Source organism: Cuculus canorus, chromosome Z, assembly GCF_017976375.1.
Source record: "Cuculus canorus isolate bCucCan1 chromosome Z, bCucCan1.pri, whole genome shotgun sequence".
In the NCBI taxonomy this organism is placed as follows: Eukaryota; Metazoa; Chordata; class Aves; order Cuculiformes; family Cuculidae; genus Cuculus; species Cuculus canorus.
Genome location: NC_071441.1, coordinates 67,057,719 through 67,165,982, shown reverse-complemented (window position 1 = coordinate 67,165,982; position 108,264 = coordinate 67,057,719). Strand labels below are relative to the sequence as shown.

The window sequence follows — 108,264 nt, the reverse complement described above, 5'->3', positions numbered from 1 at the left end:
GATTTATTTCCACAAAGACAGAAATCTGCCCGGTTCTGCAAGAAGTGATGTCCCCATAGTCCTCCTGGTTGCATGTGTAACACAGCTGCAAGTAAAATGCCGAGAGGCAGCATCAAGTGGTTTCCTGCCACTTGTCTCTTGCAGCCAACATTTATGTATTTCAGAGAAAGGATGTGTAACAAAAGCAGTTACCAACAGCGTAAGAAAAAATAACTTTGTTATTACGAATACATCATAAAATCACAATCATTTTATACACATTTTAGTATTTCATATACTTATATAAATAAAGTGAACAGTATAGTTATTGGAATGTGTAATAGGAACAAACATACAGTTTTAATGTAAAATTAACAAATTATTGGATCCCACCCCCATCTTCTGTCCCTTCTCTGGGGATTAGTGTATTAACTCTGAAATACCTCTAGGAAGAAAGTTACCCAAGCTGTGATGGCAACAATAACTCCAAGCGTTACCTTAATTCCATTTACAATCAATTTTCCCCTCCTTTTCCTGGTTTTATCCTATGTAGGAGTTCTGTGTACGTATTCCACTTTTGCAGGAAAGACTAATCCTGTTTGTACTTGGCATGGTGTTGAAAGAAAACATTATCCAAACTTTACAATTTTGTTAAACCTGTTAGCATTTTCCCATCACTACACACTCTTGCAAATGTTTCCATTAAATATATTTCTAATATTAATAAAATAACAAATTCTTTATTATCCTTCTGCTTATAACTTGATGTCTTAACATCAAAATAATATTTCTTACTAATAAAATTCTATATAGTATTTATATGAAACAAAGTTGTCATGTGCAGGGTTCTGGAATCAAAACTAGGTGTAGATGTAGATCCTTCTACATTTTTATTTTGGATTATTGAAGGGGGTGGGTGTTGTCATTTTGGGGGACACAGAGTAATAAATAATTTACAAGGTAATGACTTCTCTGTGTGCCCAGTAACCGAACTTAAAACTGGAAATGACTCTGGCTTTATAAAACTTTGGGTATACTAAAGAAAATGTCATTTTCTGTCTGGGTGTCTTTATGTGTTTATCCAGAAGTCTTAATGAAATGACTGATACAATGCATTACAAACGTTATCATACAATTAATCAGAAATAAAATGGAAAGATCTATGCAAAGAGCTTAGCGGGACGCAGACAGAAGACTGAACCTTCCCAGCTGTGCTCAGAGGGGCTCTTCCTGCTGGAGGAATTCCTGTGCCACATCAGGTGGATGCATCTTTGATGTAGTGTCCTTGCTGCTGGGACTCAGCCACCAGATGTGGCTGGAAAGGGAATCTGGAAAAAGGAAGGTGAAGCACAAGGACAAACTTAAGGAACTGCTCCTCCGCTTTTCTTATGGAAAACTGTTGGAAACTCAGCTCTGGGCTGTGAAAGCCAATGATGCAGACTCCAAAAAGAGCAATGATCGAAGATTCCATTCAGAAAGGCACGTCAACACGTGCCATGTTTTGTGGTCATGAGTCTGTAGGACAGCTTTCTCTGCTTACAACGAGACGTGTATTTTATCTACTTTTCTGGTCCAGTCTCAGAACTTCCCTTCCCTGGATACTTAGGGACAGCAGGGCCTAGCACCTACCGCTGAACTGGATGATCAGACTGTAGGAACTCCTCATTGGGTATTTGTCTATTCAGAAAAGCAGAGCTTAGAACTGAAATAAGTGCCTTTTTAAAAACACAACTTCTTGTAGGTGATAGAATTTAGCTGGTTTGTAGGAAGTGGCTCATTTAACTCATTATTCTGTATCCGATGGTCCAAAAAACCACAGCTACTAATTCTATAGTGGGAATCAACCTGATCCAGCAGGTGATGGCATGTGGTGGTAAGTATATGCAAGAGTTACACACTTTGCAAGAGTACAATACATCTGACATTTAACAAATTTACTTAAAATTGCATATTCATAAACAATGTTATTTATACCTAATAGCCTGCTTGAAATTAAGAAGATCAGACATAACTGCCTCAGGTCACGCAGTCTTAGAGGTTTCTTTCAGCCTGCTGCATATAAGACCATCCCTCTTTTGGGATCCCCGCAAGTTCCTTCCCCAAGTCTCAATGATTTCCTTTTTACCTGGTTCACAAGACTACTTCATTCTGGAGTTGCTGGAAATGCTCCTCCCAGAGGAGAAGCCCAAAGGCTAGAGGGTGAGAGCTCTATAATTTTTTTCCAAGCTATCCCAGTGACTTAGTCATTGCTTTGTAACTATTGATACACATATAACATGGAAGAGGAACACAGAACATTTATGTTCTTAAAGCTGATGCCCTTGCCTGTGGCATAATGATAGTGAAGAGTTGGGAAATGACTACAGGAATGAACTCATCCTCTTAAGAAAATATATGAAAGATATGAAAGGTCTAGAGAGCCACATGTTCATACAATGTGGCTAGTACCAGTGGTGTAGGGATTACACCAACTATGTTTTGGCCCACAGAATACAGAAGGGAATCTAAACCTTTCCCGGTTATCTGAAAAGGGCCTGCTTATATTTTTACCTGCATTTATTTTTATTAGAACGTACAAGCCTTGAGAAACTTGGCAAAATAAGTTTTTCTTTGCAATTGTAACATGGACATGACCCAGCGCTACAGATACTGTAGAAGTAGCAGCTACACACATACAACATTGAAGCTTTGTGCTTAATGTACTCCTTTATCTTCTAAGCATGGCAAAGTCCTCAGCAGCCGTGGTAATCTAAAAGAAATCATCCATGAGGTACGGTCTAACTTGTGCATCCAATTTTCCAGTGTAAAAAAAGTGCACTCCCTTTTATCCCCCTTCGAAATATAGGATCCCAGTCCTTCGCCTTAGCCATCCTCGTTGAAGTGTTTTGTCTCGTGCAGTCCTGGACCTACTCATACTCTTCATATGCCCGGCCAAATACACTCCAACTCTGTGTCCCAGTTCCACGAATGCCATTTCGGTTGCCCTCACACAGCTGAGGAACAAATAGATGGAATCTTTTTGCAAACATGAGGCCTCTCTCTGGATTCAATTTTACTTGTACTTCAGCATTTCACCATGGAAGACACGCACCTAGAGGAGGTCAGAGTCTGACTCTTTCTGCAAGGCTGGGATCAATTTTGTGCTACTTGATTCACTTACACTAAATTTTCCTGCTTTATATATCCCCTTTTCTCTTGTTCGTCTTTGTGTAATGTATCCAGCATGAATCTGCTGAGGGAGGGAACTGGCCTTCACACTAAGCAATGTAAGAACAGTAAGGGAAAAGTAGTGTTAGTTTAGGACAAACACATCTTATTGACTCTCTTTGAACAATACTCTAGCAACACAAAGCCAAATAATTTCCAGATAATGAGCAGCACCCTTGTATCACTGCTTCAACATATATTATTTTTCATTTTTCTGCCATGGTGGAGCATAATAGAAGATGACAGCTGGTCTCTGCTCTGAAACAGGGATCCACTTTTTCACAGTCTCCTAAGCCTCAGTGAAGTGCTAGAGAACTGAGTTCAGCGGTGTAATATATTTACATGTATAAAATAACCGTGGACCAAGGTTTTCATTATTGACATCATTGAGGGAAGATGTTCAGTTATCTCTCTGCCCTTGGCAAAATTTGGGTGCTATGTAATTTGGACATAGAATGCAAGGTAGGCAGATGAAATGCTGTGGTCTGCGCCATTAGCTAGAGCTTGCCTTAATGGTATTATATACTAAGAAAGTTTTCTTGCTAGTCAACATACAATGCACAGTGCAGGCTTGACGGTACAGAATTACTGCAAGAAGGGTACTATGAACCAAGAAAGCTACAGTATGAGCAGTATGGTTGAGGAGAAGCAGAGAGAAAACTGGAAGTAATATATATAATTTTTTTTTTTTTTTTACATTGTCAGTGCATTTTTATATTGAAGAACTCTAAAGGGGCTCTATTTTTCAGTAGGTGTAGCTAAGGATGGGCTGCCTTCTGTATCCTGGAGTCTCTGGGAGCTGCCCGTGGTTTGTAGTCTTCTCCAGAACCAAAATCTACTGTGTCATGATAGTTTGTAAATTCCTGAGGTAATGGAAACTCCTCTGTTGATGAATGAGTCCTGTGTCCAAACACTCTCTCTTGCAGCTCAGCGATGTCATTTCTGATGTCTGCCATCATCAGCAACAGGAAATCAAATGAACCTGGTGGGCCCTGCAGTCACAAGGCACAGACATTAATTACATTCCACTTTACTCTTCCAGTTTCATACCAGGTTGATATAATTACTCTTGCAGGGAGAACTTAGTAAAATTCTGCCTCATATTAATGACCTGGTTTTGAATCAACCTGCTCAGGAAGCAATTTTCAAAAGGCTGCAAATGTTTTGGCACGCAGAGCCTGTATTTACAAGACACAATTACTTAACACTTCCTTCGCTATATCTGCTAGGAGTACCTTGATACGTCACTGGAGTATAGGAGATAAATCTTGGTTGCCTATGTACCTTCTTATTAAGCTGAAAGAAATTACAGTCTTAGAATGACGAATCAATCAATAATTATTACTTATTTAAAAACTTTTCTCAGGAATGTTGTTATATGGAAGTTATCTTTTCAATATGATAACACTGCTGCTGTCAGTCCCTTACTAAATGTATCGGTAATTACAATACAGAGACTATCCATCTGGTTTTATCTGATTTTAGAAAATTATCAATTCTTTTTAGATGTCTTCTGAAGTGCACTGTTCAATACTGAGGACACCTTACTGGACTCACTCTTAAAAGCCATTCCACTAATGAGAAAATACCATAAGAAATAAATTTTTAAACAATTTCACCTGAAAACAGATTGTAAATACTCACCTTTCTCTTAATGACTTGCTCAAAGCCTATAGCTTCCCAAATGCCAGAGAGAGATGAGGGGCAGGATTTTATAAGGCATTAGCAGTAGTAGCTGAACTAACTAGCATTCTGCATGAGGTCACATACTATTGCCTTCTGAGGACACTCCACTGCTGTTGTCGGGTAGAGGTGCACTTACTGCCTGCAGTATCACACCCAGCAAGGCAGGAGTACATAGGCAAAAACAGTTGGACGAAAACGGGCAATTACTTTCTTTCCAGTAGCATTTTCTATGCATGTAAACTATCTTTCACTGTACTCTTGACACAGGAAAGCTTTTTTTTTCCTTTTTGGCTAACCTGTTGTTAGCAGTCAACATCACTCTTACAGAAATGCCTCCCATGAGCAATACTTACAGGTATCCCCTTTGGTCCCGGTGCGCCTCGCTCCCCCTGCAATCAATACCACCTTAGTTATTGTGCTGTGATTAAAGGAAACCAAGGAAATCACAGTTTGCCTCCCTTAATCTCTCTAGATCAAGAATCATCAGTTTATGCTGGTTCAGAAAAAGAAAAAAAAATGAAGGAGGAATGCAAAGAAATTTCCATGGAAATTAGGAGCAGTATTGGATACTTCTGATGATATTTCTCCTAGGTAGTAAAAAGCAAACCAGTTAACAGGAGAAATTCACACAATAGCAATGTAATGAAACGAGCTAAACCATCAATACTTCTACATAGAAAAGCCAAAAGAACTTTAGAGAAAGGAAAGGAAGCTGCTTGACTGATCGCATAGCAGGACTGCTTGCAAGACTTAAGGAATGGCAAGGACGAAACAGCAGAAGGAAGACACAAAGGAATGGGACAACAGGACATTTTTTGAGTAGCAAAGGAAATGAGATGGTAAAAGGGTGTGACTACAAGTGCATAGAAGGTCTTTCTAGCAAGCCTGGACTTCATGTGTGCATACGCCTACATACTGGACAACACTACCTCTCCTCACCTTGCTACCATCTCTTCCTGGGGCTCCTGGTGGGCCCTGCAAGAGAAGAGAAAGTGTTCACAAGGACATGAGAAGTTGTGGAGCAAAGGCCAACTGTGCAATGCATGACAGGAGATGAGAATACTGACCACAGGCCCCCGTCTGCCCTGCTTAATATGTGAGATGTCCGGAGATGGGCCCATAGGTCCCATTGATCCACGAGGGCCTGGCTGCCCAGGAGGTCCAGGTGACCCAGGAACTCCTTGACTCCCTTTTGGTCCTGGAGCCCCTGCAATCAACAGCAACGATTATACACCAAGGAAAGCCTCCAGGACCCTTCATCACTGCAAGCAGTGGGGACCAATCATTGTTTGAACCACCCAGTGGACTGGTTGCCTTAACATATCCAAATCCACAGCAACACACAAGTCATCTGAGACAACTTTACTCCTTGTCACAGTAGCTACAAGAGATTTTCACAAAACAATTAAACCTCGTGTATACAAAGAAGCCAAGACTGCCACTGCCACGTGGTTAGGGACACAGACTGGGAATGAAAAGAAAAGCAGAAGTGCCTTATTTTCACACAAAGAAGAAAAGAATAAGTCACATCTGAGAAACATCTCATACAAAGAAAGCCTGACAAAAATTATGAGCATGTTGGGTTGAAGGCATCCACATGACTGGCACAGAAGCAAGCCCATTTCAGTGGTGGTTTTGCACCTCTCTTTTGCTGAGTAAAGTAGCCAATCTATTGGGGCAGAAAGGGTCTGTTCTTCCACTTTGCTTTATACCCTTCTCAGCTTCTGCAGCAGAGATGGTCAGTTTTTAGGAAGTACAAAGTAAATGAAGTATGTGTTTAGTTCAAGAGAAACACTATGAAAAAAAAAATAGAAAATCAGGCACCTGAAACAATATTTGCAGAAAATAAAGACCATTAAAGTGTTACTGGTTGAATTGCCTTATAATTAGAGGGGAAAGGACTTTTCTTCCTACTGAAGGCGTGTGAAAGACATAAAAAATGAAAGGCAGGGAGCAAAAAGGGTTCAGCAGGACAGAGTGTGTGCAGTTAGGATTTTCAAGAGGAGGAAAGGGCAGTGGTGGGCCTGTCAGCCTCCCCCTGAAGACCCATCTGGCAGCGGTGAGGCGGAGGTGATGGGGTGAGTTTGGAGCGGAAGGGGCAGTGCTACAGTACCTTGGACAGCTCAGCCATGGGGGAACCAGATGGAGGACAAGCAGAGTCAGGCCTACGCTAGAGAGACTGCGAGGCGGCAACCTGTGCCCGTCAGGGTCCAACGCGGAACCGCCAACCACACTGTCCTGGCACTTATCATATACTGAAGACTGAAGATACTCATCCTCCGAGAAAATGAGATAGAGACTGAAAAACCAAAGCGAGACTGCAAAAGCGGGAGTAAAGGGGGGAGCAGTTCAGTAGAGAGAAGGTCGAACCTTGTGAGGAATAACCACTACTCCCCTGTAAGAATATTCCTGAAACCTAGCACAGCGCTAGAATTCCTTGGATTTATCGCTAACCCAAAATTAGATCTGCATTCAACAGAGTTCGCAAAATTTTTAGCATCACTGTCTGCAGGTTGCAAGGTTGGCTTATGTTAAAGCTTTAGGAACTCTCTATTTTTCTCATTGTTTCAGCTTATACATAGCTAAGAAGGTGTGAGCAGAGTTTTACTTTTCTTTTCAGATTCCTTTGAATCTGGAACACACCTAAAACCAACAAATAAATCCTCACAAAACCAGATGAGGAAAAATGAAACAGTTGGTACAACTGAAAGCACATTTTCTGCCCTCGTAATGACAGTGACCTAAAGCAACAGGTATTCCTGAAATGAAATGGAGTGTTTTAAGACAGAATTAAAATTTAGGAAATGACAATTGAAGCACGTGATATAACACAGGGAGGGGGAGAAATTTAACACGTACAGGAGAAACACAGCTTGCATGCCAAGAAACACAGGGAGATTAAGACAAAATGGATGATGTTAGACAGTTGGCAGAGGCTGACCATAATGACCAGAAAGTTTTTCTTTCAAAATGCAAGTATAACAATCAAAATATGAAACACATGAAATCCTGTAACACTGAAATATTGAAGCTTATCATTTTTATTCATGGCACTATTGCACATTCACATCTCTCCAGTCTATATCTTACCTGGAGGTCCTGGTTGGCCAGGCTGGCCTGGGGGCCCAGGGATATATGCATTAGATGCAAGAACTTTTTCACCAGTGATTTGCTTGCTAAGATCAGCAGCATTATTTGGCAGCAAAGCAACCTGCCAAAATGAAAAATTGTTGTAAGATCTTCCTCATTCAGTTGAATAAATTACATTCTTGGTTAAGCTTTCATGTGAACAAACAGCGCGTTTAAATACTTCACTGAAACCACCAGAAAACAACGTGACTTTGTTGAAGCCTATGACAGCAGTTACTCCTAAGATGGCCAGCTTGATACTTTTCAATGATGGACATGAAAATTTCTTGAACTGTTACCTTTTTTTGTGGTTCCAAGGAAAACTGACTCTCTGACACTGTGATAGGATCTCCTTATAGGCAGTCAGAACCAGCTACAAAGATGCCTTGGGGACTCTTACTCTAACTTGTACATCTTTCTGGCCATTCACCTTGCAGAAATCTGATGAGAAAACATTGTCATGGGGTGTAACAGTCAACAATGCTTTTCCACGGGATCTTTTTTGTGACCCATGGAGACAAGGCAGGATTTTAAGAAATGGCACCCTTCTCTGTCTTCCACACACAGGATGTGCATGTCTATGTGTCTGAGCATGTAGCATGAGCTCTGGGTAGGGGATCCTAGAGATGATCCACACTTCAGGTATTATAAACCCAGGAAATCGCCCAGGCTTGAAACATGCCACATGAAAAACATGACACTATTTGATTTTAAAGTATTTATTCAATTTGGTACTTTCCTTTCTCTGGAACCAGTACCCTAGGAGAAACCCTGGATGTTTGCTGCAAGACTGTTCACTTTTCAAGTCACCATGGAAATATCACAAATCAATCCAAATGCAAGGTTGGAGAAACTCGGGAAATGTACAGCAACAAGTTGTCAAAAACTTAAGTCTCCAAACTGCTTGGATCTGCCCAGGAAACCTCTTTTTCCTTATTTGAATTTTCCTTTATTCATTTACAGCCCTTCCTCAGGACATTTTCTCAGATACTTTAAGTTCTCAGTTGCTTCACAAGTCTCTAACCCTCTCAATAGGAGTCCCTAATCCTTTGGGGTCTGGCCTTTTAACCATACTGTTTAACCCAAGAGATCTGGATCTGCTCTGCATAGAGACACAAAGCTAAAGTAAACAAGAGTGTAAGAATGATTGTACATTGTGGTTTGAGATGCCCTTATCCATTACATCAGATGTTTATTTATCCATTAAACATTAATTTTGCCAGATTGAATATGTTTAACAATTAAATATATTTAGAAATATTCTGCAATTATTTAGTCTTTAGTCTCTCTAGAGACAGCTGTGGGGAGATGACAAGCCAGGAAAGAACTGCATTAGTGGTGAGTTGATGCATGTAGAGTTAGGAATTTTGCTCTGCCAAAGCGAACGGAAGAGCTATTTCTGCAATAGCAGGGCAGATCTAGCACTGGGTCAGCTTTGTTGCCCCTTGAATGAATGTGGCTTAGTGGATAATTTGATGTTGGATTTTGCAACATTTGCGTGGGAGAGGTGCATTAAATAAAATACAGGATGACTCCTGTTACCTTACAATGCTTTTAATTATCTATTTGGAACTCCCTGCACTGGACTATTCTCAAGACTCCTGCTTGTTTCTGTAATTATTTGATATATACCCCCTTGCCCTTAATGCAAATCTAGTGTTAGTAAAGCACAGGGGAAAAATAACACTATGCACTTGCAGTGCATACTATAGTGGGCAAATTTCTTTTGGGAAACGGATTATTAGTTAAGGAACACGCTTTAAGGGCAGCCACTGCTGCTTGCAGCTTGGGTTTGGATGCACAAAACAGTTCCAAAGGAAGCAAAATTGAAAAATAAAAAGTTAGGAATGCTGAGACAGTTCCTGGTGGCATTTCCGAAACACCAATTTGTTTTTTTTAGACAGTAATTAAAAATGTGATGACAGGAATACGAGGATTCATCAGACATTTGTGACTCAGGCTTTGGAGAGCATTGCTATCCCAAAGACAAGATGACTGCACTAAAGGGAAATCAGGCAAAGTGATGCAAATCTTGCAAGAATTTGGTACATTCACTCCACTTCCACAGAAGTCAGTGGCTTGATGAGGTCAGCACTTCACAGAAACCCCACAGAATGTTTCTTCTGTGCTCATAGAAATGAGTATCCAGCACAGATTTCCATAGAAATGGGACACCACAGCTATTGGTGTCCCCTTTGCACTGTCTTTGTTTTTCCAAAGAAAACCATCTGCTCTCTTTACCAATGATGCTCCAGCTTTCTCAGCCAACATCCCAGCCCATGCAGCCCAGATCAAAGCATGGGACTGCTGAAGATAAGGGGCTACTCCATGAGTCACAGCACCGTACACCTGGAGCTGGCAAGAAAAATTCTGTAGCTGGGGCCTCACATAGCCACATTGCCCAGGAACCAGCATGAGAAGGACCACTGGCTGTCTCTGGTCAGCACACTGCAAAGTTTTGTTTTGCAGATGTATGTCCACCTTGACCAGAGCAGAGTCCTGGCTGGATATGGATGGAAGGTTGCAAGGATCATTGTGTTGCAAGACTTCCATTATGTGACACAAATAAACCAAGGACTTTGCAGCACTGCAGTGCTAAAACAGAGACACAGAGTTAAATCCTGTGACTACCTGAGAACATTGTATTTTCCAAGCAGTTATTTTCAGTGTCATCAGTGAGTGTTTCTTCTTTGGGGTGGCCACAGCTGAGTGACAGATTAATTGATGTCCTCTGTAGTAGTTGTACTTAAATTTCTGACAACATCCTGTTTTGAGGATCTATTGCTATGGCAGCTGATATATCATTTAATACATAGTCCCTGCCATGAATACTCTTCATGTTAAATGCCCAGGCTGGAGTAAGAAAGTGCATTTAGTGGCGAAGACTCATCATGAAGAGGAGTTGGAAGTGTATTCTTTTCTCTTGTTTAAATATTGATTTGTTCCTGACAGAAAGGCTGTTGTAACAGCTTAGTAAGTTAAAGAAAATATCACATAGTTGCTGGGAAAGCATCTACACATGCTTCCACACTGAGTCAGATGGACTTGAGGCATACACTAGGAGTGCCAAAATACCCAGGCTCTGGTCTAGCTCACTGCTCTTTGATATCTTCTGGAAAGAAAATAGTTGTTACATACACTGGGGCCAAATCATGTGGTTTTGATGTTGATTCACATCCTCTTAGGAAATGGCTGTACTCACTGGCCTTAATTTCTGTTTCACCTTTTAACTGAACCAGGATCCTGGTCCAGAGTGACCTTGGCTTTCTCCATCCACAGCTCCAAATCTTAATGGCCCTTGGAAAATAATTTGTTTTCCATGTACGTGCAAATATTAGCAAGTGTAAATTTTAAAGAAAGACAGTGCTAGAAACAAGGCTCCCACATGTTGTGTTGCACGCTGCATCTGGAGTTTTGGGTAGTTTCTAGGAGATCTGTGGCTTAGATGACTTTGACAGTGCTTGACAGGAGCGATGTGGAACATGGCTTTCTAGTTAAGAATGTTTAAACTTGTCTGTGCGATAGGATTCAGCTTACTTAATTTTTTCTTTTTAAATTGCTGGCTATGTGTCAGTGTGTCAGATATCCCTCCTCCAGTTTTTCAGCTTTCCATTCTTCTTCCTTCTGGAAAGGTTTGAGATCAACCTAGTACTGCCCACAGACCCTTAGTATGGCAGGACAGTGCATCCCACTGGATGACCATGCGAGGTGACTTTATATTTCTGATCCTAGAACTACTCTGTCCTGGATCTGGAATGGATGTTGCAATCCTCCAACCATCACCAGAGGTAGCAGGACTTGAGTTCTCCCCTGTCTTTTCCTAAGGAGACACAAAACCACACCTCTCACTTCCAGAAGCATGCACCAGTAGGGTTTGTTGGATTGGATCCTTCACAGGCTCTTTTTCTGAACTTAATTTTGCTTCAAGTTCATAAAGCCTGAAAGCCTTAACCACAAGACTGAAGGCTCATTCCTATAAACTGTTTTCCTGGCAGGCAGAAGTGAATTTTTCTGTGCAAAATAGAACAGATTCAACCACAGATATTAAAAGACATCCTCCCCAGAAGAACTTGACCACGGGGAGCCACTGGTGAAACACAAGGGTTCATGTCTCCCTGGGCAGAGAAGCAGCATGAGGCCAGATCTCCTCTCAGCATGGACTAAAGCTTTCCTCTCTGTGGGATAAAAAGTGCTGAGGGCAAAAGCCCTCTTTCAGCTCTGTCTGTGTGTGGCACAACCCAGTGGGCTCCCCCAGAGGATACCGATAGATCAAGTTCCACTAGGAAGACACTTGGGGAAAATTTAAGCTGTGGACCAAAAACGGACTTGGCTATGCGGGAAGAGTGAGTTGCTTAGTTTAGCCGCAGCTACTGTACAAGTGTGCATAGCAACAGGTATCGATGATGTTCATTTTCCAAGATGGAGTTTTGAACACAGGCACCTAACAGTGGAAGTTAGACACAGAAACCTTTCCATTAATTCAAGCCATTGGTCTCCATCCAATCTCGCAGAGACAACCTGGCCAACAGTGTGACCCCAGGTCAGTGAGAGCCTACTCAGCACCCCAGGCTGTGGTTGGACAAACAGCCACCTGAAAGCATGGATACTTTTTTAACCTATTTACTACCGTTTGTTTGAAAATCACAATTTCCATCACATGTGAAATTCTGTCACTTCCACGTTTGTGTCCATGTGGATTCAGAAGGAAAACATGACATCTTGAGGTTTTTGTGACAAAGAGTACCTCAAACCTCAGTGTATTTAATTTTAGTGAAGCAGATGTCTTCCTTCTTAATATACACTGAATGAATAATATTAAATGCAAATGATTAATATTAAATGTAATAAGTGGAAACTGTGTTTTGACATAATGAAATTAAATGAGCGCCACTGGTGAAATATAATAACTACAGCATGTCAACATGCATTGTTGAGTATATTTCTGCAGAACACTTCCATTTCAGAGAACCTGAATGTTCGGAGGAGATGTCACCAGAAAGAGCGTTACACCTGCACCCCTGCACTTGGCTCTCCAAAACCTGGGCTGGGTTAATTCAATCCTACTCAAGTCCAAAAGGGGGCCACATTTAGCAGCAATTAAAGGCCAGGGAAAATTTTTGAATGCATTATTCTCTACTTGCAAGGACACAGGGGAAAATAAAAAAGGTTGGGCTGAGGGTTCTTCTTTTTAAATAAATCAGAGGTAATATATCTGCTAGCAATGTTTTTGTCTAGTCACACATCTCCTATTTGGCCAGAATCCTGTATCAGCACCCTATTAATGCAAAATGATGTTCTGCCATCCTCCCGCATCTGCAGAATGTCTTGCACTTGCATACACTAAAGGTGGATCAAGTCCAAAATCCTGTGCATTCAGAATGAATGAAAAGCTGCAGCCAGTGCAGATTGCCAAGAGACCTGGGCTGAGAATGGGATGGGTGTTTGCCAGACTCTGTTATCATGAGCTCATTGACACAGCTTCATGAGTTTGGTGAGCTACCTGCTTACAAGCAACACAGAAGCTTGATAAGGAAGAGATGCCATTCCTAGATTATTTTTAAATATGTTTCCATCATCTTTATGGATACAAGAGCCACATGGCAGTGACAGCTCCAGACACTTAAATTTAACCTCAGTTGTCATAAATCATACAGGTCTGGTAAAGACATGACTGATCAACATTCATACCTTTTGCTTCAGTTGTAAAACCGTCTGCTTTATTTGATGAAATTCCTTACAAGAGGCACAGCATGTCCCTGATTTTGCCACATTTTCAGATTTCTCAGGAAGTGCAGCTGAAAGAAAACAGTTTCCAATACAAATATAAAGATTCAAACCAAAGAAGTCCATAATGTGATTGCAAAAGCAACTTGGAAGTTGTAACATTTCCCCAGACTGTGAAAAGAAGAGAGAATCTTGTCTTTATTAATGTGCTGACTGCGAATTGCTGTATAAAGCTGAGAAACTTTGCAGGGACAGCTCTGAGCTCATTTTTAAAGCAGCTGTTTCCAGTTAACAGTCTCCAAAGAATTTTTTTTTAATACCTGAAAAAGTTTACACCCCTTCTTTTATCTTTGTGTGCAGGGTAGATTGACCCTATCAATCTGAACTGATTGATTTACAGTCCCCCGAAGGGCAAATTTTCACATGCTATAAGTTACAGTAAAATCCCACACAATATGGTCATTTAATTCACTATGCACAAACTGCTCTTTATCATTGCTGTTATTCCTCCATGTGATGGAATCAGCCTGAGCATAGATGGGGACTGAGATTAATGACAGGGATTTAGATCCACACAAATGAAAGGGTCACACCTGTTGATACTATGCATGAATGAGATCTTTTCAGGAATCCATTAAGTGATTAAAAATGTAGGAGATATTGCAAATTTTTTTCATTCTTTTCCCATTCTCATATGCAGTAACGCACTTTGGCATTGCAAACAAACAGGCACTATTTTAACAGATGTCAGCTTCAAGACAAATGTGGTTGCCAAAACACAGGGTGACACATACTGGCAAACTCTAGGTGACATTTTTTTTAGTTTCACATGAAGCTGTTGGGAATCATCAAAGGTATTGAGGTCCTGCGTATGATGTGTGGCTTTGTACAGTGTTACCTGGAAGGGTTATTGGTCATGTTTGAACACTGACCATTCAGAGCATATCCTGTAATGGAAAAACTCTGGTGTTCCTGGTTCTTGGTTCCTGGTTCTTCAAGAAAGATGAACTACAATGCACTTAGCTATTGTATTATACTTCTCACTCAGACACACACTTTAACGTCCTTCATCTTTTCAGGAATGTGCATTGATTTTGAAAACATCTGCATCATTTTAAACAAAACCTGAACTTTCTAGTACTAAGGATATAACGTGCTAAGTTTGCAGGGTCCGGTAAGGCACACTGCACCCATCAGATGGTCATCTATGGGGCACTGTTGCACAAGTACAGGAAAACCTGATTTTCAGTGCATTTAGTCCATTTGATATAACACGCTGTCGAGTATGCTTGCTTTTAGAAGACAATCCAGGAGTGCAGCACAGGCTGGGATCTACTCAGCTGGGGAACAGCTCTGTGGAAAGGGCCCTGGGGTTCCTGGTGGACAACAAGCTCAACATGAGTGAACAGTGTGCAGCAAGGATACCTGACAGGATGTTGGGGTGCATCCACAGAGGTGTCACCAGCAGAGATAAAGAAGTCATTATCCCGCTCTACTTAGCACTTGACAGGCCATACCTGGAATCCTGTGTTCAGTTTTGGTCCCTGCTGTACAAAAAAAAAAAGCTGTGGACAGACTGGAGAGGGGCAGAGAAGGGCCAAAAGATGACAAAGGACTAAGAAGAGGACTGAGGAAAGGCTGAGAGAACTGGGTTTGTTCAGCCTTCAGAAAAGAAGGCTCAGGGGAGACCTTATCAACATGTCCTGGTATTTGAAGGGTGGCTACAAAGAAGAAAGAGCCTCCCTTTTTAAAAGATGTCACATAGAAAAGACAGGGGTAATGGATACAAATTACTCCTGGGGAGATTCTGATTGGACTCAAGAGGAAAACTTTTCACAATGAGAACAATAATTCATTGGAATAACCCCCCAAGGGAAGTGATGGATTCTGCAGCACTGGAAACTTTTAAGATTCAGATGGACAGTGTGCTGGGCCATGTTGCCTAGACTGTGCCTTTGCCAGGATGATCCTTGAGGTCCCTTCCAACCTGGTATTCCATGATTCTATGAAAAGTTTATCTCTCTTATCTCCTAATTAGGTAGGTGAGGGCTGCAAGGGCAAGATGCTGGAATGACCAGCAGCAGTAAGACATCGGTATTACTGCTGAACTGATCAGATTTGGAGGCAAAGGCTTAGGAGTTTTCCCAGCTCATCAACTACCTGCTCCCACAGCTGCAGTTCTTTGGCATTGTAATAACCCATCATATTCCTCTTTATTGCATTTTGCATTTTTATGGCAGTAAGCACTCTGCGCAGCCCATTCTGACAGCAGAGCTGGGTAATACCTGAACAGTGAGTGTTCTGTACAGTGTTCAGATGGCTCAGAAGTTAAAGGCCAAAAGTTAATACTTGGGCTTTTCTGATGAACTCTACATAACATCTTATACCCCTTCACTGAATTGCAGCTATGTTGGCTTGAAGACTGTTTGGCCACAATACCTCCCAGAGCAGCTCCAGACTTTGTGTGAAGATACCTGAACACACAGCCTCTGCCGGTTTCCTTAATACTGTATTTCTAATGCCAATCATTTTGCTTTTGTCTTCTGCCAAAACCTCTTTGCCCATGAGTCTTTTTTCTCTGGTAGATCAGAGAAACTTCACACAGGATGTTTTCTTTTAACAATGAATTGTTACGCTGTAATCAAGACATCTCTTGATATTTCTATAAGTTAAGTTTTCTCTTGGTCACAGGTCAGTATTGTGGCTCCCTCATGGAATTCTTCTTCCCTCTCCAATTTTTCATCTTCTTTTCAAAAATAAATGTTTTGACATGTCCATATTTGAACCTGTGCAGAATTTACAGATACACATAAATAAAGCTATTAGAAAAAAAAATTCTTTTTTTTCCAAACTCCAATATAGTTTGGGTTTGGTACTACTCTTAACCAAGGTTTCTTTTAATAGCTATCTTACCAAATTAGTTCCCTCATAACATGCACACATTGTGCTGAGAAATGTTGCTGAAAGCAACATAGAGTCATAGGGAGAAACTGCCAGAGCCTCTGCTATTTGAAACCTAATGCAATCCCACTAGAATCAGTGGAATTACGTGCAGATTAAGAAGCGGTGAATTTGGCCTCGTGTTTCATTATAAAAGCCAGTTTATCTTTGAGAAGGATGTGGTACACGGGGCTGACAAGTATAGATAAAACAGGGCTGTAACAATCCAAGGAGATGAATGTGGCAGGGGGCAGGAGGTGTCAGCTAATGTTTGGGAAACATCATACCACTGAGATTTCTGCAAATCCAGTTGGATTGACTTGTTGGAGGAAGAAGTCCAACAGCGTCACATAAGCAAGCATGAGCTGTATCCCAGGAGAGAGGTGGAATCCCCCTAACTCATACCAGACAGAGGTGATGATTTGCCCAGGGAAGGAGTCATCCATCAAACATTCACTCTAACCCATCTGATCAGGACCAAACTATGAATAGAGCCAGAATAAAGCATGGATAAAGCCAGAAGCCATCTAGGACAGGCCAGAGGGGGCAGGAAGCAATTAAACTGAGCCACCCGCATGCGGTGCAGATATGAAGGTCACCTACAAGGGTCAGTTTGGCCAGCACTGAACAAGGCACTCACACAGCCTGTTCCTATTGCACACTTACACCACAAAACTAAAATTATTTTGGAGAAGGTTTAAACCAGTCCCATTTTATGAATGCTTCCTAAAGCACACAGTCTAGCTCATGCATGATCTTGCTGTCCTGATGGGTGTTCTTTTATCTCAGCAAGACACTGGTGAGCCCTGTGGTGCCTATCAATAAGAGATCAGCTCAGTGGAGCAATGTGTTTTCTTTGCATGTGCTTGAAGACTCTGTCTTGCTGATGCTGGAAGAGGAGATGCTGGCGGGGGAGAGCTCTGCAGGGAGCTGTGCCGTGGGCGGTCTTTGCATGGAGACTTGAGTTGATCATCTGTGTTGTATTATCTGGGCTCAGCCTGCTGAGATGATTTCATTTGCCTACTTCAGCGCGGGTAGCTGTATTGTCTCCATCAAATGCAATGTGACTGTGGATGCAGGAAAAATGCTCCCTATTCTTGTGCCCCACTCACAAAGCCAAAGCTCTCTGTCCAGCCCATTTAAAGAGCCAAAAAATGGCCCGGATCACAGCCTTCAGGCATGGCACAATGAAAATGTGAATAATAATCCCCTGGGAAACATGCAACGTGGTTAAAGCTGGAGAGGGATGCCCAACATATATTTTCACGCTTCTGACACGAGATTTTAAAATCAAATGTAAGTGTTCCTGCTACCATGAAAAGAACGTTCATTAGGAAGCAATTCCAGTGTGGATGAGGTGCTCTCCAGGGCAGTGCAGGGCTCGAGCTGACCACGGGGTGGTGCATCACTACAGCCGGCTCCCTGCGGCTGCCAATACTCCTGATTTCCTTTCGGATGAGTTAGGGACACAAGCCCTGAGAAACAGCGATGGATCTCCTTTCTTTTCCACCAGGGATCTGGCAGTTGGTAACATGAACTTGGAGCACAGCAGTGCAACAGAGCAGAAAGTGTCCTTCTCTGCTTCATACAGTTCATTTGGGAAATTTTGTGAGAGGCGGTGGGTATTTCATTCCAGGTTAACTACTGGAACTGACATTTTTATGTGCCGCGTACATTTAATGTAAAATTGTTTTTTTTCCAAATATGAGAATTATTTCCACATCCTTGAATATTTTGAATAGTCAGTTATCCCGAGTGCTTTGGACATTGCCCTGTTAGGAAATTTGAACTAGCCAGAGGAAAAGTTAACTAAAAAAAAAATCTGTTTTCAAGGGGATTACATAGATTATACCTCTTTTCTTTATGATTCCCACACAATTATAAGAAAAAAAAAATAACAACTACAAGGAACAATTAAAGTTAATGGAGTGGATCCAGTTACACCTTTTCAGAGGAAAATAGAAATTATAAATTGTTCTGGCCATTCAGCAGGATTTGGAGCACTCTGATGCATGTGTTCAGGCATTAATTGATGAATCTATGATAAGTCACCATTCATCAAAAGAAGTGTTTGGTTTGGGGTTTTGGTTTTGTATTTTTTTTTCCAGAGCACAAATTATTATCTTCCTCCTTTCTTTTTCAATTGTCACATCAGTATTTAATCTGCAGTACTCTAAATTTAATAACTGGGATGAAGTAAAAAACTTTAAAATACTTTATACATAGCACACATATATACTTTGAAAACAACAGTGAAAAGCAAGAACAAGCCCTCACTTTTACCCCTTTCCCATACCTGACCACAGCCACAAGACACACAGACTAATTGCAGATCAGCAGAATTCAGAGTTACTCAACATAGTTTAGCAATCGGTTTAAGCAATGCTTGAAAGGTGTGTGGAATTTCCAGGCAAACCTTTCTTGAACTTCTGAGTGCCCAGAGGTGCTAACCACCCAACCCAGGGCCATTTGCTAATCTCAGGTGTTGGCATGTAAATACAAATTGAACAAACTGAAATTAATTTAATTAACAGATGAAATTAATGAAGGCTTATAAGGATCATGATCTGACTTTTTTTCCCCCTCCATGTCTTCTGAACTCTGGACTGGTATTATCCATGTTGATATGGGAGCAAAATACAGTTTTTAGCAGTTGGATCAAGGAGAAACAGTCTAACGGAAGCTGTAACAGCAAATTTCACCTATCAGCCACTACTGCTGTGTGCGTGTAGCTCACACAGCAGTGAGGAGGAGAGCATGTGGCAGAACTGCTCCACAGGTATTTGGGCACCCAGTGAACAATTCGGGGTCTCCAGGGGCATCACCAGCTTCAGGGTCATCCACGCTTCATACCCCCAGCTCCAAGTGTGGCACAGGGAGAAACTTCTCTTTATGGCAAATCAACCCTTTTTAGAGGGCACTTTGGCCCAGGACCTTTACCCCCCACTAGCACATACCTTTATCTCCTTTGGTGCAGGTCTTGCCATCCTCCTCACGGATATAGCCTTCGTGACACTCGCACCTGTAGCTGCCCATGGTGTTGACACAGATGTGAGGGCACAGCGTCCCATTGCTCGTGGCACACTCATCAATGTCTAGAGAGGAGCAAGAGCTGAAAACATCCTAGAGCCGGAGGTTTCAGACTTCAAATAAAATAAAAAAACTTCCTTTTAAGGTATTAAGAGATTTTGTCATTAAATACATGAGTAATTGTAGGGATGGAGCTTTGTGCAAACACCACCGTTATTATTAACACACCTAGCATTTTATCACTGAACACCTCATGACCGTTTGTTTGCACTGAAGAGCATCCAAGCTCAATCCTACAAAACTTGGCCCCCTGGCACAGCAAACCACACAGGGCAGCACTATAGAATAAAAGGGGACGAGCCAGTCAGGGACCACATGTAAGCGATCAGTCCTGAATTAGATACTGGCCATCTGAATCAAAACACAAGGATTTATTTTCACAATTATGCATGGTTACAGGGCTTCCAAGGATACTGTTAGAATCGTGACCCCCATCTCAGGCCAAAACCCCGGATATGATTCAAAACCTGCAGGAGGAATTAATAAAGGGAAAATTACATCAGCCCAAGACTTCAAAGTGTTTGGGTGCATATGTCTTCTTTTAGGTACTACCGCCTAATAATTTCAGGGAGATTTAGATCTCTTAGTTCTGGGAACCAATCTTTCACGTAGTTAAAAACCACATTTGTGCTGTTATAGTAAAAAGAATAAGAAAGGTTTCAGATCTCAGCTGACTCCTAAAAGACCTGAGGGAGCTGGATATATCATTAACCAGAGGTGAGCTCAGCACACACTCTACCCACCCAGGCAATAAGGCTTCTCTCTGTTCCTGTGCCTCTCCCGATCATAGCGGTATCCAGGGTAGCAAGTGCATAAGACTCGCCCAAAGTTATCTGTGCACTGCTGTTCACAAGGAGCTTCAGCGCAGACATCGTAGTCTAGGGAGAGAAAAATATGGTTAGAAAAATACCAATGGCAGTAGCTATGATAGGAAACATTTCACCTCTCTGCTAATAAAGTCAAGTTACATTGGTTTGGGGGATTGAAGAAAACTAGAAATTAAACATTCATGAGGCACAAGCAGTAAATTATAGTAACATTGTAATTTATAATTGCAGCTTTACAGCGGTTAGACTATTTCTAAAGTTGGATTTTAAGCAAGGGTCACTTTCCCAGTTTGCAGAATTTCATAATTCTTCTCACAGAAATATTAAATTACCTAAAAGCTTTTTGCTGTTTTCTTCCACAAATTTTTAAGTGCTGATAGCAACATTTCCTAAGCAAAATGCTGTGAAACACTTTGAGACTAACTTCCAAATCTGGGCAGAAATTACATAGTAAGGAAAAGCTAATTAAAATTGCATAGGAATTGTTCAAAGCCAGATATAAACCTTCAAGCAAAGAACACGTTATTACAAAACCATCATAACTCTTAATAATAGCAATGTGAAGATTAGGATATTGCAAGTCATTGGCTAGGCTTGTCAGTGAAACCCCAAAAGACTGAAGTCCCAGTTTGAAAGCCGACGGAGGGCCAATCTTCTGATTTCACTGCTACATAGAAGCAGAGCTGCTGTCCAGGAAATAGACACCAGAGCAAAACAGAGCCTGAGTAGCATCCCTGCCCTGCCAGGGACTCGATTCGGCCTCTGCCATCAGGCTGGTGGGAGGACTGGGGAGACATGGGCAATCCCTGGCCATGGGCGGAAGAGAATTGAAGCACCATGGGGAACTTTTGCCAGGAGAAGGCAGGGGCTGAAGCAGCACCAGGTTTCAAAACCATCTCAGGGAAACTGTGCTAAAAGTCATGTTTTATGCCAAAGCAAGTTTCTGTCATCAATTCAGAGGAACCTCATCTTGCATACAGCATTCACATGGTTGTCACTGTGACCCTCCAGTAACTCGGTACTGGGGTGGCCACAGCAGAATGCTGCTCCAGGATAAATATGTCTAAACCAAACCTAAGTGTTTCTGCTGAGTTCCTGGCAAGGCACCGTGTTTCCATATATACAGTATAAAATAATTAACACCCAAATTCTTTATTGATTCACACTAATGACTAGCAGACATGTCTGGGTATGATGATTTTTCCAAATAATTGAAATGAACTAATAGATATTAAAGCAAGTAAAACCACATTTGCTGTACAAAGAATACAGAGCACATTGTGCAGCACTGGGCATAAAAGTGACAGTGTGCCAACGTACAGAAAAGCACCAAATGAGACCTAACAAGATGCTGTGTGTCACAGCACAGCCCCCTAGACCGAAAAATACCATTGTAATGGTGCCAAGCATTTCCTCCCTTGTGCTTGTCCTCTTTTGAATAGCCAGCATCCTTTCTTTCCTTCTTACTTCACAACTGTGTCGATTTTAACTCTTGAAGTCTGCCCGCAGTGCTGTGGCAGTGAATGGCAGTGCCAGGACTCCCAGCAGTAACCGAGGTTGAACAGTGCAGAGCCTTGTACAAGCATGGAATGAAAAACATGGCCCTTGCCTTCAAACACTATCAATCTCGGAGCTGAGTTTGGACTTTTTAGATGATGCTGGGTCCGTGAACACCCTGTTACATTGGGCACTACTAGCTTGTCCCAAATATACAACATTAGTGGTATTTTTCCTGGGAAAAGTTTCAGTTTTCATTTTCTAATGAAATACAATCAGATGGAGAACAGGTTTGTATGCCCAGCATCAAGGAAAACATGCCAGTTCCTTAGCTAGGATGCCGACACAGATGCTGGATTTGGCTTGTACCATGTTCAGCCTATTCCAAGTAGAGGCAAAACAAGCTCTGTCCTGCCTATGCTTCCATGAATAGATGTGTACTACTAAAATAATAAAAAGTTAAAATAAAAGGGTCCATCTCCCAGCACAAGCAGGACTTCTGTAAACCTTTCCTAACTCATTCAACCTGCACCTAGAAGTCCCTGAAGGGTGGAGATGCCCCACCATTCAGTCTATTCCCAAGATTAAATATGCTTGCAGATGTAAAGCTTTCTATTCATATCTAATCCAAACTCCCCTTATAGCCATTTAAGCCCATTATTTTTGTCCTCTTCTTCTTGGCCAGGAAGAACAGTTTACTTCCCCCTTGCAGCAGTTGTCACATACCTAAAAACTGTTACTACGTCTCCCCTCAGCCTCCTTTACTTTAGACTAAACAATGCCAGTCTTTTAAATCATCTCTCTCTCACCATATTTCATGAAACTAGTCTTTAAATATGGTTTTCACATCCACCTTAGCTGAGGTCCATCAAAACTATTGCTTCATTTACTTTCATACAAAGCCAAGGAAGGGTCCAGGAGGTGGAAATCTCCCTGCTGGTGGTTCCTGCATAGTCAACCAAAATCACAGGGTAGCTGTGGGCTGATCCCGTGTCACAGAGATGTGTGTCCCCATGGCTTTGATCCTAGGTAGCATGACTCCCTCAGGAACAGTTCTCACAAGTGGCAAGAAATTGGGCAAAAGCTGCTGCACCACCTCTGCGTGCTCTGCTGAACAGAGGATGCAGGTGCCCTCCCACATTCAAGCCCCTGTCTGCCAGTCCAACCTAAGAAATGTGCTTTAAGGATGAATCAAAACTGCACGGTGAGGTTCAGACTATTCCAGACTTTAGGAAAATGCAAAAAACTGAAGCAAAAGAACAAATGTTTCTATACATATTTCAATGAACTCAGGAATGACAACACAACATGTAAAGTTGTGCCAAGGAAATTTTGGAAATAGTATTAGTAAGGAAAGAGTAGATCTGAATAGTGTTTGCGTGTCATCGACTATTTTGCTTTGAATTAATCCACAGCCAAGAAACTCAAGTAACAAACCAGCAGTAGGGAGGGTGTTCTCCAAAACAAGCTATTTCAGACTACATCTGTCCCTGCTTTATTCTTGGCGACACCACAAGACAGGATCTGGTTGGAGCTGTGAGTCTCCAAAGCAAAGGAGATCATTCCAGAGTAAAGGCTGAGGAGCTGTTTTTTGACCCATTTTTCTGGTCAAGTGGAGCTGGAATAGATGCTACATGGAGAATTAGAAACACACAAAGCAAACTCCTCTTGATGTTTACTAAGCATCACTGCTCCCTGCTCCTACAGGTGAAATCCAGAGCAAGTAGGTGAGTCTAAAGCAAATGAAATGCAGAACTGTAGGCACGGGCTTATACTATACTGCACTGATTTCTGTTGCTTTTCAAGGGCAGATGAGAAATAACAGTACAGAAACCAAAGTTGGACATGGAAAAGACACATTGGAAAGATGGACATGGGAATGACACAAAGGAAAGATGGACATGGGAAAGACATAAACCTTTGGGAAAGAGTACGTTCCAATGAAAGCTGTCCAAGAAGGAGACTGGCGTCTTCCTGAGGCAATTGTAAAAGGGTGGACATAAGAGGGTCCATCCCCCTTCCAATCCCCCTCCCTGCAGCCACTGCTAAATCACGAAGAAGACATCGCTGGAACTCCTTCTCACGGCTTTGACTCACCAGTACTGGATTAAAAGGTGCAGATGTGCTCTAATAAGCTCACATCTGTAATGTATTTATGTGCCTGTGTCAAGATATGCATTTCATACAGCTACTCTGTCAAGATTATGCCAAAACAATGTGTGAAGAGCCAAGTGATGTCTTGTAAGAGAGTAAGTGAAATGAATTCTTAACTGAATCATGTTTCTCATTCCTATATCAATAGCCCAGGATCATCTCAGATGTTATAACAATTGCTGTGGCCTCTGAAGTTCAAGGCAAAATATAGATGGAGCCAAAAAAAAGGGAGAATGGAGATATGGAGACACAAAGGAAGACAGCAGTCAGCAGAGAAATTCAATTAATGACAGAAACTCTCAGGTTACTGAGATTCAGTTAAGAGACAGGATTAAGAGAAGTCAGTGGGTACATGAAAAAAAGCTGCTTTCATAATCACCTAAAATCTCAAGAGACGAAAATTAGAAGCCTAAAATAATATACTGCCATGTTTCTCATTTTATTTCTGCTTCTATTACTTCTTCTGCTGTATCCATTGTATTTATTGAATAACCAGCACATAAAACTGTTACAATCCATAGGAAAGCTGGACACCAGGCTGTAAGAGCCCTGGCTTCTTTCCACTCCAAAACGATTCACGACATCTGCCTCCTACGCACATAACTGCCTTGTACAAAACTGCCTTCTCCAAGGTCCCATCTAGCACAGGAGCTGTCACCTCATGCCATGTACACCATGACAAAACTCACTGCAAAACCACAGGATGAGGAACTTGTGAACATAGATTTCTCCTAAACCATACGAAGTTTTCTGGCTCAGGCTGGCATTATGAGCTGTTTCTTCGTAAGGAAGCAGCAAACGCACAATTCCTGTTTCGAGAAGATGTGGATTTTTTTTTGCAACGAGTGTTCCAGTGCTTCCAGCCAGCAGCAAAGAGGATACAAATTAAAAAAAAAAAAAAGCATCAGGATCAGAGTTTGGTTTATAATCCCTGTTGGCTTGAGAATGTAACTCAAAAACCAGCTGACTCTCTCAAGCATGTTAATTTGTCGCATTTCTTTTCAAAACATCACCATCCCAAACTGGGAAAACTCTCAGGTCAACTTGAGGCTTTCCATATGTCATCAAATACAGGGATGTGTTGCCATAAACCAACTTTTTGGACCAAACAAGACTCATTGGGTTATTGTCTCTGGCCATTTGCCTCTGCCTGACATTTCCTCTTGCTCTATAACTTCAGAGCCAATTTCATCCAAATTGGGCAAAGTGGTGGGAGCACCTGGAGAAGTTACAATGCCACTGCTCAGTGGAACCATTGGCTGTGCAAACGCAACAAAACCTTCCCCCAGGGTTAAAGTAGGCAGAGCTCAGCCTACTCTTAAATGAGATCTCATTGCAGCAACATCTGAATATTGGGACCCCAGCACTGCCTTTGCCAAATGTACAGGCTGCTCCCCTCTGCCTGGAGGGGATTGTTCCCTTTTCACTACTGCATGAACTGCCCTGAGTGATTCTCCACCCTGCTCTGCCCCTGGTGACAAGGAAGCTGTGCCCATCTTGAAGAGAGGCGGTAGAAGCGTGACATCATTCGGCAATGCTCTCGCTTCATTGACGTCTTTGGGAAGTAGGTAACTAAAGGCAGAACGTAATCATTTAATCACCCGCTCCCTGTGCATTTAAAAGCCAAACTGTCTGTGATGGATGCAAGGGGTATATGGTGAAAGCTACCAGTGAGGAAGGCTGTGATCCTGAATGCACAGAGGGCTTCTATGTACATACTTAGCCAAGAACTGAATGCGTCCCTCTGTTTACAGCAGGTCATGGTAGAAGATCTGTGGAGCGACCTGTATTTAGGGGATGATCAAGCCCTGGTATGCAAAGTGAAAAAGTTGGAAGACACCGATCTTTTTATTTTCCCGACAACTTCTTGGAAACAATTCCCCCCACCAACACATGAGATACAGCTGAACCTGTGGTTATATCAGGACATTCTTCCAAACTGGCAGTATGGAGAACGGGGCAAACAGGGAAAGACAAAAACACAGAGACATGAGGAATAAGAATAGTGAGATCACATACCTTCAGGGATGCACTGTCCAAGAACAAATTTATAACCCTTACAGCATTTTTTCCTGAAAAACAATAAAATAAATAAATGAATAAATAAATATATTCTCTAAAGGTTGGTTGCTGACTTTAAAACAGTCATGAGTAGATTAGGGATGAAATGAACCAAACAAGATGAGGATCCTGAGCTTTGCAGTTGGAGGTATCTCAGCATTAAAGAACACAACATGCAAACCCACTACTCAGTCCTTGAGGCATTTTAAATGATAGCACGTCCAGCCACTTGAGGAGCCTGGGTTGGGTACCCCCAGTGCATACCAAGTAATTTGTGAAAACCCTGATCCCTTGGGTTGAAAGTATGCAGCACACCTCGGTGCTGTCCCTACACAGAACTCTGGTCATAATTTTCATGATGCAGTGAAGGGTGTTCTCAAACATCCGTCATCACAATGTAAACTTGCAGGCAGTGGTAAGTCTCAGTGAGGAGTACATTCAAGATAAATGTTATCAGTCATTTCTCATCTTTTAATAAACCTTACAGGTGGTAAGTGAAATATACTGGGCATTTCCACTGGAGCAAGGGAAAGAATCTCAGACAGGCAGAGGAAACAACTGCAGGGAAGAGACAACAGGATCAGACATTTTTTATGTATCTATGATATGAACAAAGGTGCTGAGAAATTAATGTTTTTTACACACTGGCCTGTAATGACATTTAGGCATTCAGCTGTATCTGCTTGTTTGCTTTCTAGGCAGCAAACCACAGCAAGTCAGCAGGACTCCCAGCAGCACTGTGGGGCCTTTACAAATGGCTGTTTTCCTTATTACCCTCAGAGCTACTCACTGCGGGGACCTAGAGATCTTCGAAAGGTGTTGGGGTGGTGCCTACCAAGACTGCTGCAAGAGAAGTTACATGCACCATTTGTCCAAGTCTACTTGAGTAAGGTGAAGGTGGTGCAGAAACTGAGTATTTTACAGATTGACAGTTTTTCATGCCTTACGGACATATTGAAATATCTGCAAAAATGGGAAGCCATCCATTTGGTCTCATCCTCTGTTCAGTAACTGACGCAGAAGAGTGTTAAGGCCATGGCAGTCAATGACACAACACTCCTCTAGACAACACTCAGCCATGACAAATCATCATTATGTTGAATTTAAATCAACTATCAGTTGCAAGTGACCACTTAAAACAAACAATGCCTTACTCCAAACTATGTAAAAACAAACTTTGGCTCCATATTTTACCCTCTTTCAAAGATTAGCTGGAATATAAATTATGCTTAATGAAGGCTGACCATCTGAAGAGGAAGCCTTGCTTTGTTATGCAAACAGTGGTCCCTCATTAGACTTTTCTCCAAACAGTGCTGTGAAGTTTTATCTACAAGACAAACAAATGCAGAAGGAATGAGTTCAAAGGTGCATCGGGGAAGCTGTTCATATACTGCAACCCATGCCGCTGGCTTTCCAAGTGCACATTCATCTCCCCCTGTCTGTGGAAGAAAGGAGGCTAATAAAGGCTTGCTTGTAGCTGTGATTCGCAGGAAGATACAGCCTGGCTTGACAGAGGGCTGGGAGATGGGTAAGAAGAGAAGGGCATCTTTACCATGAGATGCTGGCTTGTGGGGTTATGCCAGCCAGAACAAACCAGAAAGAAGAAGCAGCAGTTTTCATCATTTCTACCCTTCTTCCTGGGAATACCCACCCAATTTTCAGGCTGAGGACCCTTAGGACTCCCACGGTTCGAGTGGCTTGTGGCAGCAGAGGCAAAGCTCAGCCAGCACAGCCTCCTCCTGGGTAAGGTTTCACCTGCTGCCAACCTTGCAGGAGCTGCCTCTCTCCTCTCAACTTGACCGGTGATGGCTTTTGGCTGGGCTTGTCTGCCTTTCTGGATTGTCTTAATAGCCAAACCGCTTGCCCTAATTGAACCCCTCTCCCACAGCTACACACCGAGAACACACCATACACTGAGTCACACTCATTAAATACTGCCCTGGCATCCTGAAGCAAGTGCAGTTCTGCATAGTTCTTGCCAGGTGTTGCTCTGGTTAAAGCAACTGGAAATCTGTGCTGCCCTGGCAGACACACAAGCCCCTGCTGAAATCTGTAGCTTCAAACACATCATGCAGCAATGAGTTCCACGGGGGGATAAGATGATTTTGAGAAATTATTTCCTTGTTTTCAGCCTCCCTTTTAATTTCTGCTAAATTTTCCAATCATGAAAGCTCTAAATCACACTTAAAGATGTGTTTTAGAGGAGGGATGCCTTGCTTTCAGAATCACATTCCAGAAACTAATTCCCTTTGACAATTTGTTCCCAATTGAAGATTACAGCTCTCTGTATTAGCGCAGCCCATATTCAACAGCAAGTTTCACCCATAAGCACGATTTTGTCAGGGAAACGGCTACTTTAGGGTTAATGCACAGGAAATATAATACAACAATACCCATTTAGCTGAACATGACATTGCAACCCTGGGATTCCTGTGTGCTTCATCTTTTTACATTCCTAGCTGAACATTACATTGCAACCCTGGGATTCCTGTGTGCTTCATCTTTTTACATCTGTCAAAATGATGGACACATAAGTTGATCGTTAGCAAAGGCATTTTAATAGCAATACTTGTTTTCAGCATCCTGCTGCAGGTTGACATGTCTAATCAACGTTGCACAGCAGCGATCTTGTTGTACATAGTGAGAGGTAAGAGGGGGTCCCCACTGATAATTTTAGTTACTGAATAACTTTCAGCAAGGTGGTTGCTATGTGGCTCTACATGTGAGCATGCATCAAATACAAACTTATAAATGGCTATGTGAAAAGAGCAGCCATTAAAATCTGGATCTATGGAGAAATTAAGTTGATGCATTAACTTTAAATCCGGTTTCCAAAAGTAGAAACTGTTGGCAGACCCATTTGTTACAGCTTTAAACGGGGTGCTTCAGCTATTAATAATATAACAACTTCTGATTCTCATGCAATCTTCACCTAGGAACATCACAAGCCCAAATTCACATAGGGTTTTAGGCAACATGATTTTGATCACTGCAATGTCTAACTTTTGTGTTACCTGTAAGAAAATCCTTAGCAATAGGGACTCTCTCAGAGCAAAGTCACCCTTTTTTTTTCCCCCTGACAAGTAGCTGCAGGAGAAGCAGGGAGATGTTGAGTTCCTCTCTGCTCTGGGTTGAAGTGCTCTTGGATCACTGAATGTCAGAAGATAAACACATCTGTGGCAAACAATGGATCTGCCTTTCTTGCAGGCTTTTCTATCCCATCACCTTGCAGACTGAGGGGAGCTAAGCTTTCCACGAGCACCCTGATATCCCATTGCCCACATCCGCCCTGCTCCTGACCCTCACCCGATCTTGCAAGGCAGTAGCTGCTTGGTAGCATCGCCCCAGACAGGCAGGACGAAAGGCAAGATGTAAGGAATGTAGATTAATTAAACCACCACTTTATTAAGTTAGCTTATCTGGCAGCTATCAGCAGTAACTCATCCAGTGCAGATCATGGTTTTTTTCCATAATTGTTTCCACCTGGTACAGGGCTGCTGTCGCTCCCAACCCACCTCCTGCGCTGCACCAGGCCACTGCAGTTGGTGACGGTGCTGGAGAGATCAGGAAAATACTTCTGCATGAGAGGGAGGGGAGTGATTTAGGATCCTACAGCAGCTAAACTGCTTTGGATATGCAAACAATAATAGGATAAATATTTTAAATGATAATTAACCCATATCTGTCTGCAGTAACATGACAGTGACTTGGGATGTGACAACAGCTGCAACTCTGAAACTTTATCATGAGTTGAAAAAGATACATGATGGTCATTAAATGACTGAATAAAGGGAAGGCAATGGGGAAATGCAAAGAGAAGGGAAAAAGAGAAGTTTTATACTGGTTTCAGATGAACATAAAATGTTAAGGAAGCTCTTGCTAAAGATGTCAACAGTAGAAACCGAAGAGGCCACTCTAGGAAATATCTGCCTCCTAGGAGCAAAGCAGACACAAAACATCTTATGCTGAATCAGAAAGTTCTTATGATAAAATATTACTCCTACTTTATGCCTCCAATGCTGGGGTTCAGAGAGACAGTCAGCCTCCAGGATGGCTCCATCCATCCAGAGATAATTCAAGCCGAGGTGCTTTAACTCCCATTTATCAGGGGTAGGAGCACACACATGGACAGTTTCTACAGCTCATCTGATGCCTGAGGTCACTTCAATGGAAGATGCAGCAGCTCCATAAGTGGTCAGGCAGGTCAGATCCCCCTCTCTCTGACACACTACTTCTGATCCACGAATGTCAAAAGTAATGCAGTTTAGGAGGCATGAGAGCTGCTGATATTTTATGTGGATCTAAATACATTGACACTGGTAGAAAATAATGATAATATAATCAGGCAAATGTATTTCATCAAAAAGCCAATTTCCTGTTGGGAAAAGACATAAAAGAATTTTTAAACTGTATTTCTTCAGAAAACATCATAATATGAATTCAGAAGAACTTGTGCCTTATCTTGAAGACCTGAGTCAGCAAAGGCCATGGCACGGCTGTGTATAATAGCACAAAGGGGTCTTTGTTAAAACAGCTCCTTATTGTGCCTGCCCAGAGCTTCTTTCTGATCACCCTGACTTTGAGAAATACCCAGAGCAGCAAAAATGCAAAGATAAAATACAGCATTTGACTTACAAAAGATAATTAGACAGCTATAAAAGCAACCCAACAAGGTACCTTATAAAACCAAAACAACCCTTGTTTTTCTCATATTCTATGTACAATTCAAATGGGGGCAAGGTCTGTCTGCCAGAGCATGCATAGACATGTGCATCTGCAGCACAAGCGTATTAAGGAAGCAGCTCAGTAGCTGTGCACAGTTTTGTTGTAATTCACATAGAGAGAAGATTTATGGCAACATGGTGTAAAACTGAATGCACTATTTTTGTTTGCCTTTCTGTGGGATACATACCGAAATCTTGAGTAAGAGAGGATAGCCTCCCTGCAGACACTTGCTCAGCATACACTTTGCCATGATTTCCTGACTTAGTCCTTTTTCACAGTTTTGTAAAGAGATAATTTATGTCCACATTGGGTGTAACACAAGGTCCAAGGCCAGCATGAGCCCTTCCAGTCACTGTCTCAGCTGAGAGTGAATAACAGAGGGGACGGTGCATGCCTTTCACTGCCTAGGAAATTCTGCAGCATGTATGACTGAGTATATATATATGTGCACTTCTTTATTTCTTTTAACTGTCTGAATAAAGCCAGCTTTGCCTGGACAAGCACAGAGAGCCATCCTTCACCAGCAAAGCTGGAACTCGGGCCTCTGACTGCAAATCACTGCAGCTTACTACTTGATTTTTCTGAAAGTGATTAATGCCTGAGTCTAAGCCATGTTTTCTGTCAGCTACTTAAGTCAAACTAATTTACCCACATATAATGGTTTTCTTTTTCTCAGGAAAAGCCTTGCTATCTGCTCTTTTGCTCAGCTCTGGTTATTAAGACAGATACCAGAAATGAAATCCCATTCTAGTTACTGCTAATGGGAAGATTTTGACAGGATTCACAGTTCCTGGGCTCCTCCTCTGTGAATACAAGCCAGAGACCAGACCCTCCTCTGGCAAAAGCCACATACCTCTGTTGACTTTGGGGAACTGTGCCAGTGCTTACCCAGGGAGATTCTGGCCAATGCTCTTGAAAGCTCTCAGACATGCTCCTTGACAGCTCCTTACTGTAATGACTCAGACAGTTAACTGACTCCTTCTCTCCTCAAAGTGCTGTTTCATGTCATCTTTTTATGGTCAAAGTGAGTTTTATGGCACTGGAGTATAAACTGTGGTTCCTTCTTCTAAGAAGAGACCTTCCAAATGATGATTTGCAGCCCTGCAGAGTGTAAATTTGTGAATGTGTGAAGCTTCTTCCTCTAAAAAAGACCTCAAGGGGTGCAAGAAACCCTCCACCCTGTGTAGGTCTGTTGGTGAGGCTCGGTGTGCTGACCTGCATGAAACCAGAGGACGCACAAAAAGCAAAAACTCACAGTTCTGGGATATTTAACCACCAGAAACATCTGTTCTAATTCCTTTTTTTGTAGCAGTCTATGGGCCTCTGTTCTCCATGGACACAGTGCAGGACATCGCACCATGATGGGGTTTGTGGTTTCATTTAAGTAAATGAGATGCAATGAGGTGTTCAAAGAAAATCAGCGCAGGCAGACCTCTTCCCCAACACATTCCCCTATGTCAGCAGATCAGGAGTCCCAGAGAACACCACCTTTGGACTATTTTAGAACTTCTAGGATGCAGAGAAAGGGATTGGTATGAAAACTTTGCAGACAGCCCCACCAGAAAAAAACAGCTCATAAGCTGTTGTTTGCCAGAGGAAGAAGTGGCAACTAAAACTCAGCTTTTAGGGTCTCTTCTGGGTAGACTATAGATTTCTAGAAATATTTCCTATGATCCTTCCTTCCAAAGTGTAGTGAAAGAAAAAGGTCATATTGGGATTTCCACATGAACTATATAGACTACGGCTTCAGATTTTTTGGGGAAGCTGTAACACTGTGCTACAGGGCCACAACTAATGTTGGCCCCTGTCAGCCCCTTGACCAACCAGAGTCCCAATGCTGCAAACAAACTGACAAACCACAGACTAATCAGCATTTTTTTCTCCAGCACAGACCAACTGGCGGCACTGGTAACCATCAGTGGTTTCTGTCTCACTTAGCATACTAATGTCCAAAAATGACTAAGTAAAAATTCGCATGTGAATATTCTTTAAGCAAAGAAGGAAACTCTAAAAAGGAACCTATTGCACAACTTCATAAAGGTAATTACATCTGCTGCCACTGGAAATGCCATTTGTTGTGTATTTCACATGCATGTGAACATTATCCTCAAAATCGCATGTGTAGTTCCCTCAGTGCTTGACTGTAAATTCTTCCCTTCTTCCTTGGATTTTTATTTCTTCTTTTTTTTTTTTTTTTCGTTAATGCAAGGGAATGCTCATGTGGTTTATCACTAGACAGCATGTCAGAAATAGCGGAATGATTAAATAAAAGACTTTTGACTGTTCTCATCTGCTTAGTCTCAGCTTCATGTACATGCTGTCAGCTTTGTCTTGTTCTCCTTTCTTACAAATTTCTTTTCTTTTCTGGCATTGTACCAAGAAAATGATTTTGTTTAGTTTTGCAGGTGAAGTTGGTATGGATTTTGCAGAATCAAAGTAATGTTTGACAGGTGTGAAATTTGAGAGGAAGAAAAAAAATAATTGTACACAAAGATAGCACTGTATGCACTTATTACATAGTTTAATATGATGTATAATGCATCCTCATAAATATATTGCCATTTCTAAGAGCAAGTAGCCTTCTACATCTCAACTGAAATGATTCAAGATGGAAACTGTTTCAAAATAACTCACTGCTTTGAGATTTAAAGTACAAAAAGCAAGCAAAAGTCTTTTTTCCACCACCTCTAACTTTCAATTAGAAGACTGCAAGCCAAATTTCCTTCCAAGTCTGTAAATAGTATGTCTTGCTGACGGCACACATTCAACTATTTATCTAACCCAAGGTGAGCCAGAGTACAGGACTAATGACAGCACATCTGTCCTGTCTCTTGGATTCTTTTAAACTTCCATGACTCTTCATTTTGTAGCTCAAATTTCCTACCAAATATCCATGTGAGATAGAGAATAATAAATTCCATTTCAGTATGGAAGGCAGAGCCAGAGCAGCGCTGCAAGGAGCTGCACTCGCTAGCTGGCTGCTATGCTGGTGCTCGGTCACTGGAGTCAAACAGCAATAAAATGCTGGCAAGCTCTTAGACTTACTGAATTCAGTCCAATCCAACTCCGTTTATATAGCATCTTTCATCAAGCAGATCACAAAAATGCTGCATAAGCAATGTCTAAGGAACTCCTTTTGATAAACAATAAAAGGCAAGCGCCTTTTCCACAACACATGCACAGAGAAACAAATAGAAACTATGGAAGTCAGTCAGATTTCTAAAACTACTTCTCCATACAGGACATAAATGCCAATTAACCTTCAGAGACAAGCTAGTAACTTGATCTACATTTGCTTAGGGGTGAGCTGCCATGAAAGGGCCTGATCCTGATTCTGCAGAAATCCTGTGCCAGGTTGGGAACAGGCTTGGACCAAGGCTCAGTATGATGGGTGAGCACATGCTCAGCTCTAAGGATGTGCTACAATTGAACATCTTGGAAGAATAACTTCAAACAATGACTTATGCCATTAATTTAATCAAGTCTGGGTGACATTTGTCATTGGAAACTGTTGCAAACCTTTTCCTGGTGTTGATGGATTTGGGATTTGACTCTACCCATGCTCCTGTACTCCCGAGACAGGCACACCATCCATCTATAACCTAGACCATCCATCTACACCCTAAACACAGATATTTGATCCAGATATTTTGCAGATATTTTAATTTGTTATGGTCCTTGAAATCCAGCTCCAAGAAGAAAACAAGCAAATATGTCCAACCAAGCTAATGCTTCTGATTTAAGTAGTCTAGAAGCGGGGAGAGCCAGACACACATTTTTAGGAAAGTCAAATAGCATGGAAAAATAATCTAAGAAACACGCACCTCCGAGCACCTCGTTCTCTACGCTGGCCACCCACGATGTCCAGATGACACCTTGGTTTCCAGCACTGAGTTGGAAACTAACAGACTGTGTAAGGAAGATGTCTGTGTTTGGATACTCTGTCTTTCTGGTGTGGAAAACTCATATTGAAAGGAAAAGACACCATGGAGGTTTATGTGAATTATCCCGGATTAATGGGAAAGTAGGCACTCTGTCTACACCATCTATAGACAAGGGGTATAAAATGGCTTCTATCTTCAGAACATACCCTTTATAAGTACAAAAAGCATAGCGATCTAATTTTATACATCATGAATCACATAAGGGTGCTTAACAGCCACTTATGCTTAAGGATTTTTATCCTTCCAGGACTGGCTTAAAGTCGCCGGGGCATGACCCTGCTTCAGTGCAGCCAAGAGAATTTTTCAAGTCAAGGTTTCAGCCATCCTATAAGTAGCAGAAATAAATCCTAGGAAAAAAACCCCAAACCACAACTTTAGAAAAGTAGATTCACAGCATAATTTTGGTTGCAAGGGACTTCTGGAAATCATCTGATCCGAGCACCTGACAGCAGTGTTAACTGCTCAGAGACTCACCCAGATGAGTTTTGAATGTCTTCAGGAGTGGAGATTGCCCCACTTCTCTGGGACCGTCTTCCAGTGCTTAACCACCTCACTGTTCATTTCCACTTTACATCTACTTTAAATGTCCCTCCTGCAACTTTTAGTTCTTGTCTCACGTCCTTTTGCTGAGCACCTCTGATGAAGGTCTGGCTTTCTCTTCTCTATAGCTCCTCATTAGATGGTTGGAGACACCAATTCGATTTGCCCCTTAGCTCCCTCTTCCCCACACTGAGCAAACATAGCTCTCTGGGGCTCTTCTTGAACACGATGTGCTCCAGCTCCTAAGCAGCATCTTAGCTCCAGTTTGTTGATAAGTGTACAAAACAGTAGATAACCAAATGAAAAAGTATCAACTAGCAAATATTCTTTGAAAATTATTAAATAAATGAGAAACAAACATAGAAAAAAATCAAAACAATCAATAAAGAAGAACTTTGCTAAATTGCAATGGAATCGCAGCTTTGCCTCTTCTCGCTGTCTTCTCTCCCTCCTTCATTCCATTTTCAAAATAGGATTTTAAAAGGAGAAAAACTGAAAAAAAGTAGTAAATCTTGAATGAAATACAATTTGCTATTTGTCATGACAGTGTTTTCAAACAAAAGAGTTGGCTAGCTCTGATGGCTATCTAAGCATCAAGACTGAGCTAAAATTGTGCTCTTAATATATTTTCAACATCAATGGAATTAACCTCTTAATGTAAGCCCTTGGAAATCACTGTGAAGAAACTAAAAAAGATATTGTTTCAAGAGTGTTCCACTGATCCAGATGTTTCTCTCCTTCTTCCCTCTGTTTTATTTTTCCCAGAGAAGACCTTGTAAAAGCTGAAACTGCCTATTAAGTATACTGACTTAATGAATTGGACAAGGAAAGAAGTAATTCTTAACATAACATGTTCACAAGCCAGATCCATGTTTACTGTCCACAGAGATGATAGCAAAATATTCTCTATATACAAAGCAGTCTCTGTTAGGACAGAATCTGTCTCCATGAACTGCCTGCAGCATACAGAAAAGATTAATTTTTAAAACAATGCAGTACAAAAGTTTGCTGAATTATGTAGCGATGCTGTATCACAGCTCCAATGCGAAGGATTAATTTTAGAGCCACACATCTGCAGGTTATTTGTTGCGAGGTAGGGTGGATGTAAATCCTGAAACAGTTCGCTAAGCAGACAAGCATCACTGGAACGAGCTGTTATTTATATGGTGTCACTAGAAGACTTGGTATCTGTGGTGCAGCAGTGGTATCACCACTGCCTGTGTAGCTGCTGTTCTGCTTAGACTGCACTCAGCAGATGATGGCAAGTTCACGAAGCAGCTTTTTGATGTGGCAATTAGCTCCTCTGCTAAAAATGGCAGGAGGAGGAATGCCATTGGCCAACGAATAGGCTGCTGTGATTTTAACATGAAGTGCGCCAGACTGGTGGTGCCCACTCAAAATCAACGCATCCCACTCTTTAATCTGTGAGCAAATGGGTGGCACAAGGCCAGTTTTAAAAATAAGAAGCAAAGCTCTTTTTATAAACTTCTTTCCATTTCCCCACTGTGTCGTCTCCCACACAGGGCTCAGCTTTCAAGCCAGACAGAGCCTGAACTTGCCTGCTAGCCAAGTACTAATTGCAGGAGGAACCATGCCGTGCCCTAACTGAGCAAACCACAGCCCCAGCCCCTTGGATAGTCCATTTCCTATTGCCTCATTTAACAGAGCTGGCACTGGCCGCTGCTCCTCTCTCCACCCTGCTGCTAGAAGATGGTTTTAGCCCTAAATAACCTGCTGAGGTTGAACACAAGACTTTTATGAGATGCTGAAATGCTATCAAGTCAACTCAACCCCCAAATTCACATTACATGCTTGCTATTTGCAGCCATACTCCAGCTGAAAGCAAGCCTCTCCTCCACACTCAACCCCACTCTAAACCACTGCCTCAAAACTGGAGATGGGCTTTGCTGCTAGGCATGACACATGGACAGCCTGAGATAGGATCAAAAGGCACTTTGCTTTGGCCAGCTACAAAACACTGAGAGTGCAGGGGTGGAAATGAGCCAAAGGAAAAGTGAACTTACAGTGAGGCAGCCCTTGCTGCTGGGATGGAGACCTGAAGGCAAACCCCTCTGGGGCATGTGAGGGAGCTAAGCACTAAAGCCACAATCCCAGACCCGGACCCTCTGATCTTCAGGTGGCTGGTGAAGACGTGGTCCTGAGCTGACAGGGATTACTTGTGATGAATGCATAGGGAGTCTCATGCAAGCTGACTTATGGGGGGAAACTTGCACAACTTCTGATGCCGCTGCTTGATGCTCGAAAACAACCACCAATCCTCCAGTCCTATCCATCTTCAAAAAAATTAAGCACTCATCTAAAACAGATCTCCCCTGTAAAACTGCATAGTCAGGATCTGTGACCCTGCCAAGATTATGCTGCCTGGGAAGACAGCATAAGCTTTATTCTCAATTTACTTATTAAGAAATAAATATTTCACATAAAGAAACAACGCATATCAATTTTAGGCTTTTGGCCCACAGTGTAATGTTATCTTAATTGTTTTTTTATAGGAAGGAAATATTTAAAGTGCAAAGAAATGCTCTGTGAAGTTGAAAATGGACCCAGTATTCTTGTTGTGGTTTGAACTGTGGGGTGTGCCCCCAGCACACTGTTGTTCTGTCCTTCAGAAGTGGATGTATGTCCTCAGTGAGTAAATACCTGAGAAAATACCCATCATGTGCATTTGCAAAGCACTTGGGGATGAAGGTATTTTACATCTACAAGTTATTACCAACAAGGAACTGGCAGGTCATGTGGCCCACACAAAAGCTCATTTAAACCTTTTGCATTATAGTGTACTTGGTCTTGGGTAATTACTTTGTTCGGGGCTATTCCACTTCATCTAAAAAGAGAGGTTCCATTGCTCTTTGTTGCTCATTTTCCTCCTACCATTTGTCTAATTTTACTGTTCTATTGAGGCCTTTGCAAAATAACAAGTGATGCTTCTAGCTGCTATTTTGGTATTATTGACGCAAAATGAAAGATCTTTTTTTTCCCTTTCATTCTTGCCTGTTGGCTTGCAGTATTGTGTGATTACCCTTGTATTAATTATGTATCGCAACTGAAACAGGATTGCTTTTTTCAGAAACTAGTGCCTACACATATGTATCAAATTTATATTACTACACTCTTTCCTAAAACCAATGCAGACTGGGGATGACTCTGCTGGAGCTGGTGGAGCAGTTCTGGTTACAAGCAGTAATTCAGAACTGTGATCACTGGAGTGACTCTGGAGTTCAAAGCATCCAAATAGGCTTAAAGTTTGGGCTCAGAAACAAAAACAAAAAAAAAAAAAAAAAGCAAAGCTGAAGTGAGATTAGAATCAGAGTTACTAACCAATTTACCCAGAAGATGGGGTAGGGTATAAAAATGTAGTGCTATTGCCTAGGGCTAACATCACTTCTTGAAGGCATGCATGGAGGATTATTGGCTTCAGATCTTTCCAGACTGCCTTTTTTAGGCAATCTGTATGAGCTCAGCTGTATAGAATTAGATGTTTTCCTTGTGTCAGACACTGGTTGTCTTTATGAATGTCCCCCGTTTTCATAATTTCACCAGGTTTCCCTTCCCTGCAGATCATCCTGGACAGCCATGCTGTGCACCAGCCCAGTCATGGCATTCAGTGATTTCATTTGTCATTGAAGAGTCTTTTCAATTTACTGGCAAACATTTCTTCTGATAATCAGGTTTTGCTCTGTGTGTCTTATTTCCACCAGCCACGATGAAGGCAATGAGCCTTCTTGGTCACAGTTTCAAGATGTGCTTGCAGCTGGCCATATGCGTGTTTGCTTGTGGAAACCCAACTCTCCTCGTCATTCTGCTATGGGCTTTCAGCATTTCATTCACAATGTCACCTTTTTTGCACACTAATTTTGGTGCCTCTGGGAAAACCCTTTCTGAACAGGTCAGACTACTGTTTCTTGACAACACTCAGTACTGTGTTTCTTGTTCTGCCTTTACCATTAGCACATTTAAGGTATTAGAGTATAAATTTCTCATTACCTTATTGTCTGTTGATATCTAGGAAATATGGGGAAGGCTGGATCCTCAGGGAGGGACCTGAACTTGCCTGCACAGCCCTCACTGGGACCGCACCATAAACTTGACAAATTTGGTGTTGTTAACACTAAGGTTAAATGACTATTACATCACGTACATTCAGCTCTGCTACTGTTTTATTCTCTATACAGTATTTTTATGGCATTTTCATGTCACAGCACTTGTGGCTGAGGTATCGTTTTCCTCCAGGATGTCTTCACCGGCACAAGGGACATTGCTCCAGGGGAGCAATCTGGATCATTTGTAAAGGGAGGACCTCTTGCCTTCAGTGCAAGAGGAAGAGAAGACAGACTGATGCAGGTACTCAGGAGATGAATCTTTAGGGTACCTGGCAATCGCCTAACAAATGGTCTCATCTGCCTCAGCCTAGGCAACTGCATCACTATCTCAGCATCACCTATTCTTTTAAAAATCTCTTTTTCTGAGATTAATTATGGGAGAAGTGTCAACTGAATGTGAGATACCTTGGGCTCTTAAAAATCTACTTTCCAAATAAAATGAGTAACAGCACTATGAGCTTTTGCAGCAGGGAAGTTACAGCTGTGGCCTTGGCCAGTGGCAGGTCAGGGCCCCATTCCTTGTGGGAAGCATTGTTGAGCAATGGCAGATGCCACCCTGCTCGGCTGCCCAGGATGAACAACAACCTTGATCATTGGCAAGAGTTGCCACCTTTGCCTAAAACTAACGACTTGAGAAAGTTTGGGTGATTTCTTCCTGTTGACTTATATGGTCCTCTAATGTGCTTCATGTTATAACCATCATTACTAAACTCCCAGATATTTTCAACTTGATGCTGTACTTAAACAAGTATAATACAGAGTGACTGCTACGGAAGTCTGGAAGATAACGGAGTAGTGCATTTTTTCTGACCAGCTTGACATGACTGGTGAGGCTGTGGGTGGCAGTCACTTTGGCTCTCCTTGAGTTAATTTTAGCTCTCCCTGGAGAATTCATATTGTCTCCAGAAAGTGATGTCACTGGTAAACAGATTGTACACCCAAGGCATCAGTCTGTGTTAGCCGTTAGAGGTAATGATAAATTTACATATGAGGCTAAACCAGTATCAGCAAAGACAAAATTAGCATTGCGAGATTCATACCTCTTTTCCTCTCAGAACATATATTTTGTGTTCTGGGACTGCTTTTACATTCCCACCAATTGATTTACATGTAATACCTGTGCGTTGTCTTTGAGCCCACTCCACAGTTCACACTAATAAAACTTTTGTGGAGGTAATCTTTCATGCAGAATAAACTAAACTATTTTTGTCTTTCCTACTCCACTCACAAGTTGGTTTTTATTGCCAAAAGACCCCAAGGAAGAAAGCCCAACATTTTTATAACCTGAGATATCAATCTGATTCTAAAAAGTTGTTTGAAAGTGCTATATTATACCTGGCACCTTCCAATATATTTGGAATAAAGGTTTGGCATGCAGTGCAGAGCAGAATCTCCCAAACCCATGCGTGGAAACTCCAAACTGAAATAAGAATCATATGCATTCCTTGAGAAATTTCACCTCTTAGTTTGCATGCTTTTCTCTCACTTTCCTACCTAATGAAGTGCTTGTTCATCACTGTTATAACCCAATGGGCATAGTTTGTATTATAATCTCACCATCTGTGTTATTTACATTCCCAAATGTGGAATCTCAGCCAGATGTCTGACTTATCTCCAAGGCACTGACTTCAGGCATATGGTTTTTATTTAAAGGAATCACAATACTAACAGAAATCCAATCTCTATTATCTATCACAAATGGAAATAGTAACTCAGAATAAATTTATCTTGGTCTTTTTATTGTTGCCCACACAGACACTTCTGTGGATGAATCTCCTTAAGTGCAATAATAAAAAACAAATGAAGGGTAAGGCAGAATGTTAGGCAGAGTACTTCATTACAGGTGAAGTTTGCAAATTGCATTATGAGTGTAAGAAAAACGTGCAGCCCTGTGTAACATGGAGATACTGAAGCAATTCACATTATAGTGATGCTGAGAAAACTCAGTGCCAGGTCACTACGTTATCCCGAGCCTACATTTCTGTTCATTCTTTGAAGGAACCAGAACAATCCACAGCAGTGGTGCTCAGCAGTAATAAACATCACCGTGTGCGAGGGTGAGGTCCATAACCTGAAAACATCACCACTCTTTCCTGCTTGCATGTAGAAGTTGTGGTTCCCTCTGGAAAGTCATGTGGTGTTTTCTGGCACAACCCCTCCCACTCTTCCTTGAAATAAAAACTACACCTTCATTTAGAAATGTGTCATATTACGTGTTTTTCTCTGACTTGGATTTCTGGGCCTTTCCACACATCTAATTACTACTGGTACTAGTAGTAATAATAGTAATCACTTTCATGATGTTAACCACAGGAGTGCAAAAGCTGCAAATAGAAACTAAGTTCAACGCAGAGATCTTCAAGAAAATTGATAGTTCCTTGCTTAGATTTCTTAGAATTCTCACTTAGATGATTCCGTAGATTTACCACCAAATAAATTTTTAAGCCACAGCTATGACAAGGCATGGAAGGCACATACACACGGACCAGGACAGTTCCCCACCTTAGCACAGCGTGTGAGTGCAGGATAATCAATGCCACCACATCTTTTGTGATGACTATATGATTTTCTGCTAAGCACCTGAATCTCGTCTCCAATTCACCCTGCCAGTGTGCACAGCAAGGCGCCTGAATGAGCACAGGTCCCTCTGTACTCATCAGAGAAGGACAGACAGTTCCAGAGAGCAGCTCTGCCTGGCAATGGCATGCCAAATATCCAAACTCCAGAGCCTTGATTAAGTGATAAAGGTTGATAGGGAAAACCTGGGCTTTAATGTCCCAATTTTCAGTGGCTTATCTGATATTTTTAAAAAACTTTTTCACAGCTTCACTGCTATGAGAGATGGCAAAAAGGAAAAACCAACCGGAGGAGGTTGCCTCCTTGCTGACTCTGCTGATAGTCTCCAGGCTCAGACTGCAGCCATCCTCCTGCGATGGGGTGGGCAGACCCCGTGGAGATACTTCCTTGCAGAGACAAGCCCAAAACCCCCATGCATCACCTTGAGTGGGAGGCTGGGTGTGCGCCTGTGGTTTGACATCCAAGTGTTGTGAACTGATGGCTCCTACAGAGAGGGGGTGGCCTTCAGGGAGCTCTTAGGGGAACTCTATTTGCAGAGCTGCAGACAAGGGCTGCCGTCCCCTCAGCTGGGTGGCTCTTGTGACCCTCTCTGCGGATTAAGCTGTTTTGTAAAGCAATGTTGCAATACTAAAACTTCATTGCATTTGGAGTGCTCAGGAAACCCTTCCAGAAACAGAACTAGAAAAAAAAAATCCCAGACTACAATCATGTAATTAAATGATGAATCATAACAGAGAACCACAGAAGTCCAGTGAAAACTATGCTGGCATGTGGTTAACACTGGCTTTTCTTAATTTGTATGTTCACAAAGTCACTGTTGCGTGCAGCAGTGATGTTATTGATCACTGTTTCCAACACACCAAATTCCATTTCAGCACTCCTTGAAGCTGACAGAGATTATGTTTGTCCTCTTGTACTTTTCCAGTTAATGTCCAACCTCTGCTTTATCTGCCAGAGTGTTTTAACAGATGCAGTCCTGAAGAAGATGCAGTCAGAGCATCACAATGTGACACAACAGACTGCCAAAGCAGCCCAGTGCCAGCCCACTGCTGGATGTCTAAGGTAGGACAGCTGTAAAACACAGACTGGGGGGAAAAATCAAGGGAATGGGCACTCCAGTCTCTAGGTCCATATCTTCTAGCCCAGTGTACAGTTCCTACACGAGTATCACAGTCCCTGACTTGAGGAATCAGCTGAGGATGAGGATGCCCCCCACCACCACCTTTTGTGGACCCTGACTTGCCCAACGATCCTCCAGCAGCTTGTGCCGGGAAGCTGCAACCACTCCCCGTGTTCATTACCAGGTCGCACATATCCTGTTCTCACTGGTACACAACTTGAACCTCTGAATTTTAATTAATTCAATTCACTTCTCACATGGTATCATGCAGCAGTGTTCAAAGCTGTCCAAGCCAGTTCTGAATGTGCTAGCATGGGCCTAGCAGTGGGATGGCTGCCTGCACCCGTAGCTTTGCCTAGGCATTGTTCTGTGTTGATATATTCTCCTGTCCTGTGAATCTAGGGATAAAGCATGAACTAGATTTTTATTGCCCACTCAGATGTCACCAAAATTGCACTGAAGTAGCCACTGTGATCAGTTCTCGTTAGGGGATGATCTTTCAAGTAAATGCTGCTGGGACTGATAAAAGTGATAGATGATTGTGCTTGAGGAGCAAGCTCAATAGCTTTAGATCATCGTCTTTTACCTGCGTGATGCAGAACTAGCACAGAGTCCAACACAAGCATCCTGGCCTTTAATGCATCCACACAACTAGGTGCTACCTGATACCACTGTCCTCTACAGAAGGATGGGTGGGACCTGCTCAGCCCTCCACAAGCAACGGAACAGTTATGAGAACATACAAGATCTTACAAAAATGATAAATTCATTTTCTACAGATAAAGTTCAGTAAGCTTAACAATGCTACCTACAAAAACACCAACCGCACAGTTTCTGACTGGGATTTAGCTGTTGTGTTTTGACAGTGATGGCAAAGAATATCAAAATGGTCAAGACAGCTCTCGTTAGAGCTGGGCAGTAAATTACATGCTCTGTTCCATCCACAAAGAAATGTTTATCATCTGTTGCCAAAAACCACGGCGCCCTGGTGTTTCTTTGGACTTGCTTTCCATTTCTACAGCCACTGAAGAGGCTGTTACCCTTAGGAAGTCTCATTTAGAATAAACAGTTCTTTATGTTCATTATCATAATTCCCCAAAAAAATGGCTGGAGGTAGCTAATTAGCAATTAGGCATGACCCATCAGGCAGCCTGGAAGCTCCAGGCTGGATGCAGCTGATCTGCAAGTGCATCTTCCAGCCTGAAGAACCATAGCAAACCTTGTGACTCTTCCTCCAGACTTGAGGATACTCGGGCTTCGAGCTAGGGAATTTCTTCTTTTTTTGAAGTGACAAACAGTTCACTGGAGGAGGAGAAAAATGAACCTTATAGACGTACTGTTTCAGGAAATGGCTAATTTTTAAGAAAAAAAGTAAGAAGAACCTGGGGGACAAAATGCTTCAGTCCCTCACTGAGGTGCAGTGTTTACAGATCAAGATTGACCAACTACTTCTCAAAGGCAAAAAAGAGATGCCAAGGCCCAAGCTTAATGTTTTGGAAGAAGCCTAAATTGCATTGTTTGATTAGTTTTCCATTTCAGCATTTGAACCTCAGTTAGTCCCTGCTTCGATCTCATCCCTGTGATGATGGTATGGCCAGCTGGGCTCAGTGAGCTCGAAGCAGGTCACCACCATCACTCAGTCAGAGGCATAGTGATTCTCACAGCCTCACAGAATCACTAGGTTGGAAAAAACCTCCAGGATCATCGAGTCCAACCATTCCTATCAACCACTAAACCATGCCCCTGAGCATCTCATCCACCCATCTTCCAAATATCTCCAGGGAAGGTGACTCAACCACCTCCCTGGGCAGCCTGTTCCAGTGCCCAATGACTCTTTCTGTGAATTTTTTTCCTGATGTCCAGCCTGAACCTCCCCTGATGGAGCTTGAGGCCATTCCCTCTTGTCCTGTCCTCTGTCACTTGGGAGAAGAGGCCAGCATCCTCCCCTCTACAACCTCCTCTCAGGTAGTTGTAGAGAACAATAAGGTCTCCCCTCAGCCTCCTCTTGTCCAGGCTAAACAACCCCAGCTCTCTCAGCAGCTCCTCATAAGACTTGTTCTCCAGCCCCCTCACCAGCTTCGTTGCTCTTCTCTGGACACGCTCCAGAGCCTCAACATCCTTCTTGTGGTGAGGGGCCCAGGACTGAACACAGTACTCGAGGTGCGGTCTCACCAGTGCCGAATACAGAGGGAGAATAACCTCCCTGGACCTACTGGTCACACCATTTCTGACACAAGCCAAGATTCCATTGGCATTCTTGGCCACCTGGGCACACTGCTGGCTCATGTTCTGTCGGCTGTCAACCAACACCCCCAGGTCCTTCTCTTCTGTGCAGCTCTCCAGCCATTCTTCCCCCAGTCTGTAGCACTGCATAGGGTTGTTGTGCCCCAATTGCAGGATTGCAGCTTGCCTTAGGCTCAGCTACCATGGTTGGGGACTTGCACCCACCACCACCCAGCTTGTCCTTCTCCTCCCAACACACCAGGAGGTCCTGGACTGGAGGCTGTGGTCCATCATTCAACCAGCGAAGGGAAAACAGGTCTGATAAGCAACCCTCCTCAGAGCTGGTCTGTTTTAAATCCAAGCAAGACAAAGCATTTTGCCAGTGAGGGAGTTACACGCTTTGCCAGTGGCACAGTTTTTTGATTCAGCTTAATGCCTTCAACCTAGATTTAGCTCACCTCCTAATAATAGGGGTTAATCTCCTCTTGTCAACATGGCTTATTAAAAGATCACAGTAATCCTTCTATGGGTTCAACATCTACAAGTTAAAATGTCTTAATGTACTCAAAGCAATGGCAAATAAAAAAAAATGATACACGGTGGCCTATCTGTAAGCTAGAGGCTGTATTTTGTTCTGCTGGTTTTACTACCTAAAATAGCTGTTTGCTAAGATACAACTTGATTGATGTCTGATGTTTTGTAACCGGGACTGAGATTGTCTCACTTTTGAAATGTCTAAGGTTTCAAAGTCCCACAACGACAGTCTTCCAATTCCCACTAGCCTGCAGGAAATGCTTGTAGACCATGAGTGTGAATCAAAACAGTGCATTTTTATCAAATCTCATTCAAGTTCTTTTTTCCATTACCAATTTCTACCCCCAAATCATTATTTACTTGTACATTCTTTGCTACTTAGAAACACAGGAGGGGAGAACAAATGCATCAGCCAGTAATGCACTGAGGATCATCTCTGGAAACGCTAATGGCTTCTCATTCAACAAACATATTTTGATGTAGGCACGTCTAGTTCAGAGAAGGAAGCTGAGAGAATGGTATCATTTCACATGAAAACACAAACAGATGGCCAAAACCATAACACAATGGGATCATCAATGCAGCTAAAAACAAAATCATCACTGTGATGCTGGACTGTATGGTATACATAGTGCCCTAGAGACCAGCCTGTCCTGGGCTCAGCAGGGTCTTCAAATAGTTGGGCTTTTTAAGTAGATGAGGAATTGCATCCAAATTTCCCCTGCGTTCACAGAGGTTGGGTTAGCCAACGTGCGTCGGTTGCAGAGGGAGAGATTTTCAACTCCATCAAGCAGAGAATGTGCTGGATGGTCCTATCTGCCTTCTTCATCTTAGCCTGCCTAGATTTGTCCCTGCGGGCCAGCAGGTGGAAAGAAAACTGAGGAAATAAGGCTTGGCAGGGATTCTCACTGAGAGAGGGGAAATAATGAAAAAGCAACATTTAGGTTTCCTGTTGAATTGAAAGCCGGGGAGCACATGCAGTATGAGCTGAAAAGGCAGGTCTTGATCTGCACAGAAACTGAGCATCTCCTTCCTGCATGACCACACAAGGGAACTGGAGGGCATTAATCTATTTTTTCTGCTCCAGCCTTCACAAAGGCCCTAAAAAAGGATGGCACTGCCTTGCAAAGGCAGGACAGCAATGAGGCAGCCCAGCAGCTGGGGTGGCACTACAGAGCTGCTCCCTTGACACAGTGATCCATTACCCCTGCCACTGACGTATTTGGAGCCAACAGTCCCACTCTCAGCCAGCACATAGGATGCCCAAAGAAGTGGACAGAGCCTGCGTACTCCCTCCTCATCCCTCTGCTGAATGCTTGCATTGCACAGGACCCCCATGCTCCAGCAACCGACTCCGCTGTGGTCTACAAACATGTTACGGAGTTGACCAGTCTATAACCCACCAATATGTGAGTAGGTGAAAGAGAGTCCCAGGATCTACAGCTCTGGGACTAAGTCCCTGAAGACAACTCTAGATCCGAAATGAATTGCATCCCCAGCTCCCTAGGAGCTTGTGAGTGGACACTTGTACAGGCACTCTCTGGAGGAGAACTTCAGATGTAAAAAGCCTGGAGAAAGGGCAAGGGATGTTCAAAAGCATTGAACAGTACTAAAAGGGAAACTTGCAAATAAAGCAAGTTCTTTTCAGTGGAAATAAAAAAGGGACAGTGAAAGGGAGGTGGAACAGAAGTTTGAAACTGAAGAACAGGGGGGAGCAGGCAGATAAGGAGCAGTGCTGTGCTGTGTCTCACCTTGTCAAATCCAGGGAGGACCCAAAGAAACAGTGAGACAGCAGACTTAAATAAACCAGATAACAAGAACTTTTTCACGCAACACTAACTGCAATATTTGGGGTGAGGTGGAGGCTAAAGGATTAAGGATGTTCACACAGGATGCAGCCAAATTCATGAGGACTAGCTCTGGGTGAGCACCACAGGCAAAAAGCCTGTCTGTCCCCCTTGGCACAGGCAGGGGTAGAGATGCTGCAGGCTGCAGACAGGAGGTAGGTACAGTACAAGTCCCTTCCTGGTAGTGCTATTGTGCTGCCATCTGCCAGTGTTTTATCTAAACTCACACTAAGTTAGCCCCTTAGAAACTGCTATCAGCCAAGTGCTCGTGGCCCTAGGCTGCACGGTCTGCTTTGATTTACTTTGAAGCTCTTGCTGCAAATGGGAATGTTGAGCAAGAACAGCTTGGTCTCAGCCTGGCCAGCTACCTGAGCTAGTTTGAAGGCAAGATAAAGCAGCCCCCAAGTGTTATGACAAGAAGTCTTTTAGCAAAAATGAAGCAGAGAGACTCTGTTTACAAGAACTGCTTGTAAATGGAAACCAAGACCCAAATCTGAAAGGCAAACCACATGGCCATAATCTCTCTCCCGTGAAAGGAGTAGTAATTCCAATGTCACCCAACAAGCTAAATGGTCTCCTCTAACCAAAGGAGGAGACTGCATTCCTGGATCATACTGACCTGGAGAGCAGTCTGAAGTGTGGGGAGGGGAAAATGCCTCCGTGCTTACTGCATTATGTGTCCCTGGCACAGCCAGACAAAAGGTTATGGATCATCTCAGTTAGTTTACAGAACAACCCAAATTATTTTCCTGGAATGAAACATTGATGTGAACATTTCCAGTGGCGATGGATACCAGCCTGCTTCTACTGCTTCGTTGTCAACAGGAAATGTGTCAAGTATGCAATGAGATTCACTGCATTTCATAATCCAACCTATAGATGCAAAGTAAACGTGGATCTAGGATACTATTGCAGTATTTATTTTGCCAGCAGATGTTTCATGGAAAGACTGGACTTTGGCTTGTAATTCATCCCAGCTGACTGATGGGCTAGGTTTGGATTGCTCTGAATGACTGTGCAAGATAGGGCTCACAGTGGGACGGTATATGCCTATGTAGGCACATATGGACAGACAAATACATGAACTGGCACCTCTACAAGCAACAAGCCTTTACACTAGGGCTTTTAATGCCTCCAAGGTGCAGCAAGGAGATTTCACCCAGGCACTTTTGAACCTCTTTTCTAGCCACTGCAATGTTAACTGACTTCAGGGCTGACTTCCTCCAAAACATCGACCGCCTCTGGCATGGCACCCATAGACATGCAGGCCTGGCAGAAAATCTGAAACCCATCCAATGGTGGCAATGCAATCAGCAAAAAATTATAGGGTACTTGCCTTGTTAGTACTGCATAATGTCAGCAGGAAATAAGAGACAGCATCAAAAGACCAAGACCAAAACTAAAGTCCCAGTTAGAAGGTGTTGTCCAGCAGCTCTCAAAAGCAGGCAGCAGTGTGTACTAACATCGGTCATTAGGTCAGTAGTAGAGATAAATGTGTAAGAAAGGAGGCAAGTCCTTGTTCTCCGTGAGAGTTCTTGGGAGACAGAGACTCCTATGCCCACACAGTTAAGTATCAGCACAGCCCTGCAACATATTTCTCAGGGGTTTCCATAAGGTGGGCATGATGAAAAGGATCACTGCAAAGCAATCACATCATCAGGGACCTCCCATACTGCAGATCACTACAAACAAAAAAAACAGGTGCTCGCATGAAGTCTTCGCCCTGAAATACAGCCATCCTCTCTTGATGCCCACGGTGACCAGTCTCAGTACTAGAGGAAATAAAACAGCACAGCAGGTTGGTAACCACACACTGCTGAGCACTGTGATGGAGACAGGCAGTGGTGCATGCTATTCTGCATGCACTCTCTCTGACCAGCACTTTGTGTGGCGAATACTCACATTAAAGTGCCTGAAAAAACACTGCAATCCATGCTTGCCCAACCTCAAAATCCAGTCAGCTCAGATCCTCAAACCACTGCTGTTTTTCCCAAATAATCTGCAACTTTCAGCTTTCTCTTGAGAACACAACACACTGCAAATTCCAAGAAAACTGCTGATATTTTTAGCAGCACTATGCTCAGAAACCAAAATCAAGGAATGATTCTTAAAACATCACTGAAAAGCAAATAATTCTAACGTTAAATGAACTGATGGCTGTACTGACACCATTTTCTAGCTGAACTCTGGTTATGCCCCAATATAATTCTGCTAATTTAACAGAGGCATGTGGCAAGCTTTCCCTACATCATAAATACAGCAGTCATTTTTCAAGAGTTGAAATTTCACTGGTGGCCCTTGGTCAGTGTGCTAACCATCACGACAGGCTGGCTTGTTGCAAAAGGGAGTTGTTTTCTTAGTCAATTATGCCGTTATTTCCAAAAACATGCTTTACATGACAGGATATAAATCTTGGCAGGCCTCTCCTGAGCACACTCTGCCCCACATAAATATTGGCAAAGGAGAACCGTTTAACAAAAGCATTAGACCCAAAAGTCAAAAAGGGCTGGATCGTGGGAGAACGCTGGTAAGGAGTACAGCCCCGCAATAGCATGGCAGCCAAAGAAAACAAGGCTGCTCTGGGGCTGTCCTTCGTGCAGATGAAAAAACAGACAAAAAAAAATCTTAACCCCACAGGTAGCAGCCATGCTATGACTAGCACATTTCTAATTCCAGGTGTGATTATTTCTTCTTTCAAAGTTTACAGCATCTTCAGATATCCTAGCAGAGTGCAGGAGACACAGTGACATCAGCAATGTGATGTACGCCTGAAATGCTGCACAGGACAGAGAGTGAAGCACTGCTTATTTTCCTCAAAACTGAAAATATATTGCAAGATTGTGTTATTTTTCCTGCAATATGAAAGTAAAGGTCAGACAGGGGCAGGACAAACAAGACAGGATTGATGTGCAGGAGGAAAGAAGAGGGTAGGAGTATTGCCAGTCACTGACAGGTTCTCAAGCAAGTATCTGCTTCACTGCTGAATCTACATGACAAAATCAGTGTCAGAAAGGAGATGGGAAGAGCACACAAAAAGAGCACACAAAAACCCCAGGAGTAACCAGATAATGTGCTCACTGAGCTCAAACGATTCATTCACTTCTCAATTATACGATCTGCACAGTATTTATAGACTTCTCTGCAGCATTTGACTGGAGATCTGAGATTTTGCATTTTTGGAAAAGGCATTTCACTTTTTGCAATAAACTCTTGACCAATGCAAGCACAAAGAGATGCAAATGAATCACTGGAAGTGATCTTACTGATGGGTTAAGAAAACACTCCAAAACTACATGTCAGCTAAGGACAGATTCATGTGCAGCACGTCCTTATCTGTGCTACAGAGTTTTTGAAAGTATTACTGCTATGAGAGATAAAGAAAATTTACTAGTATGCATACATTTCCAGCAACATGCCTACATTTCCAAAAAGCATTTTATAGGATTCAGATCAGAGATCAGCAACTGAAGCCAAGAGGAAAGATTACAGGATTAAAAAGAGTGCATTGAGCGCAAAGAGTATCTTTGTGAAAAAGACAAAACATAACTACTCATTCAGAATCACGACTTTACCAGTGGGAAAAGAAAGATGAATGAGTTATCCAAGAGCTGTTTTCTAACAACTAGGTATTTGGTTTTGTACAGCTAATTCTATGTAGTGAGCTAGGAACACACTCATCTAGAGACACAGAAAAATAAGCAGTTTCTGTGAAGTTAGCGGACAGTTTCCTCCTTTCTTTGCCAGGTAAGGAACTGAAACACAAGGAAATGAGGATAAAAGAATGTCCACTTACTGTGAAACAATTTGTGAACACAAGAGGCTGAGTTTTCAGAGGCTTTGCACCATTCTGTGTTTGAAGCCTGGTTCTCACTGACTCTGGATGCAGCTGCGAGTGCTCACTACTACTATAAATGCAAACCAAAGTCTGCAGCCAGTTTTCACGTGAGAAAAGTGCTCAAAACATTTTTGCTACACCAGAAGGAGCTGGAAGGTGAGCCCCAGGTCTCACAAACCTTCCCTTTCTGCAGCCCTTGCTTCATTTTTACATGTCCTTCTCTAGCATTCCCAGAAGCAAAGGGTCACACTCTCAAACTTGTCCTCAAGTGGAGAGAAGGTGAGGAAGATATAAGAGGAGGAGGGGGGATGCTAGGGAGGCAGATAAAAGAGGATTTCGTCTTCCACCCCACATTCTCGACAGAGCAGACACTGCTCCTCAGGATGCTGGCTGAGGGCAGAGATGTCTTGGTATGGCCCGATACACCCACCACCTCCATGACGGGCTTCCCCGTGCACTCATCATGCATGGAACAGCAGCACTGAGTACCCCCTGGTGCACTGCTGAGGATAACAGGGTGCCCCTCCCTCCCTCTTTCCTCACACGCTTGCAAGCAGAGGACTGCCAGGCCTTGCTCCCCATTTCCTTTCTATTCATGCTGTTGCACACGGAAGAGCCATAGGCCTTGGGACAGTAACTTCTCATGTTGGTGGAGTGTTTTGCAGGGCAACAGCTGACTATGTTTTTCTTTTTACTTTTAAAGGTCAATAAAATACCGACTACCCCAAAGTGAATTTAAATAAGGTCCTGCTTTGAAGCCCAGCAGTTGACTCTGTGCTAGAATATTATTTAATTTCATACTTCTTGAATCTTTGGCAGAGACAGAAAGCCAGATATACTATAAGGTTTCTCTTCAGTTTTCTTTCTAAGTACATTGCAGCAATGCTAAGTAAATCCAGAGATTCTAATGAACTCTGTTTTAAATGCAAAACATGTTTTGTAGCACTTAAAAATCAGTCAAACTGCCAGAGATTGCTAAAATAGCTAGTACGAATTCCCTGCCATTTTCTACATGTGAAGGTCAAGCCTGGGAGATGAGCAGCATTCTGAGTTTGCAGACTGGCTCCATCTGTTAGACATAAAGTTTGATTTTGGCAGGGAAAACAGTAGAGAGGGGGGGAAACCCAAGTCTTATTGTCTGTGTTTACTAACTGCAGGGCCTGATCTTGCATGGAGCTGAGTGCCTCAAGCCTCGGTGGGGTGGAGGTGACATTCTGGTGCTCAGCCACCTCTGGGGGCCTACACAGAGCTTATCAGAAACCTGCGTTTTCATTGCAAACCCCTGCTCCAACGTGACAGAGATACACTGAGGGTTAACACCGTTTGCTTTTTTCTTCAAAGCTTTTACCTCTACTCTCCCCTTGCCTATCCCACCAGCTGGGATACCCACGGCTGTGCTGCTGTAGGACGCGTAACTCCACCTGTGGCACCACTCGTGGGGTTGTCCTCTGCACCCACAAATGAGAAATGGGGGTAGCAAAGGGTTGATGTTGTTTGCACCTCTGGAAGGCTGATGCTGCTGACCACAGCTGTACCCTGTCTGCAGACAGTGATAAAGAGGGAGTCATGTTTTTAATACAAGATCGTGAAAAGACCTTGTATCAGCAAGGACGCAAGAGAGGGAACTGCACAACAACTCCCTCCCCGGCATTCCTCCTAAGTGATGATTAATGAATGCAAACCATCAGCTACATGCCGTAATTGAGGATGACACGCCAGCAGGATAGGATGTTTGTGTAAGGAAGGAGGCAGCCGACAGCCACTGCACAGAAGAAGAGCAAATGGGAGCCTTGGGCTGGCTGGAAGGCCCGAGCATTTGCCCGCCCTTCGAATGCTCAGCATTCCCTGTGCTGCTGGCCTGCCTGCCTTGGCTTGGTTTAGATTACTGCCATGGAAATGCCACATGAAATCCATCTCCTTTCATCTTCACTCCTACTTTACTTTCTGATTCAAAGAGTTAGGTGACCCTTTAGTACTGGAGGTATTTTCCTCCTGCTGTCCTTTATCAATCAAAGCCTTAACACTGATGTACCAGATGAACCCCATGTCCCAGAGAAGCTGCAGAGTGCTGGCAGCAGATGCGATGTAAGGGACAAAAATACACCTTGCAATGCCCTGGTGAGGCTGAAAAGCCACTGCCGGTATGGGGTAAAGCTACACTGGGGGCATTCCTCTGCAGTGAGTCACAAATTGGGACCGGGAGCGACAGCCTGCATTACTAACTAAGCAACAACAAAAACCAATCCAATAAAGGGAACAATGTTATTGCATCTTGGAATTGTGCTTGTGGTAAAATGGAAACCTTTGCAAGAAACACAAAAGTCCGCTGGAGGAGAGGAGTAGAAGAAGGACTATTAAAATGGAAGCCAGATCCGAGTGTCTTGTCAGACTCAGTTCTTTGCTGTGAATAATAAGCAAGTTTACCACAAAGAGAAAAGAAAGTTTGTTCACTAGCTGGGATTTTTCCAGAACCTGCACAATATCTAAAATCCTACAGGCTTCCTTACCCCAATAAAAAGTCATTATTCTAAAGAATATTCTTCAACGAACCCTTAGGGGACGAATTATGATATTTTTCTGAAAACACACTGTTCTTTTCCCCTTGCAAAAAAATGTTCTCGTGCTTGTTTCCAGGAGGTAGGCAGGCAAGCACCACAGCTAGCAGGAAGGCTTTGTGGTAATCCATTTAATATCACATGCTTCATAGCAGCTTTCTTCTACCATTCACAATGGAGCTACTTCAATTTTTTAAAATCCAGCAAAATCAGTCAGAACTCACAGATAGCAGCATCCTTGTGGAAATCCCCAGCAAAGGTACTTTACCATCCAGACCCAAGCATTACAGACACTAAAGGGACGTGCATGCACATTAATCTGTGTTTGTCGGTATCAATGTTCCTATAAGCACTGGGGAAAGTTGGCCAGCAAATTCGGTTTTAAGTATTCAGGAAATATGACTAGTACACAACAAAACAACTATTTTAAACAGGATGCAATAAGCTTTTCATGTAGGATATTTATGTTGTTGTGATGTTTTATAAATAACAGAGGAATAGTAAATAGAAAAGGATCGGACTTCTGGTGAGAACACAGACTGTTTCAATCAAGTCGGATGTTGCCAAGAACGCTACTTTCTCATTCTGCTGTAGCTGCCAGCCATTCAGAGTTTCATATACACCTCAAAGACTAAGAAGTGTGATATAAGCCAGTGATGCCACATATGATCTTTGTTTTCATAGATGGTAGGGTGCGTTTTTAATATCTCTCCCTATCTCATCTGAAGAATTCTTGATGTGGGTGTCAGAACCACAGCCACTTCCAAACATGTATTATCACCTGGAGTACTCTGTCCAGTTCTGGAATCCTCAACATAAAAAGGATATGGAGCTGTTGGAACGGGTCCAGAGCGGGGCTACAAAGATGATCAGAGGGCTGGAGCACCTCCCATACGAGGACAGGCTGAGAGAGTTGGAGTCATTCAGCCTAGAGAAGAGAAGGCTCCAAGGAGACCTTAGAGTAGCAGTACTTGAAGAGGGCATACAAGAAAGCTGTGAAGGGACTTTCTACAAGGGCATCAAGTGATAGGACAAGGGTGAATGGCTTTACATGGAAGGGGGAAAATTTAGATTAGACATTAGGAAGAAATTCTTCACGATGAGAGTGGTGAGGCACTGGCACAAATTTCCCAGGGAAGCTGTGGCTGCTCCATCCCTGGAGGTGTTCAAGGCCAGGTTAGATGAGGCCTTGGGCAGCCTGGTCTGGTGGGAGGTGTCCCTGCCCATGGCAGCGGATGGAACTGGATGGGCTTTCAGGTTACTTTCAACACAAACCATTCTATGATTCTATGATCCTATCACTAAAAGGGCGGTGGTGGTGAACCCCTACACACACTCTGGAAGTTCAGAGCTCATCAGGATTTTCAAGGCCCGATTAACATCTCATTTGCTATGCAACAATTAAAACAAAAAGCTAAATTCCACCACTATCTTTGACATAATTAAGTTATTACCAGTGGAATTACAGCAGAGAAGGAGTTACCCCTAATGTCCCTATATCATCAATACCAGACTTTTGACTGAACAGTACTGACTAGAAAAGTGCCGGAGTCAGTCCGAATGGAGGGGAAACCCCAAAACAGAGTATTTTTGAAAAGCTACATTCCACAGATTGAGTATCTTAAAATCGCAACAGTAGGAGTTAGTTTATTTACTTTTCCTTTCATTATATAGAACAATGCTGTGTTCCAAGCTCCCAGGAAAATTATTAATAGCACTTCACTGACGCTGAGATCGTGCAGTATACTGCATGGGGCAGGCATGGGGCAGGCAGGGTGCATTCACAGGCTCCGGCCCTGACTGCTTTACAGTGATGCTGTGCAACTTGCTTTATTCCAAACCGATCTCTCCTAGCATTCTGCAGAATCCTCCATCAGGGCCACGTTCATCCCTTACTTGACCTTCACAATACTGATGCTTACTCAGTCATGTCATGGGAGGGGTCACTGGCAATAACTGAGTGGATGGGGTTGCTTGAAGTATTTGCTGCAATTGTGATCCACAAAGAAGTGAGACATTATACTGTGCTATATTGTAACTCAACTCTATTAATTTGCAAAGTAATCTTATCCTACTATCCTATAAATACATCTATGTATGTGTGTATCCACTGAAATGGTTAAATGATTAACAATGAACAACTTATCAGATGAATTTTGCCTTCACATCATCCCATTTAAGCTATAGAATTTGAAAACAAAATCCCCCTTTTTAAACCACCTCTCAGAAGCTCCTTGCTAAGTGTCTCATCTCTGACTTCAACAGACCAGGTCAAAAACACCCGGCAGACCCATCCACCACGGGAAAATACTGTTTAACCGTAATCCAAGTGTTTTCTATGACTGCATCCATGTTGACGACATTTTCAAAGGAAAAAATTCCAGGTAATTTGAAAAGCATTTCAAATTTTCTTACACAAAAAAGTTTCAGGCCACAATATATTTTGAAATTCTTAATTCATAAAATTTAGGAGAAAACATGCAGCAAGTATTTTATTTCCTGTTTTCTGACACATTTGTTTGTGAACTCTTTGGTATAACTGGTCTCTGCTCCTCACTTTTGGTGTACAACCAGTCTGAAAAGTTTGCTCCCAATAGGATGAATGACAAGTCTTACTCTCCAAAGCACTGAGAATATGTCTGCTACCAACTGCAGCCACGCTCTGGAGCTCCCAGATATCTCAGATAACGTCAGTGGCAATGGTTATGAGATGAGTTTATGCTTCATTACAGATTTTTTCAACTTAAAAAATAGTATCCTTCATTCTACTTGCAAGAAGAAGTTGAAGAAAGCAAGTATTTGTCTTCTATCTAGAAACAATCCATTTAACTGTTTTCCTGCTGTGTTTTTAACTTAGCCCTGAGCTCGTCTACTGATATCAGCAGAGAAACCATCCATGCATTTGCCCACATCACTTTGGCCTCTTTGTTTGCTATGATTTACTTTTGCATACACTGTAAATGACAGTATCCTATTTTCATGGGTTATATTTGACCTTGTGATGCTTTATTTAAATACCACAATCACCCATTTTTCACCATGCTCCTACTTCTGGTTTGGTTTTCAAACCTGGCAGAGCAGCTACAGTGAATCATCAAAAAATGCTACTCATTACAGACATCAACTCAATAAACCCACAATACTGAAAACATGTTTCCAGCTTTTCAAATTCGCTTATGAAAGGACAATTTAATTTTGTTAAGTTCATATGGATTTAGTTCAGGCCGCCCCAGGCTTTTGGACATAATATGTAATATGGACAGATACCACACATTCAATTTGAGGCTTGCAGTTGTTGCAATCTGTGAACATATTTGCATTTTAAAAGCATTAAGCAGGTCAGTGCCAACAGCTGCGGGTGCAATTCATCAGTGAGTCGCTCCAGCACTGCTGTGCATCTAACCATGTTTGGCTCCAAGCGCATTGCAGGGCAGTGGACGTTTGCTCTCCAAACAGCAGGCAGTGACGCACAGTGCAAACAAACTAATTAATCCCTGGGTAAACAAACACAGAATCTGAATATTAGAAAGGGGGCTCTGTAATTTAATAAAGGCATCCGGTAAGCTCTGCCATAATCTTGTTATAGAAGCACTTAGAAGCAGTTTAACTCTCGAAGCCACACCAGTCAGTGGTTTGATTAGAGGTTGGACAATCTCTTTTCTGAATAACATAAAACCAAAATTCCCAATCCACGTTGGGAAGGGATGGGGCAATGTCTTCCTGCCCACTCTGAAAAAAACAAGAGTTCCAGATGCCTCCAAACAAGTTCCCAGACTGCCCCTAGGTGGGACAGGGATTGATGTCCTACAGCCAGAGTTGCTATATTGTTTTCTTCTAGTATTTACAAACCACAGCCTCCAGTCTGCATGGCAGAGGTTCTACCCGCTAGTTCCAAAAGGAGCATTTGAGTAAGAAAGAAATCTCTCTTTTCCTCAGTTCAAGATGCCCAGGAGCTCAGGATGTACTTTCGTTCTCTGAAGAAAATTTTCTTCTGAAGCCATGTATACTTCATCATCTGTGAACCTACCACCTGATAATTTTATTAGACGTCTAATAAAATGCATTTAGATTTTAGATTATGAAAAGCTGTGCACTTCTGACCTCAGAGACCTACGTTACTCCTCCTCTATTGCTTCTATTTTCCAAATAAATCCTCAACTGTTCAAACCCTCTCCATATGGAAACTGCTGCATACAAGATCAGTGTTCTTATTCCTGTTAGCAGCCCAGACACAGCAGAAATCCAGCCTGAGGGTAAGCTTAGTCTTGCCTGCCAGCAATCATGGTGAGTCCTGATGCCAGAACTGCAGAACAGTGTTTGGACACCCATCTGTGAACTCCCTGGCAAAGTATAGGAAGAGAAGATGTTTCCTGAAAGCTGAAGACTGCTCCTCACAAAGTTCCAGTGGGAGAAGGATACCTCCACGTGCAGGAAGAGACAACCACAACCTTTTCTAAAGACATAGTGCTAAGATTATTGGAGGAAATGGATAGCAAACACTGAGCTTGAGGAACTGGGTCAGGCGAAGTAAAGAGAAATTTTATGTAAGTCATGCCATAGCCTAGAAAATGATCCTGCAAGATCAGCTGATGAAGAGCATGAACTTTACGGGCTGTGGAAAAGCACAACAGTGTGGACATGGCTTTCTGTTCATAAGTCTTTCATAATGAATATGAAAATAAATTAGTCTGAGATCTTCCTCTTGTGGAGCCACTCTAGGTACCAGTGGGTATGACATAAGGAGCCTGATGCTTGCCTTACTTTCTCTTCTAACGATCAACTAGCAAACAAGCAATGATAAAGTAGATACCTGCCTTGGATCTGGAAGATGGCAGCCAGTGTTTACCTTTCAGTCCAGAGGCTACAAACCACATGGTAAGATCTATAGAATTTAAGTTGTAATTGTGATATAAGCATAAAATCCAAGCTTGTGTTATAGTTGCAGCCATGGTGGAGGTGATCATCAGGGCTGTGGTTGTGGGCACAGCCACCACGCTTCATTATTAGTTTCCTGGGTGGCCCAGGATCTTCCCAGTCCATTTCTGTATGGTGAGGCAAGAGCCCGAGTGAGACTGAGAATTAATCCACTCCGAGCTGGCTTCATAGCACAATGTTTGACTCTGCTGCAGAGGGGCTCTCAGTGAGGATTTCACACAGCCCAGACATTCCTCCAGGCTGTCCCCACTGTGCATGTTCCAGCTGATACACCCTACTCGCATGCTTCAATGGGCTGATTAACATCAGGGTGGAGACTCTGGTCATCCCAGAGGCTCCCCAGTACGGCCAAAGCTGAACACAGGAAAGACATTGCTCTCATAGGTGCAGGAATGAAGGTGAGTCTTTGGTATATTTTTAAGGTAGGAAGGAGATGTTTTGTATGTAGTTTTTAAGATAACTGGTAGCAATGGATCACGTACTGGAGCGTGGTCAGCAGGACTACACAAACTGAGCAGCACATAAGTCTGGGGAGTTTTACCTCATCCCACCGAAAGGCCACTGCAACGACACCTGCAATGGTGCCTCCTGTTACCATCTGGGCAGAGACAAACTGTCCTGTTCAACAGGACTGATTCCCTGTGTAAACTTTACCTGATGCCAAGATCCCAATAATTTAGTTTTTTACAAGCGAGCACTTTGTCTGTAAGTGTGTGTGTGACAGTTTTAAATGAGGATGCAAACCCACATATTATGGAAAACTGATCAGAAAGTGAAAAACAAGGAACATAAAGAGAAAGCAGAATGCAAGAAATGCACAGTATATCCACAGACAAGACTGAAAGCATCCTTGTCAAGATACATACAGCAAAGTTAGACCAGTTACATTATAGCAGGGAGAAACATTGAACACTATGAAAGAGATGGTGAAATTACTTCCTAGTTAAATGATCTACAGAGATGTCAAAAAAGGTGTCATATAGAGACTGCATACATTAGTATCAAACAAGGTGTCTAGACACTAGTGGCTCTCACAGGTGAGAGAGCTGATGCTACTCACTACCACAGAAAGCTTGCACAGTCTTGTTCTAAATTCCTGTGTCTGACCCTTGGGAAGAAGTGGCTGCTGTATAGTCCCTCAATTGTTTCCTTTGCTGTTGTGTGCACCAAAGGCTTTGAACGGGTTTGCTGCTGATGTGCCACTGATACCATCACTTCCTTCATGCTGACGTCCAGCGTCTGCATCTTACTGCCTTTCTGTCTGGACCCCAAAAACAAACAGTTTTATCGACCTCTGTGTTCATAATAAAGATGTTATAGAGCATCACTATATACTAACAGGTCATCTCCACTGTTGATTTTTTTTTTTTATTTACAGCATTAAATCAGACACACTATCAGAGCATTGATGTCCATCTGAGGCAGTATTATTGTAGCTGTCAAGAATTAGGTATGTTTTAGAAGCTGGAACCAATTGCCAATTACAGGGAAAGAGGAACATCTACATAAATGGCTCAGGATTTCCTGTTATTGCAGATTGATTTTTGTGATGCAAGGGAAGATTCATTTTTTTCCCCCAATAATTAAACACACGTGAAGTAGCATTCTTTCTAGCCCACAACAGTAACTTTCCTGGAGATTGTTTTGACAGCATTTTCAACTGAAATATTTTTCATTAACATAAATAAGTTTGTTTCTCCAAGTCATGAATCCACAATGATATCACAGCAGAACAACCTACTTTGTGAGGAAAGAAAGATGTTATTTTAAGAACAGTCACAATGCAATTCCTTGAAAAACCCTATCTTAATCCATTCCTTTTGCTTTATTTTTTTGGTCTTGCTTACAAGCATGAGGCTGGTGCAAAATGCTTCAGCACAAGGAAAAATATTTTGTAAGATAAGCTCTAGAAGTATGTTGTTGAGTTATACCACAAAATGTAAACACGACTGTAATTCAAGTCCACTGATGTTTTTTCCTATGTGGCATTACAAAGGTAAACTTCTCAGCCAGTTTATTACAGTTCATCTGTAAAATAATTGCTCTTGATAGAAAAAATGTGCAGTGCCTGGAAGTGGATCATGGCCCCAGTCCAACGCTTGTTGATGTTAATGGGGATTCTTCCACAGACTTCAATATCTTAGTTAGCAGGAATGCACTGTCAAGAAATTTGTTTTTCCAAATACCATGATCTAACCACTGCAGATAAACACAACAATTTCAACTGAGAGTTGAAAATACTAACAGGATAAGCAAAAATATGACCAGGTTGTATAATTCCTACTCAAAGGGAACACAAACTCGCTCTACAATAGCTCTGCTGAGTGCTTTTCACTGCAAAGCCTGTGGTCCTCACAGTCCTGCCAAGCATCTCACTTCTGCTGAAAGCTGTGTGTGCTCTGCATCCCACTGAGCCCAGCCTCCACTTTGCCTCATATCCTCCTTTTTACTTACATTCCAGGAAGAAGGGGTCCCCAGTTTGCCCCATCATTGACGCACATTTGGGGGCTCATCCAGAAGCCTGCCTGCCCTCTCGCCTCTGCAGAGCCCTCTGCCAATGGGAAGATGAAAGTGGATCATACTAAGCAGATTTAGCCATAAAACAGTGAATGGGCAAGTGGCCACACAGCCCACACTTCAAAGAGCAATACACTTCTCGGGTCTCCGTCCTGGTAGAAATGGTTGGGTGCAATAAACATCAGATAAGTGAAGTCTGAAATGAGCTCTTTGTACTTTCACTGTTGCTTTTTATTAAATGTGGGATAACATATCTTTTATTACCTCCACTGAAGCAATTCATTTGTACCCACAATGGCTATGGGTAAAGACCCAACTTCGTTTTCACCTTGACTAAGCCTTTCCACCCCTTGCCCCCCTCCCTTCACTGTTGCTTTTTGTGCCAAATGAATGAATGCTCACTCAAGCTTCAAAGTACAAGGCAGTTTAAAAGGACTTGTTTGTTAAGATCTCTGGGGAATTCCTCACAAAAGCAGATCTCCCCTTAGGGATTATTTTGCTACCTTTGAAGATCGTTTGGAAGCATGGCTGCTTTTTATTTGAAGAGGTATTTCACCCTTGTGAAATGACGGAGCATATTACGTGTTAAGGGCAGTTTCGTTAAAAGGGCTTTACAGGCCAAGTACCTTAATGTTTATTTGCCAATATCTAGCTTACATGAAGCTCTTTTCATACAGCCCAGTTCTTTGCAAAGAACTTGGAAAGAAGTACCAACCCTCCCCCACCCCCGAAATTTAAGTAAATTTAAGGGCTAAGGGACTAAGCATGCAAGTCCAGCATCAATTCTGACATTGGAAACTCTGTTGATTGACTCCGTGCCCTTAACTCTTCCACTGGGGCATACAGCAGACGGGCACAAGTGCTCCTGCCATCATCAAGTCCCCATGTACCCAGCTCCTAAGGCAAACCTCCCACAATTGCACAGGTCTCATCACAAGGGTCTATGCTTTCCCCATTGCAGTACCTTAAGCAACCAGCTCTAGAAAAGGGCTCCAAGCAGCCAGTGTTATGCTGAGCAACACCTTAACATAAATCCCTGATGGTTTGCTCACGCAGCATCTCCCATCCCACAGGCCTTCATGGGGCTCGCTCTCGCAGGCCCTTTGTTACCCCTGGATGTATCTGGATGTCTGACTTTGGGATCTGGATTTCATTAGGTGGCTGGGTGCCTAGAAGCCAGCCACTGCAACACCGAAATCCTTTTGGGCTTAGCCCGAAGCAACACGCTAATGACACCCAGCAGCTGTAGCTAAGCCAAGAAGGATCCAAGAGTGTCAAATGTAATTGAAGGTCCCACTCCTGAGCCAAACAGTCTCCTTTCTAAAGACATATGCAGCGCTTCCCGGAACAAGACACAGATGCATCCCATCTTCTCACTACTGAGCGTGCACATCTCTTTCTGACTCCTAAGTGGGATTTAGGAGTGCTGAGACGTTCTGAAAATTGAAATGAAAAGTCTGAATTTGAAAAAGCTCCCAAGCTAACTGCTTTATAGCTCACAATATGATAGCTGGGAGCCAGGTGAGATAAAAGATGGAGAGCGGAGGGCAGACCAACAAGGGATGTCCCTTGTGTGCAGTCAGTGCAGGCAACTCATGCCTCCCTTTGCAAAGTTGGCTTAATGTGCTAGATCAGATAAATAATCTCCATAACACATATCATAGTCTCCTCCATAAAAAGAGAGGGGAGGGGAAAAGACCCTAAAGGAGATACTCAAACTCCCCTGTATTTTAAAAAGATAGATCTCATTGTAAACACATGAGCTTAACATTTATTTTTAAATCAGTAAGTTTAAGAATTAGTTCTGGGCAAGTGCTGTAAAAAAAGATAGGAATGGGTTGGGAGTTTTTTATTCCTTTGCTAGGATAGGGAACAAGCTGAACAGAAGAGCTATAACTGGATCAGTATTCATTAATCATTCATCTAAACCATTGCCCTGGTTGTCTCCGCTTCATTTTTAGAAATTCACCAACCAAACCAAAACATATTTCTGAGGCCAAACTGGAACAAATTGAAGGACTTCTCCCACGAGGTAATCCCGTAGCGGAAGACTGCTTTGTCCCATACACAGAGCTATTACCCAAATATTGCCAAGCTGAAGTTTCAGTTCAAATTGCTTGCGTATGTTCAACTAGAAAGTCGTATGAAGAACAGCACAGATTAGCTGTACTTGCTGTTTCTTGTGGAGCAGTGCAGGCATGTCAGGCTCATTGGAGTACAGATGAGATACTTATGTCCAAAAATCTGTACCTCTAAGTAAAGGGTAAAAAGCCCAATGAGACCCACAAGGACAGCAATATGCTTGGACAAGTAACATCGTCCCTGGTATAGCAAAGCTAAAAAACTAAGCAACAGCAAACCACCCCCCTCATTCACATGCACTATGATGTAAAAATTATATTACGTTATTTTTTATGTTTGTATGTTATTTTTCAGTTTTTGTTATATTTTAATATTATTTTATGTTTTATTATGTTACAGAGGTAAAAGTTCGAAAACAGAGAGAAACATTGAGACTGAAAAAGCTAGCAGTCTACAACATGAAGGAAGTGAAACAGTAGGGCAAAGACCTGCCTTGGCTGTTAGTAACGGTTAATGCCTGTTAATTATCAACTGCATAAAGTGACAAGACCCCTGGCTGACAAACCACACTGGAGAGTGATGTTCACACAATTCCAAGAAACACCAGAAAGCTCACAGATATCCCAGCACCCTGGGAAACTCTCTGGGAAGAAATGCAGTACATCCCAGAAGGAGCTTCTACACATTCATAAATTCTAACTGTATGTAAAACATCCAGGAAAAAGACCTCAGAGATGCGAGGAATCCAGTGAAAACATCTGTTTGCTGCACAGGAAGATGAGTTACATAGCCAAGAGAATATTACACTGCCTCAAGAAAGATAAACTAGTAGCATTAATAGTCTAGCAATAGGCCTGAACCCTTAGAAATAATAAAAGTTAGCTCTTTTTTAGAGGAAGGCATGATTCAATGATGTGTCTTGAGACCTGTCCATGAACTTTTCAGAAAACGTGGTCTCCAGAGGGATATTTATCCTTTGTAATTGCAAGAGAGGATGGCCACATGAGATAGAGTCTGCTGCTATCTGGGCATATGGTAAGACTTGCTCTGCAGGTCCCTGTAGGTACACCAGCCCCTGTCTATGGCACTTGTGGTAACAAGGAACCATCGTCTTAGGAACACCTAGCCTGCACCACAGCATCTGTGCTGACAGTGGGAAAATAACATCAGTCACAGCAGCTGCTGAACTCATTAGCATCCAGACCGTGTCTCTTCTCACAGCAATCCTGAGGATATCCCAGAAAGCACAGAAATAAGCCCTTTCCTTAGCCTCCCATTTCTCCCACTCAAAGGACGCCCACAGTTTACAGACACTGAAGCTAAGTAGTTATCTGAGGAATTATTTACCATCATCTTAGTGAAAAAACATGCAGCTGCTTAACATGCTTCACAGGCTTTACCTTTGCTTTCAGGAACAGCCTCTCCACTAGTATTTGGTGAAAACTGTAATTTATATCCTGGGTTGTGTGCCACATCACAGAGAGATAAGAAGTCTTCATTTCACCAGCTCTCCCCTTTCCCACAGTTTATCAGTAAATCCCATTATCCCCATTCTGTGTAAATAAGTCACCTAAGGAAATGCCAGCGTAGAGCCTACAGGTCCAGAGAGGCCACAGCACTCACAGGCTTGCCTCCTCTCTCTAAGCCCCCATGTACACCTTTCCCAGGGGAGGTCATTGTACATCCAACCCAGGGATCAGCAGCTGCTTTGCTGGGTTGCCACTTCTCTGGGAAGCTGATGAAGGCCAGAAGCCCCCATATTCCCTGCTTGCCCTCCAATGGTGATAGACCAGCCGAAGGAAGGATAACTGAAGAGCTGCTCCTTGACATCAGCAAAGTCAGGTCTACCGGTGGGGACAACAACCAAGCAACCTGCAGATTATCCCTGGGCCACTTTTTGGGTAAAGGGGAGGCAAGGATGAGTCTGTTGCATAAGCCAAGTGGTGAAACAGTTTCTTGGGGTCTCTGAAAAGAGCCTGGCCAGGAGATGCTTACTTCCAGGGAAGTGCACCCATGCAGGAAGCTGGCTCCAGCCATGACCACACAGGCAGCACTGCCCCAGGACTGGCAATCAAGCTGTGGGGCAGGTCTGTAGGCATGCAACAGCCTCTCACAAGTCAACCCAAAGCAGGTGAGGGACTTTGAAGATGAAGGACAGATTACAGCTCTTGCACAGAAGCCACTAGCAGGACTGGAGCACCAGCTGTAGGACAGAAATGCATCATCTCAGTAGTGCAAGGTGGTCAGAGCAAGCCTGGAAATCTGCCACAAATCTATAATAATTATATAGAGGGCAACTATGGTTTTGGGGAGTCACAGCAGTGGTCAGCCATCCCTGCACCAGCAGAAACAGTCCCCAAGCCTTGCAGGTGCAGATTTGCCTATGCTACATAAAGCCACAAATCCTCCCCGCTTGTACAAATAGGCAATCTCCTGAATAGAAATGAGTCCCTCAGTAATTTCTTTCCTAACTGACTACAAATGAAAAACTTTTTACTTAACGGAAAATGTATCTTAAGAGATGTTTGTCCCAGAAGTCAGATTTAAGCAATATGAGGGATTAGAAACAGGGACTTTGTAGAAGGAACTTTTTTTTCTAGAATAACTTTTCCCAAATAAATGTCCATAAAACATGCTGGAGTCTGCCAAGCTGAAAATGCGTGACTACAGTGCACCATCCAATATTACACCACTGGCACATTGCAAGAAGCAGGGAGCATCAGATGAAACTAGTTAGAAATAAATAAAGTAAGTTTTACTCACACAGTGGCTATTTGAACTCTGGAGCTACTTGCCAAGGGATGATAAAGTTTTCATCCATCAAAGGGGAAACTGAACAAAGTTGCAGAAGATAATTGATTAAATATATGGAAACGTTTTCCTGCTCTGTTAGTCTCGGAGTTGGAAATTGGGGAAAAATTACAGGAGAACATTGAGGAGAGTGACTTTGGCTGCTCATGAAGATGACTGGTGGATCATCAGCAGCACTCAGCTCAACAGTTCTGTTGGTTTCAGGTGGTGCCAGAGGTGCTGAGTTAGTAAGTATTATCATTGTACAGGGCTGTTTGAAGCAGCTGCAGCTGCTTGCCCTGCCCCTCCGAATAATCACACCACCAGCACATTTACCTAGGAGATTGGGAGGATTCACCAGCAGACACATAGAGACCATTTCTGTGTATAGTAACCAAAGAACCTGCTCCAGTCAAACAAGTAAATAAATCTGGACATAGCTGTTCCCACTGATCCCACAGCTGAAGCCCATGTCTATACCAAGCATTTTCTTCTACTCTTGTTGGTGTCACCTCTGTTGTCCTCATCAGAGTAAAACACAGCAAGCCCCTGCTGTGGCAACTTACCAAGTCTTGGCTTTCTTGTGGTGTAAAGCTTAATAGTCACGTACATTTTGGCAATGGTTTGCGCTGTAGTTATGTTTTGTTTTGTCAACTGACTGGTAAAAAACAAATCATCCTCTAACAGGCATCCCTGGAAAAGGCATGGCTGTAAGACTACAACACTGGACCTTCATGGTCAAATTACAGGGAGCTAGTTAAACACAGGACTGACCTAAGGGACCAGCTACAGCTGCACATATAAAGTATTTTCAGCTGGCACAATGCCAATAGCATCATCGGGGGGGGGGGGGGGGGGAAGTACAGAAATTACATTACATAGAAACGAACTATCTATAATAAGTCGACAAGAGATTGCAGGCAATCAACTGATACCTTTTGCTTTTTGAGACAGATGCTACCACGGAGTAATCCATTCCTTTTTCACTTCCACAGCAATCTGACCACAATTCTGAATTACGTTACCCTAATACCCTAATGATATGGGGTATCAACAATCATAATCCTCAAGCTATGGAAGTTTGGCAAAAAGAAGATTGCAGTTAGTTAAAGAAACGTTAATGTTATGCAGACTCACTAAACTATGGAATACAATTCTTAGTAGCATAATGTGAGCCAGCTCAATGTTGTTTTAATCTTAAAATAACAGAGCATCTAAGGTCCTGTATTTTTTTCAGCACCACAGGGAGCATAGGAAGGCTATTTGAACTGTGAGCTAAAATGGAGGGGATAGGTGACAAACAACAGTTTTGACAAATCTAAGACTAAATGTTGCCTTTTCTTCCTTCCCCATCAGAATGTGATATTTTGACAGCTGAATGTGTCTTGCTCTCCTGAGGGATGCAAAGATACAGACTGGGACCTGACATCACCAATTGCATCAACAAAAAGCAATAAACAGCTGCACACAAAGTCTGCTGTGGCTATTGCAACCGACACGCTTCTTTACAAATAATAGTGAAACTCATGAAGTATAGCTTAAAATCATAGTGGAAATGGAGGCTGCAGATTTCAGTCTGTTGAGATACTCAGTTTCTGATTGCACGGACTGGTGTGCATAGTCTGCTCTTGGCAAAGCAGCCTTGCATTCCCCTCTGTCCAGAGGCACTGCAACTTTCCTATTTTCTCCCCCCAAAAGCTTAATATAGGCTTCATCCCTGCAGAAGCACTCACCCCCCAGGAGCCCACGAGTAGAGCTGCGTGCCTTGCCAGTGGCCCAGCGAAGACAGCTTTTCTGAGCCTGGAAGAGAAGTTTTTGTGAAGAAATCTACTCCCTTGGAGAAGAGGAGGAATTTGGAGATAACACCAGCAGAGGATATAAACAATGGACGCCCAGCAGACTCGCACACACAGAGGGAAATGCCCTTACACAATAGAAAAATGTACAGGCACATTAAAATGCCCACCCAGGTTTGACAACACTGCAGACAGTCTCCTATTATTTATCCTCTAGAGTCAAATAGAAAACAAAGGCCTATTTTTTCAAGATTAAGACCAGAGACAGTGGGATTATTTGAAAGATTTGACAAAGTGTATAACGGATGGACTCAGCATGCAAACGGGTTTGGGTGGGTGCCAAAGGCTCAGGTCACAAAAACTACATTGTTTCTTCTTTTTCCCCTTTAAAAATCCTCATAAATAAGTATTGTTGGACCCGAGCTTTTTTTTCTTATTATTTTTAGATATAACAATGATTTTTAAGCTTGAGAAGTACTTCAGATTCAACTTTTGCATGACAATCAGAAGTTTGAAATCAAATATGCTTCTGATTATAAAAATGAATTAATTAAATACGTATTTGTGCTATATGGGGTTAAGGGAGAACACTTCTTGGTATTAAATTTAGTGACATGAAGAGCAGTGAGTTGATCCGGCATCTAGAAGGCCTTCTGGCATTAGCACATAATGTGCTAAATGTATACACACATTTTCGCTAAATCTGTCTTAGTAACCTTGGTAGTTCCTGCAATGAGATATACTTGATGTTTTGCAACCTCAAAGGTAATGTTCCCATTTACTTTAATAACTGGAATTAACTCAGTTATCTTGCTCTGTTCACATCAAGACTGGGATAGGAAGGGTAAAATTGGCTACGAATCACTTAGAAGAAAATTCACAAAGCTTCAGCACTGTTGTAGCCAGCAAATTTTTTTGTATCGGTATTGCATTGCACTTGCAAATGAGGTTGGAAGGGTAGGTTTGCTTGGGAACAAAATGAAAAATAATGATAATGTAGGAATCCTTTTTGAAGGCACAAACATACCAGTCCACGGGTAAATGGCAGCAGTGTCACTGTAGGTACAGCCCCGCCGCTCGTGAGGGACTCCCTGTACCCATTATGGTGTTTCACCAGCTTAAGCACCGGCCACTCCATTAGCCACATTAGGGACTTCTCTGGCTTAAAAAAAGGAAAATAAAGAGGAAAACAACCCAAACCCAACACCAAAAAAAGACAAGACCATTCCCTGATCCAGTTCTTGATGTCAGCCTGAAGTTGCCACGCAGACAAAGCGGAGGCAGTGCAGTGGAGGTGAACACTAGGAGATGGGGAGACATAAGAAACTTGTTGTACTATGAAGTACTCTGTGTGAAATTGCAGGTGAAACTCTGCTTGAAAAACACCAATGTGTACAAGCAGAGAAAGAAACACGGTATTTCCAAGGGAACACCATCATAACATCATTCAAGATGGAATAATCTTTTTGTCTAGCAACAAGTGTGGCAGTTCCATCAAGCAGATGTCACATCAAGCAGATCCAATGAGAGCTATAGAGAAGGAAATGATCTTCAAACACAGTTTCTCTCTGAACCCTAAAGCCACAAGGGCTCACCTGGGCTCACAGAGATGTGGTACCACCTGATCCAGCAGAGCCCTCAGGTCTGATGCAGCTCCAGAAATCCACAAGCACTGAGCAGAGCTTGCAGTTTCTTCTTGTGGTTTTAAGTTTCGTCATTGATCTGGGATGAGAGGGGCTCATCGACATCTTCACAGCAGGGACCATGAAACCACCTTGCGATTGCTATAAGGACAGTGGCTCTGAGGTGCTGCAGACCCCAAGGGTGCAGGATCCCACTGTACTGGGATCTCACCTGTGCAAAGTGGCAAGGGAGGCACACGGGTACTGCATAGAGATTGAATTGCTTCACTTGACTGTTTTGGGGTTTAGGGTCACCTTCGTGAGCCCCTCTGCAAACAAGAGCTTAAAAATAACTAACAATAAAAAAAAATCCACCCCTTGCACCCCAGACAGAGCTTTCTCAAAGGACAGCTGGGTAGTGGCATCTCAGGTGTTAAGCAAAGCCTAGAGCACAAGACTCCCAATGAAACTGCAAAATTGAGCAACTCTGCCATAGCAGCCAAGAGGTCCCCTTGATATTTGCACAGGTTGAGAGCACTATGCTGGCCTTTCCCTATCCAGCAAACTTGCCAGCTGTTTGCTTCAAAGCTTCCTTCATTCTCCAGGAATCCAGATGCAGCTTTCGGTATGATGTCAGCTCAAATTATTTTTAAAACTCCCTCTGTGCACTTCAAATGACATGAAAATTAAGACTAGAAAACAACAATCAATTTAGAATTTGATAATAACAATGAAAGCCTAAGAAAGAAAAATAAGATTGGATTTAATTGTGCAAGCCATCTGTACGATGGATTTGTTAGAGACAATCTGGATAGGAATCTTTTAAGTACGCCAAGAAGTTTAAGAGGGATAAAAAGAATGTATTAGTGAATCCAAACTGTTAAAGCAAATTTCAGAGTGTTTTGCCATTTTTAAGTGTAGTATTTTGGCTCTTCAAATATTTCATGATTTTTTAAGAGATATATTTTATTTTCAAGTTACTGGGAAACTAAATCAGACCCCACTAAGTACATGCATGTGTTCTCCAAATGCTGAGTATCGTAAAACATAGCTACTCTGGAAATTAATAGACACAAGAGCAGTATAAATAACTAGTGATGATAAGACCAGAAAACTGCCATTGGTCACAAAAGTCCATATATCCCAGCCCTATCTCATGCAATAGCTTAGGGAAAGAGTATTAAAAATAGCCAAATACAGTTTTCCTCTTGCATCCTTCTTTTCTTCCAGCAATACAGAGCTGGCATTCCAAGGAGGTCCATCCACAATGAGGAGTCTATCAGCTACCACTGGGGTTATCTTTTGCCGTATGGGTGATTTAAGATGACAAAATGTCTAGAGTTCCGGTGGGCTTTGCACCAACCCAGTGTGCAGACCCTGGATGCTGTGTTCGGGGACAGCATTGCTTCCTAAGGACCTGTGTCCTTGTCTGCCTAAAGCACCCTAAACTGCCCTTATGATCAGTGGAATGCCAACCCACAGGGCCACCACTAACCTTGTTGTCTGTGCCCAGCTACAGGACAGCAGAGCCTCAGGGGGTCTGACACCTGACCACTTCTTCACTTGCTCGAGCAAAGAAGTTTGGCTGGGGAACTAAGACATCTTTGCCTCTTAGCTCCCATGGTTTGGGTTTCAAAATGTTCCCCACTCCATCCCAGAAGAGCCACGCTCCTGTCAGTCACCACAGACCCCAGAAATTAAGTAAATAGGTGTCACTTGCTTTTGAAAATCTTGGCTTCACCCTAACCAATGAGACTCATCTTTTATCACTACACACGAGATCAAGCATCCCATTGCTTTCCCTGGCACAGGATTCATTCAGTATTTGAACAGACCAGGACAATGAGGCAGACAGTATCTTTTATGAAAGCTCTCAATTATGTAAATGCCCCAACTATTTTTGGTAAATGACTGCTGGTTTAAACATTGTGAAAAATAGATCACATAAATCACATAGCAATTATTATTATTATTGACAAAATGATAATTTTTTTGATTATACAATGCTAGGGCTTACATGAAAAGGTTAAACAAAGGCTTTGGCGCATTGACAAAGCCACTGTGATATCTTTGACAGACCTCAAATTTCTCAAAAGTGTTGTCCAGGATTTGGGACTAAACTGCAGCTGCAAATGTGTGCTATGTCAGGGAGTGAAGTGCCTCTCATGGGGGGGGGGGGTGGAGTTGTGCCTCTCCAGAGCTGGGAATTTGTATTTTCTGCTTCCAGTTCTCCTGCCTATACTGTCCTCCTTGTTTACACCATGTCCCTAGTGGTGTAATAGGACTATGCCCCTGTTCTGCTCAATGCTTCTTTGCAGGGGTATACTCAAATTGTATAATCCTGGCACACGTATATAGCTGCACAGTAGGGGTAAGGGGGACACACTTGGCTCAGAGTGCATTAAAGCAGGCTAGATAAGAGAATTCTCATCACTGAGGACTAACGACAGCCCAGGGTGGAGGGGAATAAAGGAGATGGTCCACAGAGACAGAGTAACAGGGACGAGAAAGAGCATCACACAGAGCTCTGGTACCCAGGGCAGACAGGGAGTGTCCACGCCACTGGCATTGTCCCTTCTTGGTGTCAAGGGAAGCACACTTGACAAGACAAGAAGTGCATTCTGCAGAAATGTGGCTTTTCAGAAACACAAAGGGCTTCCTTGGGCAGTATTTTTCTTCTTCCTTTTCCCTTTTTGAACCCCTCCAAAACCATGAAGTTGTGTTCTAAATTTTGGGACACTTAAAGCTGTCTTTAGAAAAGCCTATAAAGTTATCCTCAGATGAATTAGTCAACATTCTTTATTCCCTAGTGACATATCCCATCTTTGGGTCTGGCCATAAAGTCTGTCATTTTCAGACCCAACTCGGCAGGATATCTATAAGATAACCAAGAGAATATGAGTGAGGAGGATTTAAGTCCACATGCCATTAACTGCTTCAAGTTCAAGACTCAAGACTTCATTATTTCTAAACATTCTTTCCTAAAGTAATAATTGGTTCCATATCATAGCTTCGCAGAAAAACATGTTAGCTGCAGAAATGAAGCAAAATATTTCCCCACTCCTATGGATCGCATTTTTAAAAATGCCTTGGTGTATCCCTTTGTTTTAAGGAAGGGTGAAACTGTGAAGTTATAGAATCACAGAATCATTCAGATTGGAAAAGACTTTATAAGACCAAGCCCAACCACCAACACAACACCACTGTGCCTACTAAACGATGTCCTGCAGTGTCACATTTCCACTTTTTTTTTAACACTTCCAGGGACAGAGACTCCACCACTTCTCTGGGCAGCCTGTTCCAATGCTTCGCCACTCTTTCAGTAAAGAAGTTTTTCCTAATACCCGCTCTAAACCTCCCATGAAGCAACTAGAGTTGCTAGAAGCACAACATCTGACATTTGCTATGAACGCTTGGGAAATCTCTGACAGCACAGACTGATTTTAAGGAAACTTTCCAGTATTGAATGATTTGGTGTGTACTGAATGAGATCTTTTTTTCTGGCAGAGTTTATGACACCTGAAAGTTAGGAGACTGGGACAGAAATATCAGGAATCAATATGCTGAAAATGGTCAAAGCAGAGTGCTGGCTATGTACAGGGCAGGAGTGGATTAACAAACCACCACTGCCGGGGGGGTTCCTCCTGCCCAAGGCTTTGGTAATAAGCGTTGCCTTCCTCTGTCCTATCCATGGCAATCCCCACTTCATGGGAATTGCTCTTACCCTTGGAAGTTTGGTACAGAACAGCAGTCAGGTCAGCCACTCCGTCTTGCTTGCAACAGACATCTCACAACCTCTAGTGTGGAGCCTGTGCAATATGAACCAAAAACCTGCAGCATGGCTCGTTAATTCCCTTCTATTGCCCTCACATTATCAGCAGAGAGGAGCAGACTGCACCGCTGTGCAAGCATGGCTTGGACAACACAACTCGCTCAGGCTTTTGCTGGCTTCAACAAGCAATCTTATGAAAAAAAATGGAAAGAAGTTGTCCAACATCAGCACCAACAACTCGAGTCCTCCCCTATTTAGCACTCCTCTCAGCAGCAAGGTTTGTGTTGGATTCCTATATAACTACAGTATTTGCTGTCTACTTGGAGAATCGTAGAAGAAAAAGAGTATTTAAATAAAAGAATAAAAAGATCAGTGGGACATGATGGATCAGTGCAACTAAGCATAGCAGAATGGAGATGCATTTGCAAAGCTTTGCTGTGATACCTGTGTCAGGGTTTATACAAATCCACTCCTAGGCAGTCTGGTCACTTAACTGAGATTAAAGCAGAGCAAGAAACACACCCAGATGGGGAGGTTTAAGCTTTCCTTAAAGAAATTTAGCCATAGAAAATACAGCAGTGCTATGCCTTTCTCCAGAGTCCTGGCCTCCAGCTCCAAATCAGTTCTTGGTGTAGAGGAAACAGCCACCCATTAAAGATTTCAGGCAAAACATGCACACCATTAGTATGCATGAGAGCCCCTTTATTTCTTTGTTGTTGTTCAACAGAGAGTGCTTTGGAAATTCTGCAACTTAGTTTTAAAGAGGGATAAACAAGGGATAACTGCAGCCAAATGAACCTTGACAAATGTTGTTCCCCAGCACTATAAGATGTGAACCGATTACATATCCACTTACAGGAAAACACAGGTTTGCTATTACACTTCAGAAGGCATGTCCATTAATAATATCAAGTATTTGGAAAAGTTCGTGCACTCTGGCTGGGCAATTGTTAAAGAATTTTTGATTAGGTCAAGATTTTACTTTTTCCTGAGCCAAGTATGTACATTTGGCAGAATTACGTGCATCCAGTACCATACTGAAATTGTATATATTTTGGGGAAATACGTCCCCAGTTGTTCCTGCTAGCAACCCCGCTCAGAAAATAAAGGACAGGAACATAGAAGAGAAATGGTACTTTATTTGAGGGAAGAAAATAAAAGTTTCCATTAAGAGGACAAAGCGTGACTCTGTCCCAGCAGAAGAGGTCATAGGGCAACAGGTGGAATGAAAGCCTCCAGCAAAAAACCTCTTCAGACATTTCTTCAGACAGGTTTAAATCATGCTGCTTTCCATAATGCTGGCCTTTGACTCCTGCTATCGCCTGCCCTGGGGCACTTGGCCACACAAGCTTTCTGAGGCCAGGTTATGAAGCGTCTAAAGCATCTTGCTGAACAGGGAGTATGGCAGCCAGGCTTCACGGCCAGGATGATTAACTGGCTGGATGAAAACTGTGATTAAGCAAAATTCACAAAAGGCAACACAGATCGAGCCATGCCAGAGAAGTCTTGTGGAAGATTTACAATTTAAATAAGGAATGGAGCTAATTAGGCTTTTGGAGAATAATTATGGATCATATGACTCACTGAAGAGCAAAATGCTTGTCAAATGTAGCTGGGATTTATTTAATCTTTTATGATTAAATCCTGTTTATAATTGCAAGCTTTGGAGTGACTCCCTCAGCACCAAAGCACAAATTAAACCCTCTAAATGGAGTTTAATTACACTCTGATGGCTGTTCCCACTCCCGCTAAATGCTGATAAAACTGTTGGTGTAAATACGACTACTAACTATAACCAAAGCCAAGCATCTAACTAGTAGCAATTATTTATTTATTGGTATTTTGATCCATTTTCATTTTCTTGAGTATGAAAAGTCAAAAAAATCCACAGCAGTGAGGATGCTGCACCCCAAGCTCTCTTCTGAAGGCAAACTTCAACCTCCACACCAACACTACCGAATACACTGCCCTATAGTAAGTCATTAGGAAAGAGAGACTAAAAGTGTGTTTGAGGTCAAACACACTGTGCTGTCCCACCATGCAAGTTAAAAATTTTATCTGAACTTCATCCTGGGCCTTTTTCTCAGCAACACATAAAACCTTGAGGAACTAGTTAAATTTTGGGGTGCAAAGGTATTCATTTACCATCCCTGAGAAACACCAAATGATCAGAGCACGTGTGATAGTAGAGGTCTTTCCTAGAGCTTTGAACTCCTGAGAGGTCAGTAATCAAATGCCAATCTCGTCCTCAACTAAAGAAGGAAAAAATTCCACTGTTGTTCCTGGTAAGCCAACCATAGTACTACTGCCTAATTGCAAGACTGCTGAACGTATGTGGGTTTTATTTTTGATTTACATGCGCAACTGCTTTCCTAACTGAACTGTCAAAGCTTAAGATAATTATCTCAGAAAATACTGGATCAATTAACTCATAGACCAAAGACAGCCTACAGGCGAGAAAAGTATGTAAGAAAATGTCTTATAGACATTCCTGCTGGCTTTGAGTGGGCACCGAACAGGCTGTATTCCTCACTGCAGTGTCGTCTTACAAACCATTATCAGCGTTAGAGGCTAAAAATGTCTTTAAATATGTAATCTGAACTTGGATGAGAAACAACACCCAAGAGATGACTAGTGTGTGAGGATTTGCCTCTCACAGGAAAACCATTAGTAGACTATGTAAAGGACATCATTTTATCCAAAAACGGAAAGACTAACATCATTCACATAAGGCAAAATCTAAAAAAAACCCAGCATGTGACAGGAAGATTATGGGTCTATTTGTAGCCTCAATTAATTGTGTGGTATTAGCGATCCCTTCGGGTAACAATACAACAGCTGAAAGTTGATGTTGTGGCTTCCAGTGTGACTGAAAACCTCACAAAAAAAGCTTTTAGCCCGTGTTGGCTAACATTTCCAGCACAAGGAGTTGTCTTTGATTTTCAGTTTGTGTGTTCATCTACTCCAAATTCATTAATGACTATTTCATTTCCTATGGCTATGTTTAGAGCCACGAATTTCATGCTCACACAAAAATCCTCTAGTCAAGAACTTAACTCTGTATTAATTCAGTGTTAGCAGGAAAAGATCAGACTCTTGGTTATGCCAAAGGAGAGGATGTCTTGGCTTGCCTGGGACATGATCGTATTTCCTACCACGCGTCTGTCAGGTAGTCATTTATCACAACAAACCCAAAGGCAGGTGTTACAAAACACCTGCTCTGCTTCCACCACAAGTAAATAATCTAATAGCACACCTTTTAAACGTATATTCAAACTACCATGCAAGCTGTACAAGTACTGGACCTCCACCTTAACAAGAGATAAAATTCCATAAAAAAAACATATTGCTAACTTGGAGAAAAGATGGTTGCATTATTAACACTTGAACCACACACAATGCATTAGACTTGCACTAGTTCAAAGCTCTCAGCCTCATTTTCTTTACAGACTGGGACAGCTCTTGGCTGGCTGGAGACGTCCTGTGGATGTGCACGGTGCAATTAGAGAAACAGATTTTCTCCCCCATCTCTAGGCATTATATCTAATGGAAACGGGAAATTATGCTACACATTTCTTCACTTTAAAATACTTAGAAATGACATAAGTTCAAATAATAACTTTAGAGCTGCACAGCCTGAGCGTCCTTATCAATCAAAGATGAAAAAGTGTGATTAAGAGGCAAATACAAAAGAGATCAAGGATGCTGGCTTTGTGCACAATATTTTCATCACGTATAATGAGTTTATAATTTTGATGTTTAATCACATTTACCTTTCTACAGTTTGGGTAGGTTTTTTCCTTAGTAACTAATGTTTTTATCAGTATTGAAAAGAGATTATATAAAACAGTTTAAAAGCATATATTATATCAGCACTATCAGTAATCATGTAGAAAAATTTGTGTTAAGACTGGTAGAACTCAAATTACAGTCTGATGAATGCAGAAGAACCTTTTATCACCTTGTAAATATGAGGATAAAAGTTGCTTGTAATTTCTGCAACCTGGTTGATGATCTCTTTCTGTCTAATTTGTTACCCCAATATTTTTCACAGTGTTGATATAAATGAATAGAAGCTTTTAATAGAACTTTTACATTCCCTATCATAAGTATGCAATCAAGCTCCTTTCTCCCTGATGGTGTGGACTCCAGACCTAGAGTCTGGAAAAAATAAGTCCTGTGCTTGTGCTCTATGAGAAGGGGAAAGCAGTCAGCTCTGAGAAATCTTAATTCAATGAATTGTAACTTTGATGAAACACATTTCTGCAGTTTTGTGTTGTCTGGAGCAGAATTCTCCTTTAGTCAGATTTTAAGTGGTTTCCTGCAAGTTTATTCAATATCTCATTTTTTCTTGAGAAAAGCTTGCAGTTCGGGAAATCTCTTCCCAAGCACGAGGCTTTAGAAACCATTTCTTCTCTGCTGGACAGTTATTTTAAGTCTGTAAAAAAGAAGCCAGGCACTCTTGGAAGGTAATTATCTCCTGCTGGGCATCTGCCATTAGCACAGAAATTACACCACCAGGCTCTCAGCATTACCTGGAGGCTCCTATGGAAACATAATTATCAACAAAAAAAAAGTAATATATTCCTTCCCTCTGTTATTTAAAATACATTTAAACAGTATGAAGTATTGGCATTTGTTTTAACTTCTTTTTTTTTTACAGTCTGTTACACTATGCCTTTTCTTTGGAGAGGATCTCAGAAGTATAGGGACATGGCGGCAGTAAAAAAATAACATGTTTATCACCCATCTGTGTGTCGTGCTGGTTTCCCAGAGGATGCGGAAATCTCATTAAGCTGTGTAACGAAAGACAGTGTACATGGATATTTGTGGCATCTCCAACTGCGGGGCAATTCACACTGAGGTGCAGATGCACAGCTAGATCGTGAGTATGGAAAACAGCTTAATGCCATCAATGAGCAGGATGGTTTAACGCTTTAGGATATGTATCATTTGAAGACCATGACACTTTTAAATGCAAGCAGAGCCATGAAGCCAACTCTAGCTCACAGCTTATCTCACATTTACTCAATTAAATGGTCATTAGGATTTCAAAAGCCACAGCAGATGAGCCAAGCGCTCTCAGGAGGCTATGGGCCATTTACAAGAAATGCATGTTAGGGTCATTTTGAGGAATAAATCATAAGCCAGGCAGAGAAAATCATGAGTTTTACTGAGAAAACCGCCACCTTCATAGAGCCCAGCTGAGGCACCTAGCTGGTAGAAGGAGAGGGTGGTTTTAAAGCAGTCCCCCAACACTGCAAGCTACCACGACCACAGGATTTTGACACGCCGTGTGGAGATGAGGCATTTGACTCCTCATTGCCCTGGATTTTACAAAAAAAGTCATCCAAAATGACTAACTGCTTGGCAGATGGGAGCAAATGGAAAAGGTCCCTTGATCTGCGAGTATTTGTCTCTCCAAAATAAATGCAAGACTATTCTTCGATTACACAGCATTGTTAAAGACTGCCAATAATACAGGTGTTAAATCTGTTTAAAAATGCATCCCCAAACATATCTTTTTTTAAGTGCAAGGTCTGTTATTTACTAAGTGTTTACTGAACTGCTGATGTGAATTAAGTGCAAGGTCCCAACCACAGCACACTCCTGGGGCTGAGTGAACGAAGACAGGCAAAGTCAGCCAAAAGAAAAAAACAGAACAAAACCAATAAAAATAGTGTTCCCAACCCCTACGCAAACTCCATCTGCACGCAAACAGAAAGCTTCATAAATCTGTCTCAAAGCTGCCCCCTGGACAAGCACCTTCCATCCTGGATTTCTAGTGATGGCCTTGTAGACACCTCTGCAGTTCCTGGATCACCAGAATTTACATTCACAAAGGAAGATATAAAAGCAGGGTATTGCTTATGAAACATTCATATATTACGGCAGCAGGGATGATAATTTTGGCAGTAGTTACGCCAAAAGCCAACTTTCTAAGTAGCCTTTTTAAGATGAGCACTTTAAAGAAGAACACCTCCCAATTTCTTTTATTATTAGCAAAAAACAAAGAGAAGAAATCTATTTTTTAAAATTAAAATTGTCATGCCTTTAAGATCACATATAAACAAGATAGGGTAATCACAAAGCAAAACTTCTTACAATGTTATTGAAACCTATCTGCAATTTTCAGTTTCAATGGCACTTTTAGATTTTCCTCTCTTTTCCCAGATTCTTTCTGCAGGAGGAAAGCATACTGAAATGGAGTAAGCTGGGAAAAATCTTTAACTTCGACCTTAGCCAAAACCTAAAAACAATAAATCTTTTCAGAAAGGAAGCTTAAAAAAAAAAAATATCATTTTGTGTTCTTTCTTGAGCTGACAAAGATGTAAAAAGAAGATACAATTAGAACGCAGAAATCACTGTGCTTCATCTACAACAAAACAGGTTTTCCAGGTTTTATAGACCAGCACTAAACATCTGGGTTTCTGTCATCCAACATATGACAATTTCAACTATATACACTAAAATCCGAATTAAAAATTAATTTTCAAGTTGTTGCAAACTTCAAATGATAATGTCACCTAAGGAAACCTTCAGTAGACTCACACAAATGTAATGCTATAATATGGTGCTTTAGCGAAGGATAAAGAGATTTTATTTACACATATAGGTTTAAAAATAATAAAAATAGATATAAAAAGATATATAAGATACATATGTAGTATATTAAATATATGATATACATGAGAAGGAGAGAGAGAGAAAAAGTCATATTTGAATATATTTATGCTAAAAATAAAGCTTGTCTTAGGAGCACTTTGCTAAAGCCAAACCTTCTCCCAAGTAATCCATAAAGCAAGCTTTTGTATCTGAATGTGTAAAATCCTTCTGAGTACAGTGATGCTATCAATATTCCTATCAGTTTCTGAGTAAACTGTATTTGCCCAGACATTTATGGAGACAAGCAATGATGAAAAGCCCATTAAAAAGTCCTTTGATCATTCTCTCTAAGCAGAGTTTAAATCATGCCTTACCTATATTTTCAACAAAATCTGACACACTTTTAATTTTCCTTTTCTTTATTAACTGCTTCAACCATTTGGGTTTGTTCAGCTGTTTATGCTCCACAAAAGCATGCTAATCAGACAACCGATAAATGCAATCACTTGGGAATTTTGCATTTTCAATTGACTCTCAATAACTCTTACAATTATAAACATTAGGTCATAGTCTCAGAGTCTTTCTTTAAGGAGGCAATATATCCTGGAACACCATTTTCCTTGTGTGGTCTAAGCTCTAAAACACCACTGGCAAAATGTCAGTGAAAACGCAAACAATTTAGGTTTTTATCCCACAGTAAATACTCTTTGTTCCTCAAAACAGATCACAGCTAAGGCTTCGTGGGCACTTAACATAACCTTCCACCCATATCTTCCCCACCCACTGAGTTTTAATGCCAACTGATGGAAGACACTGATATCAGCAGGATCCGGCTCCTATTATCAGGCAGAAATAGGGTTTAGACTTGTTGCTTGAAAATAAAATACAGTGTCCTCAATGAGATGCATCCAGTCCCTGCTGTGCACCCTTGCTGCCAGCCCATGGCACCTTCCCATGGGAAACGTGCAGCAGGATGTAGGGACAATGTTTGGGTGGAGGGTGGCTCTGCACGGCAAGCCAGAGATTGTATTCAGGGATGTTCAGGACAGCTTTCCTCAGACTATGAGTTACCATGTTCACAATGTCCTCCTACAGGATTTACAGCTCCTCTGGATTCCCCCAAATTTGAAACACCAGTCATTTCCTTGGGGCCCCTGTCGTGCTTCCTTTATTTCACCAGCGCTATGTAACAGAAATTAAAAGGATCAGCCTAGTTTTGGGGAAAAAAACCACAACAAAACAACCCAAGAAATGTACAAATGCCATGTGTCTAAAAATCTGTCACACAGACGAGATTGTGAAATGGTAAAAACTAACCTGTATTGGAGGAAAAAGCAATTTTTATATCAGTTAGCAATAGAGCAATCTTTTTACCCCCAAATCCTGCAGTCCTTGGTTATTTAAGAGAACGTACCTAGTTTCAGTTTAGAGCAAAGAGTTCCTTCTGTTGATTTCATCTTGCAGCATGCATTGGGGTCACATTCAAGGCAAGTGGAACAGAGGTCCCCAAATCCACTAAAATTATGACTTTTTCCTCATTTTGTCTTTTCTTAAAAATTACAGCAAGCTTACAGATGTCACTGCTTAAAATACTGTTCCAAGTTCCCTGTAACCCAGGTATAAATAATGACTATCAGGGACTGTCAGATACTACAAAGTGCTTCCCAGCACTGATTTCACATTTGGATTTTCATTTCAGTTCATAGATATGAGACATCATATATAAAACCTTATTTCTAATATCTCTCAAGAGATTAGGGATAATTTGTGTTTTCCAATCTTTCCCATAATATTTGGTCTTTTCAGACTTCTCCAAGAGAGTTAATGTTTCTTGAGGTCTCCACCCATTTCTGCTAAATTGTACCCCCTACGGAGATCCCTGCCAAAATAACAGCATGAGATACAGTTATTGGCTTTAAGGAATGGAGCTATATTTTCAAATCCTGAACAAGGCAGAGCAACTGCTCTTAGTCTGTAACAACTAATCACAGCTGGAATATTTCCAGCTCTTAGTAAGTGCCACCACAAAATACATATTCAGGTTCCTCTCTATCCTGAGAAGCAGAATTTAAAAAAAAATATAAATAAATTAAAGGTAAACTTGGAGGACCAGATAGAACACAACCATGGGAAGTGTTTCCAGCCACCAGATCCACCTGAAAATGTGGCCTGGCTCCTCAGTGGCACTGAGGGCATCAACTGCTGCTGCCTCGTGTCCTGAGAAGCTCCAGAGGCAGTAGCCCCGGCAACACCCAGCGGATTTAGGCATGGGATTTGATTTACTTCAACATTGCAGTTGGGAACACAGCAAGTAACTTCATCATATCAGCATCCTAATTTTTTTTTTTAAATAAATATGCAAGCAACAAGACCTATCAGCTAAAATCCACTAGTTTACTTTTCTGTATAATGTTTCATCTATCTCATTTTACCTCCTGGCCTTAGACTCGTCAGGTTATTAAATCCTAACAATTCCAACAGAATTTGGGAAAAAATCATTGGTATTAGTCACTTGTATTTTTTCCCTTCTCTTTGTTCTATATATAAAGTTACAGAATCATCACCGTATGGCACATGCCTTAACCAAGTACCTAGGTGACTGCAATACTCTAAAATTATCTTCCAGTACCCCTGAGCCCTCCTTCCAGTTATTCACTAACTCATGTGGTGACTATTTCTAGCACTAAACGTGTCAGTAACTCACAAGTATTTGGGAAGCTTGGGCTTCTTTCCATCAAGCAATAAGAATGCCTTTGGAGACAGTCTGCCACTGTAGCTCACAATTGAGCTACCCTTCACTCATGTCCCAGGGACTACGAACGTAATAATAAAAAGGGCAGAATCTGCCCCAGCCCCCTCGGTATTTGTGATAATGACATTTAAATAAAGAAGGTCAGGGGGAAACAGCTCTAAATGTTGTGTTGGAAGTTCAGTGGATGGCTGGGTTCTGTTTGCCTTGATTTCATCCTGTAAATCCTCGTTTCATAGTAAGATCCTACTCATGGTGAAAATCACCTAGATAGAGCAGTTTCTACACATGGTGGAAAGTACAGTCATCGCCTCTCTCTTTCTGAACACTGAGTCATTTCAAACTTGCTGCAAGTTATTTTTTCAAAGACTGCTGTTCTTCTCGGTTCAGGAACACATGAAGAAATTATACAAAGCAAAGAGCTCATTCCGATAACGCTAATTACCCTGTCTCAGATCCCTGTTTACAGTACTATGGAAAGGATGTATTTTTCTTCTTGTGCCCTTAAGCAAGCCCGGGTCTGACCTTGCAGCCTCTGTAACACAGTCACGTCTGTTAGGGAGATAATATCGCTCATGTTGCTCCTGTATCAGCTTTCTGCTGGCATCAGTTCAGTTCTTCTTATAAGCAACGATCTCCCTTTTCTCAAACCCCAGCTCTTTTGAAGCTTTTATTGGTGTAACTGCTGCTTTCTCAGTTATTTCAGCTTGGGTCACTGGAGAGTCAACCTCCAGGTCAAGTCTTTGCACTGTTACTATTCGGTAACAAGCATCTGTGAAAGTCACCTAAACAAAACAACACACCTCTTCACTCTCCTAATGAAAGAAAGCAAAACCAAAATATCCCAAACTGTACACTAGCAGTCTCCGAATTGGATTTGAACAGGCAGCGCACATACAAAAAGCTCTCTTTTTGCATATGTCTCGAGTCATCTAATCTAAAAACTGCCACTTGGAAACACTTCATAAAGAATAACAGTTCTGTTCTTTGAACAAGGCTATTCCCTGAAACTGTATTCCTGAAGATACTATATGTTTGATACTCGGACCTGTGGAACAGGTACTGAGAAAAGCATACTCAAAACATCTCTATCCACTCTCAAAACTGACTACAATAAAATACTGTTAACTAATTAAAAATCTAATTTTCAAGAATTTATGCGCATTGATGACATTAAGGCTTTAACTCTATTTAAACTTTTAAATCATTTTGTACAAAAAACTTATCATGATTTAAGAGACTGTGACATTTTAAAAAAGCCCACATTATCCTGCTAGGATTCAGAAGGAAAAGTCAACATTCAGGGCTAGACAAAGCATGTTCTGCTCTAAGCGTACTTTAGCTTAAATTTAAACACAATTCTGGTTTATAACAAATATTTTCTATATTTCCTTGTTTTGTTTGTTTCCAGGGATATTTGTTCTATGTTAACAATGACAAGGGAGACATTTATAAAGAGACAGCACCATCACAGGATGTTGAGCATAGCTATGGAAGTCATTCAGACAAGAGATAAGATTTCCCACGTTTACTACTTTCAATAAGAGAGCTGAAAGCCCAGTCAAAATGCCAGAGAGGAAGGAGCACCAGATACTAAGGCACCAGGACACTGGCAACACTTGTGACAATGAGGATTTCCAGCTTGCAGAAGTCATCAGTGGTAAAAGCTCAGGACACTAGTGCAAGTACGAGGAGTAGAGCTGGTGTCCCTAACGGCCCACTTGTGCTGACCTCAAACACCTCCAGACTGGAGTAAGCATGACCAGAGTCTGGAGTCTGCTGATAAGATGTGAGGGTGGCACTAGCAGGTCCCACGCGAGCTGGGAATACACTGGCTCAGTCTAGCCAACTAGACAGCTGGTTACAGGACCTATATAGAAAAAACTACTCCGCACACAGGTTTGCAACCTAGTGAAAGTATAGGAGCTACAGAGCAGAAGGAAGTCACCTTTTCCAAGTTAGGTGCTTGCATGTAGATGCCTGCATGGACCTGTCACAATGTCCACACTTCCCAGTGCAAACCAGTTCCAAACCTAGAAGCCCTATTTCCACATCAATATGGACTACACCTAACAAGATCAATGTCTTAAAGCTTTGTACTCATCATGACCCAAACGGCTGTACAACTTTTAAAACCAGGACTGGCTTGTGCCTTTCCAAGAGGGACGCTGCTTCCCTCTATCTCTAAACTACTCCCCTCTTCCCATCATATCAGCTGTCTCTGTTTCTGAAAGACTTGTTCCAGGTGTGACTCCTCATCCTTGCAAGTTACCATCCAGAATTGCACAGGTGTTTCAGCTGAGGTCTCACCAAGGGCTTGCATAGTAGTATTAAAATTTTCTTACCACTACTGAAAATACTTCACTGCCTACACTATGTTATCACACTTGTCTTTCTCATTTCTAGCTCTTGGTTTTCCTGTACGAGAGTTTTCCACCTGTGTCTTTGCCAGCTGATGAGCCTCTTACTTCCACCATCACCTCCTGATAGGGACAATTACCTCAATATTCCCACTGGGCCAGATAAATTTATTTTACCTACAAAAAAGCTGTCTCTTTAAAGGATATATGGAACAGCAAAGGGTTTAGGTAATCCCTGTTGGGGATCAATTCCTGCCAAGTTTTGACCACTATTTATTTTCTCTCATTCCCAGAGATCTAAGTACCAGAGGTGATGATCCACTAAGTGAGAGTGTTAGAAAAGCACAAACATTCCAGCAGTGGCATATATTCCTCTAGGAAAACACTAAAGAAAGTCTGACTAGAGTGACATTTCTAGAGGAGACTGAGAATGCACAGTTTTCTTCCTGATGACACACACCCCTGGGCTTTTCTCAGACCAGTGAAGCAGCACTTCAGAACAACTCTTCACGGTTCTGGATGACCCAGGGCAAAGCCTGCATCAGTTTATTCTCTGAATTCTAGCAAAATCACAGATTTTTCAAAGACATTGTTTCTCCCTTATTTAGACTAATGAGCTTCATCCTCTTCCCTACAGTGCTCTGGCACATTATCAGGGATGCTCATTCTGCATTTCCAACTCTAGCATGTAAATGATTGTAAATTAATTTTCTGTTCAAAATCTGTGCATCTTTATGTTTGTGATAAGATCTGTGTCTTTAATATCCTCTCAGATTCACCCAGCTGTACCACATCACACAGCACACTACCAGGGACTGTGGCAAGGACAGTGTAATCCTGCCATGCTCTGGTGCTGGCTGGGGCTTCTTTCTTCTGGGCATATCCAATTCCTACTTTGGCAGACTTACATGTTCCCCCCAGGCTCGAGTGTTCTCTACTTCTATGCTCACTTGCAGCACTGTTTAACACAGTTAAAATACTTGCAAGCAAAAAAAAAAACCAGAGAGATATTTCTAATCAGTTGTGGTTTGGTTTTTTTTCATGTCAGTAAGTTACAAAGTGCTCCAACATAAAGGAATTAACCAACCCTTACTCATTTTTTATCTCCTCTACTTGAGCATAGGTCCTCAGATGGTACACAGGCATTTGACTCCTACCAAAATCGATTGTGTGAAGCAGCCAAATGGTTTGATGATCCATTGCATAAGGGCATCACAGGGCTGAGAATAAACTTACGCTGATCTTGACAAGACTGTTGTTGGTTGTTGGTTTTTTGTTTGGTTTCTTTTTTAAACTCTGTATTACCCACAATCAAAAATAACTTTCAAATTATATAGCGAGACAGAAAAGTGCTTAAAAAACAGAAGTTAATTGCTCAAACACAACAACTGCTGAGTTAGATGACTCCTTGGAAAATGCGATCAAATTACCTCACTGTGAAGGGAACTGGGAGACATTTCACAAAAGTGGAATTCCAGGACCCAATCTCATTTTCACTATCACTTAAAGCAGCATAAATCTAGAGAAGTTCAATCAAAGCCAATAGAGACACATGCAATTTTCACTGGGGCTGCAGAACAGGTTTTGACTCTAGCTAACTTTTTTGTTCACAGGCACTAGAAAACAAATACAAGGTATTCTTGCTGTTAGGGATGAAAGTTATTTATGTAGCATTTTTATGTGCATATGTTGTCATATCTCAACCTAAATTTCTTCTAAGAGAATTCATGCTCTGCCATTACAGAAAGTTCACTAAGACATTGCCAAAACCTTCCTAACATCAACAGTTGAGATGCTAAGTTTATAAATAATTTCCTTTTGTTATGATTTTCCGCTATATATTGTAAAAGGAAAAATTAAGGGCTCTGTGGTAACCCACCATCTGAACATTGACTCTATAAAGGGAATGACTAGCCATCCAACTGTAGCCTATGAAAAACTTTGGAGCATTTAATAGAGAAAGTACATTGTGAAAAATCGACTTTTTAAGAAGGAGATTTATTTTAATAAAAGATTTTATTAACAGAAGTAATAAACTTCTACTATAAACAATGCAAACAAAAATTAGTAGGTGTCTATGCCTCTCAAAGACTTGTAAAAATAATGCATTTAGTCCGAGTAAAGCAGGGAAATAAGCTGCCATGCGCTACACGTCTTGTTATTTTTACAGCTGCTACCAAATAATAAAAAAAAATCTTGCACTTACTTGTAAAACTCATGCTTCAGTAAGAAGGGTTGCCAAAAAAAAAATTATTCTCTCCAAGAGACTAAGCATTACACTTTATAAAGATATCATTAAAGGTTTCAGAGAGTTCCGAATGCAGTATGTCTTCCTGCTGCGGAGTAAAAGATGGAAATGTATATTCAAAGACTTACAACTCATTTTGTCTCCGGTAGCAAGGAAGAACTTGAAATTAATTACAATCTGCAATTTAGCCATTTTAAAAATAAAATCTATTTCTAACAGAGGCTGGTGTCTACTTCTGCATTTATCAAGAACCTGCTCTTCCAAGAAAGCCTTCCTCATAAACAGACTTTTTTCATGCTATATAAATGGGCTTAGGAACTATGGTTTTCCTACAAAAGAAAAGAAAAAAAAAAAAGAGTAAAGTATCTTTTCATTCTGTTACTGGTATCCAGCCGCAGAATATCCATTTGACAGATGACTTCCAGACATAAATTTTTAAAACCTCTGCTTCTCTCTGCCATCATTATGGGGCAGCTTTGGATGATGTAAGGACTCGCAGTCCAGGTCTTCCCCACAGCAGCCCTATTTAGTTAACAGGGCAACTCAGAGATGGAAGGACTACTTTTGAAACTCATGTTCTCAAGCATTTCCCACAAATACCAATCACCAGCCTCCAGAGTAAGATACAACATGGACTATTTCATTTCTGTGATGCTGCTTTGCACCTTTTTTCCACATGCATCCTATTTTGGCAGGCAGGATATTGGGTACTTTGAAACAGTCAATCTACTTGCACCTGAGGCTGGATTACAGTAATAAACACCTGCTGCAACTTTTCATCCTCTTAGCCATTATATTTCCAAGAAGCACAGTCAAGATGGCACTTAAGAAAATGTATTGTTATATTGATTTAGCTCTTTCTTCCAAAAGAGAAGACCTACAGAGCAAAGCACCAGATTGTACAATATGGGTTACAGCCAGGGTCTTCAGACCTAGGATACAACTAAAAGGAATTTGATCACAGAAACGTTCTCCTCTATTTCCACCCTGAAGATACATTTGTCCTACATGAAATCTTTGATAAGTCCTTAAAGAAATTTTCTTGGAACAATTTTCTTTTCATTGGAACAACTTGTAACTATAATGGCTGTAAGGTCAATGAAAATGTTTGAAGTCTCTTTTTCCTGGTACTTAAAAATATCCAGCAGTCCACATTGCAAATGAGGATGTGAAAATAAACATATGTGTACATGTTAGCCATTCTTGCTGCCGATTACTTGTTCTCTGCTGCTTTTTTCACTCTAGTGCAGTTATTTTCACTGGAGATGTTCCAGTGATGTACCATTAGCTTACTCCCACTGTGGAAATACTCTGGATATTTTTGCAACATAAGAAAACATCACAAAAATCTAATTTGTCTCTCACTGGATATGAAAAAATATACTTCAAAAAAGGGAGCATTTTTCCTCTTATCTCAAACAGTAGCATTTTGTTGAACTGGAATGACAACAAATCACCATAAGTAAACAAAGTCCAGCAAGTTATTTGAAGATTCAATTTACGACGACCTTCTTTGCTATAACAGGAACATCACATCTTCAGTATAAGATATCAAATTCTTTTTTCTGTGAGGCATAAATTAAGCTTTTTCCTCTGTTTTATAACCGCAGAAGTAGATAATACTCACATTGCATAGTAAACCTTAGCATGTAACGAAAGGCAGAATTTGGCATGAACCGTTTCCTTGAGAAGCACAGAAATTTAGCCCAAGATCTAGAACTACAACTCAACTCCTGGCACGTCTACCCTAAGGTTAAACAACATTGCCTCCCAGGATCACAGTGCTCCCACTGATGTAAATCTAGAGGGGCACTGTCAAGTATCCTTCCAGGCATGGTCCATAAACCCACAACTCAAATACAGGTCAATGTGAGGACAACAAACAGCACAAACAAGACTCTGGCCAATAAACTTAGCTTGGAAAGTCAAGCAGAGAAATCTCTTCAGTGGTAAGATGCATCCAATCTGGTTTAAGAACTTTTTTGAATTCTTTTATTCATGGAATGCTAAGAAGAATTATGAATTCCCAAATATTTGTACTTTAGTATAGGTCCAGGGAAGTCAGTAGAACTACATAAATGCAACCCACTGCAAATCTTTTCTTCCGCACCTTTAGTGCCCATGCAGAGTATCAAAAGAGTCACCTTTTAACACAGGCAAGCTTCTAAAAATAATCAAGAAGGGACCAGTCCTGCAAACACATTCATGCACGTCAAGTAGTTTTCTTGAGCTCCTGAAAATTTCTGCAGGAAAAGGGTCTAATTTAAGACCAGATACAAGGAGAAGGTTTGAATGCACTCTGAATCTACTTTGAACTGGGGGAGATGCCAGGAATGCAGGTATGTCTTTATAAAACATCCATGGATAAAGCTCTGTGCTAGATTCTATCACAGCAAAATTTTCATTTCTCTTTAACCAGTTCTAAGACTAAAAGGATATAAGACATGTTGACTTGGCCGGAAGGATAACCCCTTCCCTTTCTTCCCATTGATTGAATACAGAAAGGGCAGATCAAGCCTTGACTCCTACAGCAGACTTTTAAAAGAAAGGTCTGAAAACTCCTAAATGTCATATCACCTCACTTCCCTCCCTCATTCCCAATGTACTGTCTTTTGTCTGGAAGAAAGAATGTGGGGAGATGAAGGCTGAGAGTGGGCAGGGAAACATGCTCAGAAGTAACATTTTTAATACCCTCTGTTTTGCCATCAGACAAGCTAGAAGGCAAGGTAGAATAAAAATTAATCCCACAGTTTCCGTATTTAAATCACATTCCATTTTGTGTTTCTTCTTTTTAAAATCAGAAAAGCTGAAATGAGGATTTTTCCATGCAAATTCTAAAAAGAAAAGAATGAGCTGTTTGCTATATGCTCTTCATCTTGCAGTTTTGGAATTTATAGCTCTCTGGATATTCATTTGTAGTCTCTAGGGAGTAGTAAGTCCAGTGAAGAAGACATACACTTTCTTCAGGAAAAAGAAAACAAACTAAAAAAAAAAAAAAACTAATGAGTTTTGTAAATCCAAATATACATTGAAACAACCTTTGTACATCTGCTTAAGCAAACCCCACCATTTTCCATTTAAGCAGCATGTTATGTAATATACCGAGAAGCCAAGGTATGAGGCACCACAAGAGACAGCCTGAAGCAACTCTTGCTTGTAGACTGTCTGGGCTGCTGTGCAGACCAACAGCCCAACCACAGCTGGGTTCATCATGCTACTGGTTTCCAAGCAGTGGGCAGAGATCAGGCCAGACAGCCAGCATGCCTGTCTGCCACTGCTCCTTGCTCCTGCCTTAGGAAGCTGTAGTTAAGAGCACGGATCCCCAGGAGGATCAAGCTTTTACCAAATAGTAGGTCTGGTGACCCTTGGTCCCTCAAGCCTTTCTCTTGCTTGCTGCTTCTCAACCACTAAGATCTACCAAAGACCCTCAACTCCATTTTCACCCATTTTTTCTCTTCCCACAGATGCTATTATAAAGATTAAATAACTTTCAGTTTGGCTATTTTTGTTTGAATTATAACTCATTTCAACTCTCAAAGGCAATAATCTCTAAACTAAGGGGTTTTGTCAGAATTCCAGAGAGCAACGTTTAGGGAACAACACTGCTTTTCTGATGAGGCTATGATAATAAAGTCCATAATGAAAACTGAGTATGATAATAACATCTTGAGAACAGGCAAGATGTCAGATTTACAACATATATTAAACGTGTTGAATGTGATCATAGAGATATTAACATTCCACTGAGACACTAGATTTCTGGGCAGGAAGTTATTTACAATGAAATAACACATCCAATAAAGTTATTTGCTCTCTCTTATGAAAAGAATTCTGAACATACTTTTTTGATGTGTTTTCACTAATTTCTAAATTGTCAGCATTTACCCATTACTCATAAAATATTACGATAATACTTCATGTATTTCTTCATCCATTTTGCAAACTGTACCATCTATCTTCTTCAACTTACACATGCTGTTACAGAGAATTAGGTGGTCAACCTTCCCCGTTGACGGAGGGTAATGAGACTATGAAGCCAACTTGAATGCTGCTGTTTCACACTGGAAGCTATGCATTACTAATTTCTCCTTATAAAGGCTACTGTTTGTTCTACACTTGCTAGCCCAGATGAACGTGGTCCTATATTTCCTCAAAATCTCTCTCTCGTGTAACTTGCCTTTGACGTATAATAAGCCTATTCATTCTCCAAGAACAAACCATTTGAAAACTCAAATCATAGCTTTGATTTTTCCTTTCTTTCCCACTTAAAATAGTGTGTACGCACCTCTTTAGCTCATTTGAAAAGCGAAAACCTGTTTGATGTGCATTCATTACTGAATGGCTTCTAATACAGTGACTATAACAGCTATTTCACCTTATTGAAATTCCAGCAAAATAAAATACATGAAATAAAATGTATGTGGTTAGAACTTAAATCTAACAAACCCCCTAAAATTACATGTTTTTAATAGTTGGATGTATGCTAAACGGTTTTTTTGAACCAGGGTCAACAATGAAATCAACATGATGGAAAACACTCTTTAAGTGAGAAGGATTTTCCAAACACAACTAAACTCTGAGATTACTGTCTGCAACTGAAATTGTTTTTCTCTTTGACTTTTAGACAGAGCTACCCTCAAGGAGATGCAAACAAATTGCTTTCTTTTCCTATGCCAAGAAGAAACCAAGTCAGCATATAGGCTTCTGGTTTCCATTGTTTCTGCTTACAATTGGAACAACATAGAAGAAACAGCAAAGTAGAGCACTAAAGTGACATTTGCTACTCTTAGTTTACAAAAGAAGCCACCATTAGTTTGAAAACTGAAACTGAGCAAACAAAAAATGGAAAACAGAGAGAAAAAAATCTGTGCAGAATTTGGGGAAAGTTTTTTTTACTGTAAATCAAAGTCAGCCCTGATTATTTGGATGGCAGGCACAACTCTCAGCTTCTTAATAAGCATGAATTTTAAAGAGAGGAACCCTGGAGTGACCCAGATGGGTCTGTGGGAGACATAATCAACACAAGCAAAGGTCTCCGGAGCAGACCTGCCCCTGTCACTGACTTAGCACAAAGCAAGCCATCCCCAACAGCGCCAGCTGAAGTGACACTGATATTGAACACTCAGCAATGACTCACACATTGACAGACAAGTCATCTCAGGGCACTGTGGTGGAGACAAAAGATTAAACTCAACGTTGTGAGAATTCAGCACAATCTCAACAAAACCCCAAAGTCACACATGCCTCAAATGGGCAGCATTGCACAAGCCTGAGCACAATCCAAAATGTGATACATCCCAGGTGAGGTTTCTCTGAACACCTGTTAACCAGCAGTACAGGTATCTGTAAATCAGCAGTACAAGTTATTAGGTCTCTTGCATATACATGCTTTGTGTGACCCTGTTGCACAAATGCAGGTACTGCTCTCCCAAACATGCAATGACACAAAAAAAGGCAAGCACTGCAGAAGCCTCAGAAAACACTGTCGCCTACACGATCTTTGTACTGGGCAATGGCTTTCACAGCAGAATATGGGCAATCCCATCTTATCTAGGATGTCTAGCAAGCCTGGTCTGTTTTTCCAAGCGTAGTTTAAATATTTCATGTTCAACTACTTCCCAGTAGTTCTGGGCTATGACAATGAGCGAAAGCAATATGAACTGAGCAAAGACTGAACTGGCAATTTAGATACTGACCTGTAAGGTGTCTCTCCTGCCCCCACATGGACCTGCACTTTACAGAGGGGGAAGAGAGATTTTCCGAACTGAGGAAGGAAAGAAGGGGAAAGGCTGTCAAGGGAAGATAGAGCAGCTCCTGTACCTTAGCTTCAAGTCTAGCTGGAAAAACAGGCATCCTCCCTGGGGTGCAGGCATGTGTGGTTTTGTTTGGGTTTGGCTGATGTTTTGTTTTCCTGGCTTCTACTTAAATAGAGGGCTGGAAACATTTAAATGGGGAGTGATTACCTCTCTTCTATCACACGTGCATCTGTCACACAAACCACCAGTAAGATGGAATTTTTCTCTTTAAGTCTATATTGGTTTTTTTTTCTGCCTGCTCCATGCCCCTGTTTTTTCTTTCTCTTTCTCTTTCTCTTCCTTGCCGCTGCCTATCTTTATCTTTCCATTCCTCCTTTTTCTGTCTTGCCTACTTTGGTTGCAATCAGTATAGAACAGCTCCTCTCAACAGGTCTGTATCACAATGGCAGCAGTAATACAAGTATTAATAATGTCCCGCTGTTACCAAGGGAGACCACAACCACTTCGATAAGGACAAAGCAGCCTGACCTTAGGGAGCATATACAATACTTAGGATAATTACAAAAGTCATATTACCTTTGGCGGCCTATATTTATTACATATTTCGCATCAGCCACAGGAGGCCCTGGGGCTACTATTTTGTTTGTCTACAGTCTCTGAGCTAGACGACATGCCCAGGAAAGTCAGTTCATATTTAACCCTGTATTCTGTAGATGAAAACCATAATGCAATGCACCTGGATTTCATTATCGATCAAACCAGCAAGGAGGGCACTTATCATAAAGCTCTTGGCTTGCCAGTTTTAAAATTCTCTGTAATGCTTTGATGTGAACATCAAAAACTTCTGGACTACACAAACAACCGTTTGCCAGACCTCATCCTTTAATTGCAGCACTTCCTACCTCAGTGTACCACTCACAGTAATTAAGAAATGTTCTAAAAGTTCATTAATTATATTGGTTCATTTTGAAGTGAACTGGCTGTACAGAGGAGACACTTCACAGTAAACCCACTGCAGCACTGTGTTTTGCTGCAGGAGGCTTTTCTCCAGACAGTAGCATCTAGATGTGCTGAAATCACAAGCGTCTCTAACTTCACAAAAATTCATAAAGAACTAAGATCTCTAGCCTTACTGCCTGAGACAGCAAAGTGGTCCATAAAGACATGGCACCCAAATTTGGTATGGAAACCTACAGACACGTGTGGCACTGGTGTTACTCTTTACTCGTACATAATTCACTATGTGTCTCAGTAAGCAATCTGTTTCCTTGGCAATCATAGCAAAGGAAATTGAATCAAACTAAGGTCCGACTGCAGTCAGAACCATGACACTTTACAGTGCTACTTTTAAAGCAAGAGTGAGAAAAAAAATCTAGGATAGCTGGGAAAAATGTCTTAGCATCATTGTAGCATACACTGTTTTGTGGAAAAATAGTGTACTGAACCAAGATTTTATGCATATATCTATGAAAATCTACCTGTAATGGCAATTTCCAGGAAGGTGTTTTTTAAATGTATATATAAAAGACAACAAAAGCTTTTTAACTAATGGAACACCTATATATGTTGCATCTCTTCATGAACACTGTGCTAGTGAATGAATTAATAGAGTTAATACTACTGAGACTTTCAGAGCAGCACTCCTTCCACAAATGTGCCACATCACGGAGCTGCTGAACACAACATTTTCATGATGATGGTTTGATATGGAGTTCAAAAGGCCCAATGCTATATGCATATTCACAGGCTTCATCATAGGATAAATAAATTAATAAGTTACGATGCTCCTCATTTTCAATTTGATCCCGAAGAAGCATTACTACAGCTCTTTTCAGCAGTGCTCACAGTCTATGCAGGCACATTTCAGATGCTGATGCTACCCTGAGCAGCTCGTGGCACTTTACCACTGACATACGTGCAAAAGAATTGTTAGTTTATTGAAATGTAAAGAAACTCTTTTGGCAGACATGGAATTGCAGATGTTGTGTATGTTTGGTTTTCTAAAACTAAAACAGAATTCTAAATCATATCCTCTCTTAAAAGTTTCAGAAAAATTCCACTATGGAGTGCAATTCCCTGCAAGATAACTAGAGATGAAGCAGTGCTTTCCTCTAATCAGATAAATTTCTCATTTTCACTGTTATAATGTAACATATCAGTTGGAGCTCTTTCAACTCTGTTAAAATTCAAATGGTCAGCAAAACTTCAGAGAGGAAACACAATGGCAACAATAAAAAAGAAATGTCTAAAAAGAAAAGTCAGAAGATGACAAAACGTCATTCTTGCTTACTCTGGCTGAAAGCTTTAAAATTGTATACAGCATTTTTTTTTTTCCTGTTGGAAAGCTCTGTAGCACGCTCGTCAAGTATCTGGGAACCAGGAATTGCATATGGTCCCCAAGGGCATATTAGTGAAAGTGCTGCTCTTTGTGAAACAGCTACAATCCAACTTAGTTGCAATTACTTTTATCTTTTAAGAATGTGCAAAATGATACAGTCTATAAAAGTAGTAGGCTCCACCAGCAGTATCAGCATTCAAGAGAGTAAAAAGAAATGCTTTTTGAGGCATGTGATCTCTAGTTAGCATCAGAATTGATTAGGGTGTAAGCATACCTGCATTCTCTTTTGCAATACATGTGCATTGTCTTTTTGTTACGAAGTGCAGAGAAACCTTTCACAGCAAAATTTAAAACCTGAAATGTAGGAAGGGTTTCTGTAAAATACTTGCAGCTTCTAACTATGAGAAGAAGACGCAGACAACCTATTTTGAAATGTGTTTATCCTATTTAAAAGATCTTTCGCTTGTGAAATACTACAAAAAAGTTACTGATTAAGTTCTAAGGTAAGATCTAACCCCCACAACACGGAGTTTATTTGCAGATATAACACAAATTTTGCCTCACCTTTACAAGGATTTTACCATCTTTGGCTACGATTACTCTGCCAAGCACTCTTTTACTAAATCTGCTCTCTGCTGTTCCTGCATAAGGAAGAGACCAGAGCGTCCTCCATCACTATAAATGCAGAATTAGGGTATAATATATTCCTTGATGAACCAGAACACTTCATTTTCAGAAAAACAATGCAGGAAGTAGAGAGTGCTCACCATGATGTCAAAGAAAGATTTATATTTTCTCTCACCACGTCAACAGTCTATTTGCTTTAAACAAAATCAGTTTCGTCAACTAATTTAGCCGATGTTATTTACAAGTTGAGAGGGAATTATCACAGAATGGTTTGGGTCGGAAGGGACCTTAAAGATCACCCAGTTCCAACACCCTGCCATGAGCAGGGACACCTTCCACTGGATCAGGTTGCTCAAAGCCCCTCCTCATCTTTCCTGTAGCCCTCTTTAAGTACTGGAAGGATGCTATAAGGTCTTCCTGGAGCCTTCTCTTCTGTTGGCTAAATAAGCCCATTTTCTCAGCCTTTCTCAAACAAGGGGTGCTCCAGCCCTCTGATCATCTTTGTGGTCCTCCTCCAGACTTGCTATAACAGATCCATGTCCTCCCCGTGTTGCAGACTCTAGAACTGAACACAGGGCTACAGGTGGGGTCTTGTGAGAGCAGAGTTGGGAGGTGTGTGTGTGTGGGGGGGTGGAACCACTTCCTTTGACCTGCTGGTCACACTTCTTTTGATGCAGGCTAGAGTACAGTGGGCTTTCTGGGCTGCAAGTCAACAACTCTGGATTGTGTTGATCTTCTCATCAAACGACACCCCCAAGTCCTCCTCAGGGCTGCTCCAAATCCATTCTCCACCCAGCCAGTATCTGTGCTTGGGATTGCCCTGACCCAGGTGTAGGACCTTGCACTTGGCCTTGTTGAACTTCATGAGGTTCACACAGGCCAACCTCTCAAGGCTGTCCAGGTCCCTCTGGTCTGCATCCCTTACCCACCAGCACCGTAGCAGCATTGTAGATGGTCACCAGTTTTGTCAGGAATGATTTGCCCTTAGTAAAGCCCTTTTGGCTGTCACCAATCTCCTCTTTATTTTCCATGTGGTATACCATAGTTTCCAGGAGGATCTGCTCCATGATCTTGCTGGCTACCGAGGTGAGACTGATCCGCCTGTACTTCCCCAGGTCTTCCTCTTTTTCTTTTTTTAAGAAGGGGTAGTAAGTTTCTCCTTTTCCACTCAGTGGGAACTTCACCAGACCACCACAGCTTCTCAAATATGACAGCTAGTGGCTTAGCAGTGTCATCTGCCAGTTCCCTCAGCATCTTCTCATGTCCCAGGAATTAGACCAATAGTTTCAACTGAATAAAAGAACAAAACCCTTTCCCTTGGCCCATGAAGGAAATGGCTAAATTTTTCTTCCAGGCTATGCAGATCTAGGTTCAAATTTTCATCTGCCTGATTTATGTATGCCGCAATCCTTAATTTAGCCCTTTATTTTTATCAAAAATTCTTGAAAAGGAGTAAAAGTATTTCTTTCAAGTAAATTTTCAACAGTATTTAAGTGTCTAGTAGAAGAATAGATTTGCACAGTCAGAGGATACAAATATTCCCATTTTCCCATTTGCTTAATGCTTGAATCTTCCTGCAATTGGTGATGAATAAACAGCTCCCGCAACCAAATGCTTCTGTTAAGGCTGCATATGGTCTTTCTGAATAATTTTCTCTATATTCTCTGAATTCTAACTGAATATAACATTTAGCTTTCCTAATATACAAAAGTTAATAAGGTGATCAAGTTTTGCTGGTTTTTAAAAAGGAAGAAATCCCAATTAATAAATTGTACCTGATTAGATGTTAAGCTGCCTGACATTGGAAGCAACTAAACCTCTACCACCTCCTTACAGGAGCACAGCTACACTGTCAGGGTAAAGCAAGGGGATGCCTATTCCAGATGCTGCTTTTCCTTCTGGACCACAGAATCAATGTACACTGTTTAAAATGAAAATGAATGAAGGACTGTAATGAACAGGACTGAAGCTGAGATGTACAAACTGAACTGTCACGTGCAAGTGATAACACATGGAAGCAACTGAAGAAAACCACAGCAACATTCATGTAATTTACCATGCCAACACATTGTCTGTCTGAGCGTGAAACAGGTTAACATCACATTCAAATGGCTGGGCAAGACAGTAACATTATTGGGGCCTCATATTCTCCTGCTGCCCAAATATCAGCAAATTTGATGAATTTTGCATACAGTATGAGTTGAAAGTCTTGTATCATCAGCAAACTTGCAGAATTTACTCATTCTCTGTACCTACTTGATGGGACCATTAGTACTGACTACTTTGTGCAGTTACATACAAGAGTTTAAATGTGATTTGTATTGAAAAGATATTGTACAATCTCCCACTGCTCTTTGCATCTGTTCCTCAGTACTCTTATGAAAATAAATACAGAGAACATTTAAAAAAATACAAATCAAACTAAGCCAAGGGCCAGACTGCACAGATTCAAAAAGGAAAAAATACATCTAATTATGTACAAGGTTGCTATGACCACAGGGAAAAACGCCAATATATTCTCAGTGCTTGGCCCCTCTTTTGGCTTGGCCCTCCATTTGGCTCATCTTTATTCATGAGTAAATCTGGTAAAAAAAAAATAATTCAAGAAATATTTTTTGTGATGAAAAGATGTTATTTTTATTAAAGTGCTCTGCAAACATGTTAATTTTCATTAAAAATCTAGCCAGAAGCATAAAAGGATGAAATTGCTTTCAGTCAAGAATTTATGCTTTGGAAAACTAATTTTGCTGAGGAATTTTGACGTCTGACTACAGAAATATTTCTTTTTTTTATTTAACTAATTGCACAGCAGGTCATTAGTAGTGATGCATGTTGCCTTATGCCTGACGTGTTATGACAGGAGATTTTGTGTTAGTTTTGTTTAATTTTTACACAAAAGGTACTTTGACCTAAAACAGAAATAAGCTGTGTATGCTAATAGCAAATAGCAGCTGACATCAACTCTCCTTTTAAACTACCTCTAACAACAACGTATATAAGTTACTGTATTATTCATAACTATTGTCATTATGAAATACAGTGGAAAAAAACTGTCTGGGAAGATAGAAAAGGAAATTTTGTAAGAATAAATATCACAACACCAAGTTTCTCAAAAACCTGGAGTGAAAGTTTCTTAAAGCCACAGCTGAGTTTCTGTTCAGCTTAAGGTTTTCAAAGGTTCACTGCCATTATAGCTGTGAAAATTGAATCCTAAAGCACATACCTGAATGCCCTATGAAACACAAGTCTCCTTGAATCATTCCCAGGATTAGTCAACACTTGCAAGTTTTCTGTCTTTAACACGCTCAACCTCAAAATATTGACAAATCTTAAATTAAAACGTGTCTTGCCAAGGTTAATCCCACATTCCTGCTGAAAAGTACACCTTGCTACTAGGAGCAACAGGGACTCAGCTCTTCCCCTAAGGTTTACCTTACCACCACCTATCACGGGTGGCCGATGCTGCTGGTCTGCCTCAGTGTGGCACCTCCAAAGGGCAGGACCAGCAGCACAGGTATTTCCTCTGTGCAGAGCTGCTCTTCTGAGTGGCACAACTCTGTTTTGGAGATGCTGCCCTGCACTCCTACATATAGACGTCATGAAAGAGAGTGTGTTGAGCAGGAGATGAAGCCCTCCTTACCCCAAACTAAAGTCGAGACCTTGAAAACACATGAAAATTCTTCCCCCCACCCTTTTTTTTTTTTTTTTAAGCAAGGCAAAATTAGCAGTCGTAGATTTGAAAACATGAATCAAAACAACCTAGAGTGCAGTACAGCAGTTTAGAAATGCTCACTCACAGTGTGTGCTAGTTTGGGTGAATACCGCTTGGGATTGTGCAGGGGGAGCGCTGGGGAGGGAGGCAGGGCTCAGCACAACCAGAGCCCAAAGGTCAGAAATACCTCAGCAAGGATGAAAGAAATTACAAGTGGGACTTGGCAGCTGGACAGAGTCCTGCTTTCTTTGCACGGTGGCCCACAGCAGCTGAGGGAGCCTGTGAGGTCCTCATCCCTTACACACAAAGCAGACTCACTTTGCTCGGATGAATTTTGGGACATGAGGTAAATAGCACGACAGTCACGTATGCGCTGCTTTATGCAGCTCCTACTCTTGATTTTTCCTTCTGTAACTCCCCACTCAGCATAACCTTGTTAATCCTGGTGCTCTGCTTCCAAACTAGAGAAACACTGCAGGTTCAACCAAGTATTCTCCCTCCCTGCAAAGCCTGGGAACACTCAGATTGTCTTCAAAAAGTGCTGTGTGCTGCTGCATGCCACAGGGCTCCTTATAAGCAGGTTCTGCCTCACCTTCACAGAGAGAGAGGAGAGAGGAGGGAGAAGAAAGGGAAGCAAAGAAGGGTGGTCTCCAGTCCCTGCAGAGCCTTACTTGGGGGCTGTAAGGATGGTAACACTGCTGAGAACTAAGCAGAAACGTGAAACCTTCCCAGGTGGCTACTGGAGGGCATGAATCAGTCCCGAGAACGTGAGCGAGGGACAACACTGCTACACTGTGTCTCTGCAAGTCTATTTATGCCAAACAGAAAACAGTCTGGGAAGAAGTGGATGATCTCTGTAACGCTTTTCACAAGCATTGATGTGCCCTATCATATTTTTGGTATATGCAAGTTGCTCCCCGCCACATGCAGACATACACACGCAGGCAGAGTACAGTTGCCTCTATGAAGTGTCCTCTCACAAAAAGCAGCTTTCATAGACTAAACATCTCATCTGTGAGAATATCAGTAAAGGTTACGTGTGCCGCGACTTTGTGGCTTTGTGTCTATTTCTCCAAAAACACATCTACTGACAACTGTTCTGGACATTTAGCAGCATTAAAGCAGCTTTAAAATTATTGTGGAAAACAGATGATGTTTCTCAAATACACAGCTGAAAAATGAAAACTCAGAGTTGGATTAATTTTACTTGATTTGAGAGGCCGCTGCTGAAGTCTCCCCCAAGAGCTGGTTGCTGCAGAAGTTACTCATTCTGAGCATATGATTCACCTACCTAAATGTAATGTCTTTTGGGTGGCACGAATTTAATTGATCTCATTTACTATCCTACAACTATAGGTCCAATGCACTTCTAGACATCCAGGTCACATGAAGCCTCTCTTACTGTATCAACGACTGATGGCCAAGATACAGCAATCAAAACCACATGCATCCTTTTCAGCGATGCCTTTGAGGTGACATTTGCAGCAAGTTAATAATACAAAATCACAGAGCCATAGAGTCACTGAGTTGCAAAAGACCTTTGAGATCATCAAGCCCAACCATACCTGTCCACTACTAAATCAGATCCCTAAGCACCTCATCTACCCATCTTTTAAATACCTGCAGGGACTGTGATTCGACCAGCTCCCCGGGCAGCTGTTTCTGTGCCTGATGACCCTTTCGGTGAAGAAATTTTTCCGAATGTCCAATCTGAGCCTCCCCTAGCGCCGCTTGAAGCCGTTCCCTCTCATTCTATCACTCGTGAGAAGAGACGAGCACCCACCTCTCTACAAGCTCCTTTCAGGGAGTTGTAGACAGTGACAAGGTCTGCCCTCAACCTCCTTTTCTCCAGGTTAAACAACTGCAGCTCCCTCAGCCGCTCCTTCTAAGAGCTTCAGTGGGGCGAGAGCAGCACTTGCCAAGGGCTATGCCGAATGCGAGGGGGATGCGACCAAGTTGCCCGTTCCCCGGGTCGAGGGCTGGTGGCACAGATTGCAGGGCTTGGGAGGCAATCCGGTGCCACATCGGCTGTCCCCGAGCCCGACAGCGACACGCGTTGGTGCGCGCTTTTCCCACGCCCCGCAAAGCGCTCACCTGAAGCAGGTGGTGAGCTCGCCCGTGGGTTTCAGGCAGGGGTACCGGGTGGTGGCGATTTTGTTCTCGGAGCAAACCTCCCTGGAAGGCGGGGAATCGGGTTATTTAAAAGAAAATTAAAAAAAAACCAAAACAAAAAACCCCAAAAACTAAAGAAGGAGAAAGAAAATGAAGGTGATGGATGGAAAACGCGTCGCGGGGGGGGGATTTTCGTGGAGCACCCACCTGTCGCCGTCCTGCGGCTCCTCCCGGTAGGTCCAGGCGTGCCCCAGCGCCAGGAGCAGCAGCAGGCGGAGCGGGGCCAGGCTGCCGCCCGGCCGCCCCATCGGGCCGCCTCTGCCCTGCGCGCCGCTCCGGCTCTGCCCGCCCCGGCCGCGCTCCTCCCCCCGCCCGCAGCGCCAGATGTGCCCGCGGGGAGGGGCCGCGGACGCCCAGATGTGCCGGCAGATGCGGCGGGGCGGGGCCAGATGTGCGGCGGGAAAGGGGGGGGACACACATCAAACGCCCCCCGCCTCCCCGCCGACGGTCCCCTCCGGGGGAAAGGGATGCAGAGGGGGATCATAGAATCATAGAATCACCAGGTTGGAAAAGACCTCTTGGATCATAGAGTCCAACCATTCCTATCTGCCACTAAACCATGGCCCTGAGCACCTCATCTGTCCGTCTTCTAAATACCTCCAAGGATGGGAACTCAACCACCTCCCTGGGCAGAATGGAAAAGTCCGAAGCCATGGGGGCGATAAGTGTCTCTCGGTGCACCGTCGCTGATGCTTTCCAGATTCGGCTTTATCTTAAATCTCTTTCCCAAAGGAACAGAGCAGTTCAAAGCATCTCTGCTGCAATGGCTGTTTATCCCTGTGTACGGTTGCTGCTTCCTCACCATTCATAAAAAAGGATATTAATGACAACACGCTTTGAGAAAGCAGTGCGTTGCCTCTGGCTCTCCCTGTATCATCATATCCTGTTTTCGTTGCTAAACTGGCTGGGACTAGGGGGGCAAACCTGCAGAATCGCGATGCCCTGGAGAGGAGCGGCTAAGGAAACTAATGCTGTTCAGTTTGGAGAAAAGGAGGCTGAGGGGACACCTTATTGCTCTGTACAGCTACCTGAAAGTAGGCTGGAGTGAGGTGTTGTCTCTTCTTCCAAGTAACAAGCCATAGGACAAGAGGAAACGGCCCTCAAGTTGCCCCGAGGTTTAGATTGGCCATTTGCACAAAAATTCTTTAGAAAGGGTGGTGAAGCTTTGGAACAGGCTCCCCAGCGAAGCAGTGGAGTCTCCATCCCTTGCGGTGTTAAAAAAACATGTGGATGTGACACTTCAGGACATGGGTTAGTAGGCACGGTGGTGTTGGGCTGACGGTTGGACTGGATGACCTTAGAGGTCTTTTCCAACCTTAACAATTCTGATTCTTTAAGGTCCTGCAAGCATGAAAGGCTCCAAGGAAATGAAGGTGTGTAACACAGTATTACCAGCACTTTCACTTTTGCATAAATAACCACATTTAACAGCAAGAAAAATCAAGGTTATGTGGGCAACAGATTGTACTCATGTATTCTTACAGCCAGAAAAATCAGGGATATGCAAGTAACAAAGTGTAACTCCTCTATTAAACTACCACAGAAGTAGTAACAGGGTATAAAAGGACTCAAGTAACCCTCTTTCTATTTTTTTGCTTTGCCACGGGAACATGTGAACAAGTTACTTCACTGCTCTGCGCCTCAGTTTCCCATGACTGTAACAGGAAGGTCCTAATAGTAATATAAATAAATAAATAATGCAGAACCCATATGTGAATCAGCTATGATTAAGCTGTTAATCCCTTCGGTATGTTGTCCGGTACCCAGAAAAGGCTAATGATAGATGGACTCTTCCTTGGGAAACTCTGGGACTTCTCAGAGAAGTATTCTCTGGCTAGCACAGGATCTGCTGTCACTACAGTCTGTTGTACGTGCTATCATCTGCCAACCTCAAGGTATTTCTCTGCTCTATGTGTCACTGCAAATTCTCTCTGTTCCTGTGCTTATTTAAGCAAAGGAGTTCTGCATGGCAGACTTTTTTTGGTTTTGCTTTTGCTGTTGAGAGGATGTTTAAAATGTTTATTCCTTGTAATTAACTTCTTTTCCTTTATACAAATAATGAGTAAGCAAAGACATGGCTTGCTCTTTTGAAGCCAGAGAAAACTACTGGTGTTTCTCACCGGGCTAAGCCCTTGTCTCTCTCGTCTAGTCTCTCCCGATTCAGAGATAACAAGTTCTTGGACCCAAGTACTCAGGAGACACCTGTCTCCACATCGTGTTCTTTACCCTCCTGCCCCAAGGGGAAAGTATCCAGTGACAAGGCTTGAAACAAAGAGAGGTTTGCACTGCTGTAACCCCTGCGATGTCTGTCTATAGATAACAAACGGTTTAATTTACCACATTCCAGAAGTGGTCACAGCCCCTCCAAAAAGCTCAATTTTTAAAAGATATTTAATCATACCCGAGCATGCAGACAGAATCCTTCGGATGATTTCCAACCCGGACCCAAATATTGTGACTTTGGAAAGACTCTGATTTTAAAAGGATCCCTACATAAGCCTGGCGTAAGCATGCTCCCCAGAAGTTTCACTTCCAGAACTTTGGCCATTCAATGCAGATCTGATTCTCTACTTGAATTGCTTAACTCAGCTCCCTGCCTTTTCTTTAATGCCTGCCACCCACATAGCACTGTATCAACATGCTGTACTATCTATTTAATTAAAAATACTACAGCAACTTACATATGTTTTCATTTAACTCATGCAAATAGCTCTGTTAATTTAAACAAGGTAACAAGCAGGTGAAGCTAATCCTGTACTCCACTCTTTTCCAGAGCAGGCCCCAAATACGAAATGAAGCTGTGTCATCAACAGTAGACAGAAAAGAGAGGCTGAACAGCGCCATGCAACCACATCCATACCTTGCAATCAGTAACCCTATTACCGCTAAATACATTAAAATCAATGTGTCTGTCGTTTTGCTTCCTCATTTCCATCTCAGCTTTAATCACCATGTGGCCAGGGCCATCCTGAGAGCACGGCTTGCTTCCTGAGAAGTGTTGAAGGGTGGCAGTGGTTAAGGAAACACTGAAATGTTCCTGTTGCCTCGGGGAAGTAATGATCTGGGACTGTTTTCTTATGTAGTAAATAAGCTGAAAGTGATTTCTCGTGCGAGGGATGCTTTCCCTTGTGCAGGGTCATGTTAGTTTTGACTTGACCAACTCAAGCATGTATGAAGTTGATTAAGCTGCACACTAAAGTTTGGAATGCTCTCAAAGAAAAGAATGAGGAATTCAATGTAGTAAAGTGCTTATCAGAAGTTTTATTTATACAGTTTATATAGGAAGATGCATTGTTTCCTGCAGTTCATTCATAATGATGCTGTTAAATTAATAATACAAATTCAAGTTTCTTTTTCGGATTTTGCTGGTAACTGGAATAGCTCAGAAGCAAACTTTGATCACTGCCTCTGAACAGGCTCTTTCAGAAGCCAATTTCCATAGCGTAAAGGCATAACTTCTGCATGCTGCAGAACAGGGGGAGAATAGATTACAGGGCATGCCTGACTGTTTAGAAATACAGTGAGTCATTTACATCCATGAAGAACTCACAAGATCTTGAGCAACTGTATTATTAATTAATTATTAATTGTATTATCCTACTACTCGTAGATCTCCACCAGAGCCGTTGTATTAGGCTAGGTACAGAAAGATATGAAAGTTTAATGGTGATCCTGAATATAGAAGATTCTTTTCCCCTAATTCTCATCCCACCTTTAAAAATACTATGAACATCATGTTGGAAAGGAGTGTTTGAGGGGGTTTCGTTTCTTTAAGATGTTTCACTGGAGACTTCAAAGGTATGCACTGTGATTTTTGTTAATCCATTTACAACCAACATTTTCATCAGTGCACTTCCCATCTGCTTCAATTAAAAAGCAAGTAACCAGTTATCGTAAATAGTCTTAATCCCACTACAGCATTGTGTTTGCATCAAGTGCCTTGGTGGCAACTCCACCAGATCTCCAGCTGTCGGTATGGATATGTTTGGGGAGATCAGAGCTGGGCTGAAGGTATAAACAAAGAGAAAACAGAGGATTTTAAGAACATCTTGGACCTAGGATACTTTTGTGGTTAGAAAGGCCTTGTGTCGGTCATTTGTGAACAAGCTTCTTTTCCAGGTGAATGTCCACGCTGAACCTATCCAGATCCAAAAAAATGTGCCTGGAATAATTATATTTAGTACCCTGGAGAGAAATGGAGTTTCTTCCTAAATTTTTTGTGATTAACAGAGTTGCCTCTGTGTGATAGGCTGTGGGAAGCAATGAATAAATAGGCAGAGCATAGGCTAGGCAAAGAGTGAAAGCAAAAGCTGTCAGGGATGACCTAGGAGCCCACAGGAAGCAGATTTGAGACAGTAAGGAAGAAAAAGAAAAGTACAGGGGAAAAAAAAGAAGAAGAGTGAAGCAGAGAAAAAACAGGGATGACAAAGGAGCTGAAGAAATGTCAGAGAACCTTGCAGCAGGGGCTGAGGTCTGCCCAGGCCTAAAAGGGTATTAGAATCTAAAAAAAGATGGTAAAGCAGCCAGGAAAGAAAGTGTCAGATCAGAAAAGAGGTAGGAAGGAGTGCTGAGAAGCCAGTGGTATAGTCACAGGAGCACACAGTCATGTTTGAGTTGCAAAGAACAATGGACAAGGAGAGGAAGAGCTAAAAATCTGAGGGAAGGTGTTCATGCCGTGAAAGTGATAACTTATTTGTTTTTCTTAGTAGGTATAAGGTGTTACCTTACCTCTAGAGCCTAACCTATGAAATATTCCACAAAACATGGATTAGATAAAAATACTTAGTCAGAGGGAAGATACTTCCCATCACAAACACTACTATGGCACTTAGTCCATCTAGGAGACAAAAAATCTCTGCTTTCTCTCAGAGGTATTTTTAATAAAACTTGTTAATGCAGAACCAAAGTAACTGGAATGTGATGCAACTGTTTTTAAAATAACCATGGAGAAAGGCACCTTGGAAAACATGCAACGGTGACCATCAGGCATTGCCTCCAGAGAGCATCACAGCTACAGAAAGGAATTGGCCCAGACTGCTTCCTCCATTTCACAGATAATTCCAGGGCTCATCTTAGATTAGTAGCAAAAATAAACACCTTTGGAAAATATCAGCTAAAACAATAGCTCTGCTGACCAAGCAGAAAACATGTAAACGATACCTCTAATCCACCAAACGCAAATCCTGACCGCTACATGGGACATGACATGACACTAACCAGAGCTGACTTATTTTCTCAAGGGTTAGGTTTGAATTCCATTTTGTTATAAAAGATTACAGCTGAAGAATGCAAAGTCTTCCATGGCATCCTGGCTATCAAACAACATCGGCCTCTGAGGTGCGTATGGGCTTCTTGTCAGTCTGGGCTCTTTGACAAGGTTCGGGCCATCGCTCTAAGTGCACAGACAGCAAGATAAACAGATCCCTTCTGCCCAGTCTTTGAAACAGTTATAACGAAGTCCCTGTGGTTTGGATGTATATGAAGTTTCCCACCTAAAGTCGCAATTACTCCTGTGATGATCATCCCATGGCAGTGCCATGCTCTAGAAACCCTGGGAGATGAAGAAGACTTGGAAGGTCACTGATGGGGAAATCACATTTTAATCACAGAAACACACAAATACTTGCACTGTTCTCACATGTGCAAACAAGAAATGGAACAGGCAGGAGACTCGAGCTGATGATACAGATTGAACTAAAATTTGAGCACTGGTTCTTTTGCTTTCAAATGCACATCATGGTGGCAGCACACAGGAAGATGGCCCTGGGAAGTTTTACCCAAATAAATTTGGTGTTCCTTTGATTAAAAAAAGCTGTGGAAGCCCTATTTTAGCATGCCAGGTGTTGGCAAAGGAAGTACAATCCTTA

The 108,264-nt window shown here is 42.0% G+C and overlaps 1 protein-coding gene across 1 annotated transcript; it reads right to left on the bottom strand.

The window, feature by feature from the left end:
• Positions 1–200: 200 nt before the first annotated feature.
• Positions 201–102,712, bottom strand: CCBE1 (collagen and calcium binding EGF domains 1). The gene is made up of 11 exons (XM_054055052.1): positions 102,545–102,712; positions 102,320–102,400; positions 26,253–26,305; positions 20,499–20,633; positions 19,623–19,760; positions 13,690–13,796; positions 7,963–8,083; positions 5,940–6,079; positions 5,812–5,847; positions 5,226–5,261; positions 201–4,178 (listed from the first exon to the last, which is right to left on the bottom strand). The coding sequence occupies exons 1-11, from the start codon at positions 102,643–102,645 to the stop codon at positions 3,945–3,947; spliced, it is 1,182 nt and encodes a 393-aa protein (XP_053911027.1). The 5' UTR covers positions 102,646–102,712; the 3' UTR covers positions 201–3,944.
• Between the last annotated feature and the right edge of the window lie 5,552 nt (positions 102,713–108,264).

Excerpts from the sequence above, each read along its gene's own strand:
- CCBE1 (XM_054055052.1), bottom strand. The coding sequence starts at position 102,645 with ATGGGGCGGCCGGGCGGCAGCCTGGCCCCGCTCCGCCTGCTGCTGCTC. Across the intron at positions 19,761-20,498 it reads AGAGAAGCCTTATTGCCTGG|ACATTGATGAGTGTGCCACG; the intron begins GTGGGTAGAGTG and ends GCTCCTCTCTAG. Across the intron at positions 4,179-5,225 it reads CGGGACCAAAGGGGATACCT|GGCCCACCAGGTTCATTTGA; the intron begins GTAAGTATTGCT and ends TTGTGACTGCAG.